This window comes from Equus przewalskii, chromosome 15 (genome assembly GCF_037783145.1).
Source record: "Equus przewalskii isolate Varuska chromosome 15, EquPr2, whole genome shotgun sequence".
Taxonomy (NCBI): Eukaryota; Metazoa; Chordata; class Mammalia; order Perissodactyla; family Equidae; genus Equus; species Equus przewalskii.
The window spans coordinates 86,021,729-86,151,318 of NC_091845.1; the positions used below are offsets into that span (position 1 = coordinate 86,021,729).

Here is a 129,590-nt window from a genome sequence, read left to right on the forward strand (position 1 = left end):
TCCATGCTCCTTCCCTTTCCCACATCATCTACGCTGTGTATAGAGACGAAAATAATTTTAGGAAAAGCACGTGTGCTTTTACCATCACTAGAGCGGTAAACACCACTATTCTCCTACACTGTTATCACTATTTTAAAACACTGCAGGCATTATTTTAATTAGTGCTTTAAAGATAGAACAATAAAATTGTTCCTTCACTGAAACATTAATTTCTATACTTTTTAAATTTATCATAAGCGATGAATAAAATAGTCAAACGTTTGCAACTGTATAATTTGTGTGTTTACAAAATCCAGCTTTTAGTTTCTATGGGATTCAGCATATTTGGTCAAATGATCATGGGGAATAAAACAAGAAGGTTAAAGAATCACTTCTCTAGGATATTAGGTGATTATGTTTATTCTTTTTTTTCTTTTAATTCAAGATAAAACTTAGGTCTAAATTGAAGAATATAAAATAAAGAGAGCTGGAAAGAAAAGAAAGTTGCTACATAGTGAAAACTTTTTCACAAAGAACATTTTTATGAACTCTTGCTGTTTAAGATTTATGGTGGTAAATTTCTTTGGTCATCCATAGGGCTGCTGCAGGTGGATATGCGGATGAGCTAAGTTGCTAATCTACATTAAAGACACGTGGTTATGAAACTTTAACATTCATAATGAATTCATGAAAATGGCTCAATAGAATTTCAGGCCAGAACAACTTCTTTCTTTGTTAGTTCATTAATCCACTATTTCCACATATTTTATCAAACACTTACTATGTGTTAGGACGGGGATGGGAGGCCTGCCCCTGTAAGGATATGTCAGTTTGGACTCTCACTTGGATGATTGCAACAAACCCCTAACCTACTCTTTTCTTCTACTCCTGTCATTCTAACCTATTTTTCACACAGAGGCCAAACTGAGTTTTCTCAAATGTGGTTCTTATCATTCTACTCAAACTCTTAACAAGCCAGTGGGCTCCTGTTGAACTCAGGACATGGTGTAAAATCCTTACCCTGCCCTTCAAGCTTCTTCATGGTCTGAGTCCGGCTTCCTCCAGCCTCAACACCAGGGAGTCTCCCTCCCTGCTCACTCCCCCGCAGCTCCTGGCCGTTTAGATCCTCAGCCCAGCTCTTCTTTCTTTCTCTGAGCCTTTGTCTTTGCCTGACCGGCTCACCTCCACATTCTTGGCCCAGTCAACTCCTGCTCATCTTTAGCTCTCAGCTGAAAGACACTTCATCAAAACAACATTCCCTGAATTATTTCATTTCTGATGGAAGAGTCTCTTTTGTAATTGATATATGTACCTCTGTAGATATTTAATAGAAGTCTCTCAAGAGACCATAACTCTAGGAGTGCACAAATCATCTCTGTCATATTTTCCATGGTGCACACAGCATTTAGCATCAGGCCTGGCATATATCAGACATGAACTCAAAGATTAATTATTAATGTTTGATCAAATGAGTATGCAGATACTTTAACAGTGCCTGGACACACGCAAGCTCCTCCTTTAAACAAATTAAAATTAATCCACAAATCTTTCATCTGCATGTCCAACTTCTAAATGGAGATATCTGAACGTGACTAAAAGAGGGGACTTTTTGGAAAGATCCACGTAAAGATCTTACAACCTAAAGTGGAGAAGGTGAGTAAAAGAGAAAAAAAATCAAAGGAATTGTTAGGAAAACAAAGTGAAGTGAGAGAAAGTGGAGTCCTAATTTTATTTTACCAGTTGTGCTCCTTAATCTTTGCATATTTAATGGTATTTTTACCACCTCGGACTTTTTCTGTGATTATCTTTCTTTCCAAAACATCACCTAGGAGATACCCCTTAGAGTTCGTGCCAAAGCTTCCAGGTCCCAGGGTCTGAGGAGGCTCGGCAGTTGGACGTCCAAGTTCACTCTCCCAGCTTTAGGATAAGCATAGACTCAGAGACTCAGCTGCCACATGAATTCATTTACTACCTAATCCTTAATCCATTTTACTCCTTCATTAAAAGCAGAGCTTTCTTTCCCATAGAACTTTTGAGAATCACGGCACTTTCTTCTCATGTTCCATGCCATGGAAAGTTGTACTAAAAAGATTAAATTAAGAAACCAAATTATGTGGATGTCCTAAATGTGGTATGTTTTCTAAGCCTGATTGAAATTAAAAGTACTCTAAATTTGAAGTAAATACAAAAATATGAGGTCTGTGCAGATACAGTATTAACAGAAGACCGAACCCATTTGAATCATTATAGTTAAAACATGTAACTTTATTTTCTAGATAAATGAATAAAAACTACTTTGATATTTCACTTATAGTTACTTGAAATTCAGCTAGTTTTGGTACTATGGTGCCAAATCAAAGTCAAAAACATGTTTTTCTGAATAACAAATTTAAAGATTACCAAAACGATATTTTAATAGGAACACAATTAACATCACATAAGGAATTAATACAAATGTGCTATTCTGTCATTAAAATTCCCTAAGCCCATGAAGTAATACTACTCTTTAAATTGTTTTTTCCCTCAAGGATCTGTTTAAATGCATATGCTTTTCATGGCAGCAAATGACACTACATAATTCTTATTTCCAAAAATGTCATTTCACTGCATAGCAGAGGTGAAGTACCAAAGAGAAAAAAAGAAAAAGAGATGAATATTGTACAACATTTTGTTAATATAGATATACGTCTAAAAGGAAAACAGTGGGGAATGGTGCTCAAGATAAGTAGAAAAAGTAAAAACATCTGAAATGATAATTAAAGAGATACATAATTTGTGTGAGACAGATGCTAAAGTTTGCTCAAAACTCTGCAAATTAATAATGCTGACTTGTTACCCTACATTCATAAAAATATATTTAATTATTTACTTTAACAACATTAATCAACATCAATCTACCGCTCACTGCAAATGTTATTTAAAGCAATTTAAAGGCATAACTTGTACGTGCAAGTTAATATTTATCTCAAATCATTTTTGTCTTTTCTTTAATCATCTCACTCTGAATCGTAAGTCATAATACAAAGACGTAGCTGGTATTTTGTCGATTCTTCTAGCACGGGGTTTCACAATAGCAGTACTGCTGACATTTGGGGCTGGGTAATTATCTATTGTAGGGGCTGTCCGGTGCGTTGTAAGATGTTTAACAACCCAGTAGATGCTGGTAGCAACTGCTCCCCAACACACACACCAGTTATGACAACCTAAAATTTCTCCAGAGATCGCCAAATATACTGGGATGGGGTTTGGGAGGAGGAGCCACTCCCAGGTGAGAAGCTGCGCTGCAGCAGAACGTGCAAGCGTCCCAGCGTGCACCTCCTGCAGCAGCCGGTAACTCAATCCTAGGAAGCCCGTTGATCGTCATCGATTACGTCTAAGCTAATTGATCCTAGTTTATTTTTCCAAACTCTTCCATTCTAAAACCCACAGGGCAGGAAAGAAACAGTTAGAGGGTAGAGATGCCTCTAGGGGCATCTTGTATTTGGTTTCTTCGATTAAAAGCTGCTGTTTTCCTGCCAGAGGACTTAGTTCAATACTTTCCTTCTTCCGTTAGAATCAGTTATGGGCTCCACATTATAATTCTGTCAGTTCCCAATAGCAAGATCCTGCTAATCAAGTCATATCTGCATAAAAAGCCGTTTTCAGTGACAAATTTCATCAGTTTAATAAACTGTGTCTTACGGAAAACAAACCATTTTGACTACAATAAAAGCATTGTTTTTGAATTGAAATTTATCTTGGCTTCGTGAGAGGCTGTTATTGGAAAATCATGAATGCAGCTCACTCTAGACTGAACTGTCAGGCAGGGAGAGTCACGAATCTCCAGTTCTCTGAGCGCCTCCCTCGCTCCCATGGGGGTGATGTGTGCAGTGACAGAGTGAGTCTGATTTTCTTCCTGCTTCACTTTCAAATTACAAGCATGAATAATGTTATCAGATCCTTGGTGGTTCGTGCAAACTGTACTTAGTTTCTTATTTCAGGAAAACCTTTCACTGAAATGTTTAGCTTTTTAAACAAATCTTTGCACGACTTCACATTTTCAACTTTTTAGTAGTACTTGTACACAGACAGAGGGAGAGAGGATTGGGGAGGAAAGAGAAAGGTGCATGCAGAGACATGGCCCTTCGATGGGCTAGATGCCTCTCTGTCCACAGCCCAAAATAAAGCCCACTGTATAATTCCTTTGGGATAGAGTTTGCGTAAATAAGCACAGTGTGGGTGGGGGCAGCCAGAAACCTGGCTTCAACCTCTCCATAAGACATTTAGTTTCTCCTTGTTTTCTTTATTCATAAATCAGGGTAAATAATTTTCATTAATCTATTCAATACAAATTTATTGAGGACCTAATATGTGCCAAACATTATATTTTGTGCTTAGATCACAAAGGTAAACGTGAAAGACTTTCACAGAGGTCTTCATTAATATTAATGTATTAATATACAAAAAGAGCTCATCTGATAAGCAAAATATTATGCAAATAAAGCTTGGAACACAAAATATAAATCAAAACATGAGAGTCTAGCAGTTAATGACAGTATTCTCTGAATGTAAATTGTATAGGATTATGCAAATGTATGTGCTCTATTTCTATACATAAAACTTGCTAAAAGAACATAAAATACAACTTGAAAAAATGGTGAGAGATATCATGTCCTTGGATGGGAAGCCTTAATATTATATAGCCTTGCATCAATTTATTCAACTAAAGTAAATAAAATAAAAATTCCTAAGGAACAGTGAAAGGAGGTTTCTAATGCTTTGGTCATATTCAGTGAAATGTTAATTCAAGAATATTTTGGAAATATTTATTAAATCTCAAATGATCATATCCTTGACACAGCATTTTCACTTCTAGATAGTTATCCTCCAGAAATAAATGCCAAAGTATGATGACAAGAATATTCACTTCTGCTTTGCTCTGATAGCTAAGAACGCAAATTTCTATCGGTAGGGGCAAAAACTGTCATAGACCCATTTAACAGAGTAGGCGTGAAGCCATTAAACACAATGAGATAGAGCTAAATTTAACATCGTCAAAAGATGTTCAACACTCACACATTCCCAGTGGGAATGCAAACTGGTGCAGCCACTATGGAAAACAATATGGAGATACCCCCAAAAACTAAAAATAGAACTACTATATGATCCAGCTATTCCACTTCTGAGTATGTATCCAAAGAATATGAAAACACTAATTTGAAAAGATGTATGCACCCCTATGTTCATTGCAGCACTATTCAGAATAGCCAAGTCTTGGAAGCAACCTAAGTACCCATCAACAGATGAATGGGTAAAGAATATGTGGTGTATATACACAATGGAATACTACTCAGCCGTAAAAAGATGATGAAATCTTACCATTTATGACAACATGGATAGACCTTGAGGGTATTATGCTAAGTGAAATAAGTCAGAGAAAGGCAAATATCATATGATTTCACTCATATGTGGAAGATAAAAAGATAAACACATAGTTACACAGAACAGATTGGTGGTTACCAGAGTGGAAGAAGGTAGGGGAGGGTAAAAGGGGCGAAGGGGCACATATGTATCGTGACAGATGGAAACTAGACTTTTGATGAACACAATGTAGTCTATACAGAAGCCAGAATAGAACGATGGCTACCTGAAATTTACATAATGTTATAAACCAATGTGACCTTGATAAAATAAAACGTTCAAGATATACTGCTGAATGAAAAAAGTTAAATTTCAGAACAGTATGTATTATATAACATCTTTCTGTAAAAATAGGAAGGTAGCAATATTAGTATATGTGCAGGAAAAAAGCTGAAGGACTATGCAGCCAGCGACTAAAGGAGTGGGATTATGGAGGATTTTGACTTCTTAGATTATTCATTTCCTTAATATTTGAATTTTAACTTTTTCTTACTGTTAAAATTATAAAAAAAATAAGGCAATTTGAAAATTTATGTCAGTAACATTGTCTTTCTCAGGATTTGACATCAGAAAAATTATGGATCAATTTTGCAGCTTCTGTTTTCACACCAGTTAGAACTTCCAAGCTCAGTAGGACTAACACCATTAAACACTGCTAGCCCAAGTCAGTCCCTAAATAGTTTTTAATTAGTCCTTCCTTAGAGAAAACATGGCTGCTATAGAGTGAAATTATCTAAACTAAAATGATTTAAGAATTCACATCATAAGACTTACATCCGCGGAGTATTTGACATCTTTCTCTGCAAATTTACCAGGAGTTTAACATTTTTCAATTTCATTTTTTAGTGACTGTATTTGTGTATAATTGCACTGTAAATAATTCTGATGAATTACCAGGAAATTTTTCTTGGCTTCTTCTGTCTATTTTTCCCCATTGAATTTTGATCTCTTTGAATTAATGAGGTTGAAAAAAGAAATGCAAGTTAGTAACTGTGCTTAACCCATGAAACCTTAGTCTAGTTGGATATTTGCTACATCAATTACAGGATGAAAAATGTGAATTATAATCACTTTATCTCGGAATGTGATGAAAATTAGACAGCCCAATGTATAGGTCAAAACAACTGTTTGAAGAAATCTTAAAAATCTTTATACTTCTCTAAAATGTCATCCAAGGTATATTTTCACATAGAATGCTTTGTTACTTCTTGTTAATACATGACACAGACTTCAGGAAACTTTCAGTTAAAGTTGACTAAGACCAACAAGCTTTCACTACAGAAAGCTACATGTAAGAGCTCCTTATGAATATAATAATCCAGGTGCGTTTCACTTTAGTCTAACGACATGCTGAGAAAAAATGCATGAAAGGCACTTTTTGACAAACGGTAAATCTGAACTATGCAGGGTAAATTGAATAAGTTCAATAGTCCCTTGTGATGTTCTTTGTAAGCTCATGATATTATTGTCTTCAACACCATTAATGTTATCTTACCGTTCTTTAGCCAATTCAGTATTAGGAGAGTGAAAGTTAAATGTTACAGAACAAATAACAGAATGTTGTGTAGGTCATTAATCACTGGAATGCAATATTTATGCACCTGTATATACAAGGAGCACCTCCAATTCTACCTTCACGGTGGCCCGGGGCCAAATCCAAACACGTGCACCAAGGCCACAATGTCCACTGCTAGACTTTAAACAAAAGTTCTACTTGTTGACTAAGCCAATCATACTCAAATTCTTAAATGCATTATTCTTAAATATATTAGCCTATCCGATGGCCATTTTTCAGTTCATACATTCCGATTATAGCCCAAAGATCCCATTGGCACTCATTGGTAGCATAGCCTTCGCTTTACCAAACTACTATTTGATCACGTAGAACCGGCTTCTAGCCTGTTCTTGGAACATTAGAGATTGTTTCTCAGAGTAGGTATTATCTTGGCGAAAACAGAATAAAAAGACGTTCCATGAGAAGAAATAATAAGTATAAAGGTTTAGAACAAAAAAAAAAGTTCAGAGTGGATTGAATGCAGAATTTTCTTTAATTAATTACCCTGTCATATCTCTATAGGGCAAATATAAGATTACAAATTATTGTTTTTGTTTTTTATTTCCTAAAACTATAACATTCTTAGTATTAAACATTGTTTTCTAACGGGTTGAGCTATTGTTACAATAGTTTTTAGGAAACTAGTAGCAAAATAGCGTGTTGATAGTTATTACAAGAAAAAGAAAATATGTTTCTCAATGTGCAAATCTTTTTAAAACTAGTTCAAGTATCCATTGATGACTGTTATGTTTTTCTAATGTGAGGTGAGTTTAGTAACAATTATAGCTTAAAATTGTTGTACAGATGTAAGTACTGAAGGCCCCTGTTCGCATAAATAAGTAAATGAGCATTGTTACAGCATGGACACATAATTGCCCGAACTCATTCATTCAGAGTTAAATGACAGAAAATACCATAATCAAAATTTATAAACTGAAATGTCAATTAGATCCTGCTTCAATCTCATTAAGAGTAGTGGATAAAAACCACCAAACTCATGAAAGTATTAATTACTCAGTCGTTGAAACTGCCTTTGCCCAAACCCACATGGGCTCTCCCTGTCTCTTTGCTTGGCAGGAAGAGCTTGCCCCTTGGGGCAATGCTCCTCAGTAAGATCACTGGTGGAGGAGACAGATTTTTCTTGTGTTATTTGAGAAAGAGTGATTGTGAAAAGGGAGGTAAAACTGAGAGCCAACACATGCCAGACTGATTCATTTTAGGCGTAAATATTTTTTTTATTTAAGATCAATTTTTAGGAAGCTGAGAATCAGAGAATTACTTACTTTAAAACTATCCACCTCCAAATACCATTTGGAAGTTTTCATGCCTTCTTCCTGCAAGAGTAGGATCCTTCTGGTTTGAAGGATGCAGTGTTTTGGCCTAAGGCCAAGAATTCATTTACAATTCTCTTCTCCAAGTGGGACCAGGGCCTTGTCGCCTGCCCCAGTTTCCTACAGCTTGCTACACAGCCGCAGCACCCATTCACTTACTTCCCTCTTTATCTGTGGCACCTGAAGATGTCACATGCTTCCATGTGTGTTCAACTATACATTTACAAAAATATTGGTTACAGAGTACCAGCAGTCCTGTATTGGGAAAATTCTTAAGTTATCTTAGTCTGCCATTATATCTGAATAAGTTTGTTCAATCTTCAACCCAAATTATTAAAAAATCTCTATATGGGAGAAGCTTAAGGGTGCATTCTGGCTGAAATGTAGAATCTAGTCTTGACTGCACAGCATGCATACTCCATTTTTTTTTCTTTAGAGTATATGTTATACATCAATAAAAATAGAAAAATTTAATTATTCTATTCATACTTGCATAATATTTAGAAACTATCCAAAAAGACATCAAGGCAGGGGTGGGGAGGATGGGGTGAAAGGGGCTAATACACCTTAATACACCCCGTGATGCCTCCACTCGCTGTGCCAAGAAATAAAGCTAACACTTTGGTAGCACACGCCAAGAATTAGGTAGTGAACCCGCTATCTAGAGAGGCACTTAATAAACACTATTTGATATTGATGAGTTACAATTGTATGCTTTGAGTTGATGGGAAAGAACATATGTAAAATAATTGACTGAAGGGTAAAAGTTTGCTCAGTACTAAATAATAGCAACAAAATTTTGAATTTGTGTAGCTTTATAACGTGTATCCTTTGAGCTCAAGACAAAAGACTTCTTAAAATTTTGTTTATTACATACCATTTACCAACGGACCGAGAATATGGGATTGCTTACTAGTGTATCCACATTGCCATTTTCCAGTTCCTGATAGGGCATACTAAAGAAGATACTTAAATAAGTAAATAAATAAATGGAAAACAAAAAACAGGTCAACAAGAATAAAAGTGGTAAACTTTTTGCTGGAGAGAACCAAAGAGGTATTAAAATTACTGAGTCAGAAAAATTGAATCCAGATGGTCTTGCTGATGCAGGTGGTATAATTGAAGTTTGGAATGTTGCTGGGAGGCGGCAGGAAAAGGCACAAGCCTGGAGGCTCACTTTACACCACGTCTTCCCTTATCCCGCAGGGGTTCTTGGATTACCTTCTTCTCTATTCTTTGATCCAGAATGTTCAGGGATGATGAAAGGACAAGGCAGAACTGTGGCAATGCATGGTGAGTAGTATTTTCAGGGCTCCCCAAAGCACCACATGATTTTCTTTCAATTCATCTGAGAATAAGCTGTATCCTCTATTTTCAGAGAAAATTTTGTGTTGAACAGGGTGGTTTTTCCCCTGACTTTTCATTTACATGCACTGAGATTTTAGAGTCTTTGTTCTTGCCCTTTTTAGCTTGGCGGTAACTTCTTCACTGAACACGCCTTCACTATCGAACCACTTCTTGACCACTCTTTGCGACACACCCATGAGAGATCACACACCTGCTTCTAGATCATGTTCTGGATCCTTAGGATCTCAGAATCCCATGTCCAAATGGTCCTGAGTTTCCTCCAGGCTCTATCCTCTCAAAGGCACACTGCACAATTCTGTGTATCCCAAGGAGATGGGCTTGGGTGCAGAGTCCACATCTACGCACCTACAAAACAAAGCGGAGTGGTGCTTGGGGTCTGATCCAAAAAGAGGAGATAGGATTGAGGCCAAGTGCTGGCTCCCTCTCTCCATGACGCTATGTTCTGGGATGAGAATCCAAAAACTCCAAGAATTCTAACTTCAGTTGGCCTTCCAAGTCTTTATGAAGATATTTGTCAAGGTAGGAGGGTACATATTTTATTTAACAGTTAATTAAGTTGAATTATTACTGTTACATTTAAATACTTGTGTAGAATAAGGGCCTGCTTTGGTGGTTGATTTTTTTTTGTCCCTGGGCCTTACGATAGATGAGGCCAGGCCACTAAACATCTCTCCCAGCTAAGACAGCCACAACAACAACATCACCAGAGCTTCACAAGATATCACATTTTTCTGAAGATTCGGATGCACACCCAAATAACCAAAGTGTAAAGCAGAGTTTGCCAAGTGGAGATTTTAAACACAGTACAAAGGCAGCATAAGTTAGAAAAATGTCTTAGCCTGCTTACCCTCCACCCCCAAACCAGAATTTAAGACTAAAGTTTTTGTGAAACTAGATTATTTCAGAAAGTGATCTCCAAAAGTGGAGAACTGGAAAAAATGAAAGAGAAAAGGAGAGAGAGTCCATCTAAAGCTGTGTTGGTGAGTGGCTTTCCTTGGGCCGCCAGAGTTCAGTTCTGCTGGGGGCCTGCTAGCTACTCTGTGAGATGTGCCTCGGAACTGCCCACCCAAGGAAGGGTACAGAGGAAGATTTTTCCACTGGTTCCCATCTTACCATTGTTCCCATGGGTGCTAACTCCTTTGCTCTTTCAGAATTGCACCTGTGTCAGTGTGGCTGAGCAGCGTCTGTGGTCTGCAGAAGTCCCACTGGTGGAGGCAGAGAAGGTTATGGGAAGAAAGCAACAGATGCTCTTCAGTTGAATGAGATGCTTTCAGGTTGCATCTGTAGGCAGCTGGTTGCCATGGAAATGGCTAGAGCAACAAGGTAGGCTGAGAGGATGTGAGGTAGTGGCAAGAGGTTCCTGGCACAGGAGGCAACAGTTGCTTCAGTGAGGAATCAGGGAAAATAGCGATTCCATTTAAACCATGCTCCAGAGAACAGGCAGACATTGACAGTTGCAGATGGAGGATGCATTAGTTTCCTAGGGCTGCTGTAACAAAATACCACAAATTGGGTAACTTGAAACAACAGAAATTTATTTTCTCGTATTTCTGGAGGCTTGAAGTCCAAAATCAAGGTGTCTACAAGGTGGATTTCTTCTGAGGCCTGTGAGGGAGAATCTGTGCCATGCCTCTCTCCTGGCTTCTGATGATGGCCGAAAATCGTAGATACATCACCTCAGTCTTCACAAGGCATTCTCCCAGTGAGTTTGTGTCTTCGTATGGCATCTTCTTAGGAGCAAGCACCCCAGTCGTATTAGCTTAGTGGCCCACCCTGCTCCAGTATGACCTCATCTCAACTAATTACATCTACACTGACCTTATTTCAAAATGAGGTCACCTTGTGAGGTATTGGGGCTTAGAACTTCAACATAGCTTTTTTGGGGAACACAATTCGACCCATAACAGGGGAAGATCACTGTAGGCTGAGAGAATTTATGAAAAATGGTTCAGATGCTTAAAGCCATTCAGGAAATTTCAGTAAAGGTTGTGATGGGAACTTCAGGTGAGAGAGTGGAGATGGAGAAGTTAAGAAGGCATGGGCCAGACCATTAGAGTTTGGAAGGCAACAGTGTGGACTGTGGGTTTGGTCTTCCAGGGACCCATCAAAATCCTGTTCACAAAGAGGATGTGGTCTGTGTTTACTTCCTCAGGATCAGGTTGGGGATAGGGACTAGAGAAGATTCAACTAATATTTCTTTTTATTTTTCATGTTTCTTTAAAATCAAGGACTTTCTGCAGTCCTCTTTGTAACTTTAAGTTCTGTAATATACTTCCAATGGTATTAAAGTTTAAAAATAAACTTCTCCAGAGTACTCCTACTTCAGAATCCTTGATCCCTTTCACAAAAGAATGATACAAAAGATCAGTACTGCTTCCACGTGTTTCTGTATCTTAAAGATCAAGGTCAGCTTTGCAAAGAAAGAAGAATGATAAGAAAATACTAAACTTTTTTGGTGAAACTTTCTGTATCTTTATTCAAATATCATTGGACACATAGAAAATCGATACACTTATTACTTAAAACCACAGTTACAATATGTAAACATTTAAATCACAATGGAAATACAGCATACTGGTTAATAATATTAGTATTATATTACATTAGTGTTATAGCATTATAATCACCTTTAGAACTACTAGAATTTTAAAAACATATCCTTTATAATCTTGGGGCAAAGGCACTAAGAAAAAAAAGCTAAACAGTATCCATAGAACATATTACTCCCAATTAATTCCAGTGGGGAGACATGTGGTGATTAATTCCACTGCCTTGAGTGTCCACAATGATAGTTTGTGCTCACGACTTGTTGGAAATAGAAGTCAGTGAGTTAAAACACAGGAAAACATGATCAAACTTGGCATAATTGGTATCTTGAAGGGCACCTAACTCTCCCAAGCTTCACTGTCTCTCCTCCCCTGGGCTCTCCTAAGTCAGTCTACACGGTTGGAAGCCGGGGTATCTGCTCTCTACACAGGGTCTGGTTTAAGAGCACCAACAATGAAAGCGAGAACTGGACTCGGTGTTCAAAGGGCTGATCCGCATGTGAACTGGGCATGCACAATAAGAAGGGAGCCATTTCCATATCATCACAGGGCCAGGAACAGGCAGGCTTTGACAGGGCATCGAAAATGTGGGGCCTCTTGCTGGTACCCATTCTCCTCTTGTCACAGACATCGAAGCAAGTTGGCTTGGATAAATGCAGAACTCAGCCTCACGTGGCGCTCCTCCATTACACACGTCAATATGTGGAGATTTCTGCCTGAAAGGGAACCATGAAAAATGGAAATTCAACATATGGTCGATGAGGGCTGCAAAAATCATGGAGAGGAACAGTGGCACTCCTGGGGCTCTCAGTGGCATTTTTAGGTAATTGCTTAATTGAAATTTTATTCCTTTCATTGAACCTCACAGCAGGAGAGAATCTACAATTACAAAGCATGTTTTGATATTTCCTTCCCGCCCTTTATACCGATGGGTGAAGAATGGGCATTGATTAAGGGACAGCCACAAAACACATTGCTCTGGAGGGGAAGAAGAGCGAGAGAGAGGTGTGAGAGTCAGAAGCAACACAGAAGAATTTTCTTTTTCCTTTGTATTTGTATCAGCAACATAGGAAAATAACTTTACTGAAAAAGAGTTTATCCTTTATGTGTATAAAACAAGGGCAATAATTATAGTGAAACGTTTTTTTTAAGTCAGTCCCAGTCCAAATTTTGTCATTCACGGGCCAAGTGACTGAGCAATTCATGTCACCCCTCAGAGCCTGAGATATCTATAACAGAGGGTAATGATGCAAATGTTCTACCTTCTAGGATGGCTGTGAGAGCACAGTGAGATAGCACCTGGGAAAGCATGTTGCAAATTGCAAGGCTCCTGTTCTCAGGAAACCGAATGGTTGATTCAGAGAAGGGGCTAGCCATTAATTGATTCTCTAACAGTGTGGGGGAGGGAAGTGGGAGCCGGGGAGGAATCGATAGACCCCTTATTATACTGGAATGGACTTCAACTTTACAAAACTAGTATGTAAAACAGAAACACAGTCATTCTCCTACCAGTAAGTAGCCACAGGAAAGAATTTTAATGGGAATGAATCTTGAAGGTGCTTTGGGAATTTGTTTAGGTATGTCCTCAATAGGAGGAACTGGAAGTAGCGTTGAGTTGACAGTGTCTCAGGCCCACTCTCTGGATCTTAGGCTATTAAGAACATAAATTTGTTGTTTTTACTTGTGGATGATCTTATGAGATTATTGTGCAGCTGTCATTAGTCTCGTAAATGTTCAAAGGCAACATCTGTGAGTAGTTCTTCAGATGAGTCAAATTTAAGGTTTAAATAATTTTCCAAGTTTCGTAAAAAAAGGATGTTCTTAGAAAATTGAGCAAAATAAAAGTGGATTTAGATGAACAATGACAGATAGGGTCAGCTAAGAGAAAACAGACTCTCTCTCAGTGAACCCTAGTCTCTCTATTTTTTCTCATCAGAATAAATATATACATGGTTTGAAGACCATAAGAAGCAAATAATTATAAAATAATAAACAAAGACCACACTGGGCTAATTATAATTCCACTGCATCTGATGTTGACTAATATTTTATTAAAATAACCACGTTCACATGTTTCTATCCAAGACAGAACTGAATGGATCCGTACATAGTATCCGTTTTCCCCTTCTGCTTTAGGAACAAACAACCCAATGTTATTAGGAGCAGTGACAAAAATATTTTATTTCCCAATCTTCCTTTTAGCTGAAGTTTCCATGTGATGATGTCCTGACCAATGAGTTATAAGTGGAAGTTTGGGAAGAGACTCCTAGAATGTTGGTGCCCCAGCAGGTGTTTTAGCACTGAATTGCCTGGAGGATGGAAGCCATTTACTATGTGGTGGTAGAGAAAATATCTAGATGGAGAATGAATACAGTGATCCTGGATCACCATACCAGCACTGGGTTATATTCACTTTTATTTTATGTTAGAGAAAAATGATGTGATTTTTAAAATCTTTTTAAACATTTTTAGTGCTGACAACCTAATCTTAACTGATATACCACAACAGAACAAAAGTTCTTTAAAAGCAAAGACCTTTTCCATTTTGTTCAATGCACAGCACACAGGTAGGCCCATAATAGAGGCTCAAAAATATTTGTTGCATCTGAACACCTAAATCTACCTTTTCCTTTTATGCAGTTGTTGAATAACTCTCCTATCTACCTCTCCTCCTCTTTGCTACTTTTCCTACGATAACTTCTAAATTATTTTCTTTATTGCCTTTTTGTTTGCTCTCCCACCAACCTTTCTCCTCAAATTGACCATTGTGGATATCTTGTCCCTTCTTGCTCAGACGAAAGTGTGCCTCGATGAAGAACAAGCAAAATACAAATCCAAAGGAAATGACAATTCTTCTTTGTTATTCCCTTTCAAATTTGGTTTAAAAAGAGACCAGAATGGTGGGCCACTGTATCATTCCTTAAGAATGTTCCTAGTTTAAAAAATTATAGTTCTATCTTCCCAAATGTAAAATAAATATTCCCTACATCCTTATAAATATTTTATAATGGAACTATGACTTGAAAACAAAGATTCGAGTTTCATAGTCACTGTGAACTTGAGAACATCAAGGTTTGTATGTTGGATGTGTCACTGGGGGATGTGTTTGGAAGAAAGTCTGAAGAGTCATGAGAAGATGACAATCAAGTTGGAGAGTTGGTCCCAAAGATTAAAATTCCCAGTTGATCAGGAAACAAGAGTCACATTCTAATATCCAAAGTAAAATTATAAATGGGAAAAGAATTCATGCTAAAAAGAAGAAAATGAATTAAATGTCTTCAAGCTGATTGTAAAGAAACGTGATTCTGACATTTAAATTATCCAGCCCTATGCACTTGTTTTGCATTTTTTAAAAAATTCCTAGGATAAAGGAACACAAGATGAGTTAAATTAGAGAAATATATCACTACAGGAATGTGATAAAATGAGAGAAGGAGAGTTCTTCACTGCTTGTCTGAAAACTTAAATAGTGTGTTTTTTTCCTTTACTCTGACTGCTTTTAAGATTTCTTCTTCTTTTTATTTTTTCATAGGTTTGATTACAATGTGCCTCGATGTGATACTTTTGGCTATTTATGATTTTAGGGAGTAGTAGTGCTTTTTAAAAGTCTATCTTGATATCTTTCTTCAGCTTTGGAAAATGTTTTGCCAGCATCCCTTCAACTGCTGCTCAGCCCCTTCTCCCTCCCTCCCTCTCTTTCTCTTCTACATGGATATTACCTTATTTCCAATGTCCCTTATGCCTCCTCATCTGTTTTCTCTATTTTCCAGCTTTCTTTTCTCCTTGCAGTTCGGTCTGGTTATTTTCTCCTGACCTACACTTCTGTTTTCTTATATCTAATCTGCTGATAATTTACTCACTGAGTACTATTTCAGTTATTGTATCCTTCCGTTATAAAACTTGCATTCCATCATTTTATGTATATTCCCGTACTTTCTGGAATTCTCCATCCTGTCATCTATTTTACTGAACACGTTAATTGGTTATTTTTGAGTCTCTATTTTATCATTTCAGTACCTAGATCATCTGTGGGTCTGTTTCTAGCACTTATTCCTTCTCTTGTTATCTGATCATTGGGTACTGTTCTCCCGTAGGCTTTTTTGCTTCTCTTTTTTTAAGTTGAATTGTGAACACTATATAGAAAAGGCTGCCATGGTAAGAAGTTCTGGATGACATTATATTCCTTGGAGAAGATTTAATTATTCTAGCCAGCAATTAGAGTAAGAGTAGATTCCCTTGGTCTAATCAAAGATTGATATAGTTTGAGAATACATTTCAAACTTTGTGAGAGCTTTAATATTTTAACTTTGCCATATTCCTGAAAATTTGGAGTGTTACCATTGCCTCTCGTCCTCAACAGACTCTAATTCCCAAGTTGCGCTCCTCCTGTGTTGATAGACTGCTAAAAGTTTTCCTTAGCCTTTTCCCCTGCTTTCTTCTTAGTTTCTCAGTCTCTCACACCCTGGCAGTTTAATGCTTGACAAATGCCTCAAGGACAAGAATGTTAGCCTCACTTGTCTACAGATTCATTTCCTGTAGATCTTGGTCTTTTGGGTCCTTTGGGCCTGTCTTGGTGGCCATCACATTTTTATCATCTCCTCTCAAGAGCTTGACAAAAAATCTAGCCAGACACTTTCTGCTTAGACTCTGTGCCCCACACTGTGAAATGGCAAATGCTTCAACGGGAAAAAGCAATTCCTCCTAATATGTTTCTCTTCTCTTTTGGCTCTGTTCCTCCAAATCTGGCTGCCTTTACTTGCTCTCCAGTGCCTAAATAAGCTAAAAAATTTTAACCAAGATTTTGCAGTAGCTTCTGACTGAAGGATTTGTGTGATACAAGCTATGCATCAGAGTCAGAAGATATTTTTGGAACCAGTGTTTTGACCTTTGGCTTTCCCTCTAGATCTGACTTTTTATTATGTGGGTTATCTTGTATCAAGTTGGAATTTTTCTTAATATACTAATAAAAATTTTCTTATGTAACATTTTAGAAATGCTGGAAAATTTATATTAAAAATGTGTTTCTTAGTTATTTTGTCCCCAGTAAAAGAGGAAGAAGTTGGGAGGAGGACATAAATTTATCCCTGTGGGATAAATTGTTTTTATTTATGTGCTCAGAGAGGAGTATATAAGAGAACTGGTTAAAGTTGAACATTTCTGTTTTGTTTTCCTTAAATAGCAATCCCAAAGGAATTAAATTATATTTTGGCCAGCCTCTTACATTTATTTGCCAATGGACAACTCCAAATATGAAGAAATTTTCTTTTTATTTGGACTGATATAATTAGCCTGTCTACAAATAGATTATTTATATCTGTATATTTCAGCTGATGACTTGTCTTATAGAAGATAAATCCTTACTTTAAAATGTCCAGAGTGTTGAATAGAAGATCAGAAGGAAAACAAATTTGCTTCTGTTAGTGTAGTGTGCATGCTACACTAAGGGAAATGAGGGGTTGGGTGCAGAGTGAGTGCATATACATATAGCGGAATCTCAAAACTGACATGCATTACAAAATGAGTAACCATGAAACATACATTACAAGAAAAACTACCCAAGGTCATAATAGAACCTGAGAGAAGGACATAAAACAAGATAAATTGTTTATTGGAATTTTAGGAGTAAAAGCTTTATGGATGCTTTTGCATGATTTTGACTAGATGTGAGAATATAGTTTCATAATGTTACCTGGTACATTTAACGCTTTACTCCTATTCAACCCAACTGAACTGACATAATTGCTACTTTGTGACTTAATTTTAAAAAATTATGCCCATTATAGTTCTTGTTGCAGAAATCCTTTGGTATTTTATGTTGTGCTGACAATACTAAGGTACTTATCTCAAAGAACCGTATTTTGATGTGTTTATTGACTTTTCTCCTCAATAATTGTAAATGGAGAGATACAGAAATAAAAGTTCTTTGTTCTTTGTTCTCATGTGATAGGTGTGAAGGTGAGATTCAAAAAGTGTCTTCAAAAGAGATGATCTCAGTGACAATTGAGAGAACAATGCCCGTCTTCATGGCAGCAGTCAAATTCTAATTAAACATAGCTTTAATTAAACAATGTCACTAACTATGCAGCAGTTTGAAATAAGGCATTGTATCCAGTCTTGCATATCAATTTTATGTTATTTCAACCTTTTTTTGAAAAACTATTGGAGGGGTTATTGCTTTTAAGCTTCAGGAAATTCTAGAAGCTTGCTGTTTCCTCATAACTCACCTGAGTATAGCTGAGAGTTCATGGTCATATACAAAGTCAGGAATGTGGCTCAAGTTTCAATTTATAGTCCACTGTCTTCTTTTTAAACTCCACAGTTTATTAATTAGCAATAGAAAATAATCAAACAAAACAGATTTTATCTTCAATACTCCTTCCAGTTTAATCAAACATGCTCTGGAATGGAAAGATTAATAAAAATTATAAGATTTCATCTTTGCTAATCTCCTATTGGTGAAATTGTTAGTGTAATTTCCAATCAGTAAGAATACTTGTCTTCTTTTTGCTCTTGTGGACTATTAAGAAAATAGTGAAGCAGAGTGGGTGATTACCTACTGTAATAGCATTATTCAGTCTAATACAATAATGTGTGTATGTATGTATATGTTCCTCAAAGACTGCCACAAGGATATGCACACCTAGATGGATAAGGAGCTGATTGCTAAAAAGGAGAATATGAGAAACTATAAAATGCAAAATGAAGAGATATGACTGAAGTGGACTTGAAGAAAACAGAGAATTTTCAGTTTTATTTTCAACCAATCAAGAAGGATGTATAGAACAGGTGGCATATCACACAGAAGAAAACCAGATATTTTGATCATTTGGCAAAGAGAAGGCACTTTCAAAGCAATTTTGATTCATTTGTAGACTTGTCCTAATTTTAGACTCTCTTTGTAATTTTTAATTTGCTGATAAAGTACAATTGGAAACTAATGTAAATTTTCTCCTCTGCTTTAAGAACCTTGACATTTAGAACTTTATTTTAACAATACCTCTCATATAGTGTCATTTCCTTTTATAGTCATTTAAAAGTCACTACACATTTTTTTTTAAATTTTCTGCGTTCATGGAAAAAAAATAAAAAATAGTATTATAATAAGCTGACTATTCAAAGGCAACAAAAGGGTTCCAAGTCCCAGATAGCTGAGTATACAGAAAGTTACATACTACTCTTAAAAAAAATTAAATTATAGCTGTAAAAATACAAATGGCTCAATCTTTTGTTGATCTAGCAGCTTGTTGCTATAAAAATACTGACAATTATAAATATAGCCCTTTCCCTTCTGCCCATGGGGCTGTCATATCTTCCTATGAAAGTCACAAGTGAGAGATGAATTTGACATCTTGGGCAGAAAATTAAATAGAAGCAAGAAATCAAGTATACATTCAAATCTCTCCCCTGACTCTCACAGGAACATATGAAAGTGACTTCCATAACAGTGAGATTTTCTGAGAACATTAAATTAGAATTTTAAGGACATGTTTATTCCAAATCAATATGACTCAAGAGATTTCAAAAATTCATGCCTTTTGAGAATAATGCACAGTGTCACTCTGAATAGGCAAGCCATATTTAGGAAATGTCCTAAAGAGCAAAGAGGAAAACAGGGGGAAATATTACATTTATTTTTATTCCAAAATCTGCCCAGAGCTTAAGTAAATTGAAAAGTAGAATAACTCCATCCTCGTTATGTTACCAACCAAATTCTCCCTAACTGGGGAGAGATCCAAGGAGGGGTCTCTTGCCCTTCCTCTTCCGGTTCTTCCTCTGTTCAGTAGCACAACTTTGAAACAAGACTGAACCTGAGAGTTCAATAGCACAAGCTTTATTCAACGGTCAAAGAATGGAGAAGTGGAAACGAAGTTCACAAATCAACTTCTTAGCTCCTGGGGTGATTAAGCGGCTGTGATAAGGGGTCTAGGTGTTGAAGGAGAGGACCATTCACAGTTGTTTCTGGAAATTGGCCAGCTTTTCTGGGGAGCAAGGGGGCCGCCTCTTTTCTTTCTTTATTTGGTTATATCCTCCCATTTCCACGGCAGCTGTAAACTGTCATGGCGTCAGTGGGTGTGTTCTATAATATGATTATGTATTACAATGAGCGTATAATGAGCTGTGGGGTCTCTGTCAGGTCAGGTCGGACTGCCGTGGTGCGTTCAACCAATTTTGAGTGGTTTTGTTCATCCATCTTGTCCTTCCTTTCTTTGTGGTTTCCTGCAAGCTAAAGATAACATGTTAGGATTGTTCTGAGCAGGGTTGTGGTTAATCTTATGGGGCCAGGGGACGGGGTGACAGATATTTTTATAATCATTTCTGAACGTTTATTGAGTGCCTACCAAGTATAGAACAGAGCACTAAGTGTCACCAGCCCAAAGAGATATGGTTGTCTCTACCTGCAGGGCGTACTGTCTGGTTGGAAAAGAGGAAGAAAGTTTAAACGGACAGATGTTCCTATTACCTGTGTTAAGCTCTTGCCCTCTTTAGAACAAGACAATTCCAATAATTTTGTGGGCTTTCATTTAATAGAGAATTTTATTTCTAATTCTTGGGACAGGAAAAGACAATGGAAGTTATGGGAAAATCTACCTCAGATCTCAGTGCATCACACCCCACCGTGTCCTCGGCAGGGACTTCAGGTATCAGTAACTCCTTACTGAAAGCAGAATTTAAAGGTCAGTGTGAATTGACTTAAGTTTGTGCTACAGAATTGCAAGTCCCCAATCTAGCATCACTAAGTACAATGAGAAAACACTTTACAGAAAATCTAACTTTTAATATTTTTACAGCTATATCATTTGCAGAATATGAATCATGCTGTCTAGCCACCTAGCAACTATTTATTTGATATGAAATTTTAACCTCAAATAGACATTTTTCCCAGGACTAAATTCTATTTCAAGTCTGTCACATCTAATTAATTTTCACGTGATGCCCTGATAAGAACCATGATAACTTAAACTAGAACAGGCAGGAGAGGGATGTGCTGATGGCCAGTGAAGGCTGCAGTGGGAGCTGAAGCAGCAGGTGCTGGAGGTGCTCGCTGACTCCGGACATGCTCAGGATGTTGTTTCATGGACCATGTTCAGAATGAGAAGAAAATCAATGGGCACATTACTGGATTAAACTTCATCATATGTGAGCCTAAAGAAGAGAAAAACGTCATGCGTCTTTCTTTATCCTTTGCTTTCCTGGGCTTCCCTTTGACATAGCACTCATCGTGTTTTATTGTAATGACGTCTTTCTGTCTTTCTACCGACCTGAACTGTCGGCTCTTTAAGTGAATAGAGCCTATCTTACTTACCAAAAGGTTGGCAAAGTGCTTAGATCAGAGTAGATTTCAAAAATGCTGAGGCCGGCCCTGTGGCCAAGTGGTTAAGTTTGCGAGCTCAGCTTGGGCGGCCCAGGGCTTCACTGGTTCGGATCCCGGGCGCGGACATGGCACCACTCCTCAGGCCATGTTGAGGCGGCCTCCCACATGCCACAGCTAGAAGGACCCATAACTGAAATATACAACTACGTACTGGGGAGATTTGGGAAGAAAGAGCGGGAAAAAAAAAAGAAGAAGAAGATTGGCAACAGTTGTTAGCCCAGGTGCCAATCTTTCAAAAAACATTTTTTTTTTAAATGCTTAAATTGTTGAAGGGGATGAGGATCTAAGATGGTGTGATATCTGTCAGAGAAATAATGAACAAGAAGCAAATAAGTCCCAGGATCTTAAGGTTCATGATTTTATACAGCCTGGCATTATTAAGCAATAAGAAGTGTAGAGGCTTTGGCATCCATCTAGAGATGGAAAGTTACTAGCCACAATCTTGTGATTTACAGAATAAATATTTCACAAATGTGGAAAGACAGACTGAACAGTTCCCAAGCAACCCCGGCAAACACAACTTGGAGTTGACTGAAATGTTGCTCCGTCACCAGTCTGAATCTCATGTATTCTAGAGAGCTGGTGAGTCACCTCGCTGGTGATGGAGCCCAGCCTTGAACTTCTTAGCCAATGTTTTGTCAGAGCTGTGAGCCCTGAGAGTTTGATCCTCTCGGCTCTCAGACTGTAATGCTCTCTATGTCCCAAGACACGAGAAAAGGAAGAAAACACCAACGTAGTCACTTGTTCACCATCTACTTCTCAGGGCAACTTTAATTTTCTCTGTTCGTCATTACTTACACAGTAACCCTCACAAAGAGATTAAAAGCTTCCTTTCGGTGTGAAAATTGCAGCGCATGAAACCTTTTAAATAAAGCTAAAAAGATAGTGAGGTGATGTGAAGAGGAAACATTATTCTCCCTGGAAATAGCATTTAGGTGAGAGCCAGGCTCCTGTAGGAACATTGTAGTACACGTAAATTTCAAGTTTCAAGAAAATTTTGAGATTTATCGTTCATGAGTTTCCCAAGATGACCGTGCATAAAGGGGGAAAGGGAAGGCTATTTGGCAAACAGGGAAATGCATTTATTGAACACCCACGTCGAAGTCTCCTACGAAGCACTCGTCTGCAAAGGAAGAAGTTATTTAATGAAGTTCAGAAAATCTGACTCTTTTCCAAAGCCCCAATAATAAATTAAACGAGAGATCTATTTTGGCTGAGACAAAATCAGATGACAAAAAGATAAACATTGAATAAACCGATACCATGATTTTTTTTTTTTTTTTGAGGAAGATTAGCTCTAACATCTGCTGCCAATCCTCTTTTTTTTTGCGCTGAGGAAGATTGTCCCTGGGCTAACATCCATGCCCATCTTCCTCTTTTTTATATGTGGGATGCCTGCCACAGCGTGGCTTGATAAGCGGTACATAGGTCCTCACCCGGGATCTGAACCAGTGAACCCCAGGCTACCAAAGCAAAGCACGCAAACTTAACTGCTGAGCCACTGGGCCGGCCCCATGATTTTCAAAAGTAGAAAAGTAACAAAAGGCAGAAACTGAATTAACTTATATGAGAAAGAAGACACAAATGCAGAGATGAAACCAAAAGCAGTGAAAGCTTAAATGCCAGAGTGTCACGCTCATTAGAATTATCTTGTGCAAATTCTATCCGCAACTGTCGTTGGAATTGGAGACACGTGTAGTTCTAATCAAGTAATAGAAATAGATGCATTTTCTTCTAAAATATAGACATTGTACTTGTGCTGATCATCAATAATATTTATAGCTCTCCTTCTCTACACTTGTCACAATTGTGCTTTATTATTTGCATGATTATAATGATAATTTTCTCAATAGATGGAAAGCTCCAAGAGGTGAAGACCACACCTGACTTGCTCGCCATTGGATCCCCAGTGCCTGACATGGGATGTGACGCAGAGCAGGCACTTGAAAAATACCTTATTGAACTTGTAAATGAGCAGTGGTCTGCACTGGTTCTGTGAGGATTCAAGTGTAGACAGCAGTAGCTTTAATGATCACTAAACATTTTAAATTTGAAAGATAAACAGTTATGCCTTTGTAGTTTTCTTCATGTTTCTTATAGTTGGGGGTCCACTGAACTTGTATCTGAGAATTCTGAAAATATTCAGTCTCTTTTATCTTGGTGTTTCATTTTGGATAGTTTCTATTGCTCTGTGTTCAGGTTCTCTAATATTTCCTTCCACCATTTCTAATTTGCTTAATCTCACCCAGAGTATTTTTCATCTCACACATCAGCGTTTTATATTGAGAAGTCCGATTGGGTGGTTCTTATATCTTCCATGTCTCTACTTAACTTACTGAACGTGTGTAATATAGTTATAATAACAGTATTAATGTCCTTGTTTGCAAAGATGGATCTCATTTTATTGCTTTTTCTCCTCAATGTGGCTCATATTTTCTTACCTCTTTGCAAGTCTATAATACTTTTGTTTTTGTTTATTGCCAGTCATTGTGAACTTTATTGAATTCTGGATAGTTGTGTTTTCATATAAATATTCTCATGCTTTGTTCCAGGATGCAGTCAAGTTACTTGCAAACAGTCTGTTCCTTTTGGATCTTGCTTTTATAGTATTAGGCAGGATCAAAGCAGCACTTAGTCGAGACCAAATAAATATTCCCACTATTCAGCCAAGTGTCTTTCATATACTCTACCCAATGCCCTTTGAATTATGAAGTTTTCCACTTTGGCTGGTGGTAACAGGCATTACTCCTAGTCCTGCATGAGTGCTAGGCACTGTTACTACTAATACTCTCGGGGGCTCTTTCCCCAGTCTGGGATACTCTCCTTGCATGCGTGTGTTAGTCAGTACTAAGCTGCATACACAAGGAGTGTCTTTGCTAGGTTTCTGGAGCTTTCTCTCTCTGTGGCTCTCTTCTTTCTGACAATCAGTCCTGCAAACTCTAGCTACCCCAGTCTACCCACACTCAGCTCCATTTCCTCCCACAGGGAGTCTACTGGGCTCCTACTGGGTGTCTCTCTTTTTACCTGGAAACTCTTAAGGGAGCAAGTGGCAGCATTTATTGGGCTCATCTCTTTCGTTTCTTGTTTCGTAAATGTTGCTATCCTTCATTGTCTGATATCTAGTGTCTTGAAAACTGTTGTTTTATGTACTTTGCCCCTTTTTGGGAATTGTTTCAGATGGGAGGGTAAATTCTGTCCCTATCACTCCCTCTTAACTGAAAATGGAAAGATCTTCTCATGTCTTTAAAGTCACATTTGGAACAAATGCCCTTTGAATCTCAGCCCTGCTATAAAGCCAGTGATTCTTTCACAACTTCATCTCTCAGCTCACCACACCCACTTATGTGCCGCCAACAGGCTCCTCTGACTTCTGCCCTCCAGACCTCAACTACCTGTCCTTGTTCTTGGCCTGAGCAGCCTACGTTCGACTCACACAATTTTGGGGGTGATAAAGTCTGACTACTGCCATGATCACTACAGATAGAGAAGCCCCCAAACTGGCAAGCAAAGACCATCATCCCTAACCATGGCCAGGTCAGAGCTGTGGAGGCTGTGGCTTCTTGGGCTGCTGTGTGAAAGAGTTAGGGAATACAAGCCAGGAGTGTGGGTGAGTCCATGGCCCCTGGGGTGGACTGGACCAGTGAGAGACAGCAGAGCCATCAGATGAATCACTCTTGCTTCTACCCCAACCCCATCCCCACCTAAGAGGTACTCTCACATGTAATGATTCATGAAGCTTGTGCAGAGATATCCCATGTGACCAGACAACTGACTGCATTTTCTTGTGAAATCACAGACAGCTGGATTCATTTCCGCTCCCTTCCCGCCTCATTTCCCTTTTTCCTCCACTCTCTTTGCCTTTTCACAGAGCCATCCAACCCACCAAAGAGCATTAGTGCATATGTTATGGTTCAGACTCTGTTTTCCAGGGCACTCAAGCTAAGAGAGTGGGGAAATAAGAGAATATGAGAAAGACATTCCATTATGGAATATCTACTTGTTCCATTTTTATACAAAAATTTTAAAATCTGCTCTAGATATTTTAAATGAAAAAATAAAAATAATTTAACATGTTGAAAATTTAACCCGACTTTGCAGAGCTGGGAGAAATATTGTCAGAAACTATTGGTCTTGCTGAAAGAAAAGTTATAATACGTGGATTCTCCATTCCAGATCAGCTGCCAAACCAGGGCAGGCAGAGAATTCCATATGCAGGTGCAATGCCACTGTGAAAGCTGGAATTTCAGAGCTCTTATCTGGAATATGACCTAGAAAGTTTGTGGGAGAATGATGATCTAAACACTTGAGGCAACCTGCAGTCTGCCTGCATTTGTAAATACCAATGTGACTTTAAATGGAAGAAGCTAAGAATGTTTTCGCCTCAGTGCTCTGTCCTGTGTCACAGCTTTGTGATTTGTTTAAACAGGTTTCTTCAGCACAGTGGAGTGAGATTAAGCATGTAACACCTCATCCAAGTTACAGACTGTGCATTAGTAGAAGAAAAGATCATTTGGTAAGTATGAATTAAAAAGTAAGTAAATAAATTTTAACAGTTTATGTAGACAGTACATTTCTAACAAGAAACCCATGATAATGTCAGATTTATTCATGAAATACTGGATTAGCACAGTGGGAGTCCTAACCAAATTACGATGTTTTTAACTTTCCTTTTATAAATTATTCTTGTTTATTCATAGGAACCAAGAAAGGAAATACTGAAGCTGGAAGAAAGATCTTCCCATTTTTAAAGCAATGTTTTCAAAGAACCCCAAGACCTGGTACTGTGGGTTGAATTGTGTTCCCCAATAAAATATATTGGAGCCCTACCTCAGTACCCGTGCATGTGATCTTGTTTAGATATAGGGTCTTTGCAGATCTAATCACGTTAAAATGAGCTCATCCTGGGTTAAAGTGGGCCCTAATCCAGTGACTGGTGTCCCCATAAAATGAGGGGAATTTGGGTACCGACACAGAGAGAGAACACCAGATGAAAACACAGGGACAATGCCATGTGATGACAAAGGCATAGACTGGAGTGACACGTCTCCAACCCAAGGCATGCGAAGGATTGCCAGCAAGCACTGGCAGCTAGGAAGAGGCAAGGAAGGACCCTCCCCCGGAGCCTTCAAAGAGAGCATGGCCCTGCTGACGCCCTGATTTCGGACTCCAAGCCTCCAGAACTGTGAGGGAATAAATTTCCATTGTTTGAAGCCACCTACTCTGTGTCAATCTGACACAGCAGCCCTAGAAAACCAGTATACTTAGTTACAATTTTTAAAGAACTTTTTTGTATCATATGGTAGATTTTATAAAAATTCAATAAAGTTAATGAAGATTTATTTTCTGGTATTATTGGAAATTACACTAAGTTAAGGAATCTTTGAGGCTTACATTTGAACTCGATGTAGATAATTTTATTGAAAAAGATCTTTTCTTCCCCACCAAGGAATTTCCTATAACTGGTATTCAGCCTAATTTACTAGGTTGTTTGCAGTTACCTAGCTGTGAATAGTGCTGTTTGTGGTTGTTGTTTTTGTAGGATGTAGGAGATGATTTGACTTGTTTAAAAGTCTTAAGGTGTAAATGAAGAGAAGGATTCTATGCGTATTTGTTGTGGGTTCAATAACGTCCCCTTAAAATTCATGTCCACCTCGAACCACAAAATATGACCTCATTTTGAAATAGGGTCTTTGTAAAATGTAATGAGTTAAGATGAGGTCACCCACAGCTAGGAGAGAGCCATGGACAGATTCTCCCAGTGACTTGAGAGGAAACCAACTCCACCAACACCTTGACTTCGAACTTCCGGCCTCCTGAACTGTGAGGGAATAAATTTCTATTGTTTTAGGTCATCTAGTTTGTGGCAATTTGTTATGGCAGTCCCAGAAAACTAATACAATATTGAACAAATCAGGAAAATATTCTCAGAAATCATCAAGGCCAACGGGCTATAATTTTAGGACCCTATGGGATTAGGACCCCATTCTTTTGACCTCATTTTACCTTAATGGCCTCCAAAAAGACCTTATCTCCAAATACAGTCATCTGGGTGTTGAGGTTTTAATGCATAAATTTTGAGGGGCCATGATTCAGCCCACAACATTGTGATTGGTTTTATTTACTTATTTATATGTTTTTCACTTTTGTCTTCCCATAATATGACCTCTTCTTTCTGTAACCTTTTTCTTCTTGGAACCAAACTCACTACAACACTTGGCTCATATGATTCATGTAAAAGTAACCATGCCCCCATCCAAGGGATGGCACAGGCCGTACTCCCAACCATTCAGAAAACTTTATCTTTCTGTCCAGAAATGAGCATGCGACCCAATGAAAGCCTTTGTTGGAACTCTCTACAAAGAGATAGTGGCCACTATAGATGCTGTTCCCCTGGGATTGCCAGAATTAATCTTTATACAGTGTGGAGTGAGCCTGCCAGAAAATGAAGCCACATAGAGGAAAGTGAGGCTAGGGAGAGGAGAGACAGACAGAACTCTGCTAACAGTTGAACACTTGATGCAGTCTGTCAGAAGCTGGACTCATGCGTGACTTTTGAGTTACTCGAGTCAATATATTTCCTATTTTTGTTTAATCCAGATTTAGTTGACATTCTGTTAGTTGATGCTAGAGTCCTGACTAAAACTTCCAGAGTTGTAGAAAACTTGCAAATATATGTCATAATCCTCTATTTTCAGATCAATAATGATAAATCATGTGATAGGTAGCTAGTCTCCAACAAGCCTCATCTTCTAATGTAAGATGAAATCTCCTCCTGTTAAGTATAAACTGGACTTATTGATTCACCTTTAAAGAACAGAACACAGCAGAAAAGATGGGGTCTCAGTTCCCAGATGAAGTTATAACAGATTGCATTTTTGGTCTTTCGTGCTCTTTCTTGACTCATTTACCCTGTGTGGAATGAGCTGCGTGACTTGAGGCCCACCTGGGGGGACCACATGAGTAAGATTGGAAGCTGATCTTCGCCCTAATCCCCAGACCAACTGAGCCTTCAGATAGGACCACTGCCTCAAGCTGACAGCTGGCTGCAACCACATGAGACCTTGAGTCAGAGGCAGCCAGCTAAGCCATACTTGGATTTCTGATGTACAGGAACTAAGAGATTATAAATGTTTGTTGTTTTAAGCTGCTGTGTTTTGGAGTAATTTTTATACAGCAATAGATTACTAATACAAAACACTTGAAAAATAATAAATCATCAAAACTATTGTAAATGAATATTATATGGTATATTAAAATATGCTATAATATATTGTCCACAAATAGAGATAAAGCTATTGGCCACCTATGGGTTGTTTTCTAGATAGGACCCTGGTTTTCATTAACACAGAGGGTCTCATTCTGATAATCCTAGTAAAAGGAAGGAATCCTCAAAACATAGTATGAAGACAGCAATTTCTGCTTCAAAAACTTGAGTCTGAGTGCTAGGTCGACCCCAACTAACTAAGTGGCCCTGGGCAAGTCATTTAAAGTCTCTGTGCCTCAGTTTCCTCTTCTGTATAATAGAGATAAGAAAACCTACTTAAATCTACTTTCTGAGTATTAGAAATAATGTGTGTGGTGCACTGAAATCATGAGTGGGAACATAGGGCTGGAGCTCAATAATTGACGGTTATTATTCCCTTGACTGAGCATTTATCTTGAAGGTGAAAGACCAAATTAGCAATGGGAACGCATTCCTTTAAGGTTGGCACGACATTTGGATGTGGACCCAGCCTGTGAGCACTCACTTGTTAGCGTTGTGTTCTAACGGACTGGCTGGCCCCAGACCACGGACCTTATCAGGGATCATACGGAGCAGGTGTAGGAGGCAGTGACGTGCTGGCACACAGTCCAGGTTCTCAGATAGAAGGTTACTTGGAGTCTTCCTTTGAAACTTACTGGGAAATTATATTGTGCTGAGGAGAAGACATACATGTATTCAACGTGTGAGCCAAGTTTGTTTTTCCCCATAATGAGACTTTTCTCTTGCCGGTATTTAATTGAGTGTCTCCATATCCCTTTAAAATGCCCCTTTCTGTAAAGGTATTAAAGCATTTCACAGATTTATCTCCCTATTTATGCCACAGTTGCGTCTACGATTTTCTATTAGTCTAAGTTACACCAATCTTTACCACATCACCGGAGGCCATTTAGGCAAGCTTGCATATCATCAGTTTGCAAATGGGAAAATCAGTACATCTAGAGGTTAAAGCCATTTATAGTCCAGAAAAATCAAAGCCTATTATTGATTTGGAAAAATCCCTGGAGAATCTTGTCTTCTCTCTAGTTTAGAAATTTGTGAAATAAGTATTACATTACGTCAACAGAAGCATTGACTGTAGTAAACTTGGGGGTTTTTTCTCAGTATATTCAAGTCTGGTCAGATTCTTATTAGAGAATAGTGCCCAGTTCAAGAATTCATAAATAAAGAAGATTCTTCAAATAGTATTGAATAATACAAGAAAAATTAAGAACTGAGTTTTAAAATGAAGCATAGCCACCGAATTGCCATGAAGGTGGTACCTGAGCACACCAGGTATGGGGTACAATGGAAGATTTTGTTGTGTATGAACCCAGTATTTGATGTTTATTTTAACAGACCAGTAGATAGGAGTATTAAAATTAGAAGCATCATTTTTATGATTCCAACCATATGTACTTATAATTCCAACACCCAGAGATAATTTATTACAATTTGACATATATCTCTATAGTCTTTCTAAATGAATACTATGTGTATTCACTGAAATCTGTAAATCATTTATTTGGAATTAGACCAAAGATACAGTTTCGTGTGAATACTACTTTATTTAACAGGAATACAGTGTCAAACCTGGTTCAATGTTTAATATGCCCTTAAAGCAGGGTACTGTGTACACAAGTGTAGGCGGGGCACTGCCCAATTATAAAGGACATCATTTACATCGACTCTGACACACCTCCTGGAGCTGTGACGTGACAGCCTATATTAAGCATTCTTAGAAAACATTTGAAATGGTTACACAATTGCTCATTACATGACTGCCATTCTTTATTAACTATTAGTCTACTATTGGATGTTTAACTTATTTTCATTTTTATTGTTATAAATAATGCTCTGTGAACTTATCTCTGCACTAATATTTGTATTCTCTGTGCATTCATTTAAGGAATACCCTTGGAAGTAGAAAATACGTAAGTCAACGGATGGGCAATTTTAAAAGTTCTCTAGGGCTGGCCTGGTCACGAAGTGGTTAAGTGTGCACATGCCACTTTGGTGGCCCGGGGTTGGCCAGTTCGGATCCCAGGTGCAGACATGGCACCGCTTGTCAAGCCATGCTGTGGTAGGCGTCCCACGTATAAAGTAGAGGAAGATGGGCACGGATGTTAGCTCAGGGCCAGCCTTCCTCAGCAAAAAGAGGAGGATTGGTGGCAGACGTTAGCGCAGGACTGGTCTTCCTCAAAAAAAAAAATGTTCTCTATACATACTGAAATGTTTAACAAATGCTTCAGACTAATTTCTGTGGGCTCTATTCTTTCACTTAAGCCTGCATGTCCACTACAGTTCCTTTGGTTTCAAGTAAAAGAAATTTATTTCTATTAGAAGAAAAATTTATATCTATATCTATATCTATATATGTGTTTTGTATATAAAACATACAAGAAAATATCACAGAACCCAAGGCACTCAGGACTAGTAAAGAAATGGAACAGGAATTCAAAAGCCATTAAGAACTTAGGCAGTAACGAAATCTCCTTGTCTCTCCATTTTCATGGTACTCTCTCTCTCTCTCCCTTCCTCCTTCTCTCCAGCTTTTGGAATTTCCCAGGGTCAAAAATGTCCACATCACAGCTCATTTGATATCTCCACTCAGTTGACCAGTTCAGATCAAAGTAACATCTTTGATCGATGCTACATGTTCCTACAAGCTAAACCTGATTGGATTTTCTTATGCCAGTTGTAGCTTCTCATTCAGTTGATAACAACAAACATTGAAGAGCCACGTAGTACAAACATGACTATTATGGCCCATCACAGGAAGAAATTCTAAGAGAAAGGCCAGCACTGTGATATGGACAGACACTATAAAATATGACCACACAACGCCATAGTAAATAATCTGATTGATAGAATTGTGGATTCTACACTGATAGAACACTGAAAGTAGTCCAGTGGTTTCAAATTACCTACAGTTCAGCTCTTGGGGTCCCATGGAAGAACCACAGATGCCAACAGTGAGAGGGAAAGTAGAGAATGGATACATTGACTCTGGTACTGGGACCCTTGCTCCAACTACAGCTGTCTGCTTGTATATGTTTTATATATTGGCCTGTCTTGTAAGCTTTCAGAGAAAGAGAGAGAGTCTGAGAAAGAGGGAGTGTAGGGGATAGGAAAGGAGGGGGGGAGAGGGGAAGGAAAGCAACGAGAGAAGCATTTTGTGGCTAAAAATCACTTGAAAGCACTTCTGTACTCCACTCTCTTTGTTTTATCTAAACAGGATCTTTTCCTTAAAAGGATATGGAGGTATGGATACCCAATATTGTATTTGTTTCATCATAGGATACCACCTCTCACTGTTTCTAAAATCCCATTGATCTTACATTAAGCTCTCTCTATAAAGGTTCCTTTGGGGAGCGTCTTTTGGATACTCTTCCTTAAGACTAACACTCCTTTATAAAACATCCAAGAATAATTCTGAAACTACCCAGGAACTCTAAAGAGCACTAATCTTGCTGTGGCAGCCAATGTAGGAATTATTCTGTTTCTCCTTGAACTACCACATGCTGGTTTTAGTAACCTCCCCTCTGACGACCCCCTCCTCTCTTTTCCTCTCTCCCTGAAGCAACAACCTTGTGATCAGTCACCATCAATTCCTCTGAGGTCTTGCACAGGCATTAAATGGCACTGGTTTATCGCCTCCATCTCGGACAGGAGAGGGACGCTGCCTCAAAGTCTCAGGGTTCTTTGTTTGTTCCTCAAAAAATGGTGGAGGAAGTGCTGGTCGCCTGGATGGATGAATGAAGGGTAGAAAGACAGTGGGATTTTCCATACTGGGCTGTATTTAGTATTCTCTTATAATATCTAAAATCAAATCTAAAATTTCCTTTGAATCCATCCTTCCCCAAGACAAATTTATATTTTCCATTATCTTAAGGTTTACTATTTCATGTAAACTAATACCTGAGCTTATTATATTAAAGCCTATTTCCCATGGCTTGCAAGCTCTGAGTTACTTAAGAAAGTATCTTCCATTAACTTGACAACGAAAACCATTATCAAATAAATTATTTCTCACTTATCTGGGAGGCTAAATATTATTTTACTTCCTCGTATGGGGATAATTAATATGTTTAATATAGGGAGAAAAGGCACTTAAAATAAATCAACATTAAATTGGCACTACAATTTCATTTTTAAAAATAAAGGAAAAGATTTTGACTAGAACTTTACCTTGAAAAATGAAACCAAAATTGTAAAAATGTGATAAAATATAATCTAACATTTAACTACACTTAGTTTACAATGGCAAACATGGTTCAAAAATATAATCTAACATTTAACTACACTTAGTTTACAATGGCAAACATGGTTCAATTCTTAGGAAAGACAAAGAACAGTATTTTCTTCTTGGTATGATTCACTGACAAACTTGTACTATTTCATGATACCGTATTCTGCGCAAAACATTTTATTTTTTTCTGTATGATAATAAAGAGGATTATTTTTGCAAATATGTATGTGCTTTATCAATTTTTGCAAAGATCTCTCTTAAACCCTTGATTTTTAAATCATTCTCTTTGAAATACCTATCCTGTCCTCATCCTTGTTCACTTTGTCCTCTTCTCCCATGTTAGCCGCTCATTTGCCAATGGCCTCAAGAGAGATTTAAGTATTTCCCTAATAACTCTTTCAGGGTCTCCCTGGAATCCTGTGTCTTTGGCAAAGCTTGAATTTCATCTGGCAATAAATCTGCAATATATTGGCCTTGTAAACATTGAATAATAGAGGCAGGCCAGGCCACAAGGAGAGGGGAAGTCGCAGAATAAGGCTAACGAGAGTCCACTGTTAAAGCAAGATGGAAGTTAAAGGATGTTCGAGGGAAATCTAAATTTTCATGTGGTTTGCTTATTCATGAATTTTTTTGATTCTCTATGTAATCTTATAATGCAGATTCTTGGAAACCAAAAACACAGATAAAAAGGGAATCTGCATATAAGAAAAGTGAGGTACAATTCAATTGACCTCCCAAGATCCCTTAGAGAATTAAGGAGAAAAAAATCTAGCTCTACATTTCTTAATTTAATCTAGCTTTGCAAATCTTGATAGATTTATGTAGATTACGCAGTCAAAGTTCCTATTAAGTCATGTGTAAAAGTGGTAGTCCAAGCAGTTGAAGATGTCTGTAACTGTCTTCCAGGTACTATTAGGGCAGGTCTGGGCAAAGCTGTAAAGTAAACTGAGAAGACACTGGTGTTTACCCTCCTCCAATTCCTGTGAGGTAATTTTCTTAGGTACTTCTGTGCTTGCTCTTTCTTTTTCTATCCTCCCAATCTTGATTTTCTCGTTATCTATGGTTGCATAACAAACCACACCACAGTTTGGTGGCTTAAAGCGGTGGTGTACTATTATCTCTCATGATTCTGTGGGCTTATTGGATCCAACTCACTTGCAGTCTTATATGTAGTTCCAGGCAGAGTTCAGCTGGGGCAGCAGTTATCTGAAGTCTACACTAGCAGGACATCCCAATGACTCACTCACAGGGGAATTAATGCTGGCTGTCAGCTGGGAGCTCAACTGGACTGTGGAGCGGAGCACCTAACTCTCGCCCTCTCTGTGTTGTTTGGGCTTTGCACAGAATGGCAGCTGGGTTCCCAGAGGCAACATCCCAAGAGTGACCTCTCCAAGAGATCTGGTGGAAGCTGAAAGACTCCTTGCGACAGCATTGGAAGTTACAGAATGTCCGTTTTGTTGACTTTCTACTGGCCAAACAAGTCACCAAGGCCAGCCCAGATTAAGACGACGAGGGACAAGTTAGACTACACCTCTTGAGGTGGGAGTACTGCATCATGAAAGGACTTGTGGAACTAGAGATGCTTTTGTGGTCATCTTTGGAAAGCACATCTTCTCTGCCCTCCAAGTTGCCTCCAGAAATCAGGGCTCCCCAGTGTGTGAGCTCATTCCAGACCTGCTTTCCGTAGATATTCCCCGTTGAAAGCCTCTTTTCATCTTCTCCTCACACAAATGCACTTTTCATATACTTATGGCCTATGGCCATGCTTTCTTCTAGGAAACTGAAAAGTAATGTCAGTTAACCTTTTAATGACTACTGGAATGTGGCCTAACTTTGGTTACATATTTATCTTCCAACTCATAGTTTTCTCAGGGCAAATGATTTAACTCAAAATAATTATATGAAGAGAGAAACTTGGGAAAGTTTCAAAATATACCACAAATGGCAAATGACTTCTTAGAGGCCATGCAGTAAACTCAGAGGTACATAGAGTAACTTATTTATCTTCACAGAAACCCAATGAGTTAGGCATTATTTGTGTATCCATTTTACAGGTGAGGAAATTAATGCTTAGAGACAGTAAAGGACTTGACGAATGTTTCATAACTACTAAGAATTTCTTGGGTTTCTTCCCAGATGTGTGCAATATCCAGAAGTTGCTCTCAACCACTTAGAACACTACCTCCCAGGCTTACAAAATCTGTCCCCATTCCCAAGAATATAGAAACATTCCAAGCTCCCTTTCCTTTCAGTGTTTCACAAGCCCTTAAACTTTCATCATTTTATGAGATTATCGAATAAGATACAAAACATAATTGACTTTAACTCATCCTGCCCCTCATGATAGACACAGCGCGATACATAACAGCGGGATGGGAAAAATAGTCAAATAGGTTGATATGTTTGTTATTTGGTCAACACATGTACATGCATGCACAAACACACATTTACATTTTTATTTTTTAAAAAAAGCAGAGCCTTTAAATTTGGAGTTTGTCAAAATATTGTGCTTCAGTCAAAGCAGGTGTACCCCTATTTTACTCAAATTACGCACTACTTACATTTTGGAACCAGGGCTCAAAATTAGACTTAAGCTATAAAGTGATGTTTCCCTATTAAGAAGTACAAGGGAAAAATAAAAGAAATACAACAAAAGATTTCAAATACGTCCAGAATCTCTGTCTCAGTCTGTAGAAACTTCTGAGTGCTATTGGTATTGCACGCCTCTTGAGGCTTACTTGCTTCTCATTCTCTGTCCTTATGATTTAGGTGCAGCTGACCCACCCTTCAGTTCTAGGGGTGAAACCTGACCTAGAACTTTCCAAAAGAGTGACTGTTTCCATGGTTACAGTAATTGATTCAGAGATAGCCAGTGAAAAACCCTAACAATCAGAGTCCTCACAAAGATATTAGCAAGAACACTTAGGTAGAAGGTACTCCTTATTTGCTCTGAGAAAGCTCCTTACGAGAATGATGTAAGCTAAGCTAAGACTTACCCTAGGCTGTCACTAAACTGTGACAAGTTGTCCTCACTAACCCTCCCCTCCCTGTGTGCACGCCCTTTGCAACGTGACTGCTACTTCTTCTATCAAGAGATTAAGTGTTTTAAAACTATGTAGAAAGAGTCTGCCTGTGAATAAGTCCATTAAGAGTAAAGCAAAAAGAGATTAGGAGAAAGAGAGAGACAAAGAAAGTGAGAAAACTAACAGCTTCATTTTCAGTCCTAGGTCTAACCATGCATGAAGTCCATCAGTGGATTTTGTAGACACACGAGTAGATAAAATCTATTTTCACTTAAACTATTCGGAATGAGGTTTCCATCACGTGTCCCCATTGATCTTGGCTTACTCTCCAAATTATGTGTTCTTACTAACCTCAACTTAAAACTACATAATTCTTTTGAGACATTGAAATAATGAAATACTTGAGATAAGCTTCAAGCAGTAATTACTATATATATATATTCTTTAACTATTAAACATAATAGTTAATATTTATATATAATATATGGATACCATTTAAAAATTTGTTATATAGATAGATGCAAATATGGAGATTTGATTCTCTATTACTTTTCCTGATATTAGCTGATGTATTAATATATAATACATGGGTAACATTTAAAATTTGTTATATACATATACACATATATGATTCTTTATTACTTTTCCTGATATTAGCAGATCTATTAATAAAATTTAAAGCTAGTATCCTCAGATTCCAAACTCATAATATTTGTGGTTACTGTATGCCCAACTTCTTGACCCATCCTCAAATATTGAAATATAGCTTTTATCAGTTTTTTTATTTTTCAATGACTTTATACATTTTTAGCCACTCAGCAAATATTCATTAATCATATTTTTAAAATGTTTATTGAGCATATATCATGTGCTAGACACAATTCAAAGTACTAGAAATGCCTTAATGAATAAGATATATAAAGTTCATTTTCACACAGAGCTTAAGATTTGTTGGGGATGAGAAACAATAAACAAATAAATAATTAAACAAAATCATTTATAAATTTTGATAAGTGTTAGGAAAGATGAGAGAATAAAGTGACAGAAAGAGAGGCAGTATTTTGGGGTGATTGAGGAAGACCTCCCTGAAGTGGTGACATTTTAGGAACATAGACCTGAATGAATTATGGGAAGGAGCCAGCAATGAAAATATCTGGTTAAAAGTGTTTCAGGAAAAGGGAGCAGCAAGTTGTCATTTAAATTAAAATAGAAAAAATATGTACATAGATTCTGCATATGGAAACACACACATTTTTCATCCCTTTAATCTTTTTTGAAAGTATTATTTTTTAAACACGTACAATGTGGAATATGATGTGGTTAGACAGGACTCCAAGATATTGCCACTAGATTAGTGTTTCCTAACAGTATACAGGGAAGTGTCATAGTGCTGTGGAAACGGAAGATCTGTCTTAAAACAATTCCAGCAAGAAGCAAATCTTCCTAGTCACATAATTTGCATAAGTCGCCTCCCCCCCTCCCCCCCAACGATCATCACAGAGCCTCAGTCCATTCAGAAGGATTCCAATGCCTCAGGCAGAAACAGACATCAAAGGGATTACAGGAAAAATTACTCATATTAAAGTGAAAAACAGACTTTCTTTTTCCCTTGCTTCCTTTTCCTTTCTGAGCAATTCTGCAGAAGAGTCATTAGGTAGTGCCAAGCAAGGCAGACATAGGGGCCAGGGTGTCAGAGCCCAAGGAGACTAAGGGGGGCGTCTACGCAGAGGGAAGATGGGGACTCCAGCCTGATGGGGTGAAAAGTTGTGTTAGTCTGCTGGGGCTGCTGTAACAAAACACCCTAGACTGGGTGGTTTTAACAACAGACATTCATTTCTCACACTTTTAGAAGCTGAGAAGTCCAAGATGAAAGTGTCAGACCATTCGGTTCCTGGTGAAGACACTCTTCCTGGCGTGCAGAGGGCCACCTTCTCACTGAGTCTTCACGTGGCAGAGAGAAAGTGATATCTCTCTCTCCTCCTCTTCTTACAGTCACTCATCCCACCATGAGGACCCCACCTTCATGACATCAGTTAACCCTAACTACCTCCCAAATGTCCCATCTCCAAGTACCACCACATTGGGGGTTAGGACTTCAATATGTGAATTTTGAGGGGACAGAATTCAGTCCATAACAAGAGGATATCTATGTGAGGGTGGGCTTCAGGGGAGAGGGCAGCCCGGCATAGGATGACAAAGCCCCAAAAGGGTAAGCAGTGTTTCTTCATGGTGAGTGAGAGGAGAGTGTCTCATGCTCAAGAAGGATGGGGAGGGTATGTCCTTAGGAGACAGCCCTGACAGAGGGTCAGAAGCCAAACAGTTTGAAGAGAGCATCTGTCCAAGGATGGTGGTGGTGGCGTGATGAGAAGTGTTGAAATCTGAATGCAGTGAGCATAATATCCTCGTGGGGAAAGGGCCAGTGACAGCAGTGGCCTTGCACAGCATATTAGGGCCCAACGTGAGTGATAAGGCCATGTAGCTTGAGTGTGGTGGTGGCACTGGGAGATTGGATGCCTAAGGGTAATTGGTCAAATAAAATTGATTGGAGATAGTGAGTGCCTAGTTTCTCAAGGTACACAAAAGAGTTACAAACAGAAAAAGGGAGACAACTAGAATGAACTCTGGTCTGTTGCATTTGAAGTAGAGATATCAACGTAAACTATCAGTTTTCTACATAGATCGATAAACTACATATGGATGTAAATCCATATGTAAATATGTATCACTAACCTCTTTACTATAAATATATATAAATTTACCTACCGTGTACATATTCCCTACCTCTCTCCACTGAGAAGCTTAGACTCACACCTTCAATTGTAATGAGCACACCTAGCACTCAGATCTTGCTTTCTAACTACCACTGCCCACTTAAGGGAAGCAGAGGTCCTTGGGCAAACGATTCAATCTATGACTGGGCAGGGAAATTACAAGATGATCCTGGAAAGACTTGCTGGGTCAGAAAGAAGGAAATTCTCAGAAAATTATGAATAAATGTCAAAAGAACAAAGAAGGTACCTTCAAAGGGGATCCAGAACCAAATCTGGGGCAGTTTTAACGTTAAAGTAAATAATGAGACAATTGGACTGCAACCTATTAAATAAAAGAAGAATCTATCAATCTGTACTGATTTGAATAAATGAATAAATTGAAATTTTGATAAGAAATTGAATATTTACCTAATTTCAAAGTACACACAAAATACTTACGAATTATAAAGGAAAAAAAGTAACTTTATGGTAACAAGCCTAGCAGATGCCACCTAAATCGAGTGATCAAAGTGAACATGACCAGTGATGGAACAAATCGAACCCGTGTGTCACCTGACAGGATAAAAGGAGAAGAATGCAGAGTCGCTTTTGTGACATGCCTGCCCAAGTTGCATAACCTCAATTTGATTATGAAGAAACAAAAGACAAACTCAACTGAGGGACATTCTACCAAATAGCCTATAATCTTCAAAAATGTCAGGGTTGTGAAAGTCAAGGAGAGACCAAAGAACTGTTCCAGACTGAAGGAGTTTAAAGGATCATGACAACAAAACATCATGCATGATTCTGGACTGTATCCTTTACCTAGAAAGGACCTTTTTGAGACTATTGGCAAAACTTGAATGGAATCTAAGGCTATATGGTAGTAATGTATCAATATGGATTTCCTGGATGGTTGTACTGTGGTTATGTAAGAGGATGTCTTTGTTCCACGCTAAAGTATTCAGTGTTGACAGGGCATCATATTGGTCTCTCACTCTCATATGGCTCGGGAAAATGTTATTTATTTGGATTATTATTTCGATTTTTATAAGTTTTGGATTGTTTCAAAATAAAATCATTTTTAAAAAATTAAGTGACAACTGCAAAATCATTCAGCAACACCCAATGATAGCAAGAAAAGAATAAGAATTATAATTAGTAATTAGAGCTGTGTAGCATCAAGAAGCTCTCTCAGCACAAACCACAGAGGTATAATAAAAAGAATATCAGGGACCCAGAGCAGAGCAGCTGTCTCTCATAGGAACATTCTATGATCAATACTGGCTCAGGCTGTGCCCAGGCAGGCCCTTACTCCTCAGTGTGGAGCAATTGGAAATTAATAGCAAATCCTACCATACAGATTTTGCAGCTTATTGTAAATTCTAGGTTGTTCTCCCTAAAATATGTGGTACAATGATTACTTTTTTCTAAGTTTGCTATCTATGATATTATATTGAAAAATACTTGGCTAAATTGAATGAACTATACACATTTACATAATAAAATTCCAAAAATAGGTCTACAAAACTTAATTATAAATGAAGATGTAACATAAACATTCTCTGGATTTTAGTGCATGAGTAATGCTTTGGTGTATACTTAAGGAGAAGAAAGTAGTTCATAATAAGTCACTCCACTCTCAAGATCATAAATCTATTTGCACTTTAAAAATTTCCATTCTTCTAAACTACATCTTAATGTTTCTTTGGAAAGTGAGGACATTTACACAAAATCAGAGGATTAAGTCTCCTTGACTCATTTTGCTCTCCTGGAAAATGGGAGTTATCAGTTTTAATCGGAGGAGAGACTAATTGAAAGATTAACTCTTGTCTGTCTAGTCCTTTGAAGATTACATGTTACCCAAATCCTGTATTATTAAAGTTTATTCATCACTCTCAAAAGCCAAGTCTATCATAATATAAACTCCCCATAAACAATTTTTCACTTACAAGTGAGAACACATTAATTCTATTAACAAAAATTGAAATAAAATGTGAGATTCACGTAACCTTCCTAAAAGAAACAGCAGTTCGAATCAATGATTGTGACAAAAATGTATAGAACGCTCCAGTCCCAAGTAAATTGTTTTATCTAGAGATATTATAAGCATTACAGAATATACAAAGAGCTGTCAGATTTGCTGTCTCCTTATTTTACACTTATATAATATTGTGTGGTTTTTCTTCACTCTTCCATAAATATAGACTGATGCTTGACCTGAATGCAATTTCTTGAAGCTTCCAAAGCTTATATCAATTAATATAACCTTCCTTTTAAATTAAATTTTTGCTTTAGTTTAATTTTTTAAAATTTACTTGGAGATATTGGGGGAAATTGTATGCACATATGCTGGAACTTCCAAAAATAATCTCTGAGTATTGCTCCTAGATAGCATTTTTCTTGGTCTACCATGACAATAAATAAAATTCCAAATTGAATCATGGACCATGATGTGCTCTTGGAATAGTGCTAAACGAATTTTTCAAAGAAGCAGGCCAACACTATTTAAAGTAGCCATGTGATAGCTCTTATTTTACTTTAGATGTTCATAGGATTATGTAAACTAAATGACAATTTATTTTATCTGAGACCAAACTGAATTCTTGGCTGCTTTCAGTGGAATTTCATATGATATTTGAATATATCTGCTGTCTCACAAACTAGTCATACAAATGTTTACTGAATGTCTTTCATAATCTCAACTCACTGATAGACGTTGGGCAGGAGTGAAGAGAATTTTAAGCACACTACTGTGTTCTAAAAAGGAATCAAAATGCTTTACACAGATAAATAAAAAAAGAAACAAGTCAGTACGCATAAAAAATAAATTAAAAAGAAGAAATATTAACCAGGGTAGGGACATAAGATGTTATGTAGTCAAGTGTAACAATGTAAACTTCCTCCCCCACCTCATCCCGTCCGCTCGTTTTTTCACTCGCTGCAGTCACACCAGCCTCACTGCAGACTTGTCAGCTCGCCAGCTCTTGGAACTGGCTCTTCCCTCCGCTGTGTTCCTCCCCCTTGGAATGCTGACGCTCTCAGCTACAACAGCACTCCACATTTACTCAATTTATTGTCCTCCTTTACTGTCTTCAAAGCACGTATCACTTTGAGAAATTATCTTTTATTTGATTGTTTGTGTTTATTGTCTGTTGAACGTATTAGAATGTTGGCTCCATAATGACAGGGACTCCTTTTTCTGCTACTGCATACCCAGTACCTAGCACAATGTCTGCACACTATAGGGGCTTAACAAATATTTGCTGAAAGAATGCACTAAATACAGAAAAGTGTTCTCATGTCATTCCTCTATACTATAGCCCCTCATATAAACATCGACAAGTTCAAAGCTCTTTGAAATTGCCACCAATAAAGACCTTACAGTACAATTCCATGCACCCTCTGTATGTACCTCTTAACCTCTCTCTCTTTGCCATCATTTGTCACCTTTGATCAGCACTCTCTTTCTCCAAGAATTTCCCATGCCACACACACTCTGTATTTTCCCACAACACAACTTTTGCTCACATTATTTCTTCTTTCCATCTTTACCCATTAATATCATACCCCTTCTTCGAGGCAGGATGACAATGTGACTTTTGTGGGCCGTAGGCACTTCATCATCGGGGCCCCTTCTTCCATAAAAATATTACAAGTTATTGTAATGGTATAAAGACAAATGTAATTCTAGTTGAGTTCGTTATTACATATCTATACTATTCCATTCAATTTTTCTGATTTTAAGAGAAATTATAATGAAAGCATTTCACTTGTGGCCTCCTAAAAGCATCACGTGTCCCAGGCACTATATTTATTGTTAGTTGGGTTAGTTGACTCTTCTTTCAAGCACAATTTAAATGTCAGCTCATCCTGGAAACCTTCTCTGAGTATGCCCCCCCCCCCCACACACACACACACACACACAATGTGCATTACTCTTTTCTCTCCTCTGTTTTCACAGCACTTTATATGGGTCCCAGTAGACTTTCTAACAGACTGGAAGCAAAGATTGTGGCTAATTCATCTTTATGCTCCTTGAAGTGTTTGTCATAGACCTTGACACTTTCTAAGCAACAAGAAGTGCATTTTGATTTGATATTTAATTCAGGTACTAATAATATGGGTTCTAAGAGTTAAGGAAGTTTTCAGTAAAGAAGACAACGTTAGATGACTCTAGAGGCATTGATAAGCATCAGATCCTAGGTCATAAACTATTGAATCTGTATGATGGAAAGATTTCATGGATCGGATCTGCTGGAATAATCAGTGATGAAGTTGGGTAGATAAGTTGGGACCAGATTGAAAACAACCTTGAACGTCAGGCAGATAATTAAAGTCTTGGCGTACTAGGCCATGGGAAGACCCCGGAGCTTATGAATCAGGAGAGCGACGTGATAAGGAAAGTATTTTCATAAGATTTAGCTCTGAGTTGGGCACTGAGGGAATCAAAGCAGGGAAAGTCTGGAGGGAAAAAAACAGAGAGATTATAGAAATGGGCCAGAGTGGCTGGACTGTATGCCAAGTTCTAATTTTATTCTGTTTTCACTTGGTTTCACTCTTGACTTCATTTCACAGTAAATACAGGCAATCTAGTCAGGATATCCATTTTCTAAGCTATTTCTAAATTAAAAAAAAAAGAATCATGACCCTAAATATGACTTGATGTATGCTTCATCAAAAACATTAAATATTTCTTCCTCACATGAAGCAGTAATGTCTTTTTAAAATTTGCATCCAATTGGTCAATAAACAAGCAAGTTTGGGATGAACAGTGTAGGTAACTTTCTTTGGCTTAGGCTGTAGCAGATTCAAATGGAAAAATAGAATGAAAATAGCTATTATGTATGTGGCAATTTGCAATTACATTATTTTATTTAATTATACCAAGAACTTCTTGGTATTACATTTAACCCCATTTTACAGAAAAGGAAACTGACAAGTTATGGCTCTAAGAAGAAAATCTAGGGCATCTGACACAAAGCCCATCTATCTTCTGTTGATCTGCTCGAGGAAGGCAAAGCACACACATGAGACAGTTGTATCAGAAAGCGAGAGAGCTGATGCCACAAAGTCCAAACGCCTGTGCAGGAAATAAGTTCTCATGGAAAAGTTGACACCGTAGCTGAGCTTTGAGATTGTAGCCCATTCAGGGCTCATTCCAAGTGGAGTAAACAACATGAATGAACATGTGGAGGTAAGAATCATCTTGCCATATGGCTGGAAAAGTGTGTAAATAGTAATACCAGAGGAAAACTGTGTGTTGAGCAGTAGAGAGAATCAAACTGCATCAGAAAGAGATGGTAAGATAGAAAAATGGGATATCAAGAAGTCCTTCAAGATGTCTGGTCAAGTCGTCAACCAGGAAGAGGAATGTGGAAGGGAGAAGAGAAGGGAAGGAGGGTGACGAGAGAAAGGACAATGACTTTAGTGTTGAATGTGCAGCGTTCACACAGTTATTCTTTCTGTGCAGCTGTCCAGTGGACAACTGGGGATGAAAAACACAGGTGAATTATAAACAGGGGGACAACCAGCCCCTAGAGTAATCCATTACCACAGACAATGCGGTCGTCTATCAGGGAGCCTGGAAAAATATAATCACATCTTCAGAAAAAGGACATTTAGAGAAACAAATGAGTTTTATAGAGGGCATATATTCCCAAGTAAATAACGACAAGAAAAGACTGTGGAGCTGGTTAAAACAGGGATGAGGTGCAATTGTGGAAAGATATGATGTTCAGGTTTTCTTCTCCATCCACCGTGTGTAGAAGGAACAGAAGGAGAAGATTTTAGATTCTGCTCTCAGTAGTAACCACCAATGTGTAGGGAGTACCTATGCCACAGGACATTATCTGTAGGAACAGGGCTGGGGTGACTGGTCAAACCTACAATATGCCAAGGGTGAAAACAGACCTTTGCCATGTGCTTTTGAATTTAAGCCCCTGACACTCATGTGGTGGTCATTATTATTTCCAAGTTGGAGAGGCAGGAATGGAGTCCACACTACTTGTTCACTGGATTGGAGAGCCAGTGTTCAACCTCAGGTCTCGCCAGAGTGCCTGGAACATGACTCTTACCTGCTAAAGAGTAAACCTCACTAAAATTAATGGGCTGTGGGGAAACCTTGATGCTGGAGTACAAAATGGTAATTGATTGTGTTCCAAATTATAGCTCACGTTTCACCACAAGGCAGCAAAGCCGAGTTCCTCACCCACTCTAATCACCATTGTTCAGTAACAAGAAATTAAAGATATTTAGCATTTATTAAAATAATTAAATAAACCCACCCTAATTCTGTTCCTCTTTTTCTTTCTAACCCTTTAAAAATATCTACAATGTGCAAGACTGTATGCCTCATCTCCAATTCTTTTCATAAGCAAGTGGAAGGAAGATGTAAGTTGCAAACAAGTAAATAAGAAATAAGAGAGTTTACTTTTCTCTGGTTTTCCTTGGCTTCTGGTAAGAGCCCATTTAAATATTTTGTGGTAAACTCATTCCTTTCCTAGCTTTCAGATGGTGAACTTTTTAGTCATCGTTTTAAAATGCCAACACATTTGTTAACTGGAACAGCCATAGACAGGCCAAGAGCAATAACTCTTATCATATTTTTCTGAGAGAGTGAATCTATTTTATACCATCTTTGGATACAATGTAAATCTCAGAGAGAATCAGAAGCTAGTCTGCATTTAAATAAATTAACTTCATAGTTACCGAAGTAATCATGATACTTGGAGCCATAAATTAGGCTGATTTAAAAGAATTCAGCAGAAGAACATTCCAAAAGTGGTTACAGGACCAAGAAAGAGACTGAGCTCTTTTACTTTTAAAGGAAGTTATTTTTCATAGCGTTAGCTAATGAAGTTCATGTTTTCACTATTACTGTGATGCGCTTGAGAGCCCAGCAACGGCAGACAACTGTATGACCATAATAGCACGCTGTAGGAATCCTCCTCATTAAGAACACATTAAAAACTTTTTTTCCCTTCAAAGTTTCTGTGGGAAGAACTGAATATGATATGTTCTCCTGAAATAATAAAATACGAGGAATGAATATTTTTATCAATTTTAGGCAATTTATCAAAGAACTGTCTTATAATTGGAACTGCATTATTACAACATTCAGATATTCAAAGCAAATGTACTTTTTTCTGCTATGATCTGATTTTCCTTTGAGATCTTCATCTCTGAGTAGTAGAAGGGAAAACAAAACACTCTTTAAAATTCCTGGACTATAATATCTCATCTCTTTGTCATTAAACCGTCTTTTATGGTTGCTTCTGTCCTCAGAGAAGCCTTTCAGATGCTCTCCCTTCCTCTATGCTTGTTGGAGACACTGTGTCTGTGTATAAATGAGCTTTCTTAGTTCGATTAGGTTGAGGTAGCAGAGAAGAAAGCTCAAAGCCACAATGTTTTCAGGAAAGTGTCTCTCCACAATAGACATTTTTTTCTCTTCTGATGGGGTTTGTCTCCCCTTGCCACAGTCTGATGGAGCACACAGCTTGGGCTCTCTACTTCCTCTTCTTTTCTGCATCACATCTTGCTTCTTCCCGGGAGACTTAGCCTCAAAACAGAATCCATTCCACACTGGGGAAGGAACCCGAAGATTGAGTCCAGACCACAGGCTCCAGATCCCTCAGTGGAAGCTATAGAAATTTGGAAATTCCTGGTATATTGCAACAACACCAAAATTTTAAGGCTATTGTCTTGCTAAGAACAGAAAAATACAATTTTGCAATTCAAAACTAAGTACCGCTGTTCTCCTCTTGCTCACTCTTTTGTTGTTGTTTTATTCTCTGATGTAGCAATGCTAATCTTCCTTGAGGCAAAGTGAAACCATGTGAAGGCAATATGAAGGATTAACCCCAAGAATATTAAAAAGAGAATATCATATTAATAGACATATTTACATGTATTACCATTATTTCATTTATAAAGCCATGGAGAAAAGAAAAAGAAAAAGAAAATAGTACATCTTTGCTTAATATGGTTCCATCGTGCCCCTTTCTTATAGGGTCAAAACTTCACAGTCAGCCATTCAGAATTTTTCATAAAATTACCCATCTCATTTTACACTATTTTGCTGTAAAACGCATGCTCAGAACACAACAGATTAGTCTTTGTTTCCCTAAACAATGTCTGTTTTTCTCTTTCATGTCTTCACTGAAGCCATCCTTACCGCCTGGAACATCCTGCCTTGATAAATATCTTTGGAAGCCTTTTTGCTCATTTGGGCTCAATTCAAATCTCATCTCAGCCATGAAGCCAGACAACGTTGATAACTCTCTACCTCATACTCCTGCATATTTCTATCATATATTGTATCTCTGTTATAACAATTCCTCTTTTCACAATATGTATTACAGATGCTTCTTAATTGGTCTGTCTTCCACACTAAAGGGAGCAGCTGCATGGCAAGAACTGTCAACAATTCACCTTCGTTACACCCACAATACCCAGCAAGGTGCCTTACACATGGTACATGATACATGTGTGCAATCATACATTTCTGGGATGTTGGTTGGATGCAAAAGTAAGAGAAAGAAGTCTTCTAATTAGATATTTGTTATAAAATTTAAAAGAAGTATGCCAGGCCTTTTGGAACTAAAAAGAACCTAATGTAGAAATTCTATCCTTAGTCTATACAACACAGAGAACTTCACAAAAAACTGAGAATTAAAAAAAAAAGAACCACTTTTCTAGCAACTGACATGAATAGAGTCTATTCAGAAATTTTTCTTTAAAATCGCTACTTTTTACAAATAATAATGTATTTTCTTATACCACTTGGAAAATCACGTAAAATTAGGTATTCAGATCTCGATATCCAAATGTTGAAACAATATAGATTTCTTGAAATTTTTTTCTTTTTTCTTATGGAGGTAACGTTGATTTATAACTTTTTTAGAGTTCAGGCGTACATCATGAAATTTCAGCTTTCGTATATGCTACTTCGTGTTCATCACCAAAAGTTTAGTTGCCATCTGTCACCATAAACATGTGCTTCTTCACCCCTTTGGCTCTCCCCCCACCACCATCCCTCTGGTAACCACCAGTCTGTTCTCTGTATCTATGTGTCTGTTTCTTTATCTTGCCCATGTTAGTGAAATCCTACAGTATTTGTCTTTCTCCATCTGACTTATTTTCCTTAGCGTAATACCCTCAAGGTCCATCCATGTTGTAGCAAATGGTAAGATTTCATCTTTTTTGTGGCTGACTAGTATTCCATTATATATATATATCACGTCTTCTCTATCCAATCATCCATCAATGGGCACTTATGTTGTTTCCAAGTCTTGGCTATTACGAATAATGCTGCAACAACATAGGGGTGCATATATCTTTTCAAAGTAATGTTTTCCAAGATAGATTATTTATTGTAACTTCAGAAGAGCAGCTACAATGATGAAAGGGTCAAAGATAGTAATTCAAGGATAATTAAAAGTAAAAAATTAATACAGATTAATTTATGCCTAAAAAGTGCAGCTTAAAGTATATTAACATATTTAAAGAGTGGGAAGGCAAGAGGAGAAAATTTTTTTTACAAGAATATAATTAGAAATAATTTAAATAGCCAAAATGGTGTGATATACTAGGCAGAAAGTAATGGCGACACATTTTTGTTGGTTAGGTAGGATGAAGGCAGAGAGAATATGCTGAACAGAGCATATCATCATTAGGAAACACACTGATATTAGTGTCGGCAGAGTAATGGCCAGATGACTGAATGGGCCCAATGTCTCCCATGTCCACAGGCCCTATATAAAACACACAGAAAATAAAACAAGAATTGTAAGAAATTTTAAAGAGGGACTAAAAATAGCTCATTATTCATAAAAATGTCAAGAACTAAAATAAAGAGAAAATCACAATTTTATTATAAAAGAAAGACTTTTTGAAGTTGTAATGCACATTTGCCATATCACCCATGGACATTGTCCTCACCCATTACACTACATGGCTCTCCAAAGCAGCATATAGAGAGTCGTTCTGAGTCAGACCATTTAGTGAGAAATGCTCTCCCTGACAGTGGTGCCAAGGGACACTTTGCTGATGGAAATAATCAACTACAGAGTCCTCTCTTCCCACTGTCATGCTTCATCCAATCACTAATTATTTTCCATACTTTCATTATGTGCAAGACTTCATCCTAATTTTTGTATTCCAGAAGATAGAGTCATAGCACCTGCTCTTAAGAAGCCACAATCCACTCCAGAGGACATAAATATACCACTACTATAGGAGAAGAAGTGCCACCAGAATTTCTTCCAGGATTTCATAGAAGAGATTACAATATTCTAGCTCAGTGCCTTGTGCACAATCAATATTTGTCAAATGGATAAATGGGTGAGTGAATTCATGAATCCAGTAATTTACCTGAGTTCCATATGAATATATTTATGATTTTTCAGCTTCTATTATGTCAAGATTTAGAGTTAGCCCTATATTATTTACATATAAGTGCATAAAAATGATGCACGCAAGCTTCCAGGAATAGCACTGTTTTTTATGATGCTTGAGCTATTACTAAATGTATGTACCACAAATGATTTTTTGCACTTTGATCATGTGCCTCTTTAGCTTTAATTACATAGGACTTTAAATGTCAGAATTTCCCTTTTTTCCTCAAAGATTTTCCTAGATTGTGATTGTCCCCCATCCTTCTGGCTTCAGGTTCTCCATCTCTTTTGTGGCCTTCTCTTCTGTCTATGCCTTATACTTGTTCTTGCCAGAGTTCTGTCCTTGGCTTTCTACTCTCTTCGTTGTACATTTCACTCTAAGTGAAACATCCAGCCCGCTGGTTTCAGTGGCCCATTGTCCTCATTCCAGGTTAGCTATAGCTTCTAAGTTGAGACCCATACATCCAACTAGATACTGTAAAGCTACACCTGGGTGACGTGACACACAGGTACCTCAACATGGACAAGTCCTAAAATTCTAACACCTAAATATTTCTGGATTCCATAATCTACACATTCTGCTCACTGCCACCCACTTGGGCGAGTCCCTTCTTATTTCTCAGATGGACTGTTCAATATCGCTTTTCTGATTTTTCCATCTCAGGCTTGCTCCCCTACCAGCACACCAGGATCCACCCTCCACACCCCTGAGAGACTGATCTTTAGAAAGCTAATCTGATTTTGTTACTTCTCAATTGAAAATAGTTTGATAATAACTCCTAACTTAAAAAACATTTAGCATGTTATGTGCTGGCATCTATGATCTGGCCACTACCCACCTTTCTACCATCACTTTAATCATACTTCTTACTCTCTATAAAGCAACCGTTAGTGAACTTGCAAGTTCCCCGGATGTCCTCTTTTGGTTCCATGCAGTTACAAATGTTTCTTTCTCCGCCCTTTCTCTCTCCTTCATCTGGTTAATGCCTACTCATATTTTCAGTATTTCTCCCAAGATATCTCCTTCAGAAAGCCCTCCTTAGCCACTGCAGTGTTCTACGTGTACACCAAACGTAGTAGACAGATTGTAATCTATGATGCAATCTTTGCTGTAGGCATGAGTGTTCCTCTGAGATCAATTTAAGGCTATGAAGACCTTTCCTTGCTACTGGCAAAACTGAGTGCAAAGATGATAGAAAGATTTAAATTATCATAGCTGCATATATTAATAGTTAAGAGTTACTGATCTAAAGATATGAGTTTTAATCTTGATTCTCTGAGTTACCAGTTGGGTGATCATAAGCAAGGTTTTATTATTTTGTTTCGGTTTTTAGCCTCTTAGCTTTCTACTCTTTGAAGCGGGTGTAGTTAACTGCTTCACGGGTTTTTATCATATTAAATAAGATATTAAAAGTGAAGTACTTGTTATATCACATGGAAATAAATAATCACCCGGGAAATCCCTCCTAATCATCTACTAAATACATTATATATAATTTTTAAGAAAGTATAGTCTGAAATACTTATGAACAAAATTATATTGTATCTGTGATTTTCTTCAAAATAATCCACTGAAGGGGAAAATCAGGGGTGTGCTAGTAGAGATGAAACAAGATTGTTTGTGATTGCTAATGGCTGAAGCTTGGTGATGGGCACACGGAAGGTTCCTTCTACTGTCCTCCCTATACAGGTATGTGTTTGATATTTTCCAGAATAGAAGCTCTTTTAAAAAAGTATACCGCATATCTACTTTATTATATTTCATACTTCAGTGCCCAAGGGTACATAATTTCTTTTATTATGATCAGATGAAATATTGGCTTGCATGTAGGAATCCCATTGTATGAAAAGTATATCACTTTCACTAGAATTGTCCTTGGTAAACTGAGAACCTCACACTGAAATGTATGAGGAAAGTGACATCATTAAGGAAACAACTGATCCAGGACTCCACTCTTGTGTTTACTTCAAGGACATATGACCTCATGTGCTCAGGCTGGCAGACATACTCAGAATATATAAATCACTTCTCTCTCTCTTTCTCAATGAGCACAAACAGTTGAATTCATGTAATAAATATAAATGCCTGTATGATATGATAGTAGCATGTATGGTTATAGATAGCAGAATTGTATTGTTTCCTTGTCGGATTGACAACTGCTCTAAATTTTATATATCGTGGATCCTTATACAATTAATCTAGAATTCATGTGCATTTTACAACAATTAAGGAGTGCTTTTTCCATTTATAATAAATGCATATGCAGCACTACATAAGGGAAGAAGAATTTGAGTAGGTATCGGGAGACTGGGGTTTTAAGGTCGGTTTCAAATTCTCCTACTACCTGGCCATGAGCACGTCACTTAGTCTCTCTGAGCCTGAGTTTCTTCATCTGTCAAGTTGATGCGCTAATGTCTCATTTTCAATGTATCTCTGACAAGTAAACGAAAGAGGGTGAGAAGAATTAATGTTTTCTGCAACTACCATGTGCTGGTCACTGTGCTAAGTTCCTTAATACAAAAAAAAAAATCCTTCAGTGTATATTATTTTTCCTTTTTGTTTTTCTGCTGAGGAAGATTTGCCCTGAGCTAACATCCCTTGCCCATCTTCCTCTTTTTGCTTGAGGAAGATTCCCCCTGAGCTAGCTCACGTTTGTGCCAATCTTTCACTATATTGTGTTTGGGTCGCTGCCACAGCATGGCGACCAATGACTGGTGTAGGTCCATGCTGGGGATTTGAACCCTGGCTGCCAAAGCCAAGCACACTGAACTTAACCACAAGGCCCTGGGGTGGGCCCCTATTTTCCCTTTTTTAAAGTTTAGAAAATTGTGGTTCAAGAAGAGCAAACAGGTATAGTGGTTAAGGTCACGTACTCTGCTTTGGCAGCCCGGGGTTCACAAGTTTGGGTCCTGGGTGGGGACCCAACACCATTCTTCAAGCCACGCTGTGGTGGTGTCCCATACACAAAGTAGAGGAAGACTGGCACAGATGTTAGCTCAGGGACCATCTTCCTCAGCAAAAAGAGGAAGATTGGCAATAGATGTTAGCTCAGGGCCAATCTTCCTTACCAAAAACAAAAAACAAAAGAAGAAGAGTAAACAATGAGATACCCTGGATAAAAGGACTGAGCAGGTGGCACACAGTAGGCATCCACTGAAGATTTGCTTCTACGCCATATTGACCACATCCTTTGCTTATGCTTATAATGCATATTAAAATTGCTTTGGAATGAATAGACGTTAATGGTCAAACCTAAAATACCTAATGACAGGTCTTTCATCGGGTTGAAAATGATATCATATTCTTCTGTTGCTTTTTGTGTCTTGTTGATCCTCTTCTTTCTGTGGTTTTTAGTGTTACATTGTGATGAATCCATGAACTGACCATGAGAAATTCTCAGAGGAGAGGTTAAAGACAGATTTTACAATTAAATATAATAAAAAATTTATTTGAAAATTTGAGATGTGTAAGAATTAATATACACGACTTTCATGTTATTTGTACAGTAAATAACTCCATGAATAAATATAGAAATAGATTGCGATGCTTCTGAGTCGTGAGTACACACATCTTTGTTATTAAGAATAAATGTTTTATTTTCCAGAATCAAAGTTATTTTTAAAGAAAAATTTTATGTTCCATGTAGTCTGACTTTGTAGAGTTAGGAGGCATTCATGCTTGAGAATTTTAGTTGAAATGAGACATGAAATTTTTTGAATTTTGAAGTATCTATTGGAATGCGATTACATTCAATACTTGAATTTACATTTGTAGTGTGTTCATTGGGAGTTCTGTAGCTTTTGACTTGGAGAATTTAAGACTTTGTTTGCAAACTGGAAGTCATGTTCTAGAGGCCAAAACAAGTGAAATTACTCCCCAGGACTTTTGGAAATTGTTCAAATAATTTAACGATGCTTTTCATTGTGTTTATGAAACCACGAATATTAAAATGGTAAAAATAAAATCTTACGTAATTTCAGTTTTTCAAAAATTTTTCCTGCCTTGGTTTGTTCAGTCCTGGAGCTTAGAACCTTTATAGAACTTACATGTATACACCACAATAAAGAATGAAATTTAGCTTGATTGGAGCTTTTCGTTAACATTAACATCTCTAGATGATTTCTGACCTTAGATGTTTTCTTCTACTGTCTCTGTATGTGGGGTCATCTGCATGAAATCCCTGGTACTTGTTCAGTTATCAAGCCCCTGGCACAGTGCGTCCTCTCTAACTACTAACCTTCTCTGTGCCCCTTAGCCCAAGCACTGAAGCAAATTATTCTTTATCAAGCAAATCATCTCAAAAACCTGAATTTTGCTAAAGATTCAGAAAAAAAAACTTAAAATTGAACATCACACATAACTCCTCCTAAATTTCCTCAACCATGAATCTTGATTTGGAGTTTAAAAAATATGATCACAAAGATGAGTACGTACGTCATTTGCCTTTCCCCAGCAGGAGAGGGGAGAGGACATGAGAAATGACAGCTGTGGGAGCTTTGACGTCCTCAGAATTAAGCTTCACTTTAATTTAAAGATGCAATATAAATAACACTACGAGTGATCAGTGTGTTATTTATCTGTCATTGATATGTCTCCCATGTCCTTAGGAAACCCTTTCCTGTAAAATCGATAGCAGGGTTGCACTATTACTCACCTAAAGACAAGAGGTAATCACTTTTTATCCAATACCACTATTCCTTTTCCTTCCCTTCTTCTTCCTCCTCTTCTTTTTCTCTTCCTTTTCTTTCCAAACAAGTAATTCTAAAGCCATTAGATGTCGCTGGTACAGGTAAGTGTCTGCACAGGTGATGGGGGTTGGAGGGAGGGAGTCCTCTAATGAGGAGCAGTCTGATTTGGGTATCTGAGTCCAAGCATGGTAAAGACGGCCTCCTTCCCTGAGAATAACCAAGCATGGTATCATAACCCCAGAATGTGAAACAGGATCCACATATGGACAGTCTGGCATGAGAGGTCTGGCAGGGGGAAGAGGGTATTTATAAAGAAGATGAGGTGGCAGTGCTGATGAGAGATTAACTGCATAAGGGGAGATCGATCAAATAAGAGAGATATTTAACATGATAGGAATCAGCTTTCTCACTGTCACAGAAGGGAGTTCAAATATAGAAAGGGGAAAACTAGAATTAACCTTGTATAGAAATCAGTGGTATCAACGTGAAATAGTGGTTTTCAATATGCAGAGAAAGTCAGAGAAATAAATACTGATGTAATTCTGTGTTTAACATGTGTATGTACGTATTAAGTGTGTGTGCGCATATACGTACATGTATACTTAACTGTGTCCACTGACACATGTGGGGCCAGTGACACACTCATAGTCATGAGCACACTTACACTCAGATCTTGGCTTCTAAACACCATTCTCCACTAGTAAGAAATAGGGCTTCTTGGAGAAAAAGCTAACTTTAGGTCTCAGGCAGGGCAATACAAGATGAATGAAAGCTATCCTTTCATGCCAGAAAGTAAGCAAGTGTTCAAAGAACAAGGAGACACGTCAGAAGAACACAGTGTAACCTTGAAAGGTATTTACTGGCCAAACTGAGGAAAAGTTGTGCTCTTGGCATACAGATAGGTATATAGGTCAAATGAGCAAATGAAGAGTCCAGAAATAGGTATATACATAAGTGGTCAATTGTTTTTTGACAGTGATGCAAGATAATTCAATGTGGGAAGGATAACCTTTTAGATAAAGATGGTAGAACAATTTTGCCATATGCAAAAAAGAAATTCCCTCAGCTCTTATTTCACACTCGATTAAAAAATAAACACAAAATCGATCATAGACTTAAATGTAGGAGTGAAACCTATCAAATTCCTAGAAGAAAACAAGGTAAACTCTTGCTGAACTTGGGTTTAACAAAGATTTTTTTTTTTAATGGTTGGCACCTAAGCTAACAACTGTTGCCGATCTTCTTTTTTTTTTTTTTTTTTTTTGTCTTTTTCTCCCCAAATCCCCCTGGTACATAGTTGTATATTTTAGTTGTGGGTCCTTCTAGTTGTGGCATGTGGGACGCTGCCTCAGCATGGCTTGACGAGCAGTGCCATGTCCACACCCAGGATCCGAACCTGCGAAACCCTGGGCCACCGAAGCAGAGCTCAAGAACTTAACCACTCGGCCACGGGGCCGACCTCTAACAAAGATTTTTTTGGTGGGGGAGGAGGACTTTTAATATCTCCTTGCTCACATTTCTTCTTTTTTTTTTTTTCTTGAGGAAGATTAGCCCTGAGCTAACTACTGCCAATCCTCCTCTTTTTGCTGAGGAAGCCTGGTCCTGAGCTAACATCTGTGCCAATCTTCTTCTACTTTATATGTGAGACACCTACCACAGCATGGCTTGCCAAGTGGTGCCATGTCTGCACCCGGGATCCGAACCGGCGAACGCCAGGCCACTGAGAAGCGGAACGTGTGAACTTAACTGCTGTGCCACCGGGCTGGCCCCCCTAACAAAGATTTTTTAAAACACAAAGCAAAGCATAGTAATCATTGTGAAATTTTGAAAAAACTGGATTTCATAAAAAATGTTCTTTAAAATTTTGAAGAGAACTTGAATCAAAAAATATATAAATCACTCTTGCAACTTAAGAAGACAATCCAAATGGGCAAAAGAAAAAAACAAAATGAATATGAAGAGACACTTCACTAAGGAAGATATCTGAATGGTAATGAGTACATGAAAAGATGCTCAACAGTGTTAGTCATTGAGGAAACGCAAATAAAAGCCAGAAAGAGAGATACTACACTCAATAGGACGGCTAAAATTTTTAAGACTGACTATACTCAAGAATCAGTGAGGATGCAGAACAGTCAGAACTCTTATACACCTCTGGTGCAAATGCAAAATGGTACGGTTATTTTGGAAATTAGTTTGGCAGATTTTTTAAAGTTAGTAGGACCTAGTCATTTCACTCCTAGGTACTTACCCAAGAAAAATGAAAGTGTATGTCCATACAAAGAATTGCATACAAATTTTCACAGCACCTTTATTTGTAATAGCTTAAAAGTGGAAATAACTCAAATATCCATGAGCAAGTGAATGGATAAACAAGTTGTAGTATAGTCATGTACTGGAGTACTGCTCAACAACAAGAAGTAACGAATTACTATAACATCTACTCAAGTTCTTTCATTTGCACTATTCCTTGAAATAAAATAATTTGGTAACCTCTCCACCAAAAATTAATGAATTATTGATAAATGCAAGAAAATGGATAAATCTCAAGATTGTTGTGGTGAGTGACAAAAGCCAGGCAAAAAAAGAATATATAATGTAAAATTCGATTCATGTGAAATTCTAAAAATACAAACTAATATCAAAGGCTGCAATGAGAACACAGTATCATTTCAGTGATATTCCTACCAAAAAAGCATAATAAAATCCAATCATGAGAAACTATCAGATGAACCCAAGTTGAGAAATATTCTAGAAATAGTGGCCTATAATTTTCAAAGCTTCCACGAAAAGTCAAGACAGACCAAGGCACTGTTCCAGGAATCCAAAGAAACACGACAACTAGATGAAAAGGAAGACACTGAACTGGGTGAGTTTGTTATAAAGGCGTTATTGGGACAATCTGGAAATTTGAGGATTAGATTGGACTAGACCCAAGGGCCTTATTGGAACTATTGACAATACTTGAATGGAATCTGATTGGACATAGTAATGTGTCAAAAGCCATACCCTGTTTTTTTTTATCTTGCAGTTATGTTGAAAAATGTCCTGGTTTGTAGGAAATGCTAAAATACTAGAGGTGATGAGGCATCAGGCTGGCCACCTACTCTCAAATACTTCAGGAAACAGGAAATTTTTCTTTGTCTACCATACTTGGAATGTTTCGATAAATTTCCGTAGATAGATATAGATAGAAAAATTCTTGCTTATTTATTATTTCAGCCCATTTTGATCTCTTTAATCCTATGCAGCAATTCAGAGAGTCCTTTCATTTAATTCTCAGACTCTTCTGATAGAAATTCTCAGATTTCTACCCTATGGCCCCTACCTGCTCCTCTCAAGACTGCATCCAGGTGCGTAGAAGCAGGAAGTCTTAGGGAGAGTAATTACCAAATGAAATTGTGCCTGGACAACAGACCCAAGGTCATCCTGAGAAAACCAGGAGGGATGGTCAGTGTAGGCTGTGATGTTAATTAGACATCCTCAGTTTCACTCCAGCTCCTCTCCATCTTCTGGTCTCCAAGTGAAGGACACTCTTCCGCTGCTCGCTGTGCTGAGGAAAGCACAATCTGGCATCCTCCCTTGGCTTTCACAGACTTTACAGAAACTCCTGAGATCTGCTTGGCTGTGACTCCCATTTGGACCAGTCCCATGAGGTTCTTCCTGAAACTGTTCATCTCTGATAAGCTCCCAAGCCAGTTCCACCACCTATGGGTCATACCCATGCCACAAGGGAACATGGAGTGGCTCGGAAGCTAAATACTAGGCCTTCCTCTCTTCTCTTCTCACATCTCTGGACTTCTTTGTTACAGCATCAAAGACATATTCTCTTTCTTTTGTACTCTAGCCTCATGGCTAAACCTTAATATCACACACGAGTACCTTCTCAGCACCAAGGGAGATGATCTAAGATCTGATTATTAAACATTGTCCTTCATATTGTTACATATGAATTAAAGGAATTTGGAAATTGCTCCCTCTCTCTAAAAGAACCTGCCTTTTGTGATGATGCAAAATCCTATTTTGAATGCCAGCTGTTGAATATTGACCTTTGCTTTCTCATTGCAATCTTTTTGTGACAATCATAACACAAGTCTTTCCTTGAGTTGGTCTGAGAAAAGCTCACGGTAGAAAGACCAAAGAAGAAACAAAACACAAGAGTATTTTTTCTAATGTTTCCTTCATGATACATTTAAGTTAAATAACTTAAGTTCTCTCGCATCACTGCTGGAAGTGCAGTAACCTTCTCTAAACTTCCAAGGATCCCAGAGATATGGGAGGGGTGGATAGGCACTTTTGATGTTCATCTCTTGCTTCTGAATACACATTTCTGATACTGGTTCAATTATCAATCTCCTCTTTGCCTTCTTGTCTACTAAACACTGTACTCTCTCTACACTCCATCCCAAGCATTGGCACTGACCGTTGTCTATCATTCTGCAAAATATCTCATATGGTTGTTGTATGAGATAAACTCTGAAGGTTCAAGGAATATAAGTACAGGAGTGAAAAAAATTAAAATTGAATAACAAACATTGTTCTTTCTGCACCTATCTATAGATCCAGAGTTGCTCTCCTTCCAGCTTTCCAACACCTGTTGAGAAATCCTCAGCCCTTCTGACTGCTTTCTCTCTATATCCATGAATTCAGAAACTTTTCTTTTTTATTTGGATGGGATGCTCATTATTTTGTTATTCAAAGAAACTGCTCCCTCTTTTTGCATCAAAAATCTCCAAATCAGACAGGATCTTGAGCCTTCCCTTACTCAGCAAGGCTTCTCTTTAAGATCCCCACACCCCACCACCACGTGAAGGAATTCCTCCCTCGAGGAGCTCTGCCGTCCTCCTCCAGCAGAGGTCTAGAGCCAAGTAGCCCAAGGCTTTAATCAGGCCTAAACATTTTATTTGTCTGCAGGATCTGTGTCTTTGTTTTCCCCTGTGTCTGTTTCACCACTGTATTTTGGAAGCAGGCAGTTCACTTTCTAGTTTTCCAGGTCCAGAGACGGAAAGAAATTTTGCTCCAGGATGGATCATACCCAAAGTATCACTCATAACAGACTTAAATGATTTAGATGATGAAATTGGGACTCGGGTGTTAACAAGATTTGGATGAGATTTTGGATTTGAGTTGATCCTGTAATAGGTTGAGACTTTGGGGGATGTTGGGATAGGGCAAATGTCATGTGGGATGAAAGTGAGCCTTTGAGGTCAGAAGGTGGACTGTGGTAGATTGAAAAGTGCTTCCCCTCTCAAAAAAAAGATATTTACATAAAATCTCTGGAAACTATGAATGTTACCTTATTTGGAAAAAAGACCTTTTCAGATGTGATTAAATTAAGGATCTTGAAATGAGGAGATAATCCTGAATTTTCTGGGTGGGCCCTAAACCCAACGACATATTTCCTTTTAAAAGAAAAACAGAGGGATAATGAGATGGAGAGAAGAGGAGAAGATGCAGACAGAGTCGGAGATTGGAGTGACGTGGCCATGAGCCCAGGAATGCCAGGACAGCAAATCTAAGCTGGAAGAGGAGAAAAACAAGCTGTCCCCTAGCGCTCCCAGAGGGAGCACAGCCTAGAAATTTCAGATTTCTGGACTCTAGAACCATGAGAGGGCAAATTTCTGTGTTTGTAAATTATCAAGTTTGTGGTAATTTATTACAGCAGCTTCAGAAAACTAATGCAGTGCCTTTCGTATCTGTGTCACTCAATTACCACGAGCTTTAATATGGCTAGTTGTAGGAGTAGGACTTATCAATATTTGCTTTGGCTTTAAAAAATAATAAAGACTAGAATATTCTAAATTGTATACATCCATTTATATACAAAGACTGATTCAGAAGCTAAATATTGGAAGAAATATCACCGTAATATGCTTTTGGGAGAGTGAGAAGGATTATCTGAAAATAAATTCCCCTTAATTTCATTAGATTATTTACAGGATAAAAATGCCTCAGATATTTACTGAGATAGACCAAGATCCACATTGCTGTGGTCGTTGTGGATCTTAGTGTATTACTGGAGACTCAGGAACATTTTTGAGACATAACAGGCCATTCATTCATTCATTCTTTCTTCATTCAACATTGATTCGATGGTTATTGGTCCTGGGCACGACTCTAGGCCCTGGGTTTACAGTGCTGAGCAGAACTAACAAAGCCTCTACCTCAAGGCATTTATGTTCTAGGGAGGGAGACAGATGAAAAATAGATAAATGAATATCTATCATCAAACGGTGATATATGTAATGAAGTAAAATAAAGCAGGATGAAGAATGCATAGAAACAGAGGCTGCTTTTTTAGCCAAGACCTCTAACTTTATCTTCAATGTCCGTTTTCCTGAATGACAGTAGGAAACATGGCTACCCAGGTAGGAATTATATTTCTCAGCCTCCTTTGCAGCTAGGTTTGCCTTCTAACAACGTTTTAGCCAATAGAATGTGAAGAAAAGTGAATGTGTGCAGATTTCAAGACATATAATAAAGAACACCCTTCTTTCTTGTATAATATGTATACAAGACTTGTATAATATGACCCTAAGATGAAGTTTACTGTGGGGCCAATGATTGGGCTTCCTTTACAAAGGGTCTGAGGTATGATTTAATAGAGTTTCAGAGGCTTATTTTCTTGGGTAATTTCCACATTCTCCTGGGTAATTTTCACACTTCATAGAAGGCCCAGCTATAAATAAAGCTAATAGAGTTTCTTGGCAAAATACAAGAAAATCGAAGTCTAGGCAGCTAGTTTTTAAAGAAACCCTAAATGCCAAGTAAGTGTGCCAGTGGTTACAAATGGTGCCACTGGAAACAAAGAATTGAGGCTAAACTTGAAGATTTTCAGAGGATTCCCCAAAGAACAGAAAGCTAAGGAAAGGCAAGGGGATGTTTGTTATGTCTACAGAAGAGATGGAGTGCAGAATCCTAGAAATGAGAGAGCAGTGAGTTCTCCACACAGCAGAGGATTAGAACCATCAATGGACCATCGTGGAGGGCAGAATACACAGAAGGAAGGGAAGAGGAGGAAGGGACCACCTATTGAATGTCTAACGTCGGCTTCCAAGCCTTACACTTAAGATTCACAGAACCACTTTTATTTAATCCTCACAATACTGTTTTGAATAACTAATATTATCCATGAAGTCATGCTAATCTATCTCGCTCCCAAATCCAAGCTCTCTCAAGGCAATTTAAAAGGAGGGGGGTAGTCACAGAGTCTGTAAGCATGAGCCATGAGCTACACCCAGAATATTAGGAACAAACTCAGAAGGAATTTGCAAAAGAGCATCAGGGTAAGAAATGTCTTCCAACCCTATGACTACCAGCTCGGTCATTTCAATTATTTGAAAACAAGGAAGGAAATACCAATTGCCTTAATCCTTCTGAAAGCATACTCATGATTAGGGTAAATCTTTGTAGTATTCCACAAAATAGAGAAAATAATAATGTCCTACCTGATGACCAAGTTGATTTCAGATTCCAGAAACTGTATGAGAGATCCTACCAACAACGGTATTAGAATGAGGTTCTCAAGAAAGGCGAGGCAGTGGAAACTTGGAAACTAGCAGTCATTTCAGAGGAAGTAATGATCATGAAAATATGCTCCACTTTGGTTTGGTCTGGCCTTGAAGTGAAACTACGTCAACAAAGAATCTGGTGTGAGCCACAGAAGAAAGCTTAGCTTTTGATTGTGGGTAGACAGGTGGCTTGGTCAGCGTCTTGGTGTTTTGTTGTGTTTTGCTTTTCAGTCCAAGATGTACAGCTGACATTTACAAATCACAGGTCTTTGAGATGTGTTGCATTGTTTAGGAATTTAAAAGAGATGGTGAGGGGGCCAGCCCCATGACCAAGTGGCTAAAGTTCTACACACTCTGCTTCAGTAGGCCGGATTCTCCAGTTTGGATCCCAAATGCAGACCTACTCCACTTACCAGCCGTGCTATGGAGGTGTCCCACATACAAAGTAGAGGATGGTTGGCACAGATGTTAGCTCAGGGCAAATCTTCCTCACAAAAAATAAAAAATAAAACAAAACAAAAGTGATTGTGAGTTTTTGTTATTGCTGTGTTTTTTAGTTTGTTTTTTACTATTCTTCATCCCTGGGGCATACATACAGGGAAATACAGGTGAGTGAGACCAAGGTCTATAGATCCTCTGCTAACATTTCTTCAAAGATGCTGGAAAGGAGACAAGCACCAGTGTTTTCAGCATGCAACCATATCCAATAATATATCAATTATCTCAGCAAGCACAAAGGAGCAGAGGAAAGTGGTTTCCTTTCAGATACTTCGTCTGCCAAATTTCTCTGGGTGGGTTTTCTTTGTATTTTAATCTGGCAATAAATTTCCTGTTGACATAAACCTTGTCATCTTGTTTCACTTTGTAGAGGGTCCAGACCAACCTTACACGTTAACTGAATTTAGAAAAAAAAAAAGTTATTACTTGGATTTCTTTTAACCAAAAAATGTTTTTATTGAGTTTGTCAACTCAAAATGCAAATTCTCCTGTTATTTTATCTCAAAATCAGTTTATTCAGGAACAGCCAAAAGAATTGCAATTCGGGATGTGGGTACTACCGTGAACCATAGGAAAATCCAGAAAACCAAGGAAAGCAGCTGCCTTTATAGAGACAAACGGGGAGACGGGAAGGGATGTTCTAAAGCAAAGTCCAGTGGGGGAGAGTAACAGTTCAGCAACCGCTTCTCATTGGCTGAGCTGCAGTGTTTCCCATTGGCTGGGCTGTAGCATTTCTCATTGGCTGGACTGCAGCGTTTCTCATTGGCTGGGCTGTAGCATTTCTCATTGGCTGGACTGCAGCGTTTCTCATTGGCTGGGCTGTAGCATTTCTCTTTGGCTGAGCAGCAGCATTTCTCATTGGCTGGGCTGTGGAATTTCTCATTGGCTGAGTTGCAGCATTTCTCATTGGAGCTGCAGTGTTTCTCATTGGCTGAACAGCAGCATTTCTCATTGGCTGGGCTGTTGCCAGGTGGGGAGAGAAATCTTTTTGCAGTGGTAAAGTAGCTTTACTTCCTGTGGAAGATGCAACTGTCTGTCTCTTTCTGTTTGGAGTAATTGACGGTGTGTGATAGGTCATGAGAGCTTCCCATCAGGCCTTCTGATTCCAATATAGAATAAGATTTCTTCCATTAATTTCAACAAGTTGAACTATATAAAATTCCTGATATTGAGCTATTATTTATTTACTTGCTGAGGAAGATTCGTCCTGAGCTTGCATCTGTGCCAAATTTCCTCTATTTTGTAGGTGGGTCACTGCCACAGCATGGCCACTGATGAGTGGTGTAGGTCCTCTCCCAGAATTGAACCCAGGCTGCCAAAATGGAGCACACTAAACCACTAGGCTGTGGGGCCAGCCCCTGATGTTGAACTATTCTTTGCTTCAAAATTGCAATTTCATATACTTCAACTGAATGTATTCCTGGTACTTTTACTGGGAATAAGTGATTCCCTCACTAATATCTCTACAGCTCAGTAAGATTCTGGAGTATATTCTTGATTATGAAAGATAAAATACAATTGCGTTATAAGAGATTTTCATCTAAATTTTTGGAAGTGATAGTATTTGTAAAGCATAGCATTCTATCAACCACAAACTTTATTAACTTTGCTTGTTTATTCTACAAGTATTACTGAGCATCTACTATAATATGGTGGTTTTAAAATGTGGGATCTAGAGTCGAATTCATGGACTCTAATCCTGGTTTCCCCACATTTCAGTGTGTGACACTCCATATTGATTTCTGTCTTCATGTCAAATGTTCCTTTTCTATCAGTGGGGGCAACAGAGATGATATCTGACTCAGAGAATTGTATGGATGAGGTGAAATGGTAACTGGGCCTCACAGTGCCCAGCTCACAGTAACCACTCAGTAAATGTGAGCGACACAGGGAATCCTGTTGTCCTGGGCTCACAGTCTAATGAGGAGACAGATGTAAGGCATCACAACTGTCCTAAGTTTTGAAAAGGAGAAGCACGTCATCCCACATGGGTGGAAGTAAGAGTGCTCTGTGGCAATCAGGAAAAGCTTCCTTTGGAAAATGAGAACTTAGCTGAGTTCTCAAGGATAAACACTAATAAATCAGGTGAAGTTTTGATGGAAAACATTCCAGGCAGAGGAAATTCCATGCCCTATATTTTGAGAAAGTGTCACATTTTTGGGAAACTGAATAAGACCAGCAAGACTAAGGTGCCAAACCTCTGCAGGTGAGGCAGAAGTGGGGACCCCGTCACATAGGGTCTTTTAAGCTGTGTAAACTCCTTTAAATAGAGGAGTGAAGTCATTGCCCGACTATAATGCATAACAGGAACCTTATTCTTCTTAAAACGTCTGGTATGACTTATTTGTTTTGTGGCATTTATTAAAAATAATTTGATGTCCTTGGCTTCCTGCAACAGTTACAATTATTTTTAAATGAAGTATATGTGGACGGAATATTTTCTTTGGTCCAGTTTCTCCACTTTAAATACATATATAATTTCCAAAGTTAGCTAAAATGTGAGATTTGAGGGCACAGTTTTTCAAACTTCCAAGTTTTCCCAAGACTTCTGACACCAATTACTAGCTCAGAGGTGTTCCCTAACCCACTGTCAGCATTGATAATTCATTAGAGGGACTCACTGAGAGCTATTGAACACATGGTGATGGTTTTTTACAGGGAAGGGTTACATTAAAATCAGCCAAGGGAAGAGATGCATAGGGCAGAGTTTGGGAAAGTTCTAATTGTAAAGCTTCTGTTGTCCTCAGGATTCATTACCCTCCCAGCAACGGCATGTGACAATACTCATTGAGTTTTGCCAACCCAGAAAGCTCACCTGAGCTTTGGTGTTCAGAGTTTTAACTGGGGCTTCCTTATGTGGACATGACTGGTTGATTGCCTATGTGGCTGCACTAGTCTGTAGCCCCCTGCTTCCCAGAGGTCAGGCTCATACTCTATGGTCCAAGGGGCCCACCATGAGTCACCTCATTAGCATAAAATATCATATGTGGCCTAACAGGCTCCCCATGAGTAACAAAGACATTCCAGTCGCTCTAGAAATTCAGAGTTTAGAAGTTACTTCCCAGTTGCTGGGGACAAAGTCCAGATCTTTCCTTTGGCTAGGTCAAATGATTTACTACAAAGACCACTCCCTTGCCATTGGCCAAGGCTCTCTTACAACAAAACACCAATATACACCTGTGCATCTTCATTTAATATACTTTTCTGTGACAGACACAGCGATAGAATCACTATGAATGTGCCTCACATTTAGAGGAGTCAGTGTGGGGTAGGGATAGGTTTAAAGAAGCAAGTAATCTATCCTATGAAGTCACTACAACATTTCGGTATTTTTGTTCCTTGATTTGCCATTATTTGTACGTTATGATAAACTTGTGCAGAGTTATTTAGTATAGAAATTGGTTGATGATTGGCTAAATCCAGTTTTCCCTCAGGTCATTTTCCATTATTATTACATCTTGAGGAGACTTTAACTCATATTCCCAATTTAGCCATCAATATCAGCGTTATAACCTTACCAAGAACGCCAGTGTTATACCGTATGACAGTATGGCGGTAGATGTGACTTAATAAATAAGAACAAAAGGATACTGCCCAGTACCAAAGTCCTACTAAGTCATTAACAATTAGTGCAGTCCACCAGCGCATTGTGTAACTGAAACGTCTCCCAGAGTGATGCCTCTCAGGTGAACAGGTCTCCCTCTTGCCTGGTCAGGCTGCAAAGGCAGAGGAGATCTTCACACTTTCAATCCTCTGGTACAATAAAACTAAGAGACTCTATCGTCTCTTGTTCTGGGCCTTTCTCACAGTAGAAGCACATGGTATTTGATTTCCCTCATTGCATAACCCGTTTATTTATCCCCTTACCCTTAGCTACTATTCCTCCCTAGCTCCATTAACTGTTCAGTTTTACCCAAACTTTACAACCTTTGGAAAACACATAAGGTTGGGCCACTGAGCAGATCCATATTGTCAATATAATACTAATCTGATAAGTACTTCCCCCTCAGTCCACTCCCATCATGCAGCGTAGGACTATATACCATGTAACTAGCAGGTGATCTCAAACACTAGGCTACTAGAGGTACATTCCCCGTGAAGCCCAACTGCCAGATGGGGTGAAGGTGCAACCCAACTCATCAGGCCTTTAGGACTTTTGACATAAAGGTTTAAAGATACAGTTACAGTTTTTTGTTTCAGGATTGTCCCTGCTTCTGGCACCAACCATTGCAGGCCTGGTCCTAGGACCATGGCATTAGGTAAGAAGGAAAAATAGTTGAAGTGTCGTAAGGAAAAAAGAGAACAGTGTCCTACCCCTGTGGGAAGCATTGTATAGTCGCACCAAAATTCTCCCTCTCTGCTTTCTCCCCAGATACCCAGAAAAGTGGAGGAATCTGTCTAATGGGGACCCTCCATTGGACCCCTTCATGCTGAATGTGAGAACGCACTCATGAAGGTGTATCAGCCAAACCATCTTGCTTTTATCCACCCCATTTTAAACAAGAAATGTTCCAATTGCCCATTCCAGTTCTCTATCAAACCATTACTTTGAGGATAATATCTCTCTGGCCATTCTTGGACATATGAGCTATAAAGTGCATTCCTTGGTCTGATGGAATGAGAGTTGGCAGTTCAAATGGGTGTTTTCTAAAACCACTCTCAGTTTCCGTAATTTGCTAGAAGGCTCATAGAACTCTCTGACAGCTATTATAATCACAGCTATGTTTACTACAGGAACATGATACATTAAAATCAACCAAGAGAAGAAACAGAGTAGAGTCTAGGGGGACTCCAAACACAAGACTTCCATTGTCCTCAGGACACATTACCCTCCTGGCATTGATGTGTGGCAGTTTGCATGGAGTATTGATGACCTGGGAAGTTCATCTGAGCTTCAGTATTTAGATTTTTTATTGGGGTTTCATTACTTGGCATGACTGATTGATTGATTACTCTCGTGTTTCCACTCTCCAGAGCTCAGGCTGATAACATATGGCCCGGGAGCCCACTGTGAGTCATCTTGTTAGGATAAACTATCATCAGGTGTGGTCAGAGGGACCCACCATGAGTCATCTTGCTGGCATAAACTGGCAGATGTGGTTTACGAGGCCTACCATAAATAACAAAAACACTCTCATCACTGGGGATATTCCCAAGAGTTTAGAGATTACCTCCCAGGATAAGGCTAGACCCCTCTTCCAGCAAGACCAAATTCTTTGCTATAAAATATAATCATTTTAAAATAGACAATGCATGGAATTTCACTTTTGAAGTTGTGCTTTTCTGAAATGTGCACTTTTCTTTAGCCCTCTAGGGAACATAGGTTCAATTTTCAAGTGAGTGTGACTGGCTATGATTTATCCATTCTGTCCTTCACTCTTACAAACAGACTAAGAAATGGTGAAAATGAAATAGGAAACAAAAAAAGGATCAACAAAGCTAAACTGAATTACTGTTTCTCTGAGAAAACTATAGCAAGGTTGATGAAGAAAGAGGAGGAGAGGAAGCTGGGGGGTAGTGAGGAAAGAGAGAGGGAGCTTAAAGAATTAACATTACAAATCTAAGGGAGATGTAACAGGTGAAAATTTTAAATAGATAATATGAGAACATCATGAACAACTTTAGGCCAGCAAATGTGAATACTTACATAAATTGATCAAATTCCTAGAAACCGAATCAAAAAGAAAAACACCATAGTCCCATAACAATTAAAGTGTTCTAATTGCTAATGAAAAATCTTCTAACAAACCAAAACCAAAGATAAAACAAGTCCAGGTATGGCTTTTCTAGCAAGTTCTACCAAACACTCAAGAAAAAAAACTTCAATCTTACAAACACTGTTCCAAAGTATACATAGAAAAAGAGGAAACATTTCCCTAAAGCCAGCCCAAATACAAAGGGAGGGCATGTAGACTCCACTTCTTGTGGAAGGATTGACAAAGAATTTGTAGCTCCTCTTTAATGCACCCCAAAGCGGCTTTCTAAAACATTGCACTAAGGAGAAGAGCATCACTGGATCTCTACATGTCTTTCTAAGAAAACAGCAAAGTAGAAGTATGTGTACACACAGCAGGAGTGACTTAAATTAAACTTACAGTAGAATCTATTTTATTGGTGTGTTTTACGATGGAATGTTCAAACAAATGAAATGGCTAATACTATGCAGAAATGGAGGATAACAGGCCAAGTTCAGGTTTATTGGGGGGAGTTCACTCCATCATATTACATGTCTTAACTTGTACTCCCATAAGTTGATTCTCCCTGTGCTTTGCAATCTTTCCCTTTGTTACATTTCTGCAATATAGCAAATTCTCTTTAAGAAAAATGTGTGTATTTCCACTTAAGTATACTTCCTTTTCCAATTATTTTATTGATATCATATTTGTTTTTACCATTGTGTAGTTTCAAGTGTACACTATTATATATCACTGTATAGACTACATCATGCTCAACACCAATAGTCTAATTTTTATCCATCTCCATATACATGTGCCCCTTTACCCCTTTCACCCACCCTTCCCCTTCCCCTCTGGCAAACACTAACCTGTTCTATTTATCCATGTTTTTGTTTATCTTCCACATATGAGTGAAATCGTATTGTGCTTGTCTTTCTCTGTCTAATTTCACTTAACATCATACCCTCAAGGTCCACCCATGTCATTACAAATGGGACAATGCTGACTTTTTTATGGCTGAGTAGTATTCCATTGCATATATATACCACATCTTCTTTATCCGTTCATCAGTTGGTGGGCACTTCGGCTGCTTCCACATCTTGGCTATTGTGAATAATGTTACAATGAACACAGGGGTGCAAAAGCTCTTTGAATTGTTGACTTAACATTATTTGGATAAATAGCCAGTAGTGGGATAGTTGGATTGTATGGTTTTGTTTTTTTTTTTAAGATTGTATTTTTTCCCTTTTTCTCCCCAAAGCCCCCCGGTACATAGTTGTATATTCTTCGTTGTGGGTCCTTCTAGTTGTGGCATGTGGGACGCTGCCCCAGCATGGTCTGACGAGCAGTGCCATGTCCGTGCCCAGGATTCGAACCAACGAAACACTGGGCTGCCTGCAGCAGAGCGCGCGAACTTAACCACTCAGCCGTGGGGCCAGCCCCAGGATTGTACGGTATTTTTATTTTTAATTCTCTGAGAAATCTCCATACTGTTTTCCATGGTGGCTCCACCAGTTTGCATTCTCACCAGCAGTGTGGGAGCGTTCCGTTTTCTCCACATCCTCTCCAACATTCATTATTTTTTGTTTTGTTAACTATAGCCATTCTGACAGGTGTAAGGCGATAGTTCCTTGTAGTTTTGATTTGTGTTTCCCTGATAATTAGTGATGTTGAACATCTTTTCATGTGCCTGTTGGCCATCTGTATATTCTCTTTGGAAAAATGTGACGTTCGTATCCTCTGCCCATTTTTTGATCAGGTTCTTTGCTTTTTTGTTGTCGAGTTGTATGAGTTCTTTATTCATTTTGGAAATTAACCACTTTTTGGATTGTGATTTGCAAATATTTTCTCCCAGTTGGTCAGTTGTCTTTGCATTTTGTTCATGATTTCCTTTGCCTTGCAGAAGCTTTTTGGTGTCATGAGGTCCAAATAAACATTTTCTCTTTTGTTTCCCTTGCCTGAGTAGACATGGTATTTGAAAAGATTCTGCTAAGACCAGTGTCACAGAGTACAATGGTTATATTTTCTTCTTGGAGTTTTATGGTCTCAGGTCTTTCATTCAAGCACTTAATCCATTTTGAGTTAATTTTTGTATATGTTGTAAGATAATGATCTACTTTCATTCTTTTGCATGTGGCTTTCCAGTTTTCCCAGCACCACTTATTGAACAGGCTTTCCTTTCTCAACATTGTATGTTCCCAGCTGCTTTGTCAAAGATCAACTGTTCATAGATGTGTGGTTTTATTTCTGGGCTTTAACTTCTGTTCCATTGATTTGTGTGTCTGTTTTTGTGCCAGTACCATACAGTTTTGATTACTGTAGCTTTGTATTATGTTTTGAAATCAGGGATTGTGATGCCTTCAGCTTTGTTCTTTTTTCTCAAGATTGTTTTGGCTATTCGGGGTCTTTTGTTATTCCATATAAATTTTAGGATTCTTTGTTCTATTTCTGTGCAGAATGTCATTGGGATTCTGATTGGGATTGCATTGAATCTGTATATTGCTTTAGATAATATGGACATTTTGACTATGTTTATTATTCCAATCCAAGAGCATGGAATATCTTTCTATTTCTTTGTGTCTTCTTCAATTTCTTTCAATAATGTCTTCTGGTTTTCAGTGTATAGGTCTTTCACCTCCTTGGTTAAATTTATTCCTAGATATTTTATTCTTTTTGTTGCGACTGTAAATAGGATTGTATTCTTGACTTCTCTTTCTGTTAGTTCCTTATTAGTGTATAGAAACGTAACTGATTTTTGTAAGTTGATTTTGAATTCCCCAGCTTTCCCTTAGTTGTTGATTATTTCTAATAGTTTTCTGGTAGATTCTTTAGGGTTTTCTCTATATAGAATCATGTCGTGCAGAAACAGAGAGAGTTTTAATTCTTCCTTTCCAATTTGGATACCTTTTATTTCTTTTTCTTGCCTCATTGCTCTGGCCCAAACCTCCAGTACTATGTTGAATAGGAGTGATGAGAGTGGGCACCCTTGTCTTGTTCCTGTTCTCAGAGAGACAGCTTTCAGTTTTTCACAGTTAAGTATGATGTTGACTGGGGGTTTGTCATATATGGCCTTTATTGCATTGAAGTTCTTTCCTTCTATACTCATTTTATTGAGAGTTTTATCATATATGGATGTTGGACTTTGTCAAAAGCCTTCTCTGCATCTATTGAGATGATCGTGTGATTTTTATTCCTCATTTTGTTAATGCAATGTATCACATTGATTGATTTTCAGATGTTGAACCATCCCTTCATCCCTGGTATAAATCCTACTTGATCACAGCATATGATCCTTTTAATGTATTGCTGCATTCTGTTTGCCAATATTTTGTTGAGGATTTTTGCGTCTATGTTCATCAGCAATATTGGCCTGTAACTTTCCCTCCTTGTGCTTTCCTTGCCCAGTTTTAGTATCAGTGTAAGGTAGGCCTCATAGAATGAGTTAGGAAGCATTCTGTCTTCTTCAATTTTTTGGAATATTTTGAGAGGGACATGTATTAAATCTTCTTTGAATGTTTGGTAGAACTCTCCAGAGACACCACCTGGTCCCGGACTTTTGTTTTTGGGGGAAGTTTTTGGTTACTGTTTCAACCTCTTTACTTGTGATTGGTCTATTCAGATTCTCTATATCTTCTTGATTCAATTTTGGGACGTTGTATGAATCTAAGAATTTATCCATTTCTTCTAAGTTATCCAATTTGTTGGCATACAGTTTTTCATAGTTTTCACTTATAATCCTTTGTATTTCTGTGGTATCCTTTGTAATTTCTCATCTTTCATTTCTAATTTTACTTATTTGAGCCTTCTCCTTTTTCTTAGTGAGTCTGGCTAAGAGTTTGTCAATTTTGTTTATCTTCTCAAATAATCAGCTATTAGTTTCACTGATCTTAGTCTTTCTACTGCTGTTTCTTAGTCTCTATCTCATTTATTTCTGCTGTAATTTTTATTATTTTCCCTCCTTCTGGTAACTTTGGGCTTTGTTCTTCTCTGTCTAGTTCTGTTAGGTGGAGTTTAAGATTACTTATTTGATATTTTTCTTGTTTGTTGAGGTGGCCAGTGTTGCTATAAATTTCTCTCTTATAATTGCTTTTGCTGCAACCCATAGGAGTTGGTATGTTGTATTTTCATTTTAATTTGTCTCCAAGTATATTTTTTTATTTCTCCTTTGATTTTTCCATTGATTCAATGGTTGTTCAGTAGCATGTTCTTTAGTCTCCACATTTTTGTGGATTTCCCATCTCTTTTTGTAGTTGATTTCTAGTTTCATAGCATTGTGTTTAGAAAAATATGCTTGATATAATTTCAATCTTATTAAATTTACTGAGGCTTGCTTTGTTTCCCAACATATAGTCTATCTTTGAGAATGTTCCATGTGCAATTGAGAAGAAAGTGTATTCTGCTGTTTTTGAGTGGAATGGTCTTTATATGTCTATTAAGTCCATCTGGTCTAGTATTTTATTTAAGGCCACTGTTTCCTTGTTGACTTTCTTTCTGGATGATCTCTCCATTGATGTAAGTGGGGTGTTGAGGTCCCCTTCTATTATTGTATTGCTGTCAATTTCTTCCTTTATGTCTGTTAATAGTTGCTTTTTTTATACTTTGGTGCTCCTGTGTTAGGTGCAGATATATTAATAAGTGTTATTTCCTCTGGTGGAATGCCGCTTTTATCATTATATACTGCCCCTCTTCTCTCATTGTCTTTTTTACCTTGAAGCAGGCTTTGGCTGATAGAAGTATGGCAAAACCTGCTTTCTTTTGCTTGCCATTTGCTTGGAGTATCATCTTCCATCCCTTCACTCTGAGCCTATGTTTGTCTTTAAAGCTGAGATGTGTTTCCTGGAGGCACCATTTTGCTGGGTCTGGTTTTTCATCCAGCCAGCTGCTTTGTGCCTTTTTGTTGGAGAATTCAATCCACTTACATTTAGAGTGATTATTTATATATGAGGGCTAATACTGCCAATTTATCTCTTGTTTTCCAGTTCTATATTTCCATTGTTTCTCTTCCCTTATATTTCTGATTTCCATTTCAGTTTGTTGGTTTTCTGTGATGGTTTTCTCAATTTTCTCTTTATTTATGATTTGTGGCTCTATTCTGATTCTTTTTTTAGTGGTTACCATGAAGTTTGTATAAAAGATCATAGATGAGATAGTCCATTTTCTGATAACCTCTTATCTCCATTAGCCTAAGCAGGTTCCACCCCTTATCTCTTCCCCTTCTGAGTTGTTGTTGTCACAAATTCTTCTTTTGTGTGTTGTGAGTTTGTGACTAAATTGAAGTGCGTATAGTTATTTTTGATACGTTCTTTTCCTTTTTCTTTTACGTCATAGTTAAATGTTTGCTAACCTATTCTGATAGACAGATGCAATTTTCTGATTTTGTCTGTCTATTTATCTCTTTGCTCAAAGCTTTGTAAAGCTTTGCTTTTTTGTTTCAGTTAGGAGGGCTTCCTTCATCATTTCTTGTAAGGGAGGTCTAGTGGTGATTAACTCTCTCAGCTTTTGTTTATCTGGGAAAGCTTTTGTTTCTCCACTGTATCTGAGAGAGAGTTTCACTGGATAGAGTATTCTTGGCTGAAGGTTTTTGTCTTTCGGTATTTTGAATACATCTTTCCATTCTTCCATTCTTTCCTAGCCTGTGAGGTTTCTGCTGAGAAATCCACTGAAAGCCTGAGAGGGCTTCCTTTGTAAGTTATTTTCTTCTTCCTTGCTGTCCTTAATATTTTTTCTTTGCTGTTGACTTTTGCCAGTTTTAATATTATATTCCTTGGAGAAAGTCTTTTCGCAATGATGTAATTAGGAGTTTTATTGGCGTCATGTACTTGTAACACCAGTTCCTTCTCCAGATTTGGGAAGTTCTCAGCTATTATTTCTTTGAACAAGCTCTCTGCTTCTTCCTCCCCATTCTCCCTCTGGAATACCTATAATCCTTATGCTGCTTTTCCTAATAGAGTTGGATATTTCTTGAAGAGTGTCTTCATTTTTTTAAAATCTTAGTTCTTTCTGCTCCTCTATCTGCAGCATTTCTATATTTCTGCCCTATAATTCACTAATTCTGTCCTCCATAACAACAGTTCTATTTCTCATGGTTTCTAGATTATTTTTTATCTCATTAACTGTGTTCTTCATATCCAGAATTTCTGTTTGTTTGGGGTTTTTTTCCCAAGTTTCAATCTCTTTGATGAAGTATTCCTTCTGTTCATTAATTTTATTCCTGAGCTCATCGAACTACCTTTCTGAGTTTTCTTGTAACTCATTGACTTTCTTTATGACAACTGCTTTGACTTCTCTGTCACTTAGACTGTAAATTTCTGTGACTTCAGGATTGGTTTCTGGAGACTTGTCATTTTCCTTCTGCTCTGAAGTGTTACTGTTGGTCTTCAGGGTGTTGATGAGTTGATGAATTGGCCCTTTGCCAGTGCATTTGTGGTAGTTTCAGTTTGCAGATTCCACCTGCCACCATGGGGGGTGAGGGGAGCTGGGGCTGTATTTTCTCTTCCCACCCTGTCTGCTGAAAGTTGTGCGAGTAGGGCTATTCTGCACTTATGCAGGCTGGCTGCAGCTGCTCTGCAGGTTGTGCTCACATGGGCAGGGCCTGTGTGCTGGGCAGGAGGGTCAGGCACCATAGGCAGGGCCTCTATGTACGGCAGGGGACCAGCTCAGCTGCTGCCCACTAGGAAGGAGGGGTGCCTATGTGAAGGTTGAGCTGCCACTCGCTGGGACCTATGGGCTGCTGTGCTCCATGGTCAGGGCGCCTTCTAAGCAGAGGCATGGCCATACTTTTTATATACTTTTTGTCTTTAATACATTTACACAGATTTTTATCCTCTGTTACAGACATTTCCTTGCATACAACAGCATTAAGCAGTTGTTTGTTGAAATTCATGAAATAAAAGATGAACATAGAAAAGGTCTGAGAAGACAATAATCTGCTCTGTAATTTACAGGAAGCAATTACGTCAAACAAGTATAATGATGGTGAGGAAGAACAACACCTGAGCTCACTGAAAACCTTATGAAGGCTATTTGCCAGTTTCCCTTGCTGCTTCTATTTAATCTCTAGGGAATTATTGCACCACAGCTATTTATTACATAAATTTCATCTGCTATATTTAACATTGTAAAAAGTTAGAAAAATCTCAAATTTGGTTTTTAGTTCATTCTATGGTGTATATATGATTTTTGTTACCTCTTAGATATGGGGACCAGCAGGGTCAAAACTATGTTAATGGCAGAATTCTAGTATGACATTTTTTATTGATAACTCTGTAAAAGTCTTTTATCTACGAGCTCGATGAATTATTCTCTGTTTTTAAAATTTATTTCAAGAAAGTTTTTGGGAGGGATGGATTATAATTATACAAGTATACATCCTTACACATTGGCAGCTATCTAAAATTTTATGTTACCTTCCTTCATTCCTGCAATCTTTCAATCATGCAGTCAAGAAATTTTAGCTGAACTCTTGCGATGTTCCTAATACTATGACAGGCACTGAAAGTCAAACGATAACTAGAAAATGTTGTCAGATAAAGTACAGGATTCTCAGTTAAATCTGAATTCTAGATAAAAACATACTTATACTAAAAATTATTTTTTATCTAAGATTAAAATATAACTGGAGGTCCTGTAATCTTATTTTACTTTATTTTATTTATTTATGCATGCTTACTAAATATGACAACCTTAGTAAAAATAAACACTATTCCTGGTCTGTTATAATTTGAAGTCTAGTGAGAAAGGCAGATTCTAATCAAATAATCTTACAGGTGAAAAATTAAGACAGATAAGTGTTACCAAGCACAGGTACAGAGCTACAGAAGGAGAAAATAACTGGGAGAGAAACCTGGTCAGGAAGGGGACATCAGGGAGGACTTTCCTGTGGAAGCAACAATGGCCCTGAGTTACTATGGGGAGGGAAATAGATGCTCTAACACTGTTACTTTTAGATGGCAATTTTAAGTTCAAGGGGGAAGGGTCTAACCTCAATGGTGCGAGCAGTTGAAAGGCTGTCTGCTCACCGTGATGCAGAAACAGAGCTTTGTTTCAGGGATGACCCACTGTCTTTCCCATTTGGTATCTGACTCATACTGAAGCTGGAGGCCACAGGTTTTAGCCCTGTGCATAAAGGTGGCGCATGAGAGTTCAATTTCAACATTCAGTTCCTAACACTACGGACATTTTCTGAGATCAGAGAAGAGAAGGTGCTTGCCCCATCAGGCCTTTTGGCCTCTGCTTCTGCCAGAAGTGAAAGGGAACGTGCCTGGTTCTAGGGAGGAGAGGAGACTTATTCAGCACAGGCTGGTGGGAAAAGCACAAATCTGTGAACCACACACCTGGGAGTTGCCAGACAGGATTGATGCAAGGAACCACACCCTACAGTGCCTCTGGCGGGATTCAGGCTCTCAGACTTGCCCAACTAACTGCCCAGCTTGTAATTCCTCCCTCTTTCCAAGTTTCTCTATGCATGTAGTATAAAAAATGGTCTTGTATAGTTTGCATTAATTATTCAGGTTTTGAATATGATCATTGTTCGTCATCATCATCACAAAGAGAGGAGTCCTGCCCCAGGTTTATATATTCATTCCCATTGTTCAGTCTCCTGTAATTATCTTATTTATCTTTATGATGTCTGCTAAATAAAAGGAGGAGTGATAGCTATTATACCCATTTTTATGGATGCAGAAACTCTCTAGGTGAGTGGCCTAAGTCCTTGTTCCGACAAATCCACAGCAGGACTGACTGTTGACCTTATCTCCCACCTTTGTCTGGAGTTGTACCAAGCTAGTTACAAGTGCAAAACACACATTGACTGACTGAAAAATAATTACCTTGGAAAAATATTAATAAGTACAAATAATATTAAATCACAAAGTATGTGATCGATTAGTTAAAACATCAAAGTAAACTGACATTTATAACTATGTCAAAAATGCCACTTGTTAAATTATAAAATTATATGATTCCATGATTTTATTATTATGGCAATGGTATTATTATTGACTACAGCTCTTTGGACCCCAACAGGAGAATATGCTCTAAATTTTACTAATAAATTACGTGTATTAGAAATCTGCAAATGTGAGAATATTTGTTTTTCTCCACAATTGTGAAGTATTTTTTATTTTAATAAAGGAATGGATCCCTTCATAAAAACTGATGCCCGAGGGGGAAAATTGAAGCAATATGTGTTTTTAGTATCTCAACCTCTTTGTACAGCATTTTGTTTTCTAAATAACAGTATTTTTAATAATTATGTGTATATCTTATTTTATAGCAATTTAATGTACATTTGACTCTAAACTGATGTAACTATCAAATGTATAAAAGATCTATGGGTTTTGTAATTATCTAATGCTGTATTTTTTTTAAAAAGCAAAGACTTTATTTTTCTGGGAAAATTCTAGAAACTGGAGTACTTGTGGGTTTTTGGGAAGCTTTTGTTTATTCAACTTTACGAAAGCTAAAGAATTCCCTGCTTATAACTGTAAACTCTACTATTGAAAGCCTGTCTCTCTGTGTAGGTTTGTATCTTGTTTCTTTGGAAAATGGGCAAGTAAACATCAAAAAAGAATGATTATTTCCAGGTCAAACATCAAAAATGATTTTACGTTTTTTTCCAAATTGCACGTGTTCTTTGGAGCTGCCATAGAGACTGCAGCCAAAAGGGCTCTGGTCCCTCCTCAGTCCCTCTCTCTGCAGTCAAGCCACCCCACTGTCATCTGTACCAGGGGAGGTTTCAAATGAAAAGTGTTCCCATAAAAACAGTGACATTAGGAATTGCAGGGCAGAAGAATATCCCCCCAGAGATACCAGACCCCCAGCACGGTTTTTTCCATCTGCGTATGAGATATGCCCACCAGGTTTGAAATTAATTGCCTCAACCTTGAGGGTCTTTTTTATAGTGAACATACATGTGGTTGATGAGAACGTGCTGATCTATTTTAGATAGACTGAGAGAAAGAGACAGAGAAAAAGAAAGAAAGAAGGAAGGAAGGAAGGAAGGAAAGAAGGAAAGAAAGAAAAAGAAAGAAAGAAAAGAGAGAGAGAAAAAAAAGGAAGGAAGGAACAAAGGAAACAAAAAAATATTTTACAACTGCTTCACACCATCTTTGCAGTTGCACAGAATTCCCTCTTTAATAGCGTGATGTGTAAGATGAAGGGCACCCAAGCCCAAATTTTGTGCCAAGCTCCAGGGTGCCAGCAACTTTATACAAACAATCCTGTGATGTTGATATATTGGCTCTATTTTACTGATGAGAAATCTGAAACTCAGACAGATATTGAAGTAAAGGGATCTTCCAGCTAGGCCAAGAAGAAGGCTTTCTAAGGCTTTCCTGTTGCCCACATGGGTCTGTCAGACAGATTTCAGACTGAGAAATGTGCAGGACTGTTTAGCTGAGAAGCAGAACAGTGAAATGTCTTTGGAAGCAAAGTGGATCTAACGGCAGCATTCTGGGTTGAGGCGCTCAGAGTGGACACTTTAGATGTTGATGGTGGTTAAGAAAAGTGCCCCAAACAGAAATTTGTAAAGGAATTTAAGAAAGCACACCCTAGCCTTCTTCTTCCTTTGTCCAGTCCAGCCCTACTGCATGCCTGCCCATCAGATGTAGGTGTGCAAAATGATTGGGTGGTGCCAAAGCCAAAAATCCACCTGCTTCCCAATTTTATGTAGAGTAGTGCTGTTGGTGCTGTTGGACTCTGGTTTATGTGGACTCCACCGCTGCAAGATTTCCCAAACTCTGCTGAACTTCATCGCTTCCAATCGCTACCGCTTTCAATTCCCAAATTTCTACAAACTCAAAAAGCTCCTCCTGTGATTTGTCCTGTTGCAATTTGGTTTCTTACTATCGTCATTGCTTCATCTGAATATTTTCTGAAAGAGTCTTAGAAAAGTTAATGTTTTATGATGTGCCTTTTTGCATTACAGTAGTCCCCCCTTATTAGCAAGGGATACGTTCCAAGACCTCACGTGGATGCTTGAAACCACACATAGTACGGAAACTTACATATATTGTTTTATCCTATACATAAATACCTATGATACAGTTTAATTTATAAATTAGGCACAATAAGAGATTAACAATAAAAATGGATAATAAAATAGAATAATTATAACAATATACTGTAATAAAAGTGAAGTGAATGTGATCTCTCTCTCATGTCTTGTACGGTACTCATCTTTCTTCTCATGATGTTGTGAGATGATGCAATGCCTATGTGATGGGACGAAGAGAGGAGAAGAATGTAGGCATTGTGACGTGGCGTCAGGTTACTACTGACTTTCTTACTGTACGTCGGATGATGGATCATCCATCATGATTGTGCCAATGGTTGGGGATCCCACCAAGAGATGATTCAGGTCCTAGGCAGTGTGGCGTGAGATTTCATCAAGCTACTCAGAACAGCATGCAATTTAAAACTTATGAATTATTTCTGGAAGTTTCCATTTAATATTTTCAGACTGAAGTTGACCATGGGTAACTGAGACTGTGGAAAGCGAAGAGGTGGATAACAGGAGACTACTGTACTAAGAAGGAAAGATCATCTAAATTATATTTTAGTGCAGACTCACCATTGACTCTTTACAATAAGCACATTCCAGCAATTAGTGGTAGTATCACATTTCAAAAGCCTTGGAATTATTTCACTTGTCATGATTTTGGATCCATTTTTCAGATTCTTACCTAAAATTAAACTACTTCCATGATGGTATGGTCTTGATCTCATAATTAACACTACCTTCTCTCTTTCTATCATTTAAACTTACTACAAAGAACCAAGAGAGAAAGTGACTAGATCCTAGAGAATTAGTTCATTATACAAGCTTCATTTTGGTAGAATAATATTTTGGATGTTCTTACTAATTCAGAAGACATTATTGCCTAATGGGAGTACTGGAGTAACAATGCTTACCAAATTCCAGTTTTGTTTTACCTGAAGGAAGTAAATTGGCCTTACAAATTTTTTTCATCCCCAAAGCCCCAGTGCATGGTTGTATATCCTAGTTGTAAGTCCTTCTAGTTCTTTCTATGTGAGCCCCTGGCATAGCATGGCAACTGACAGACTAGTGACGTGGTTCCATGACCAGGAAATGAACTTGGACTGCCAAAGCAGTAAGAGTGTCAAACTTTAACTACTAGGCCATTGGGGCCAGCTCTGTTTTTGCAATTTTTTAATCATCCACGACTGATGTCTCAATGTTTTCCTAAAGATTGCCATACTAGCACTTACATGCAGAGAATATTTTAATCCAAGTTAGGAACCATTAGGACCTAAAGAAAAAGGTAGTGGGGGGAGATCTCAACAGACCATTACCTGACATTTAACAAGGGTATTTGGAAACATTAATTCCTGCAAAGGGGCAGAACCCACTGAGGCACTATGCATTGATATCTGAAATAATTCTTTCCACCAGTGTTACAGGTCACCAACAGTAGAGGCCCTTCTCACCACAAATATCTGCTTAGTTTTTTATCTCCTTTATTCAACTTAAATGGATTTTGTAGAAATTTGCTGTGTCACACTTCACGTCATAAACAGAAAGGTGTGTCTTTGGACCAACACCAAGGAAACCAAGAGAACACATGAAATGGACTATCAAGAAAAGTCCTTTGTAATTATGAAGCATTATGACATATTGTATCCTGTAAGCATCTGGACACATTCTAAAGTTATAAGATATGCATTTCTTCCCTGGTGTATGATGCTTCCTTACACACTATAACAATAATCTTGTAAATATTAGTATTTTACTCGATTGTATTGACTATTATCTTTATCACGTGTCCTTTCAGTCTGAGAAAAAAGCGAACTAATAAAATAGATATTTCCATTTTGCATAAAACCATGATGTTAAAGAGAATCAATCATAGAATGACATTATTTATGAAACTTCTGATTTGCTCAGATGACTGGACCCCAAATAATAAGACTAGTTATGAGTATAACACCCAATTAATATTCTGAGGTCCCAAGAGAATTGACTTGCTTAAAAAATTAAAACGAAACAATGCTCTATGTTACATTTCTGTATCTGTTGGATTTAGTTTTTGCAAAAGTATCTATCAGAGGCAACTCTTCTATCTTCTTAGTTTAGTGGCTTGGAGTAAGAAGGAGGTGAAAGCAGTGGGAGGAGAGAATAGCGATGGCAAGAAATTTTGAAATCTAATAGAAACCAAATAGTTTCTTGAAAATCATGCTCAAGGCCAAATTTTTTTCATTGTGAAAGAAAGAAATAATTTCAGTCAAGTTTCATATAGTATTCAAAATATTTCCATGATGTAACTGGTTTCTTGGGAATATTTTTGCTGTTTTCATTTTATTTTTTGGTTGCTGATATGTCTGTTTGCTTGTTTTGAACCTAGGATTATATGCAGAATCTCAACAATGGTAAACCATGAGATTCGGAGAGCCTTGTGGAGAGCAATCTGGCTCAGTTAATTTCTAGGATGTTTGTCTGGTTGCTAACAGACTACTTAGATATTGAAGTTTAGCCCAATTCCAATTATGCAAATAGAAATCACTCGTGGCCTAAGAATTACATCCTGGTGTCATGTTATACCAGAGGGAACATGGAAACAACCAGTCGTCAAAGAGTTTGAAAACCTGTAGCTAAAATTAACCATTACACATTCCAATGTAGAAAGCTAAGCTTGGATATTGAAATACTTGATAGTGGAGGAGGCTTGAAATTACCCAAAACAGCCCACTAAAACAGACCATCGTTTCCAATTTCTCCATTCCTGTCATTGTTGCCAGTGTTCCCCCAGTTAGCCAGGCTCACAACATTTAATTCCATGCTTTGCTCGACATCCTAAGCGATCAGGCACCTTTCTTTTCAGCTGTACCCAAAGTAGCCTGATCTTTGTCATATTTTTCTCATGGCATTTTAATAGGCTAATTGTGTCCCCTGTCTACATTCCTTTTCACCAAAGGGGAAAATATTGCTTGTTGATGCTACTTTGATCTTTCTTAAAAAATAGACGGTTGGTAGATAGAGAGATAGACGACAGATAGATGATAGTTAGGTGATATATAGACAAATATATGATATATAAATAGATGATACATAGATAGATATAGATAGATGATATAGAGTCTATTGTTTGGGATCCTGATAACACCTCAGTCTAGTATTCAACCTCTTTCTCTCTCCTAGCCCCACTGTCTGAGATCCTTATAGTTATAGTCACATCTCCTCAAGTTACCGCCATTTACTCTTTGCCTTTTCTTGCTCTTGTTCCTTCCTGCTATCCCTTAGAATGCTCAGCTTCTCTCTATGTGTACAGTAGTTCTCTCTTATCTGCAGTTTTGCTTTCCACAGTTTCAGTTACCTGCAGTCAACTGCGGTCTGAAAATACTAAATGGAAAATTCCAGAAATAAACAATTTCTGAGTTTTAAATTGTGCACCATTCTGAGTAGCGTGATGAAATCTCCCACTGTCCGTCTCCGTCCCACCTGGGACATGAATTATCCCTTTGTCCAGTGAATCCACGCTGTAGATGCCACTTGCTATTAGTCACTTAACAGCCCTCTCGGTTATCAGGTTGGCTGTTGCAGTATTTCAGTGCTTGTGTTCAAGTTACCCTTATTGTACTTAATAATAGCCCCCAAGCACAAGAGTAGTGATGGTGGCAATTCAGCATGCCGAAGACAAGCTGTAAAGTGCTTCTTTTAAGTGCAAAGGTGAAAGTTCTTGACTTAGTGAGGAAGGAAAAAAATCGTATGCTGAGGTTGCTAAGACCTACAGTAACTGCTATTACAATATATTGTTATGATTGTTCTTTTTTATTATCAGTTATTGTCATTAATCTCTTACAGTACCTAATTTATAAATTAAACTTTATCATAGGTCTTTAGGTATGGATAAAACATAGTATATATAGGGTTCAGTGTTGTCTGTGGTTTTAGGCATCCACTGGGGGTCTCAAAACATAGCCCCCATGGATAAGGGGGGACTACTGTACATCTAAATTCTAAAATGCTAAGACTAAAGTGGAGTTAAACTTCTCTGAAGCCATCTCCAGAAATTTACACTTAAGTATCTTCTCTTTACTGTTTGCACTTGCAGAACATTTCAGGAAATGGCCAGTATCAATATACTTGTTTTCAAGTAGCTTACTGTATGGAAGTTAAATTAGGGATGGACTGATTCTTGTATTTCTTTTCTGTCTCACAAACCAGAGATTTTTAGATTGCAGGTCATGACTCACTTACAGTTTATAAATTCAATTTAGTTCAATAATAGGCCTTTTTTCAATAAAGTAATAGATTAGAATAGAAAATATAAGAGAGTGGTGCCTACGTAAGGATGAGTATTGATTTGCAACTCTTTTGTTTCAGATAGATCGATTGATAGATCAATAGATGGATAGCTGATGGAGACATAGATAGATGGAGAAATAGAGAGACAGACATTTGTATTTTGCATCCCAATGTAAAACGTATTTTTTACTGTGGATCATAGTCATAAGTGTTTTTTTAAAATTTACCAAAATCATGTTTATATTCATTCATATATTGAGTTATTCATCCATTCAACATGTTGACTACACTGGAAATATAAAAAATAATAAAATAGTTTCTATCTCTGAGAATTTAGCATTCTCTTAAGAGAAATTGATATTATAAAAGCTATTTTAGTGTGATTATATAAATTCCAGAATGCAGAATACAGACCATTTTCTGGGAACGCAGAGGAAGAAGTAGCAACAGTTCCTTAAGAGTCTGCTGTTGACCACATTCTTCATTCTTCTGGGAAGAAATCAGCAAGCTCAGTTTTAATTAAAATATTTTTTAAGATGTTAGTCCCATGTCCGTTTTCTTCTCTTCTTCTAATGTTATATGGTTATTGGCAAATATTTTGAACTAGAGTATAAAATTCTGTGTGGCAAAGTTGTAAAAATAATAAATTCCTTTTTAACAGGCTTGAACTATTTTTAAAAATTGATACTTAGACATACTTCAGAAAAGCTGTATCTATTTAGGGGAATAAATTGACGGAAAAAATTGACCTCCATAAAGTTGCCCTTCATATGAAATGATAAAACTTGGTTAAAGTAAATCATCTGTCTTAATCTTTTGTCATATTATTAAAATAATATGCAAACATATTGCAACATAATATAAAATTTTAGCAGTAGTGTACACAAGAAATTCCATATAGATAAATATTGATGCCTAAAAGACATATCGATGTGTCAAAAATATTTTGTAAATACAGCAGATTTAAAATAATAGAGACTGGTACTATGTTTTAATTTTTCTTTCCCCAAAATGCAATATACTTAGAGTTGATTGTATCTACCTTAAGAGCCAAATAAAGAAATATTTTTGTAAGAGGATTTTAAAAACACTTAAGAGTCTCTTTGACGTAGCAGAAATTAGAATTCCAGACAGATTAAAAAAGAAAACAGCAGAGTGTCCTTCTGCAAATGGAACAAAACACGCCACCAATTTTTAAATAGAACGCTTTCTTGACACCCCATTAAACATCCCCCAAATGTGCGACCTATCTGCTCCCTTGGATTCTTCTGACGTGCTTTTTGAATCGGTGGTATTTATTCTTTCTCCAGCTCTAATTAATTTCTGTCATTATTCTTCACTTGGAGTCCATTAGAAGTTTTTATATGTTCTGGTTCCAACACATAGTTTTAGAGTCAAAGAGCGTCTCTGGACAGTTAACGTCTATACATACTGCCCTCCCTATGCTACGGCGTTAACTGGAGCTCGTTTTCCATGTTGTGCTGCTAAAGCTTCTTGTGCAGCACATTTCCTACGGCTAAATCATGCTATAAAGTCATGGGGAACTGTTTGCTTTATTTGAGAAATCAAGGTCCAGAGTCCAAGCCTCTGAAGTTTATGCCCATATTAGGAGGTTGACTGAATGACCTAAAAAAAAAGAATTCTCTATTTTATTTAACTTTCTGAAACCACTTAAAAATTTTATTAGTTAAATTTTCAATACATTACATTTATATTAATAAGTGTAAACTCTAGTAATCAAATCTCCAGGTCACTAGTTTTTCTAGTGAAACAATCTAGATTTATTTGCTAAGAAGTTCTGGGTTTCTCATAATGAATATTATGTGTGTGTGTTATAAATCTGAGAATTTGTATATGATCTACAAAAATTAGTTTTATATATTGAAAATATCTATTTGCTTCCTTGAGATTTTTCTCTTGGAGATTGCGTAGCATTTTTAGATATAATCAATTTGTCTTAATTCTTCTATCTCCTCTGGTATAAGATATATGGTTAATTCATCCAGACCAAGAAATGATAGCGAACAGTTGTAGAGAGGTTTATACTTTCAAAGACTCATCTCATACGCCAATACAGTGGATTCTTCTAATAATCATATGAACTAGACATAGCATGAAATACTTTTGTTGCCACTTTACAGAGGAAAAAACTGAGGCCTAAATAGGTGAAGACATTTGCTTAAGAACTAGGTAGTAAAAGGTGGAGATAGGACATAAATCCATTTCCTGTAACTCCAAATTCCATGTTTTGCATATAACCTGAGTATATAAAACAGCAAAACCCCAGTTGTATTAGTGGGAACTCTCCAGAGAAATAGAATCAAGAGGAAACATACAGATAGATATAAAAGGAGATTTATTATAGGAATTGGTTCCGTCATTATGGAGCCCTGGAAGCCCTACAACCTGCCATTTGCATGCTGGAGACCCAGAAAAGCCAGGGGCATAATTTAGTTCTTGTCCAAAGACCTGAGAAAAGGAGACTGATGGTATAAGACCCAGTCTGAGCCCGAAGGCCCGAGAACCAAGAGTTTCAGTGTTTGAGGGCAGGAAAAGTTGGATGTTTTGGCTCAAAAAAAGAGCAAAAATTCACCCTTCCTCCCCCTTTTTGTTCTATTCAGGCCCTGAATGGATTGGATGATGCCCACCTGCTTTGGTGAGGGCATCTTCTTTACTCAGTCTACTGATCCAAATGCTAATCTCCTCCTGAGATGCCCCACTGAGACAGACACACCCAGATAGAATGTTTTACCAGCTATCTGGGCACCCCTTAGCCCAGCCAAGTTGACACATACAATTAACCATCGCACCAGTATATTTAGAATTGTCCACGGCTGCTGACAATATGCTGAGATTCATTGTTTGAAAGCTTCATAAAGTCCTATTTCTGCCCAGATAACTAAACCCTCTCTACTCCCTTATCTCTTCACCTCTACCTAGCCTGTCTGCCTTGGAGTTTCTTTGTCCTGAATCCTATTTGATGAGAGTTTGGGAACTTGCGGTGGTGAAAAACTCTGAGAAACCCAATGTTAAGTTAGTACCTAGGGAGGAAAATCTGGTCAGGGGATGGATCTTCTGGAATTTAAGGGCCTTCTGTTGCTGAACTCTGTGCTGAGTGCTCTCCATATGGTAATGCTCCTATAACAATTGATGACTTAGGCATTCGCAACTCCACTTTAGGATGAGTTAGATGAGATATGGAAATGTTGCTGCCAAATTCCCTGGAGACGCAAGTAGGAGCCTGGCATTCAATGCAGCATCCATGTGGCCCGAAGTCCAGGATCTTTCCACTATATCTTTCTGTAGGAAGATGCCTGTAAGAGTGTTTGTTCTGAGATGTGGATTTTCTGAAGAATGTTGTTGACTTGTTGTTTTGTTGACCTTTGTTCAAAAGTATAGGAACATCCAGTGTTTTTTAAGTAAGGAATTTATATCAGCCATTATTTTCACTTAACTAAGTAGACAGCCTGACATATACAATGAGCTTAGAACTTCCTTGCTCAGATCATAGGAAAGGATTTGCTCTGAGAAACTGTGCAGACTGTAGTTATCAATGAAGACTGAATTGAAACCAAAGGCAATTTTTATGACAACTGTCAGAGAAAGTCAAGGTTAAGCTTCATCACATAATGTCGGTTTATAGATTAGCTGTACTCTGTAGATGACATATTTAACTCATGAGAGCTTTTGCAACCCCAGCAATAAGGCGGGAGCTGGCAAAGCATAGCTGCTAGGTGAGGACAATCAGAAAAAAAGAAAGGCAGAGGGAAATCCTTGTTAAAAACTTAAATAAGCATCTGTCCCTTCAAAGAAGTTGTTCAGAATTTCACACCAAGCCACCTAAATAATATAATTCTAATGTCCACACTAACAGTTCATAATTCATCTTTTTAAAAAGTCCAAATGACTCTTTAACTCTTATATTTATTTTTTTGTTTGTAGCACATGACACTTCAGTCAGATATGTTGATTCTGAAACAATAGAGACATTTTAGAAATAGACTAGTGTGAAGTCAGGGAGATCGACTGGTCTGTAACTAGTAGTGTTCACACAATAAATCAGGACTCCCATGTTTATAGAGAAACATATACAAGTAAAACTCATCTTAGGAAAGTCAAATATATAAATGTTCAATTTACAAAATAGATAAATCATGCTTTATTTTCATTGTAGAAAGGATCTATTGCCTTCCTTCTAATGCAGATAAAATCAATTTCAGTTTATCAGGACAGCAGGAATATTTGCCACCAAACGTCCCAGGCTCTAGTGAGTGTTCAATTTGAAGAATGTTCGTACTTGACTGTTGACTTCATTTTTGTAATTGCTTTAAAAGCATCGCCCTTTATCCCCCAAAAGTCATTCTCCTGCCTAAATTTCTAAGTAGACTTGAAAGGTATTTTTGTATATGCAGCATTAAAATATGTACTGATCTTTCAAACTTAAAGCATCAGGGGAAATGTTCTTTTCCGCAGAGCAACTGGCTCCAAGAACAAGCTAGACTGAGGACCAATCTTCAGAATGCTTGGAACTTTCACAGGACCCCAGAGGAATCTCCCTGGCTCAGGCCACTCCTCCTGTTCAGTTACTTCCCTGGGAATTATTAGACTTCTTTTTTCTGTAGTGTGGAAATATTAACCCTTCCAATGACTTGCTCTTGAGTCAAGTGATAAAAGTACATTGACTCTGTTTGTTTTGTGATTACCCTTCATTTTTCAAGTGGCTAAAGAGATTGAATAAATCTTTGTGATAAAGTAGTTTCCACCCAACATCTTAATCTGCTGACAGATGAGAACTAAAAATACCTCTGGCATAAAAGTTGCAGTGGAGAAACCAAATAAAGAGTCATGTTCACCAACCACTGGAGAATCCCCCAAAAGGCAATACATCTCCCATAACGGATACAGTCATAATGTTAAAACTACTGGTGAAAAAAATCTCACCATAAACTGAGGAAAGAGTACAAATATTTTAATGATAAAACTACCAAAGCATGCTTTTCATCTTCAGGCTTCTATGAAATGAACTATGACCATAATATTTTGGTGCAAAAAAAGACCTTACAGTAAAAGATCATAAAGAGTGTTTTATGCTGACAAAAAATTATCTTCATATTTTTGTAAAACTTTTGAGCTTGACAATTTCAAAACTAATGTTGGGAAAATCAGCCAAAAGTTTACAAAAAATAAAGTTAGATTTCTGCCTCACATAATATGATAAAAAAAAATCCAAGTGGATAAAAGAGCCTAAATCCTAAACCCATAAGAATCACATACTAATAACTGTAAAAGTAGAATGAACTATAGATATATGTATCTATAATCATGATAGGGGAGGATTCTCCTAAGAAAAACATAAATGCTAGAATTCATCATAAAAATATTCAATATTTACTTTAAGAAAAGATTCCTTAAACAAAGTTAAGACAAATTATAAACTGAGCAACATTATACAAAGTGAATATAAAGGATTAATATTCAGAATATATAAAGAGCTCCTGCAAATCAATACAAAAGGACAACCAAATAGAAAAATTAATGAAAGAACAAAAAATACAAGTAATAAATGTATGGAAATTATAAATAAAATAAATTTAATAAAATTATAAAATAGTCATAAACTTGTGAAAAGATATTTTCCCTCCTTAATGATAAGGGAGATAAAAATGAAAATAACGTTATGTCTTTGTTTGACCATTAGATTAGTAAAATATTTATAAGACTGCCAATATCCAGCATTGGAGAGAAAATGAACATTTATAAACTGTTGGTAGGAATATCATTTAGTGATTCACGCCTTTTTAGAAGCAATGTAGCTGGAACATTCTTATTTTAAACATTAATACCAGGATGAATTCAGTAGTTTTGATCCTAGGGATCTATGCTAAAAATCTAGTTGTATAAAACTATATGTATCAGGGATCTGAATATGATATTACTCATAATAGGGCGCAAAATGTTGAGACAACTTAGACCCTGGGTTCTAGAGTCAGACAGCCTGTGGTCCAATCAGGGTGCTTTATGTACTAACTAGATGACCTTTTATTTGACTCCTTGATTTATTCATCTGTGAAATATTTGAGACATCATAAGGATTAAGTAAGATTATACAAGAGCTTGGACCTTAGTAGCAGAGAATACACATTGTACCAATAAACTCAATTAAAATCACATTTCCCAGCCTTGCTTGCATCTAAGGATAGCCAGGTGACACACTTCTGGTGAATGTGATGCAAGCAAAAATTTCCCTGAGCAAGTACGTTAGTTCCCTAGGCTGCCCTAATAAAATACCACAGACTGGGCAGCTTAAACAACAGATGTTTATATTCTCACAGTTCTAAAGGCTGGAAGTCTGAGATCAAGGTGTCTTCAGATTTAGTTTCTTTCGAGGCCTCTCTCCTTGGCTTGCAGATGGCCGTCTTCTCCCAGAGTCTTCACATGGTCTTCCCTCTGTGTGTGTCTGTGTGCTAATCTCCTCTTCTCGTAAGCAACAGACACGTTAGGTTAGGGCCCACTATAATGAGCTCATTTTAACTTATTTAGCTCTTTAAAGTCCACATCTTCAAATACAGTCACATTCTGAGATACTGGGAGTTAGGACTCCAAAGTACACGTTTAGCGGGGGGACACAATTCAGCCCATAACAGCATGGCTTCCAGAAAACATCTTAACGGTGTCATAAACTGTATTTGCATGTTGTATTTCTTCCTTCATTCTGCTAAGAATGTGGATGAAAGGGGTGAAGCTGGAATGGCCATTTTGTGACCTTGAAGGAAAAGCTAAAAGAATCTCAGAATCCTTGACCCGACATTCTCAAACTGCCAGAACGTCATCAGCTCGCCTTACCTCTGAACATCTTGATAAGGGGATGGTTGGTGGGGAGTGGGGGAGTTAGAACTTATCATGTTACTTAGAATTCCTGTTACACGTAGCTAAACCCAAATCCACACTGAGATGAGTAGCGTTCAATAAATTCTAATTCCCAATAATTATAATTAAAAGCTTTTTAAAAAAAGAAACCTAAAGATCCATCAATAGGAGACTGTTTTAAAAATAAATTAATCCATATTATGAAATATTATACAGCTAGTAAAGAAAAACACAGGGAAGATCCATATCAACTAACAAGTAAAATACTCCAAGATCTATTGTGAAGTGAAAAAAGGAAGTTGCAGAAAAATAGATGCATTTATTTTAAAACTATACATAAAGTAACTATGTGTCTAAACGCAGCTAAGTTCTATGGGGACACAGAGCTGCATTATTTCAACCTTTAATAACAAACATGTATTAGTGCACTAAAATACAATCAAAAGGGAAATATATTTCGTAAAACTAATCAAATTACTCCTTTCCTTGCAATTCTGTACAATTTGTACAGAATGCCTCAATTAAAATTTTTGAATTGCAAAAATCAAACCATATCTTAAATCACTAATTGACTGAAAAAAAACAAATTTTACTATAAACACTAAAACTTTTACTTCGTTAGGAAAGATGCCACAAACTACTTTAGGGGCTGTTTGCATCATTCTTTTGAGAACAAATTTTTAATTTAAACTGGCTTTCCATGAAGGGACAAGTCTGTTTTCTGAAGAGTTTAATAAATTATAAATGTTGTAATAAAATTATATTTAAAGAGAATTCCATTTACTGCATGACAGTGTGAGGAGTATCATGGACCCATTCTCTAGTGAAACTGGTAAAAAAATATTTTAAAAGAAACAACCATTTAAAGACTTTGGAAATGGTCTGAAGTGCATACAGCAAGTGAAGAAATATTGATTCAAGAAAATCTACTAAAACTCACTAAGAACAGTAAGAATCTGTGGTATTTGAACAAAGTTGAGTTCCCTCCCCACTCCCCCAGATCGGTGAAACAGAAATGCCAGTCGGGACAGGTGAACCTGAGAACACATGGCTCCCTCTGCCTCCCCAGCTTCCAGTTAGAGGACTATCTTGCTAACAGGGGCAAGATGTCAGCATTTCACATTCTGACTCATCCTGTTGCTGAGGAAATGCCAATTAAAACTCCGTTGATGGTTTTTTGCAGAAATAAACAAACCCATGCTAAAATTCATATGGAATTTCAAGGGACCCAGAAGAGTAGTAACATTTTTTAAAAAGAACAACGTTGAAGGACTCACACTTTCTGAGTTCAAAATTTTACTTAAAACCTACAGTAATCAAAACTGTGTGGTTCTGGTATAAGAGTAGTCAAATAGACCAATAGATTAGAGTTGAGAACATAGAAATAAACTTGTACATCTATGGTCAATAGATTTTTGACAAGTATGAGAAGACTATTCAAAGGAGAAGCACCAGTCTCTTAAACAAATTGTTCTGGAAAACTGTACATCAACATGCAAAAGAATGAAATTGGACCTTTACCGTGCACAATATACAAAAATTAACTCAAAATGAATCAAAGGCCTAAATTTAAAATCAGAAATAGGACTCTTCAAAGAATGTATAGATTCATATACACATGACCTTGGACTTAGCAATGGAATCTTAAATATGACACCAAAAGCACAGGCAACAAAAGAAAAAGTAAATTGAACTTGATTAAAATTTAAAACTTTGGTTCATCAGAAAACACTAGCAATAGAGTGAAAAGATAACCCATTCAACAAATGGTGCAGGAACAACTGAACATCCACATGCAAAAACGTGAATCTAGACACAGATTTTACACCCATCATAAAAATTAGCTCAAAATAGATCACAGACCTAAATGTGAAATTCAAAACTGTAAAACTCCTAGAAGGTAATATAGGAGAAAACCTAGATGACCTTGGGTATGGTGATGACTTTTTAGATACAACACCAAAGGCACGATCCATGAAAGAAATAATTGACAACCTAGACTTCATTAAAATTAAAAACTTCTGCTGTGCCAAAAAGTGTCAAGAGAATGAGAAGACAAGCCACGGACCAGGAGAGAATATTTGCAAAAGACTTATCTGATGACTATTATTCAAGATATACAAAGAGTTCTTAAAACTCGACAATAATTAAACTCATTAATAAGAAAACAACCTGATTGAAAAATGGGCTAAAGAAGATATACAGATGGCAAATAAGCATATGAAAAGATGCTCCATGTCATATGTCATCAGGGAAACACATTAAAACAATGAGATATCACCACACGTGTATTAGAATAGTCAAAATCTAGAACACTGACATTAACAAATGCTGACAAGGATGTGGAGCAATAGGAACTCTCATATATTGCTGGTGGGAATGTGAAATGATACAGCCACTCTGGAAGACAGTTTGCTTGTTTCTTACAAAACTAAACATACTCTTACCATATAATCCAGCTCTGCACTCCTTGGTATTTATCCAAGGGAGTAAAAAATATGTCCACACAAAAACCTGCACAGAGATGTTTATAGCAACTTTATTTATAATTACCAAAACTTGGAAGCAACCAAGATCTCCTTTGGTAGGTGAATAGACAAGTAAACTTGGTACAACCAGAGAATGGAATATTATTCAGCACTGAAAAGAAGTGAGCCATCAAGCCATGAAAAGACACAGAAGAACCTTAAATGTATTCACTAAGTGAAAAAATTCAATCTGAAAGGTCTACATACTGCATGACTCCAACTAGATGACATTCTGAAAAAGGTAAAACTATGGAGAAAGTAAAAAGATCAGTGGTTGTCAGGGGTTGCGGGGAGAGTGAGAGGAATAAGCAGAGCGTATAGGATTTTCAGGACAGTGAAAATACTCTGATGATACCATAATGATGGATACATGTCATTAGACATTTGTCCACATCCAGAGAGTACAACACTAAGAGTGAGTCTCAATATGAACCGTGATCTTTGGTTGATTATGATGTGTTCATGTAGGTTCTCCCATTGTTGCTAATGTCCCGCTCTGGTGAGGGCTGTTACTGCTGAGGGAGGCTGCACATGTGTGGAGGGGCAGGGAACATAGAGAAAATCTCCGCGCCTTCCACTCAATTTTGCTGTTAATCTAAAACTGCTGTAAAAAAGTTGTCTTAGAAATTTTTAAAAAAGACAACCCACAGAATGGGAGAAAATGTTTGTAAATCATACATCTGATATAGGATTAATATCCAGAAGATATGAAGAACTGGCACAACTCAACAATGAAAAGACAGAAAAAAAGAGTAAAAATAGTCAAAAGACTTGAATACACATTTTCCAAAAAGATATACACGTGTATAAATGGCCAATAAACACGTGAAAAGATGCTCAACATCCCTAGTCTTTAGGGAAATGCAAGTCAAAACTACAATGAGATACCATCTCACACCCATTAGGGTGGCTACTATTGAACAAAAAACAACAGAAAAGAGTAAGTGTTGGTGAGGATGTGGAGAAATTGGAATCCTCATACATTGCGGTGGGAATGTATAATGAGTGGTGCAGCCATTGTGGAAAACAATTTGGTGAGTCCTTAAAAATTTAAACCTAGAATTACCATATAACCCAGCAATTGCACCTCTAGGTATATATCCAAAAGAGTTGAAAAGTGGGACTCAAATACTAGTATGCCAATGTTCATAGCAGTATTATTTACAATAGCCAAAAGATAGAAACAAGCCAGTGTCCATTACCAGATGAATGGATAAATAAAACGTGGTATGTAGATACGGTGGAATATTGCTCAGCCATTAAGAGGAATTAAGTTCTGATACAAGCGAAAATATGGATGAACTTTGAAAACATTAGACTGAATAAAATAAACCAGATGTGAAAGGACAAATATTGTGTGATTCCACTTATATGAAATATCTGGAATCGGCAAATTCATAGAGACAGAAAGCAGGTTAGAGTTTACCAGGGGTTGAGGGTGGGGCAGAATAGGGGGTTATTACTTAATGGGTACAATATTACTGTTTAGGAGTGATGGAAAATTTTGGAAATTGAGAATGTTGACGGTTGCACAACACTGAGAATGTAATTCATGCCATTGACTTGTATACTTACATGTGACTGAAATGGGAAATTTTGTTATACATATTTTAGTATAATAAAAACAGTGAAAAACAAAACAAAAACTGTTTTGTAGAAAACATTATTAAAAGAATGGAAAGACTAGCCACAGACTGGGAAGAAATATTTGCAAAACATTTATCTGATAAAAGATGTGTATGCAAAGTATACAAATAACACTTAAAACTCAACCAAAAGAAAACAAATAACCCAACTTAATAATAGTCAAAAGATCTGAACAGACACTTCCCCAAAGAAGATAGGCAGATGGAAAATAAGTATATGAAAAGATGCTCAGTATTATTTATCATTATGGAATTACAAGTTAAAACAACAATGAGCTATCACTACACACTTATTAGAATAGCAAAAATAAAAAACACTGACACCACCAAATGTTCTCGAGGATGTGGAGCAACAGGAACTCTCGTTCATTGCTGGTGGGAGTGCTGAATGCTACAGCTACTTTGTAAGATATTCTCGCAGTTTCTTGCAAATAAACAGAGGCTTATCATAAGATCCAGCAATTGCACTCCTGCGTATTTACCCAAATGAGTTAAAAACTTACGTCCACACAAAAACATACACACAAATGTTTAGAGGACTTTATTCACAACCATCAAAAACTGAGCACGACCAAAATTTCCTTCAATAGTGACAGGATAAACCAACTTGGCACATCATTAAATGGAATACTATTCAGTGATGAAGAGAAATGAGCTCTCAAACCATGAAAAGACACGAAGGAACCTTAAATGCATATTGCTAAATGAAAGAAGCCAGTCTGAACAGGCTACATACTGTATGTTTCCACAAGTATATGACAATTTGGAGAAGGTGACACTATAGTGATGGTAAGCAGATCGGCGGTTGCCAGGGCTTCAGTGGGTGGCAGAGGACAGCTGGGTCATAGATAAAACAGGAAATTTTAGGGTGGTGGAACTATTTTGTTTGACACAGTAGTGGTGAATAAAAGATGCTAAGTGTTTGTCAAAATCCATAGAATTTTATACACAAAGAATAAATTTTGTTGCATAAAAATCTTTAAAAATCATTTAGGAGCTTGGGGGATTCCCAAATGCAATACAGAAAGTGACAAAAGAATTTAAATGTATTACAAATCGTAACTTGGAAGACATTCTGCAAAATAACTGACCAATAATCAGCAAAACTGTCAAGGTCATCTAAAACTATTAGAATCAAGAGAAGTCTGAGGAGGCATGACTGTTAATCTAATGTGGTGCCCTGGATGGGATCCTAGAACAGAAAAAGGAAATTGGGACACAGTTAAGAAAAAGAAAAGACAAACCACAAACTAGGAGAAAGTATTTGCAAAATACGTCTCTGATAAAGAACTTGTATCTAAAATATACAAATCACCCTTAAAACTCAACCACAACAACAAAAGAGAACAAATTTAAAAACTGGGCATGGGGTACATTTAAACTCCCTGTACTATCTTTGCAATAATTCTATAAATCTAAAACTGTTCTAAAATAAAAGTTTATTTTTTCAAAATGCTTAATAGTTTCATATCCACTTAAAAACAATCCAAATATAGGACTTCATCTCATCTTAGAATAGACAAGTTGGGACAAAGCAGTGAAGCTCATTTATGCTGCATTGCTCCTGGAGAATGAGTGACAGTCTCTTGCTTGTTTGATTTTTCCCTAATGCCAAGGTGTGTGTGTGTCTCTGGGCATGTGGAGGGACAGTGGAGGAGGGAATATAAAACATTTCTTCCATTTTATGATGCTGCTTTTTCACTTTTCAAATTTCTAAAGCCAGGATGTTTTCTACAATTGATGGAAACATTTAACACAGAAGAGTTTTTGCTCGATTTGCTTTGGTTTCTCTTCTGTACTGCTGTTATTAAATCAGCTGTGCATCTTACAATCTATGATATTTTATAATGAAGATGGTATGGGGGCTCCATACAAGTGTAGAGAACAATCATGTCCTTCCCAACAGAATTTTCAGTTCCCGTTTCAGTTCACATGACAGGCCAACTCTCCCCCGAGGAGGAAGTCTCATCTGTTTATTTTTATACGCACAGTTGTACTTTGTTAGCGCATGGGTCAAGGTCTACTGAACACAATTTTCCCCTTTACCTTTAAATACCATTTCACATGCATAGGGCCAAGGTCTTCTAACTGTCACCAGCCAAGTAAAAAATACCTCCAGCTGAGGGTGGATGAATGCTGTACACTTTTTTGTTTCATATCAAGCTCTAGAGAACCGATTGTGATATTTGGGTAATTAGTATCAATACTGAAACCTGTCCCAGACCTCAGCAAAGGTGAAAAATAGGTGACATTTGCCTTTTTTGCTAGGCACACTCTCTCACAGATGGATGCTGCCATCCTCCTCTCCTCCTTAAGGCCCCCAGCTGTTGATGGAGACTCCTTGAAGCGGATAGCCATCCACACTCCTCAGGGAAAGATTTAATATCAGATTCCCTCCCTAAGTTCTTGCATCCATGGTTTCACACCTATAGAGACTCCTCCCTCCTTCCCGATGTTACAGATGGCATCTTTGACAATGTATTAATACTATTATATTAACACAGGGGTTAGCAAACTACCGCGAAGGCCCAAATCCAGCTTGCTGCTTGTTTTTGTAAATAAAGTTTTATTGGAATGCAGCCACGCCCACGTGTTTGATATTGCTCAAGGCAGTGTCTGCTCTTCAATGGCAAAGTTGAGTACTTGCGACAGAGACCAGCCTGTAGCCCACAGGGTCTAAAATGTTGACTATCTGGCCTTTTACATAAAAAGCTTACTGACCCATATTTTAATATATCATTTGTATTGGGGCATAAGAGTAATTTAGGAAGTCATTGATTTGAACGGGTCCTAGTGTGTAACAGGACGTGGCCATTACATTCTACCTGGCTTTTAGTTTACGAGGGCGTTGTGGAAACAATCCATTAAGCAAAAGCTGTGATAATAATGTTGAGATAGAGCTTATGAAATGGAGAATGCTGAAAGCACGGGCAGCCAGCATTTCAGCAAGATACCTGACAAATATATCGTGCTGGACTTATGGTTGAGATTGAGAAGTAGTGGTCAAATTGCTGCAAGACTGGGTGGATTTCATAAACGTTATTTTAAAATAGTTTATGCGAATCCAGATAATGATCATCTGGTGGTATACTTTACACAGTCCCGCTTTATTAAATAGCTTTATTACAGACCATTGTAAAGACTTTGCTGCATGCTGATTAAACCTGTAAATAAAACATTTGAGAGCAATGGATAACATATTTACTAACAGAATAGTGATCTTAACAGATTGAAACAAGGGGCTAACTATACCCAGATGTCATCTAACAGGAGTTTAATGACAAGTCCTCACTGTGGTACGCAGAACCCTTCGTGCAGCTGAAAATATGGGTTTCATAGCTTAGCAGCCTGTGTAGGAAAGGTATTAGGGTTCAGCTGACGGTAAACTCAATACGATTCCCCTTTGTATGGCAATTGCCAAGGAAAGTTCGTTATATTATTATACATTAATCAGAAATCCTGTCTAGAAGGAGGGCGGATAGAGTCCTACGAGATCCAGATAGCGTGTTGTGTCGTGTTGACTGTTGACCTTTCAGAGAAATTCTCACAAATTGGAGCAGGTCTAAAGGAGACCAACCAGAATGGCAAGGAGCTCGAAATTAAGTCATGAAAGTGAATGCAATAGAAAAGAACTATTGGATCTGGTGTCTTCAAATGTTTCAAGAGAGGACCTGAAGTTTTAACTTTGCCTGTAGCACTGATCTTTGGTTCAACATTAAGTAAACAAACCAAGGAATAAAGAAACAAACATACCGTGAGAGTTGACTCAAAAGACTCATCTGAGTGAGGTTACATTCGTTATCCCCGGGGTGATAAAAGCAGACCACGAGGTTCATTCAGGGTTGGAAATTAAACTAAGTTTTTCCTAAGACCCCCCTCCTTAGGAAATTGTAAGATTCATAGTTCTTTAGCTTTCAAATGCTGAGTTGTTGATGAGGTTTACAGGACATGCCTCACGACAGGCACTTGCCCTGACATTCTAGCCCTTCAGGAGCTGGCTCCTCCCCGCATATCCACCTTGGTCTTCCAGTTTGCCAGGCTTGCGTCTTACAAAACTGGGGAGACATAATCATTTCTGACCTGCAAACACAACAATTTCATATTGTGAAATCTACTAATATAAATTTTCTCCAGGCATGCTTTAAGTATTTCAACCTGCAGGCATATATAGTTCTGTTTCTCCAACATGGGGTAACTCACCAGGACATTCTGTCTCCCCCTCTGCTTATCTAAGACTCCCTTTCTTTTAAGGTTCAATTTGTCCACTCATCTAGGAAGTCCTCTTTCGGGATTCCAGCAGTCTGATTGTGTCTTTAGGATTTCTCAGCCAGGACAAATGATACTGCTTTGCCTGGTTATTTGCCTTTTCCTACATAAGCCCTGGCTCTTATGAGTGTCATAACCTAGCTTGCACTGACCTACCATGTGCTTTCCCACATGTTAGGGCCTCGGTATGTAGCTGCTGATGATAAGGCTGAAAAGTCCACTCTGCCTCTGAATAGAACTGATCCTGAATGAAACAATGTAATGAGGTAATTCCTCACAGATTCCCTGACCCATGAGTCACTACCAAATGTGATTATTATACAGTTCTCATACTTTGCAATCACCAGAGACAAAGCTGAGCATTTGTAGGTACATGCATATTAGGCAGGCTTTTGGCAGGGCTGGTACTCGGGTTGTTTGTGCAGAATTATGAATTAAGCAGTTCTGCCAAGGCAGATCTAATGTTCTTTTTCTGTGCAATGAAGAAAACCTTCAATTTCTACATTCACTTCCCTTTTCATCCCTTTCTCTCCCTGAAATTTGTTTTGCAAGAACATTTTAATGCATTTATCTCTTTCTCTCAGCTTGTGAAATTACTCATCCCTGGGATGCATAATTGAGAGGTGTCCAATTACCCCCATGGGATCAGAGGCTTTATGAATCACTCCAACAGGAAAAAAAATGTTTGTAAAAGAAGCACTAGATTTATAGGAAAAGGGCACAAAGACTTTCTTAATAACCCGGGCTCTTGGCTTGGGCAGGCCTCCCAGGGAGAATTTCTATACATGCAGGCTGCAAATGACGTACCATCAGCAGCATTTAAATGTGAAAGTGCCCTCGTGCAGGCAGCTGGTCTGTGACCAGGAATTTACAGGGTACATTTTCATTGCTTTCTTCTCCTCAGAAACCTAAGACTTTGACACATTGGAAGGGGTTGTCTTTAAACCTCAGATCAGTGCATGGCAGATCTTTAAAACTGGAATTACAATTCACCAAGCAGAAGGACTCACATGGCCTGGGAAAGGAATAATTATCTTTAAAGGAAAGCATCTAGGACGAGTTGGCCGACTGTGAAGCTGAAATGCTCTGTGCCTCGTTCAGGAAACCACAGTGATTTCTTACTACGTGGATGGTTACTGCGTTCTACTTGAAATCAGGGGTTTTATTTTACTAACAAGAAGTTCTGGAGTTCTAGATTCATCACAGTCAAGACATTGTGTGTGTGTGTGTGAGGTCTTTATAATTTAATATATATTCATTAAAATCGTTTTAGGCTATAAAGAAACATTTTTGAGAACACTAGTGGCTCCTTGTTATATCAGGAATTATTGGAATTTCGCTAAACGATTTTTAGTCTAGTAAGCCCCTTTAAATAAAATGGCTGATATTGGCAATAGTGTTGGGCCTAGGAAAAGTATGATTTGTGGCTGAAAACACTAAGAATTCTGGTTCTCTATAAGGTTCTCCCTGGTGCTCCTCTTCTCTCCATTTTCCTTTTGAAGTATTCTAAGATATTTACTTTTTAGAAACTGCTTTCATGAAAATATTGGAAGCTCATTCAGATAAACGGAAATGAATCATTGAATGTAACAAAAAATATCTGAGCTGCAACGGGGACTAGAATCCCATCTAATCCAACTGCTTTATAATTCCATGGAAATGAAACATAGTCCAAAAAAGTTAAGCGTGCAACCAAACTATTGAAAAGCATGAGTCATAGAAATATCTCCGTTCCTTCTCACCACCACCCTTTTAAGTCTGTTTTATCAAATACTTCTTCCCTGCTCTGGGATGAAATCTTAGGCTGAAAGTATTGCTTTTCCAGCTACTGTCAGATATTAACCAACGGTGTGAAAAAAATAGTCTAATTTTTCAGACATTAAAAAGCTTAAAATCTGTATCAGGCAACTTAGGTTACCGTAAGAAAATACCATGGATTGGGGGCCCTAACCAACAGAAATTTATTTCTCACAATTCTGGAGGCTGAGAAGTCCACCATCAGGCTGCTGGTCAGCTCAGTTCCTGTCAGGATCTCTTCCCGGCTTGGAGATGGCCACCTTCTTGACGTGTCCTCACATGGCAGAGAGACAGAAAGAGACGAGAGATCTCTCTTCCTCTTCTTATAAGGTCACCAATCATTTCAGATTAGGCCCAACCCTTATGACCTCATTTAACTGTAATTACCTCCTAAAGGCCCTACCTTCAAATTCAGTCACACTCGGGGTTAGTGCTTCAACACATGGATTTTAGGGGACACGATTCAGTCCGCAGCAAGATCGAAGCCTCACTGTCTTCTCTAATTCATAGCTAAAGTTTGGGGAAGGGATCAGCTTTGCTCGGGTTTATTTTATTATTCTTCCTGGCTTTTGCACTCCTCTCCTATTCACAAAGGTGCCTCGCTCCTCTGTGGTGTAGAGGAACGATGGAGAAAAAAAGAAGGGGGAGTGGTATCAACAAGTTCTCTCTCAGCTGTCTCCATGCATGTGGGGAAATCTTAAAGTGTTAGTAATTGTTAGGGTGTCTTTGGAGGTTCTTCCAAGATATGTCCCCTTGACAGGGATCCTGCTGAGGACTCCAGGCAGTGTGATGTCTCCTCCAGCTGACCATGTACGACGCCTTCCAGCTGTCCCATAGACTCTCCCTGTTGTGTCACCTCACCCTTCCTTTGACTTCCTTATTCAGAGTCCCTTCCAGATAACTCAAATCCAGCTTCCTTCCATGGGGCTGTGGCAGTGTCTACCTTAGCCCGTGAGGAAGAAATAGTAACCAAAGCGAGCTCCTACTATGTGCCCAACCCTGTTCCAGCACTTAATATATTTCAGTTCGTTTCATTCTCACAATACTCCTTTGGATTATCTCCACAGAGCCACAGAAAAACTCGTTAGGCAGCCGTGAGCACGAGTTAATAAGTGGTGGAGGTGAGATTTGAACTGAAGCAGGAGGAGTGCCTCAGAACATACGTGCTGAAGCTCCATACCACATCAAGGGAACAGCCAGGAGCGCTGTTTTCCCTCCAGGTCTGTCTCCTCACACCGTCACCTGGAGCAGCTCCAGCCTCAGTTAGCTTTCCAGGCATGAGTCGGGAAACCCAACCCAAGGAGCACATGCTAGGTTCTGCAAGGATTTCATGGGAGCCAGCCTCACCGGGTTTTGTGGGAAGTACCACCTGCTCTCCTCCACGAGGAGGAAGAGAATACCATGGCCCCAACGTCTCTGAAGAAATTCTCATTGATGAACTCTTTACAGAGTCCTTATATGGTTTTGTTGAGCTAAAGATCAAAGAACCGATTTGGGGACCCTCTCACTTGTAAATCCTACTCAGACAGCCCAGAACTTCCCTTTAGACACAGGGTACTTGGTACCTGGTGCCTTCATCTTTGGGGCCTCAGCTGAAACTGTCAAGAGAGGAAACATCCCATTTTAACACTCCATTTGGTAAACTGTTCAGAGTCACATAAATAGATAGTTGTAAAGCCAGAAAGAAAGTTGTCACCTGGCTAGAAATAAATTGTTAGTAGATCTCCAGAGAAACTTGCATTTTCTCAGGGATCAAGCTAAAGGGTAAAATGGCAATATATGGGTATACTTCTGTGTTTGCGTGTGTGTGTTTGTGTGTGTGTGTGTAATCTGTCTGCTATTCATTCTGCCTTCTCCCTTCTTCCAATAACAGCAAACTGATTTTCTTCTGAGGAACTCCTCGCCCATACCTCGGGCTGTGTGATTCAGGCAAGGTTTACCCGGTTTCCATAGTTCTAGGGATGGGTCTGTGAACTCAGCCCAGAAATTCCATTTCCCAGGCCACAACAACTGGTTGAGGAATGTACAAGGGACATGATTTAGTACAGTGAGAGTTTCCTTAGAGTTATTTGGGAACTTTTAGAAAACAGGTACTTTATTTATCCTGGGCTTGCTGACTTGGTTAAATCTAACTGGTAGTCAATTTTGCCACCTATTGAGATGACCTACCTAAGCATGAAGCCAAAACACAGGAAAACAATCCAAAAAGAGAGAAAGAATCACCATAGCATAATGGGAAACCCTGGATCCAATCATATCTGAAGGCAAAGACCTGAAATTTTCCATTTTATTGAATCAATAAACTCATTTATCAATCACCTTCCAAATAAAAGATCATGATTGAGTATTGTTTTCAACATTAGCAAAAGATGAAGAGTTTTCGCAAGGCCTATCATTGAGTGTTGATTGATTTTCCTGACATTCCTGAAGGTCTATTTCACATGTGGTTGATTTCTATGCCCAGACACTGTCAGTACCCCATCTATATCTGTTTGGTAATCACATTTCTGCATAACCATTGTCTTCCATCTTCAAGCACCTGAGACTCTTTGCTTGAGCACTTCAGGCCATGGAAGACTTTTCTGCTCATTTGCTGTAGGCCCGAATTTCTGGGCAGTTTATGCCTCTTGGAAGCAGCCCTCAACTAATGACTGTCAGAATTTGGTGGATAAATACTCCGGTTCCTTCACCAGTTATTTGAGATGACACACAGCCTACCAGAGGTCCCTAACAAAACGGAGCCACTACATCCATAGAGGTAGCCTGCTCAATAACAAACCTTTAATTGGCTTCCTTCTCTATCCTGTCACCATTTCCCACCTGCCTATGAGCTTCTTGAGATCACCTCCGAAAGAAACTACTTGCACTTGGGTCTGCTTTTGGGAAAACCCACCTAAGACACTTTGCACTGGCTCCCTGTCCTCCCACACACCTACACACTCAGCGGTGATGATTCGCACAATCACTGAACATAGACAGGTGTCACTCCCCTGCGCTTTCAAAAGCGCCTCAAATGCCACTTCTCCGAGGATCCATCTCCTGGGGCCAGTGAAGGCACAGAAGATTCTTTAGTTGTTCCTTTTTCAATTCTGAGGCTTGCAACTACTCAATACATGGGAGGACCTTATCCTAAGACTACACCTTGTCCCATCTCCCACAACCACGCCAACTCTTCAGAGGAAGCAAGACAGAGGAGTGAGACAGGTAGCCCTCCTAGAGAAAGGAACTACAGAGTTCCCTTGACCCTCTGAATATGAGAGGCTCTTTCCCTTTTACCAAAGGGAGAGAAATGGGAGAAGGATATAGTTTCCATAAAATTTATCCTACATTCTGGGACAATTTTGAGAGTAAAATAATTACTCCAGGACGACTGGTGTAAAGTGGGACTGTCACATGCACCTGGGACATAAGGTCACCCTAGGTAAGATGCAGGATAAAAACAAAGGAGCAGATCTCTCCTTAAGTGAGAGGCTTAAAAGTTTCCCCAAATCCCTCTGCTAAGCAGGACTTTAACCCTTCCAGGGCGGCCCCCTTCTCTGCCAAGTCTTATATCCTAAAATCACCTTTCCATTCACCAGCATGCTTCCTATACTCCCATCTATTTTCCACCTCCTCAAGAAAGGTTTATGTTCTCTAAAAGGATAAGCACTTTACCTGCCCTCTAGGAACATTTGCATTGGAGAAGATCATGTTTGTTCAATTATCGAATATACTATGTAAAAGAAACAGAGATAATGTGGCAAGTCAACATTTTTGAATAGTATGGAACAGATGTTTGGGGACAAGGAAACTTTCATAGACTCTGCTAAAAAAGAAATTGAGCTTATAGCTGTAGGTTTCCCGGTGTGGAGATTGCCTGGGGAGTCTCAGAATAGCTCCCCGCCCCATGTAGACAGCTGGTCCCTGCCCTGCCATGTAAAGGGTGCCCCCTGGAGTCTCACAGGGAGAAAGCCCTGCCCTGGTCCTTGCCTCCAGGACTCAGACAGCAGGCATAGGTAGAGTCTATCTACACAGACAGTTTGTGTGCTGGGATTCGGGTCCCCACCCCCCAAAATTGTCTACGTTCTAACATGGTCATGTCTCAGAGAATCATGAGTACGTTTTCTTCCCTCCCTGATCAGGGTGCCACTGCTTAAGCATTTTTCGTAAATTACGTGCAGCAATTCTATCTTTGCCCTCGTCTTATTGCACAATCTCTCCCAGTTATTGCTGTTTCCTTCCATTTTATTGAACCAAGAAAATAGAAGCCCATACCTATTCGTGCACGCACACACACACACGACATACACACCCTGTCTCTATGCCCTTTAGACATAGGTTTTCCAAAGAAAACAAAGACGATTCAGTCCTGCACAATTGCTCAGGTAATGTTTCAAAAATTTCCAATGTGTATTTTTGCATCTCTGAAAAAAATCACCTTTGCCCTGAATAATAACATATGTCTAGGGGGAAATTGTAAATTCCTAGTAGAAGAAATTCAAAGAGAAAAAAGCCAAGCTGATTGTTTCTGTTAGGAATTGAATTTTGCTGCTAGGAACAGAGAACTGATTCTAGTGACTTAGACTTGGGAGTTTCTTCTTTCACTAAAGGAAGTCCAGAAGTGGACCCTCTAGGATGAGTACGGTGAAGTCATAAAGTCATTAACAGCCCAGGCTCCTATTTTCTTCCTCCACCATCTTTAATGTATGGCTTAAGTTTCCAAGGTCGAAAGATGGCTCATGGAGTGCCCCCATTGTATTGGCATCCCAGAAAGAAGTAAAAGATGGGGCTCTTTTGAGGTTTGGGGTTCCTCTGAAACGCAGAATATTGCTAAGTAAATGACCAATCTCTCTTAAACCTTTGTCTAATATGGCTGTTTGCTAAACAATCACTTAGGTTATTGCTCAGTCTTCTCTTGGGGAAAAAATGTTCAGTTTCTTCTACAATTGATTTGTCCCTGTGCTCCTCTCTCTAGGGTGATAAGCAATCTCTGGAGGAACGAGTGTGTGGCTTGGGTGACTTGGCATCTTTGGCAGGAGAGTGCCATTCCCTGCCTTCATGGTAGGCCTTTGCTGACATCCACAGAGCTCTCATGCCCGGTCCCTGACATCCTACTAACTAGATGTCTTACTAGCTGCCAGGACCAAAGATTGTAACAGTTGAACTCATGGTTCATTTTTGGGCCACAGTGAAGCTTGCTATATCTCTACCTTCCTGATTCAATTTCTTCTCAGCTCTTACTGGATATAGACCATTATACCATCTCCCCATTCTAAATATACTCTCTTACTTGGAAACCCACCTATCGCCTGTGCTCTCATCTCAACTCAGTGTCCTCACTACATGGGAAATGAAAGAGGCTCTGGAGTGACCCTAGAAACTCCATGTGTCTGACTATACCACTCTCCCCTCTTAAATGAACCAGGCTGCCCCCATGGTAGTGTGAGCTATCCTACACAGCAATCTCCTCCTTAGGTACCATGAGGGAAGTAAGGTAAGAATCCACTTCCCCTGGGTCTACCATCATTTACCAAACACACTCTTCTCTCTGGGTCAAAGCTATAAGAGAGAAGTCTGGATATAGTACCTGACCTCTTGTAAACATTAATGTGTTTTCCACTTTTGCCATTCTAAATACATGAACTCATAAGCTTGGCACTAATAGACCTAAAGTATCCATCTGCTGAAGGAAGATTAGAATTTATTACAAAGGGAAACCATTTATTACAGTGAGAATGAAAAAAGGAAGGAGATATTCTGCTTCTGATATGCAAATAGCTTTAAGCAGTAAGAAAAGTGCCTTGCAAGCCAGAACATTGTCTTGAAAAATGATCTCCTAAACTTTTTTCATCTGTGTTCCTCACCCTCTTGCATTTCAATAACCAAGTCTGGAGGATCAGCATCAGAGTTTGCACCCAGCCCAGAGAGAACATCCCTGTCTCCATTACGGCTTGAGATGAGGTCAGAGTCATAAAAGAGTGTGGGGCAGAGGTGAAAGCTCCCAGGAGATGGCAGGAAGAAGGAGAGGTGGAAAGATAACAGAAGAGGAGTGAGAAGAGATATTAGTTGACTAGAGAGAAAGACTGTCAGTCATGTTTTCAAGCCTTTTCAAAGCTTGAGTCTTGATCATCCAAACCAATCTGATCTTGTCAGGTGGAGGGGGCCCTGAGATTTAGTTTTCTTCGTCACCTTTGTTTTCTATATGCTATATAAAGGACATGGACGTGGTTGAGAATCTGGTATGGATTCTGGCGGATGGGATGTTTGGCAGGGACAGATGATTTTATAGGAAGAGCTACAGAATAGACCACCAGATGGAGCCCAAGTGAGCATCACAACCTGCCATTACAGGGGTCTGTGGTACCATCAAGGACTGAGGTGGGGCCATCATTTCTTTATTCTGTCCACCAGACTCTTACCAAGCTGTCAGAAAGACCAGAGCATGCACCACCTCACCCCAGGCACAAATTGGCGCAGAATGCTAAGTGGATAAGCAAGAACAAGGTAGAAAGAGGACATTGCCCAGAGACTGTGTGGGGAAGGGCAGTGGAAGTGTATCAAAGGGCAGCAATGCTTCCCAGTCACACCCCTCTCCCCAGACACTAAGTCATCACTTAGGAAGAAAAGCATAGGAGAAGTCGTGACTCAAATTGAGCCTTTCCTTTTTCCAGAGAAACTGAGTATTAATTACCTAAAGGAATTATATACATTATCTAATTGGTTTCAGTTTTAAACAAGATTGGGTGTTTAGTAATTTCTTTTCCTAACCTCTGATGAATAGAGGTTGTCTTTGCCCTTCTAAGCCACAGAAAGAATTAGGTTTTTGACTCCCATTATATTAGGATTCTTTCTCAAATATTAGACTCAAAATCCCATCCAATCACTTGCTCCTCCATTTCAACATTCTGAAAAATAAACAAAGCAGGATATGTTTTACAATAAACCTGCTTTGGGTTGATTTTTAGGAATAGCTACTTCCAAATCCTCATTGGCTCTGTTGATGAGCTGAACCAAACAATGAGGAAATCTTGCACATATTGTACATAACTTAAACATTTAACCTGAGGCCCACTAGGCCAAGTCTTTCTTGTTTCTTTTTGTCCTTATGACCTCTTCTTCCCATACCTTACTTTTATCCACTAAGTAGTGGGCTGTATAAGCCTTTATATGACACATATAGAACAATCCAGTGCCTGTGTTAAAGGAAGGAAAATAGAGGTCCTTGAATAATCTCATTATATGCTCTTTATTCCGCCTATTAAAGACTCAATCTATTATGGCTCCAAGTCCTTAAAAGGGAGTGAGGGCATTAGTCTGTGCACTAGAGAGCAGTGGCCCCACTTCACTCCTCTTACTTCCCTTTTTCTTTGAGACATAACCAAGAGCCGTCTCTGAAGATTCTGGTCGTTAGGGAAGTGTGGCTGCATGATCTTCCGTTCAACACCTAAGAATATTTGCAGGAAAATTGCGTGAAAGTTGAGTCTTGAATGTGATTTTACTTCAGAGTCATGAAGGGCTTTCCACAAAGTAAACTTTTTTGCCACTTTTTTCCATGCTTCTCAACTGGGATATGAGTTTTCACATATGTGGGAGTGCGCCAGCAAGCGGGAGAAATCACCAACTAACATTTTCCCAAAGAATCAATTTTATACATAAAGACTTGAATAAAACTCATTATTAAATTCACATGAATTTATGCCAAAGCAGAACTTCAAAGTAACTTCATACTTGAAGCGGGTAACTTCAAGCTATAGTTTCAAACCACCCCACACTCTCCCACTGCACTGCCCTCCATTCCTCAGAGACACCTGCTGTCTCCCTCCATGGCCAAACTTCCTCATTTCAGAGATGGGAAGCTTTGGATTTCTTCGAATAGGCCCAAACTCAAGGGCTATCAGGGTTAAGAGCGCAGTGACTCTACGGAAATTTTCTGCTACTATGACCCAGTAGTGAAGTCGGTGCACAGTCAAGACACCTGACATGCAGGGTCATGATACAAGTTCTCAGCGGCAACCAGAGTTCTTGAATATTTAGATATGAATTTTCCATATTTAATGAGCTAAGCAGTACCAATTAAGTTTTGAAAGAAGTAAGATTAGGAAATTGTACTCACATAAATTATGTTATTATTTAGGCCTGATTGTGTGTGTGAGTGTGTGTGTGCGTGCACACGCGTACGTGTGAGCACACGCACATTTTCTACTCCAGAGTGAAGTTTGTGCTGCAAGCTACTGGCTTGGTAAAAACGCTTTGGAAACATAAGTTCAGTTCCAGTCAAAACATTTAGACCTTCATTTCAATCCCATAATAGTTAGCTTAAGTAATGTCTAAATATTTCTTTAAGCCACAATATCCTATTTTCAGCAACAGACTGTAAATCATAACACACTGTATCTGCTTCTTTCAAACTTGGAATGAGTCCCTGTGTGGAATGGCTGTGAGCTCCTGTGAGATTTGTCACCTGCACTGAGGTATAAAGTAAGACTGGCAGAAGGAAATATGTTGGAATCCATGCTCTGATGGAATTATTTAGAAAAATGCAGTCTGCATGCCCTGCACCTGATCTGGCTTTGTCTTGGCATTTGCTTCACATTGGGCAGAAACACCTCTATGACTATTAGAAGGCCAAGAGCTGTCTTTGAAATTACGATGATGTGCAATTCAGGAGAAGTTATTTCAGTTGTCAACATACCGTCACTCAACTGGCCGTAGTTAAGAAAGTATATAAATTCCAAAGACAGTCAAAACATCTGGCTTCGGATGCTTCTCCCTTCTGCAAATTGATGTGCTAGCTGCTCATGGGTGAAAGTACATAGAGCACATTTTAGTGACATCTGTTTCCAGTTAGGGTTAATTGACTTCCATTTGTGTGTGTGTCTCTCGTTTTTTTCCTTTTTTTTTTTTTTTTTGCCCAAAATATATTAGAAGACACAGATAGGGAAAAAAATGCATTTGCAGACAAGATTTTGTATTTCAATGCTTGTACTAAGAGGGAAATATACAATTAATATGAAACTATCTGGAATCTTTCACTGTACGTCCCAGTTACCGCATTAGGTAATTTTTACGTTCATCTTTATCAACCACAACAACAACAGCACTATAGGATCAACCTTTTCATTGGCACAGTTTTCCACTGGAAACGCAGCTTGCCCAAGGGCACAACTCTAACAAAACGAACAGCCAGGATTCTCATCCACGTGCTTTGATGCCAAATCCCACATTGCATATTTGCACCGATGGATTATAACATGTCATAGTGACCAAGCCATCATGTGGCATTGAGAGTGCTGTGCGCAGAACCTTACACAAGGTACTTTCAGAATTAGAGAAAACTTACAGAACTGGTCACATGATAGTCCAAAGGCATTTCGCAACAACATTTGGCAAGTGATTGGAACTGAGTTTTTATTCCAATAATCTAGGTCACTTTTCACGAGTCTCTAAATTTCTCTGAATATGGGTTTCCTAAGGTAAGTTGGTTATACCTGGCTGACATATCCAGTAGGATTTTTATGAAGATCCGGAGAGTTAATCTTTTTTTGTTGTTTTTAAGATTGGCACCTGAGCTAACAATTCTTGCCAATCTTCTTTTTTTCTCCCCCCCGCTTTTTTCTCCCCAAATCCCCCCAGCACATAGCTGTGTATTTTTAGTTGTAGGTCCTCCTAGTTGTGGCATATGGGATGCCACCTCAGCGTGGCCTGATGAGTGGTGCCATGTCCACGCCCAGGATCCGAACCTGTGAAACCCTGCGCTGTCGAATCAGAGCGCGCGAACTGAACCACTCGGCCACGGGGCTGGCCCCCAGAGAGTTAATCTTCATCGAAATGGTTTGCATGCTTTAAAGAGTGATTTTCCAAAGTATCAAGTCAAAAACTCACTTCCTAGAATTGGTAACAGATGTTCTGATTGAAGAGTTCCCAGGCAAATTAGTTTGGGAAACTGTGCACACTGCTGTTGATATCCGCCGTGCAGAGGACATTTGTTGTCTTATTTAGAATCTCTGCCATCTTTTTCTGGAAATGGGACCCGTTCTGTTGGGGCATCGCTCCCTCCTCCCACTCCGCACGCTGCTGGTGGAGCTGCGGACCCAGGATGACACAGGGTGCACGACCTTCTGCCCGGAACATCTTAGTCACTACAAGAATTGTGGCTAGCAAGATCTGAGGATGTGAGCCCAGAGTTCTGGTGGCCAACCTGCAGTGGAGACAACATCATGTAACTTGCTTTAAGCTGCTTCGATTTGGAGCTCCACTTAATATACTCTTCACAGGGATTCTCTATGACAAACACCAGAAAATACTAGCAGATTCCAATGAAGAATGGTTTGAAAAGTCAAACGTATGAAATGGATTTTTATGTTTTCCTTAATTTAAGCCATACTCACCAAGAAGCCACAAAAAAATGTCACTTTTTTTTACCAGAAAACTGTGATAGTAAATAGAAGAATTACTGGGCTAGAATTACTTCTAATGATGTAAAGAGAGAAATAAAGCATTAATAAAGAAATTGACTAAGTATTCTGTAATATTCTTTTTAATTTTGATATTCTTAGGATATTTTTCCCAAATGCTCTAGCCAATAGTTCCTTTGTTGCTTCTCATAGCAATATTCTGAGCAGATCATTGCTATGTAACTATTAACCACATTTCCTATATATTCAAGGCCTAACAAAATGTTCAGGGTTGTGTCAAGTCCCTGAAAACCAATGTCTTGTTGATTAATTTTTCAGCCATCACACCATGATAATTTTGTTGTCTCAATATGATAATGGGTCAAAACATTTCAGATTTACTTTATAATAATTTGTTGGGCAAAAACAGAGAGAGAGAGAAAGGAAGTCTTCAAAATGTAAATGATATTCTAAAGGCAGGACCATTCTAGCCTAACACTGTGACTATGTGGTCTTAAAGTTAAAATATCCTCAAAAGGATAGATATTTGGAATGATGGAGTTTCAGCTTAAGCCTAACTTGATCTTCATCAAATATCCTGTGTATCAGGTTATAGAGGTTGATTGGCTGAGCCTGCACATTCAATGAAAAATGCTGAATTAAGTGGCATCTTCTGGTACTAATTAGTAGCCACACTCTCAGTAGAAGGCATGACTTTCCAGAAACGGTAATGTATCTGCTAGCGTGCTTTTAATGAAAATAGCGGAGGATGCTATTCAAAGTAGCTTAAAACATAAAATTTTATCATTGACCCAAGATCTGTTCATCTTTTCTTTCTAATTCCTCAGCTTTGCCCACAGGCTTATCTCTTCTATCTGATCACAAGTTGGCTGCAGCAGCTCCAGACATTGCACACTCACCCAAAAAGGACCATAAAAGGCTGTATCTTTTCCTTGTGCCTCTCATGAATGGGAATAACAGTTTTCCCAAGTGCCTCCTTGCAAACCTTCCTTTCTAGCTCATTGGTTAGAATTGTGTCATGTCACCGTTTCCATTTCTATTACTGCAAAGATGGATGGTTGTCATAAACTAACCAATATTTACCCTTCCGTGGCGGAGAGAGGCCAGACTCTCTTAAAGTAAATGGTCTCCTGATAGTTCAGCAAGATCGTGCTTCTGTGTCTCCTGGTCAGGAAGCAAAGATGGAAGACAGCAGCGCCTACCATAAGTCTCTTGAAAATAAATTTTCCAGTATGCAATTACGAAAAGGAAAGAACAATTCAAAAGCAGAAAATGTAAACTTAAAGTAATTTGAGGAAAATTAAAATAAAAATTACTTTAAAAAATGTCAATAAATAAATAATCCAGCATTTTATGTTGTCAGAATTAGGTTGACAGAAAACTGGTGCAAATAAAAAGAAAAAGAAAAAAAAGTTCATTGGAAAAAAAAAAAAAAAACCCTTCACAGCTAAATTGAGAGAAAAGAGAGCCACATAAATTATCACAATTTTGTTAACATTATCCTCTCCTTCCCTATGAAACGGGTCTGCAACTGGCGCCCAGACAATATGCTCAATTAGATCCGCAGATTGAAGTTTTCTACTGCACTTAGTTTGACCACTTTATGGGTAAATTTTATATATATATATGTAGGGAGACTTTTTTTTAAAGAACTAATACTGGTTCTGCAGAAAGAAAGAAGCAAAACCCAATCTAGATTGATCTTGTTTATAAAAAAACATTCCTTACAAGATGTGTTTTATACACACCTGTGAAATATTTATCTCCCTGTAAATGAACGCGTTGGCATTCTGCCCCACAGAACTTAATACATTTGAAATCTAAGTATAGAAATGAATCCTTCCTAATCCCTTTCATTAAAGCAGATGTTTCTATCTTCTGACAAAGAAACATTTAATAGGGGCTCTAATTATTCTTTCCCACCTCCTCCTCCACCAGAGCCTGCGTTTTGGGAGAAGTTAAAAATGAGCCTCCTGTTAGATGTTAGAGCAAAGGCCAGGCACTTCAGAGGGCAACTCACCCCAAGGGTGAGGATGTGGTTCGTTGGGAGCAGAGAGGCAGCAAAGCAGGCCCTGTGCTGTTTGCTCTCTTCTGAAACTGCCTCGCTCCGCCACTTGAGCTCCATGGTCTTTCCTCCAGGATAGAAAACACTCTACTTTCCAGAACTCTCTCTACCATCACACATGGGCATGTTCCCATGTCCTTCAAACCTCTGGGCTTGGTATAAATTTCCTGTTGGTTCAGAGTGTCTTTCATGGGCTGGGTGGTTAAGTGTCAGGGCTAAGGAGATACACATCACCATACAGACCACCAATTTAAAAGAAGACTGATCCACACATTCTTTCATTATTCACTTAATAAGTACTTATTATCTGCTAGGAACTGTGGCTAAAGATATCAAGAATACCTCTACACTCAAAGAGTGGTCCCCATACTCAAGGAGCTTTCAACTAAGCGAGAAAGAGACAAAAAGGTAACAAGAAATAACGACAGGAGGATTAAGAGGTGTCATGAAAGATGTACAATGTACAAGTAGGCCACCAAAGAGAAATTCTCACTGAAAGGTTCAGAAAAAATAAACGGTTGAGGGAAGATATTTTATTCATAATTAATATAGGTTCACTATGTTCCACTGTTACAAAATGAATGCAGTCTCTTAGCAAGCGGGTAAGTCCCTACCTGTAAGTAATCTCCAAGCAGACCTAAGACTGGATTTACGTAGTCCTGCTTGGTTGCATAGATTTAAATTTCACCTTCTCTCGAAATAATATTTTTAGTCACTAATTTTACAATCTGTTCTTCTCTCCTTTGAAAGATGACAAAGCACTGCAATCATTATCAATGAAAAGAGTTTCCTGTCGTTATTTCTTTAACAGAGAGAGACAACCTAAGCCCAAGCTCAGTAAATTCATGAGATGGCCCATTGGGGTCCTTAAGAGGCTTACATGAAACAGACTTGGAATCTGTACACAGTGTCAACAGGCAATGAAGTGAAAGGGATGTAGTTTATGTTCTATCCATTCTGCAGGTATCTTTTTGACTCACTGCTACAAGTAACGGTAAAAACTCCTCTTGACCTAAAATAGTTTAAGTTGCCAACTGCCCAAAGGAGGCCGTAATCCATGGATCATTAACCAGACAGACAGTGAAAGCTCATCCTGTCATATTAAAGCTTAGTAATAGACTGTTGATTGTAGCTTGGTGAACTGGTGGATGGGAATTCTTCTGAATTCTCAAAGGGGCTTCTCAACTGGGAAGAACAACTCAGTCAAAACTCAGTATTTATCCCAGATTCCCACAAACACTTCCCAGAACTGTACCTGTCTAGAGTAGGAACTAAACTAAACTAGTTCTTTCAGGCCCCCAAAGTCACAAAGCCTTGGCTCTAGAAGGTCCAGTTTCGTTCACTGCCAGGCCCACATATAATGTGCTTAATCCTTCTTGACTGAAGGTCTTTGCTGCTTCTGGCTTTTCTGCAAACTTCCACAGACTCCTCAGCAGTGGCCTAAATGCCATGGATTTCTCTATGTTGATATTTCTCATTCATACTTGTGATATGCAGCAGGAGCAAAGAATTCACAACATGCAAAGAGATGAAGGACCTAGTAAACAACGCCCGTGACTTTGAATTACCCATTCCTAGTGTTGGGGAAGTAGATTCTAAAAGTGATGATCATGAAAGAATATGCTTCAACTGAGAGTTCTGGGAAAATCTAAATAAGTTGCAGTGGCCAAGTCAACAAGGGGTTCAGTTTGGTATTTAAGAAATAGTACGCTCGAGGATTAAGGACTTCTCTTAAGGAACTTTGCCCATTTCTTAGCCAGCCATCACATACCTGAGAATCACTTGGTGCTCCTGGAATAAGGTAGGCCCTAGAAGAAAAAATATCCTGCAGAACTATTCCAATTAGATCCCTTTAACCCTAGAATCACTCATTCACTCAGAAAGTTTGTATTCGCTCAAGATTGGCTACATGATTTGGGGGGTTTAGTGAAAAGTGAAACTGTGGGACCCTTTCTTTAAAAATTATTAAGGAACGGAAGATGGTGGCAGCAGAGCGTCAAAGCAAGAGTGGGCCCCTCTCAGCTCGGGGCCTTGCGTGCTTGCACACGTCCCACACTCAGGAAGCTTGTGTTCACACCTACTGGCCATGGTGCTAAACGACACAGAGGTCAAAATATAAATAAGAAGTAGTTCTTGCCTTCAAGGAGGTTACAGTCTAGTAGGAGAGGTGAGACGCGCCCAAAATCCCTAAGTCAAGGATGGCTAATTGCATAAAGAGTGTTCAATACTCAGGTTAGAGGCAGCAGTGGAGGAGGACATTTGCTTTCGCTGCCCGGGAAGGCTGTTCTGTACGGGAACAAGTCCCACTCTCACTCCTTGCCATGCCTCACTTGTCTTTCTCAGAAAGCTCTGCAGTGCATTTCGAAACGCTGCTCCCTCTGACTGAACTGATTTCCACCTAATCTTTGCTTGGCTAATGCTGCCCACGCTTTAAATCCCACAGTATTACTAACGGAGAAACTCCGAATTTAAATTAGATCTTCCTGTTTCGCTCTCACGGCTCTCTGGATCTTTCCTTCTAAGTGTTCATCATAAATTTTTAGTTTTCTGTTCAAGGTGCTGATTCCGTCTTTATTTGCTGTGAGTTCTGTAAGTGCAGGGACTGTGGCTCAGCTGTTCACAGGCATCCCCTCACCTCCTAGCTGGGGGCCAGGACATGGTGACACTTAATAGGTGCTTGTTAGGTAAATACCCATTAAATAGAAATCCTAATGGAAGTGGAGCTCGGGGATAAGAAGCTGCAAGGGAGAAAATGTAAATAAAAAGGTTGAACAAACCCACAGTTATAACTGGAAAACAGTGAAGAGCCCACTTTGGCCGGAGAGTGCGTTTGATTCATGGTAGGAAATACAAGGAATTAAAGTGCTTGGGGCATGGATCGGTCATTTTGTGGAAGTGCTTGAGACACTAATTGAGGAGTTTGTATGTCAGTGTAGGTAACGGGGGATGGCTAGAGGCTGGTGTTGGACTTTTTTTAACCCATAACTCTTTTACTAAGCAGGAAATACAAAATAGAGGAGTATTTTAAACAAAAGTGCCTCTAAGCACGTTATGGGCTTGTCAGAGTGGGTTTTTGGAAGAGGTCACTGTCTGAAGAGCAAATTTAAAGACAGTTAAGGCAGGAATTTGAATAGAGGGAGAGGTTTAGGGGGGATATCTGGGACCAAATATGAAGGCAAGAAAAACATGAGATTTTGTTAAAACAGTGATTGAATTCAGTCATCTAACTGTCAATCTTGCGAAACACTTTTTGAAACAACTATTCTCGTTTTTTCTAAGCTCTTGTTGAATTAATAGAGAAACTATTAACTACGGCACATTTGCCTAAAATAAGGAACTTACATTGAGAAATGTGTGTAAGTTCAGTCTACACTAACCACACGCAGAGTTTCATTTTCAGTCATTTTAACTTACAGAACTGCAAAGAGAGACTGAATCTTCAATACTGTTGCTTTTTTTGGAGTGATTTTTAAATGGATTCTGAAAAGATTACCATCCACTACAACTCGTATTACTCAGAAGCATCCTAAGATGTTCCTGAAATTGAAGTATTTAAGGAGGAAAAAAAATCCCACTCCCCCCAAAAATTCAGGACCTAACAAAAATAAAATACGCCCTTCCTTGGAAAAGACTTTTTCTGTAAATTGGATGTTTGAAACAGAAACTAAATAAATCATTTGTAAAATACACAAAAAAGTGTGTATATTCAACCAGCATCTATCAAACACATTTACTAAAGTGATTTCAACTATTGATGTTAGGGAAATGTGCAACCATACCTTTACTAAAGGGAAAGAAAATGCTAGATTCATGTCGATGAGAAATTATATCTCTGCACTGTCCTTGATAGGCTGGTCACTTCATATCTTGACGTGTTGCAACTGAACAAGGTATATGAAGTTGGATGACAAGAACAGGATTGTTGAAATTTCATGATTACAACACACGCTTTAAAACTCAAGGCTTCTATTACTGGGTTTATGACTCAGATGTCATTCCTAATAAGGGTTTTTTTTTGTTGCCGTTCAGTTTTTAAACTCCTACTAGCTAATCTATGAAGATGAATCATAGCCAGCTTTAGATCTTTCATCCATTTTGAGACTTTCCTTCAAACTACCCAAATTATTAATCAAGCCTATGTATATGAGTAATTATTCACTCATAGTTTCAACATGCATTAATCATCCATAATGTGCCAAGAACTGTGCCAAGTGCTGATGAGACAAAGAATAATAAGATAATATGCCCAAAAAAATAACTTTCAGTGCTCTATCTTCTACTTTGATAATTGTTCAGAAGAATATTGAACATTTGGTTGGTCTCACTATGTAAACTAATAGTGATACAAAATATTTTGCTTCTCACACCAAGCGGCTCATAGATTCTATTCCTGAGGTTTGAATAAAGCAAAATACACTGCAGATAAAGTAAACTATATTCCTAGATATCTTTTCAGACTCTGGAGGGAAAACATTGGCTTTGCTGCAAGCTAGCGAGGAGAGAGATGAAGAACACATATCTTTCTGCAAAGACATTCTCTGTCTCTGTCATCGTAATTGCATCACATTCACTTTTTTCCATTTAATTTTTGCTATTTGTATAAAAAGAAAACTTAGCAAAATGTTCCTAAATTCCCCCTCATTTTCTGATAAAAGCTTTGACACACAAAAGTATACGGTCTTTTTGACCTTAGAGAAAATATCCACGGTTAGATAAAAGAGAAAATACATTGAAAGGGTTTTCATTGAGTGGGATGAGTAAGCATTCACAGATTTTTCCTGGCACCAGCATCAATTACAGCACCACTGAGCTTCAGACAAAGTAAGCCAAGTTTGATTCCAACTGCCCAGTCTGCAGCCTAACTGCTGTTTCCCACATCTTGAAGAAACATGTAGGATTTTTGATCAGTAATGTTAACAGCTTCCCTAACTTGGAAAAAATGTGTGGAAAAGAAACAAAACCAAGTGGAACAAAGCAATATTTATAAATATAAATACAAATGAAACTTAGTTCTCTTCCCACTTTCTATTGTTTTAGGAGCATATTTGTACTTATTTCATATTGACAAGTTGTGTCAGAAATTGAAGAAGCTCCGGCCCCACTTTGTGCTGATGCTGACGTTACAAACAGGGAGAGGAGATAAAACTCTGCTCTGTAAGCCAAAAAGTTGCTGACATTACCATGCCCCTGTGATTCAGGCAGACGCCTCGATGGCCTCAGGCGTTTATGTGCTGCTTAAAGCGCTGTTACTTTAAGGACTTGGTTTTGGGGAGTTTCTGCTTGTTTGTTTTGGTTAGATTTTTGCTTTTGGTGCTTTTTTCTTTGCTTTTATTTTTTAATCTATAAGGTGAGTCATGGCTTCCTGACAAAAGAGAAGAGAAGGTTAAATTGTTAATATTTAAAAGGAACACTAAAGGGAAGCACTCTGCTCACCTCCCTGGAAGGCTGAAGGGCGTGGCAAAGGGACTGGATGGAGGGGAGGGTCAGAAGGCACAGACACAGGCCTTGCCTTTAACAGGAGATTATTGCAAAAGTGAACCCTCTCTGTGTAGGCCAACCTGAGGCCTTACTGGGTGGCTGAAAATGCCCTGAATAAAGCAACAATGTCAAACACACAGTAAACAAGGGCTGGACCTGTAGGGGCTTCAGATTGGATTCCAGTGAGGAAACCTGCGCTCTAGCTTTGATTTAGCTGTCACTGTCTATAACACAGATTCTCAAAATGTGGCGGGTGCTCCTGGATGCTACATTAAATCATAGATCGCTGGGCCCCATCTGCAGAGCTTCCGATTCAATCAGTCTGGGGTGAGGCCCAAGAATCTCTTCCAAGTCTTCAAGTGAGCTGGTGTTTCTAATGAGACCGCTGAAGGAGGAGTTTGAATGAAACAAGGGGCCATGGAGGGAATGAATGTAAATGTGAGAAGCCACCACGATAGAAAATGAAAGAGCTTGCAGGAGAGAGAAATATGTCCTGCCTGAGGCGTTCAAGTTGGAAAGAAAATGATAATCATCATAAACGCAGTTCTAGCTAAACTAAAAGGATAGGAGCCTCATCACTGTTTGCTTTTTGAACTCAAAGATCTTTTAGTGTCCTTCTCTGTACCATTGAGATTCTAAATACTCCAAGTACAAATTTGATTATGACTTTATTAAATTTGGTCTCTATATTTCGATAGCACAAAATTGAAGTCCGTAGAGAAAATTAGAAGATGTAAAAAGAAAACCACTTTGAAAAATCTCAACAAGAGTGACTTTCAAAAATAATTACGTGCCCTTAGGAATCTAGCGGTAGGCTACCACCTGCTATGGATGCTCAGGGGTCCTGGGCAATGAGCAGCATGTTGGTACATACATGTTGTAATATACATCCAATGGCAGGGATGCAAGGCAAAGGGAACCAGCATTCACTGGGCACCTACTCAGTGCTACAATCTCTTCTAGGTGCCCTTCGGATGTCTGTGCCCTTTATCCTTACAACCACGCTACAAGATGTTATGATAAAACACTTTACAGAGGAGGAATCCGAGACTCAGGAAGATGACAAGACTTGCCTGATGCCACATACCTAGTAAATGTGGGACCTGGGAAGTAAGGTCTGTCTTACTCCGATGACCCTTCTGTTTTTCATTGTGTCACTGGCTTTCCCTCAGCTGGGGAAGTGAGAACATTGAGAGATCTGTCTTGAGGCTAAACTCTTCCCTCATCCTACCTTCCTGTCTGAAAGTGAGCTTACCAAATTCTCCTTCTTCTTACAGTCAAATAACACAGCCACTATCATCCTAGAAGACACACTGAGCATTTAGCTATTTCATCTAAACGCTCTAGAGAAAGTGGGGTAAAATGCCGACAGCAGAAGTTTGGGGGGCCAACTAACCTAGATTTAAATCCTAGTTCATTCCTTGTCATTCTGCTTTTCTGGGGAATGCACCAGGGTGAGGTAAATCACATTTCATTCATGTGAGAAAAATGAGACCAACGTGCATAACTGAGAATCAAATGGAAGAGCGCAGTTCCTGACATGTTGCACACATTACACAAATGTTATTTTCTCCTACTTTTTTCTGGGTAATGTTATAAGCCAAAACACCCAGAAATGTTATTACTACTTGTTAGCCACTCTCTTTTGTTTTTCTCCACAGTCCCTTATCTTCACTCTTTTACTTTTGTTTCCTGTTCCACTGGCCTCTTCCGCTTTGCGAGGCCTCCAATCTTGTACTGAGCAAAAAAAATGTCTTTTGTCTCCTTGCTTCCTTAAAAAACACTAGTGGAGATCCTAAGGGTCTCTGGAGCAAAGATGCTGTCTGAACACAAAGTTTAAGCAACCTGAAACTGCACACGCGTAATCATACTCCATAATTTAGTTTGTTATGTTTATATTTCCTTGAAATTAGTTTTAATCTTTCCTGATTATAAAAATAAATATGCTAATTGCAGAAAATGCTAAAAATACAAATATTTATTTAAAAAAGAAAATGTCTACCAAAATCCTTCAGTCCAGGAAAATAATCTACACTGTTGTATTGTCAAATATTCCCTTACAGGCATGTGCTCACTCTGTGTGTGTGTGTGTGTGTGTGTGTGTGTGTGTGTGTGTTTATAATTGGGTTCTTATGGCTTATTATACTTGAAGTTATGTCGTATTCTTTTTCCCTTGTCATTAGAAAATAATTTAATAACATAGTTTTCAATAGTGGTATAATGTTCTATCATATAACTATTCCTGCCTTTTTTATTTCTCTGTTTATAATCTCCCATAGGAAAAGAGTCACAATATAAATATCTATTTAAATTACCATTGCTTGAAAAGTAGGACTAATGAGAAAAGACATGGTTTAATGCATGTTCAATCTCAATGGTTTACCTAATAATTTGAAAAAAAGTGTAGAGCATACAGCTATGTATTTGGCAATAGCAGAATTAATTAAAATATTAAAAATTCAATATCACTCATTCAGTGACTCAGGAAAAGTTTTATAAATTCATGTTATATATTGTTATTATGAAAATGTCCACTGATATACTATTTTTGTTATTGTTATGAAGGTAATCATTTTCTGCAAGTATCTATTGAGGCAATTGAAAATAACAATAACTTTGTATCTTTATGTTTCTATGATACCAAAAAGATTTTTCAAGAAGGAAAATACTTGTAGCCAGCCTGGTGGCATAGTGGTTAAGTTTGCACGTTCTGCTTCCGTGACCCGAGGTTTGCAGGTTCAGATCCTGGCCACAGACCTACACACTGCTCATCAAGCCATGCTGTGGCGGTGTCCCACGTACAAAATAGAGGAAGATTGGCACAGATGTTAGCTCAGCGACAACCTTTGTCACCAAAAAGAAAAAAAAACACAAAAATCTCAAAGGAAAATACTAGTTCCTAACCTTCTACAAAATGTGTATAGCAGATGGATGGGGTTTATATACCCACTGAAAAAAGAAATTTTCAGATTTTAGATTGTAATTCTTTTATTGTTTCATATTCAAATTGCTCTATTTACTCTTTATTCACGCCTGCTATGTAGTTCAGGTAATTTTTTGTTTCAGTGATTCTGTTCTCTAATGTGCAAAATGAAGACAGCTGAACTAGACCATTTCTTAGAACCACATCAGCCCTAAAATCATGAATTTCTGTGTTTGAAAACATTGTAAAATTGTATTAGGTGCCTTGTTTTTTAGAACAGGAAAGAATATGCTTAAAAAGCTTTATTAGACTTTTCTCAGACATACTGTTGTATACCAGTTGTATCAAAACTTTAGAAATTAAAAAGTTGCATAATATATCTTGGTTAACTATAAGCACTAACTATATAGAACTATATTCCGAGTCTTTCCATAATTCATAGTAATGATCATTATTAATATTTATTGAGATCTACCAAAAGGTCTGTAAGGAGTATTGATCCAACTGGCCAGTGACTGAAGAAGTCTAACGAACAGCTCCAATTTAATACACAGTCATGCAAACATGTAAGCACAAAACATTCATTTAAAAATAATCTTCTTCGTTAAAAAAATTCCTGTTATCAGAGCAGTATTAGGTTGATAAGACAGCCATTTCAGTAAGGGACATGACTGAAAATATTCCTTATCTTATTAGATAAAAGCTTACACAGGAAAGGACACATTATTCAGAATTTTGATTTTAAATATTTGATAGTATAGAATTTTTTTGTTATTGGCTCAATGAATACATTCCACAGAAAGTTACTTTTGAGGAGTACTGGAGGGGTCACTGTCTTATGGCAGGAAGGCAAATTACAGTGTACATTCTTGTCAGCAGTGTCTCTTGGGCTTCTTTTTGCCTCTTTTACCTAAATCCACTTTCACTTTCTTTAATTATATCTGAACAACATTAGTGTAGTTGGTGGAAACACAGGAGAAAGGCAGTCAGAGCTTTCGCTGGAGTCCTGTAGATGAATCTGTCGTTTGTTGCTTACGCCTGTCAGAGGCGCACAGCGGGGGCCCTGGAGGGTGACAGAGCCCACGGGAGGATCCCTCCACACATCACTGTGACCAGAATGGCTTCCTCTCGCCTCCTGTGTTAAAGATTGCTCAGCCCTTTTCAAGGAATATGTAGGAAGATGTTTGAGGCGCAGCATGCTTTCCTTATTTTGCTGATAAAGAGTCTCTGGCATCAGCCAAGAGACTTCCTGGAACAGTGGCCGTGTTTAGTGGCCAGCTCCCCTGTCCTCTAACAAACCCTTCCCTTCACTGTTTTTCTGAGCAGTTTGCTTATTTCCATGTTAGTGTTTATTTCTTTCTTCATAAAAGGCTAAAATGCCTTGCATTTTGGCCAAGTGAACTAATTTCATTTTTTGGCTTCTAAATTACTTAAGACAAACAAAAAGTGTTGACTGCTTGAACTTTCATTTTCGTGTCAATCTATGTTCCTGATCTCCTTTCTGTAGGAGCTAACATTTCTGAGAGTATAAAGAGGCCAACATTTCACTAATAAAAATAAATAAGAAGGCACGGCCGTTTACTGTTTTCAGTGACCAAAATTTGTGGCAAAAAATCAAAATGTATGTGTATCCAACCTACAAAATAGCTGTAGTTAAAATATAAGCTGTTTAACATTAACTTCAATGTTAGCAACCTTGCAAATGTTAGTCTCCATAAGCCAGGGCCTTGCAGAAAGCCATAAAAGGGAAGGAATATAATTTCGTTTGCTGGCACTGACTGAAAGCTAAAATAGAATAGTAACAGAAATCATATTTGCCAGTTCAAACCGAAGGAGTTGTGAAACCTCATCTCTGAAGATTGTAAGTCATTGTAAAAATGTTGTAGTTACTGTGTTGTTAACAGTGTTTTAAAGGAGTTGAGACTTTTGTTTAACCAAAAATTATTTAGAACAACAAACAGCAATTAAGTAGCATAGAAAGATCTAAATACATGTTTCAAAACATATTCCATACAGTTATATGGAGCATTTTTTTTTTTTTTTTTAAAGATTTTATTTTTTTCCTTTTTCTCCCCAAAGCCCCTCCGGTACATAGTTGTATATTCTTGTTGTGGGTCCTTCTAGTTGTGGTATGTGGGACGCTGCCTCAGCGTGGTTTGATGAGCAGTGCCATGTCCGCGCCCAGGATTCGAACCAACGAAACACTGGGCCGCCTGCAGCAGAGCGCGCGAACTTAACCACTCGGCCACGGGGCCAGCCCCTATATGGAGCATTTTTAAATTTAGCTCCAGTTGAAATATGGTAATCTATTTTCTATTCCCTGAGGAGAATTGGGATTTTTGCAATGATAGTTTTTAAGTGTGGTAATATAGTTTTCAAGTAATATTTTTGAAATAATTTACTTCTTTTTCCAATTGATGCTCTGGAAGGACAATAAAACTGCGTCTTTTTTATTTCATAAATTCTGAATTTTTTAAAGCAAATTTTGGCATGTGAAAATTAAAGTCCACTTAGAGTAAGACATGACTTCATTCCTACAGTGAGTTATTGCTCTTTTGAAAAGTGGCTCATTGGTTATCACTTGAGTAACACAACCCTTTCAAGTATGTGTATGTGTGTATGCAGATTGCACATATTTTGCAAAATTCCTAAGTTTGAATTACAGATATGTATATGGAATTGTAAGACACATAGGGAAAGTTTGAATAACCTGCCACTTTGCCAGAACTCTAAAAAAATTAGGGCCAGCTATGGAGTCTCTTTGCTGAAGTGTGCACTAATGCACACTTCAGTTCACCTTAAAAAATGACTCTCAGTGTTGACTACTGAATTACGTCATTACATTTTTGTGGATTTTCAAATGCAAGTGTGAAGCTCTATGAAATTATTTTTTATTCCTTTTCTAATTACAACTTTTCAATCTATATAATATTCAAGGAACATAACAGGAATGTAAATCAACTTATATCTCTGAGGTTTTTTTTAATGAAAAGAAAACTAAACTTTTCTGACTTTTTTCTGGGATTGCTTTCTTATGCTCCCAAAAACAAATTTATCTTAAAATTTAAATTCAAATATAAAACCCCTTGCCAAGATATTCATTTAGCTTTTTTTTTTCTTTCAGAGAACTTTGTTCCCTGTGAGAACAATTTCTACCACTGAGGCTCTGAGTCCCCAAATAGCACAAATGTGGAAAAAATCGGTTTTCAGGAACCTAAATACTCATGTTCTGTATTAACTGGATTTACTGATGCCTCTCCTCTCCTTCTTTCCATCACCCTCATTCACACACACTTCAGCCAGCCATCAGTCAACCAACACTATTTCCTCCCTAGATGGAGGGCTTTGCAGGTGCCTTATGAGTTGTCCATAGCCAAGGCAACACAAACATCATGCAAATGAGTCCCTGGGATACATGTTAATAAAAGGTATACAATGCGATGCTGTGAATCAGCTGGCTTCTTTGTCTCCAAATACTGGACTATGACACGTTTGCAGAATAAGCTCAGGCAGTGGGTGAATGTACATTCAGCTCCATGCTCCGTAGGGAAATAGAGTTGCTTCAGAATCCCAACAGCAAAATATGGCTCTTCCAAACCTAGAAGAGAAAATCTTGACCCTGCCTCTTCCCTATTTTAGTCGTTTGGTTAACCAAAGTCAAGCACCCTCAAACTATTTGGGGAAGTAGATTCTTTTGTCGGTTTGAGGACTTCTCTAGACTTCTCTTTTATATGCTCTCCAGCTCTAGGTTGTCATGTTTCCTGGTGTCTTCAAACACCTGAAAAGACAAAACCTCTGTTTTCAGTTCTGTGTGAGTTTCTTGCCACACTAAGAATTCTCTATCTCAGTTGACTATTGTTTTTCTTTTCTTGGTTTCCGTCCATGAGTTTCTTTAATTTATTGCTTTGAATTTCTATATCAAAGACCATCCATTTCCTGTATATTTCCCTCCTCTATCTTCTCTGCATCTATCAATGCATCTGATGCCCACTATTCTTGAAAGGATGAGGGAATAAGACATAAGTAGAAGTTGAGGGGTTGCTTTAAATCTCAAGAAAGAAAATTATTGATGTTACACCTAGCTGGTATGAATCTATACACTCAAGTATTCAAGAAATTGTGTATTCTTTTACAATGATAATTTTCAAAATTTAATTCTGACTCAGACCCCTTCCCATTGGGATGACACGAAATTCAAGCCCGGACATCCTCGGCACTCCTTATCTTCCCTCCCCTCGCCCCATCCAGGACTCAGAGTTGTATCAGAGGACAGAAATCAAGTGATATGCAAAGTCAGTAACAGGTGGTGCCTTTTCAAGAATTTGCTCCTTCCCTGCTTAGGACCATCTGATAGCTGATCCTGCTTTGACAGATCTGTGTTTTCAACAGAAGCCACAAATCTTAATTTTTATGTGAATTCACCTAAACTGTAAATGTTTATTTAAATGATGGCCACCATTTTAGAACTTCTGTCTTGGACTGGGATAAATGCCATAAGGGCACCTGCCATTGAGATGCTTCTGCTTTCCGTCTTACCTGAAGACTAGGGGTCAGATTGGCTACCTGTTTTTCAACTTTTCAGGGCCAAGGGCTCAGTGGATATGTTCACTTAGATAGCTTCTTCTCAAACATCTGGTGATTATAGTTTATTCTGTAACACTTTGTGCTTCTGGATTTTTCTGGTACTAAATGCTATGCACTTAGGGATGACAATAACACATTAATTATATCAAATAATAGTATTGGTGAGTTTTAAATCAATTTGATTTAAAAAGTATAAATGAAGCAAAGTTAAACCATGCTTTATAGCAATGGCATTAGTTTTACTATCAAAGTTATAAAGATGGAGCACTGCCCTGAAGCCTTTTCTAAATGTTTCCAGTAGTTCAGCAGTTAGCCACAAATTTCAGTGGCTTCTGGGTTCAGACTGATCTACTGCCTGTGCTAACATTTTGAAGAGCTAACTCAGTGGTTTATGTTGGGTAGTAAAGCTCTGATTTTCTCTGAGGCAGTACCAGGGATGAATGAGTCCCCTGGTTATGCAGGTGACTTGGAATCAGGAGTTGACTTATCCAGTGTGTTTAGGGACAAAACTACCAAATTAAAGTTGAGGCAGGGGATTCAGGAGAGGGAGATGCTGGCAGAGTTTGCACAGACGACTAAGACATGCTTCAGTGTTAATAGGAGATTGTTTCCTTAGGGGCAAATGCAAAGTAAGGTTAGACAACAAAGCACCAGCAGGGTGCTTCTGAGACAGGAGGTGCTCAACAAAGGTTTAATAAAAGGAAAGAAAAGTCTTCTCAGATTGGGTGGAACTGGAGAAAGTGTTTGGCACATTGGTTTATTCTTTGCAGAAATTCTATAACTCCAACACTATGGGGGAATATATGCCTACAAGGAGGCACACTAGGGGCTGGGACCACAACGCGTGATGTGCTTAGCTCTTCCAGGCAAGAGCTAAGAGGTGAGGTTTGAATCTGGACATGGAGGATGGGAGGAATGGAAAATCAATTTGCAAGAGATGATAGAGAGTAAAATGTATAGGATGTGGTACCAAAGATATAGAAAGCAATCAGGGGAGGGCAGACCGGACATAGATGCCTAATTTTAAAGACTGCATGGTTAGGAGGTTGAAGACTTTCTTAATCAAAATTTGGACAAACGCAGAGTTAGTTTCAGAGGATCTAGAATCTGCTCTATTTTGAAAAAGTCACTTCACGAGGCTCTACATCTTAAAAGTCTCCATTGGCTCCCTAGTACCAACGGGACAGATTGCAACCTCTTCTACTTGGTCTAAAAAGTCCTTTAACACAGTCGCTATACAGCACCCTGAATGCTTGGTGTTCTACATTACTCAAATACACGACATTATTTGCTGTTCCCAAAACATGCCGGGCAAGTACCTCAGGCACGTGTCTCTGTCTGCCCTGCCCATCTTCCTCTACTTGCCGAGCCAACACATCCTAGTCCCACCTTGGTGAAGCCCTTCCCAGCTCTCCTTAGCAGAGATGATCGCTCTTTTCCTCTCTGCTACAATAGCTCTGATTTGTCACTTCAATAGTGTGTTCTATCTCTAGTCTATGGGCTTCTTTAGGAAAGGGACCATGTAATATTGACCTTTGAATTGCACGTACCTCACGTAATAGCAGCTTAAAAATTTGTTGATAAGATGATTTGGACAGTTGAGAAGGATAGTGGTTGTTGGAGTTGGATTAAACGTTAAGGGTAGTTTAGGGAGAGACACTGGATACGGTCATTTGTGTGCTTATCTGGGAGAAAACTGTTCCAATGAACCAGTGAGGGGAAGCCTAGGCTCTGAGTAGCTGAAGAAAGAGAATGCCCGGGATGGAAGAGGGAGCAGAAAGAACAGACTACCTTTTAAAGGAGTCTAGCTGTGAACTAAGAGAGAAAAAGGATGGCTTCTTAAGTTGAAAGCAATCATGAGAAAAGTTTATTTAGCTTGGTGACAATTTGGGACTGCATTTATGAAGGAAAAGAGAGGGATTGACTGAGAAAAGCAGGTGAGAGGAAATTAAAGGAATTGGAAGGCAGTGTGCAGTAGACGGGAGGAACTGGGCTGCAAAATATAAGTGGTAAGGTTTAGCAGGGAGAACGGAGAGATCTCTTTTCATCTAGGACAACAACAGGGAAGAAAAGGATCACTGAGATGAGACTATCTGATGTTATAGGAGAGAAGTGGAGAATTCACATTAAACGGCCTAAATCTTCCCCGTGAAATGGGTGTAAAGGTCACTTGCTGAGAGGGAGACAGTCAGAGGTAAGTTTTAGGTAGAAAACAAGCAATAATGAAGTCAATAGAAAATAAGCCAATATAACCACAAAAATAGTACTGAGCAACACTGAAAACCCAGCTGAGGTCAGGGAGCATAAGTTTATAGTTCCTGCAATACCCATTGTTATATGACATCCTGGGGCAATATGCGGCAGCAGCGGAATAAGAGTGGAGGAAATAGACTGTGGAATGTGTCCAGGATTGGGGACTAGATAACGATGCTAATGGAAGGAAAGCGTAAGTGGTTGATCATGGGATTTTGAACTGGGTAATGAGGCCAAGGAGGCAGTGGGATTTTTCATACCTGAGGACAGTACGAAGGGGTGAGAAACTAAGAGTCATGAGAGGGACACAGCAACAGATTCCATAGAAGTATGGGGGCTCATTATGTGAGGAAGAGGATATTCGGACTGAGAGGCAGTTTCAGAATTTGCTATCTTGAAGAACCAGTTCTGGGTAATGACCACAATGTCTCTGCTGGAGTTGAACAATTGGGCCAAGGAGGTTGGAAGCATCACCGATGATCACAGTGGTAAAGGATGGAATGAAAAGACATAGAGTTCAATGCAGGCATTGAAGTTGAAGCCGAGTCTCCTGGAGGTCAGTAGATGGAAGCTGTAAGGAAAGCAGGACGGACATAAGGGTTTCAAAGGAGAAGGGCTTAATGAGTGGTGGTTGCAGAACCATGGAGCCTGAATGAGAGTTGGGAGCAAGAATAACGTCTTGTCTTCCTGGCTCTGCTTTGGGAGAAGAAGACAGGTAGAGATGTCCTTTTGAGAAGACAGAGGGAAGTGAAGGAAAACCAGCAAAGATAGAAAGAGAGTGTCCCAGGCAAAGTTTCTGTATGTGAATGAATTTGTTCACAGTAGCCAGAGGTTAAATACACACCAAGGTAAATATAACGAATACCAAAAAAATAATTTCCCATTCAGAGGTTACAGTTAAAGACATAAAATGTTAAGCAAACACATTATTTTGTAGCTAAATGTGCTGTTACTATTCATGGAATACTTTAAAATAACCTCATATCTCAAAATGTCGTATAACCAATAGGGCCTAGCCTAGCATTAATTTGATTCTTGACATATGCTTTACTTTAGATCATAATTTTGGGATGCTTCAAATTTTCTAGATTTCCTCCAAGATATAATCTAAAATTTTAACAGATAATGAAATAATTCATAATAGTTCAATAAATTTAGTAGTTTACTAAATTTTACTGAGTATAAAATATATACCAGGTACAGTGCTAAGAACTAAAGATGCTAAGGGGCTCATCAGAGAATGTTTCCTATTTTAGGAATGCTGAGGTTTTGAACCATTTTTAATTTAGTGTAAGTATGCAAATAATATTTGAATGTAATCGGCAAATTGGTGGCTTTTAAAAAATAGATTATTTTGAACTTTGACCTTATTTTTAAGAGGTTCAAATTTAAAAACAATATTTAACGATTATGGTGCTATTTTAGAACATTAAAATGTAATGAAACTAGGCTGTTTATGAATTTTTATGCATAAAAGTCTTGAATCTAAAGCACTTCATCTTGAATGTAATTATTTATGCTCTGAGAAGATTTGGAAAATGTGGGTTTGTGTCTGTCATATTTATAATTATCACTGTTTTATAAACTAAATAAATATTCAGAAATTAGTTCCTTTGGGTAGAAAGTAGAGCATCTCTCTAATGTCTTACATAAAACTTCTAAAATTTTTGTGGTTTTCATATTATCTGAAGATTTAATATATTTTCAGCTTCCAGGATATTGTAAGTTAAAAAGCAAAGTCATTGGACCATCAAAGAAAAACAATTTTGAAATGTAGTCCTTTACTGTGGTGAATATGGAAAGCAATCTTTTGCTTATCATATAATTGTCCTATTGGGTAAAAGCAGGAAGACTATTTCCTGATTAAACAGTGACCAAACAGCTCATTGACCCTTTTGTGCCTTTTTTCTAAAGTCACAGTATATGGTTGCCATCAC

General features: G+C 38.3%; 1 long non-coding RNA gene across 4 annotated transcripts; it reads right to left on the reverse strand.

The window, feature by feature from the left end:
• Positions 1-18,408: 18,408 nt before the first annotated feature.
• Positions 18,409-100,238, reverse strand: LOC139076245 (uncharacterized). 4 transcript variants are annotated; one of them, XR_011527638.1, is made up of 4 exons: positions 61,352-61,449; positions 29,301-29,468; positions 19,886-20,403; positions 18,409-18,577 (listed from the first exon to the last, which is right to left on the reverse strand). It is a non-coding gene; the product is annotated as an uncharacterized lncRNA (long non-coding RNA). The 4 variants fall into 4 exon arrangements; XR_011527639.1 differs by lacking the exons at positions 18,409-18,577; positions 61,352-61,449 and adding an exon at positions 100,132-100,238 and having other exon boundaries at positions 19,648-20,403; XR_011527637.1 differs by lacking the exon at positions 18,409-18,577 and having other exon boundaries at positions 19,648-20,403.
• Between the last annotated feature and the right edge of the window lie 29,352 nt (positions 100,239-129,590).